The sequence below is a fragment of the Bactrocera dorsalis genome, chromosome 2, assembly GCF_023373825.1.
Source record: "Bactrocera dorsalis isolate Fly_Bdor chromosome 2, ASM2337382v1, whole genome shotgun sequence".
NCBI lineage: Eukaryota > Metazoa > Arthropoda > Insecta > Diptera > Tephritidae > Bactrocera > Bactrocera dorsalis.
In genome coordinates this window covers 27,574,062-27,718,240 of record NC_064304.1, presented here as the reverse complement: position 1 = coordinate 27,718,240, position 144,179 = coordinate 27,574,062, and the positions used below count along the sequence as shown (strand labels likewise).

General features: G+C 35.0%; 1 long non-coding RNA gene across 1 annotated transcript; it reads right to left on the bottom strand.

The window, feature by feature from the left end:
- Positions 1-38,138: 38,138 nt before the first annotated feature.
- LOC125776856 (uncharacterized) lies at positions 38,139-83,408 on the bottom strand. Its single transcript, XR_007422029.1, has 3 exons — positions 83,205-83,408; positions 71,971-72,011; positions 38,139-38,763 (listed from the first exon to the last, which is right to left on the bottom strand). It is a non-coding gene; the product is annotated as an uncharacterized LOC125776856 (long non-coding RNA).
- Positions 83,409-144,179: the final 60,771 nt, after the last annotated feature.

Genomic DNA, 144,179 nt, shown 5'->3' with positions numbered 1-144,179 from the left:
CAGACTGCCAGGTGATTGTTATTGGTGTTGTGAAACACGTAATTAAATGAAGTTTAGCGCTCTTAATTGACGGTTTGCCAGAAGTAAGCAAAACAGTACGTTAACGAAAACCATAATTGGAACAACAGCAAGAAGACCAACTGACTGTAACAACCAATGAGAAAAGTCGTAGTAACAAAATGTGACAAAACCAATATGTATATCCGGGGCAACGAAGAGCAACTTTTTCCACGTTACAAGCAGTGCGAGTTAAAGTTCTAAAAGTGATCAAGAGACAGAAGGGTCTGTTCGCAACGGTCACTATTGTTCCGACGGCAATACTGCATTGCAATGCCAGTGCACAGTATTTTATTGCTTTACACTTTCTCACTTTTCGTTTATTTTCCTGATTTTTTACACTCTTTTTTGTCATGTCACGCTTTCGCTAATAATGTCGCACTTCTATCTTTTAGCTGTGAATAAAAATGGAAATTATTCCGGTGTCCACTGGGTGGCACATTTGAGGGGGACGCGCTGAAAGCAAATGGCGAAATTAGCGTGGCAAAATGCAAATACAGATGAGATTGTGATAAAAAAATTTAAATATTCGTTGCGATTTTTTTTACTTGTTCAATGCGGAGTTCCTAAGAAGTGATAAACGGCAGATAATGCTAACTCAGTTAACTGAAGCTGAAAGTAAAAACTAAATTAAGCTTCTCTGTTAGTTTGCGCAATTCCTGAGAAGTAGCATTTCTATGAATTTTGTTTGCTTATTTTTACATAAATAAATTTAAATGAAGGGAGATGATTAAGTGTCGCAAAATTTAGTTATTTTAAATAATTTAGTATCTACAATGATTCTTGGATATATGGTCACGTCGAATAAGTTCTATGAAGATCAGTCTATCTGCTTAACGAAGCTTAACTTTTTTATAAAGGCATATATACTTAAATGTGTATGACTGCATCAATTTACGTTTGTTCAAAAATACATATATGTTCTTAAAGATGATTTGCAAGGTAATTTTTATTTAATTTCGTCTCTTAATCGGTCAAAACCTGTCGAAATTCGTTTCGACCTACCCCGTAATAAGAGCACTTGAGATTAAAAACACATGATCTAGATGATCACCTTACAACCCCGATTCTGCCGTGTTTCGGTCGTAACAAATTCATCTTAATAAAGAGATGCCTTAAGGGGATGTGAGACTTGTTCAGTAGATTGATATTCGTGAGGCGCCAAAATGTTCCATAATTTTCCTGTAGCGCTCATAAATAACTCCTCTAAGTTTAGGATAAACCAATAATGCTTATTGGTATGCAAACCAGATTGTTTATTCTGGATCTAAGTATATGTCTAAATAATCAGTTAGCCTTAGATCAGTATGAACAATTGAAAAGTCGTTCCTTTGTAATGCAGCCTTGGGTGTTAAGTGTCACTCTTAGATTTACCAAGCTATTTTATTTCGTGCCTATGTTGTGAAAGTAAAAGTCAATAAAAAATATTTATTCTGAAGGAGGAGTGAATATTTTTAGTCAGTCAAATTTAGAGAGTGATGGACAATTTAAATGTACTCATACTCTATTCAGCTGCTCAAACAATCTACAATATTTACTGATAAATGATGCATATTTGCTTAACCACAAGTTTACGTGCCAAGTCAAAGTTCTATTTATTCATTTACTTTTGGTTTTGCATTCAACTTAATTAACCAAAACAAAATCCGCTTGAATGACCAATACAATACAAAAGTGAAACCAGAATTCGTGGTATATCAGCAAAAGCACTGAGCTCGTTTAATACTTTCAACAAGAGAGAATAAAGTTAAATGCTCAAAAGCCAGATAATTGAGAGAAATGATCCAAGAGATCAACTAGTTGCAGCGAAAACAACAAAACTATATGGAAGTATTACATGCTGAAATATATTGTATTATATATCACCCTAATACAATTGGCAACCACATGCTGTCACGCTGTCTATGCAACTCTACTGCGAGTCCTTGAAAAAGAAGTTCCCTCAGTAAATCAGTAATAAGGCTTCGTTGGTTGCAGTTGTTGTAGTAACGAGCAAGTACTGGCAAAAAAAGAAAGAATCCACTTGTGTTTTTGTAATCACTTTTGTTGCGGCTCTTGATGAATACACGAGTTGGACTGGCAAACCAAATTGGTTGGGTGCAATTATATTAACCGAATACCCATTTCATTTTTGACGCAACGCCCTACAATGGAGTACTTAGTTTTATTCCTTTGCCTTGGGAATTTTTATTTCTATTTTATTTTATTTCGATTTGTTACAATTGCCACGGGCTGACATTTTCGATTCTCATGGAAGGTCTTGCAGCACGTTCTTATAAATACAATTAAGCATTTTTGCTTGGCGTACAGAATTAAGCTCGCGGCGATATTGAATGCTCGCAGCACTTTTAGCAAGAAGATTTTGCTCTTTAAGTGAACATGAATGGGCAAAATCGTTGAATGACATAGGGTAGGGGATATAAATTTATTTTCGATTTGAAACTACGTGTTCGTTTGATAAGTCAGTGAAGCTATTGTCTCTTAGTACTTGCGCTTTTATGAGCTTTTCGCAAATATGTTGCGTCTTGAAAATGCTTTTGTAGTAAAATGGACCCAAGTCCATTTTATATTTTGCGATCAGAAATTGTCACGGCTTACTAAATGTATGAAAACGATTTACTATTATGGAAAAGGTTATTTAAATTAATATAAAATAATATAATGGTTATATACTCTACCAATATTATGAATCACGAGTATATCGATTATTTTGGAAACTTTTTTAGGCTATTTACTATAATATGTCAACCCATATAAAATTTTGTGAAATTAACTTGTTTTTACTTTCGTCAAAAACTGTTCGCCTTGATGACTTATTGATATCATTGATCTTTTCAAATGTCCTAATAAATGGCAAATAGCAAAAGGAGGATTTTACTTTCAAATTTCATCTCTTTCAGTCATCACTAAATTTGAATACGAGGGTTTGACAATTAAGTAATGAGACTGATTTTTGCCGCTCTTGTGGAACCACTTTGAGTCGATTACGGACATCCAGGTGGCCATGACGAGGGTACGCGCGGACATCCCAGTCGAAGCGTTCCAGAAATGTTACGAATCATGGAAAACGCGCTGGAATCGCTGTATAGCTGCCCAAGGAGCTACTGTGAAGGTGATGGCAGAGTTGTAGAATAATTTTCAAAAATACAGTTTTTATCGAATCAGTCTCATTACTTAATTGTCATTCCTCGTATGCCATATATGAAGTCTTAATGATTGCGGAAAGTAGTTTTTTATTTTTGGAATTATAATTAAGTATCGGCATATTAATTAGTTTATAAGCTGTCTATACTAAAAATCTGTTATGGGGTAAAAGTTCTTCATGGCGTTGAAATTAATTGCATTAATAAAATATTTCTTTCTTAATGGTTTATTTATAGCATTATAGTGATATTAAGATAAAGCGTACGTGATACAATGCCTAACAAATTAAATTAATAAACTACCATATGTAAAAATTATGTCAAAAAGTGGGTTTGTTAATCAGCCACATTTGATATGATGCCGTTGGAGCATTTTTGTGGAGGTATTCAAAAGAATGAAAAAAATTAATAAACCAGCTACGACCAAATAATTAGAAATTAAATTTCGGAATGTTTGATCTGAGGTAATGTAGGTTTTACAGTAAATTGAAACCGAACTTGGGAACAATAAAAGAGGTATTTTTTAAGCAGTGCTTAATTTACCTCTTTTCTCATTAAGTATTCATAGCGTTTAGGGAATTCTCAGCAGTAATGTGTCACATCCATAGTAATCATGACCATAATGACATATCAATTTGACAACGCATTTTCCGAAATCAGCAGACGGCGAGAAACCAAAGCAAAATTACCCACAATCATAAAATAACCAACAATGTTTTCAATAACGTTAACAATATCTACCAATAAGACATCATTTATCACCTTTAATTTTGTCACACACTGTTCATTTAATATGTACTGTTATTTACCTGCCTTACCCTTTCTCTAAGAATTGTTTCTCTCACTTTTAACGGTATGACAGCAGAGGGCGACAAAATGTTTAATTATGCTTTTCGCCAAATGTCGCAAGTCGATTCACTTCTGCATTTATGTGTGTGTATTGGTGTGTTCGTGAGGGTGTTTGTGCTTCTTCCGTTTTGAGTTTTTGCGAGTGCACACTTGATGTCATTGCTGAGCTCAACTTTCAAGCGTGTACATATAATATGTTTGCAGTCATGTACGTATAAGTATGACATAAGTTGCCGCTCGAGTTGCAAACGTTCAAGACTCGAGACTGAAGATTTTTGCTTCCGATGTTTCGTTTGACTTTCTTTCGTCGTTCTCATTTCATTTTCAATGCCCACTCAAATGCTTAGATGTTGTTATAGTGGCAATTATTGCTGTTGTTGGCTTTGTGAGTATTTGAAATTGAACGCTTCTTCCACTCTCTTCTTGTCCTTTGAACAAGTTGTGCCTCTTTGATCCCCATCGACTCGTTATCGTATTTTAAGTCTTTGTGTCGCGGCTTCTGTGATTTTGCATCGGATTAGTTCTATTCTTTAATTTATACCTTATATTTAAAGACATTATTATCTGCTCTTCTTCTTCTTATTGAAAGCCTCTTCAGTTTTTTCTTGGTATTTTTATGACTGATATTAATTGATTTCTTGGAGGGCGCCATTAGTTTTTTATTTTATTGTGCTTCATTGAAGTTTCCGGTCAATTGTTTAAGCACAGAAGAAATTGGGTTTGTACAGAGGACGATAAGATGTATAATGTGAAAATGATTAAGAAATCAAAGTTGGTAGCTAATGCGAATATTGAATATCATATATATAACAATAAAATAAGAAACGTTGAGTTATTTATTTAGAACGTTTTTTAATTAGAGAGGGTGCATGTCAAACATAAAATGAGCAATGAATATGAGCTTGAATAGCAAAACTGAGCAAGAAATAGTAAAACTTCATTCCTAAATTTTAAGTTCCTAATTTATTCTTCAAAATCTATGTAGTCCCGCTTGACACCAATAAACTTGTCTCACTGAAATTTTGAGAAAAATTTGAGAAGAATCAATGCAATATGGAATGATCTAAGATCTAAAACTTATCGCTAGAATCAGTACGTTTCATGACATTCTGGTAGTCAGAAAGCGTTGTTTCAGTAACGTTGACGCGACGCTATTTCTCAAAAAATTTAAGTGATTCGGGAGCCAATCGAGCTTTCCGTTTTCTCTTCTCAAATGATCTTTCAAAATGGTTTTCACTTACCTTCCGATATTCAGTAAGATCTCTGACTGTTAATTTTCGATATTCTCAGGCATCAATTCATTTATTTAATTGACGTGTTGAACATCACCTAATGTTAATGGCCGTCCTGTCGACAGAAATTTGATTCCGTACACCAAATTTAATGGAACTTCTTTGTTGAATAATTTCACTAAACGTAAACATCGCTGAATAGGAAAGCCAAGAATGGTATCGAGTGAAAAGCTTTTTTTCTGTTAACAATCCGTTATTTTAGATATAAACTATAGTTTGGAATTAAGATTTTTTTATCTTTTTATTGAAATATATAAGAAATAAACTATTACTATGGGTAATTATTTATTTGTAGCCCTGGAAACACTATCAGCATTATTTTTACCTCTATTAAGGAAAGAAATATTACTGATGCTTACAAACAAATAACTTCTAACCTCACAAACGCACTTTCTGGTAGTCCCATGGCACACGTTCATACTCAAACATCAAATGAAAACAAAACTCTTAACTTATTGCAACAATTTTGATTATAGAATTGCTTATGTTGGACTCTATGAATGTAAATGTCTATTTATTGCTTGACTGCTTCCCCTTTGGTTTACCGCAAAATTTGCTCCTAAATAGTTTCACACATGGTCAGGTCACACAGACACATATTTATAAACATACTGGCTTTCTGCAACATTCATGCTTTCACACTCAATTGCCCAATCGCAGTCATATTCAGTACGCCTTTTGTTTTTGTTTTGCTTTGTTTGTAGCTCTGTGTAGTATTTTAATCTAAACACGGTCACCTTTATAACATTCACCTTGGCACTTCCCTATTTCACATCTGCCTTCCACTGCAGCTTTTCCTTTCAGTTTAGAGGAATTTGTTCTGTTGTGTTGAAGAGTTCTTTCATTCGGATTTTACGTTTACAATACATTAAGTCAAGAATAACTTCCTACAAATATATTTGCACTGTGAGAAATTTTTGCTTACCTACTGATCATCAGTTTTGAAGTTTTTAGAGTAGAATTTGATACACATTTATTGAAACCTCAAACAAGCAAAATACATTTGTTCAATTCAAAACCTGTCGTAAAGCATCGTAAAATTGTAAAAATATAAAGTTTTTTGTGTGTGAACATTACTTCACTGTAACCCTCCAGCTTAAATTTTATACCAGAGGAGGTCGATATTATATAGTGTCCGGTAGGATGATTCGTTTGATTTTACATATCTCTTGTTTCCAAGAGAGACCTTTTTATACCCAGAACCTTGTATATTAAATTTGCCACGAGCTTTGTAACATCAAGCAAGAAAATTCGGAGGCTCTACTTATATATACAATATATAAAAGATCAGTACGACGAGCTGAACAAATTATGTATACACACGATTTGGGGCACTAGGAGTTTGAGATAACCCCATGAAATTTTGCACAAATCGGACAACTATATCACAATGGCACCAGAGCATATTTCCATGTACACGGAAAATGTAAATACTAAAGAGATAGGCAAGCACGTAGACATACATATATATATCTGTACCTCAACATAAAATATTCACTGCATTCTGAGCGCTCCATACACGAGTATATATTTCAGTATGTTCGATGTTTGTGAGAGCAAATAGAAAAATAGCAGAGCAATTGCAGTTGCAGTGGCAAAAACAAAAGCAACAATAATAGTAAAAATAGCAAAGAAATTTCAAAAACAAAACAGCAATTTTGCTGTGCACTTTGAATGAGATTAAAAACAAATACAGCAAAGAAAAGTAAAACAACAAAAAAAACAACAATGGCAGCGATAATAGAAAAAAGGTGTCAAGGGACCGGTTGCCTGTGGACTTTTGAATGCGTATACGCTCGTAGCTTAACGGTTTACTAAATAATTACACTAGCTTTTAGTTACAGACTTACATTTAAAAAAATATGAGCATATTATATACCTTTTTTAGAACTTTTAATTATTTAGAAAATTTTAATTCGCAAAAATATTTCCAACGATAACTCAGAAAACATCAGAGTATGGTGTAGAAACCACATAGACTTCAAGAGTCTTAACTTGATTGGAATGATAATTATATGGGAGATGTGTTTGGTGACATAATTCGATGACAGTTGTTGTCGAGAGTAAGTGTTTTTGAATGGTACTAATTATTCAAATATTGTCGAAAATACATACATTGACGACGAACCTCACCCAGGACGGCCATCAATATCAACTGATGATAAAAACGTCAATAAAATCATAGAATTGGTACTTGAGAGTCAACGATTAACAGGCAGATATCTTACAAGCATCATTGAAATAGGCACGGGCAATGAAAACCATTTTGAAAGATAATTTGGGCTTAAGAAAAGTGAAAGCTCAATTGGTTCCAAAATCACTCAAATTTTTCGAAAAACAGCCTCGTGTCTTTAAAACAACACTTTCCAACTGCAAGGATGTCAAAAAACGTGTTATTTTGCCGATAAGTCTTGGAACCATGCTTTTGACCTGGAAACAAATAATCAACTAGCCGAGTAGGTGAAGGTGAGCCGAAACTGAAAAAGCAACGTCAAAGCAGGTCACATATCAATGTTATGTTGACAGTTTTCTTCGATTATTGAAGTGTGATGCATTCCGAATTCCTTCCGACCAGCCAAACTGTTAACAAGGAATACTGTTTGAGTATTATGTGTCGTAAGAGCGAAGCTTTTCATAAATAGAGGCTGGAATTATGGTCCGACAACTCTTGGTTTTTTCACCACTATAATACACCATCGCATACTGGATTGATTTCAATTTCAACCAATATCGTGCCGTAACCATTGTGTTCGACTGATTTAGCTCCGTGTGACTTCTGGCTATTCAGCAAACTCAAGCGAATGACTTTGCTAAGCAATTTGTGTACGCACGCGATAACAAAAGCCCCTGCGATTAAAGGTGCTCCACTGAGTATAAATGCTCGCCTTCTGATGGAGTTCCGCACATGCTTGTTTTCTTATATGTATTTACACATATTACAATGTTTTGTTGGTCTTATTTCGAAGATAAGCAAACATATATACGCGTTTGTATATGGCGAGTGAAACTGTGTGTGGTTGGACGAATATTTGCCTTATTACTTATAATAATAAAGTAATCAAGCGCTTATTTGCATTTTGCTAAATTTATATGGCCGGCATAAGTGCTTAGGGAAGTTGAGCATTATTCAGCATTTATTAGAATCGCTAATACGATAATAACGCTAAACTTCTCTACTCGTTAAATGTACATATTTGCACGCAATTTTTAATATTCAGTCACACGCATGTCAGTTGAAGTATGATTATGTGACAAGGCAGTCGAGGAAATAACTAACTAATTCAGCGAAGCTTTGCGATACAATTAAATTGCTGGAATGATAGTCTATGCAATACCAGGAGAAATTAAAATTATATGTGACGATTGAAATTTTCAAGACATACATATTAATTCCAATAACAGCATAAGATTATATTATACCATTAAAGCTCAAAAACTATTATAATATTGCGATAAAATCTTACCTAGAAAACCGGGCTGACTTAGACAAGCTTTAGTGGCACAAGCGGCTTTGATATCATCAAAGAAGGCTGAAGAATGCCTTAATATTTCGTTGAATCTAACAGCCTATTTCAAGGCCAAACAACAATGGTTTCCAGGTCATACATAGCTGCGAAGCTCATAAGCTAGCGAGAGAAGTTGTTACAAAAAATGAAGTCTTTATCTAAAACGATAAAAAATTAAAGCTTATAAGAGCTGATTTCTGCCTTTGTCACATTGAAAATAAAAGAAATTTCTAAACAAAATAATATTGACATGAAAACTCGAAAATTCATTAACACAAAAACACGCTCAATCAAAAGTTATTATCGCGCAATAATGCTGCTGAGCCATGTTTGCGCTAATCACAGGCTGCAGCCAACTCTCCACCAACACGCACAGATGGCTCAAATGAGAACAAAAACTGCGGAAAATAAAGTGTGTAGTCATTGTTTATATGTTTGTTGCAAGCTGTGGAAAAACAACCGACTGTAGAGAAAAATTGGCATTAAAGCGAATGACACATGCTTTATTGTGACATAAGCAAAAAAAGCATACACACAATATCCGAAACAGTAGCATAGCAACAACAGTAATAACATACGTGTATAACGCGAGATTTTCGCATCAGAGATATCACAAGTGAGCGCTGAAACCAATGGAAAACCTGTTTTTATTATATTCAGTTCTATTAAACCCATCAATCTCTTGTGTGACATTAACACCAACAGAAAGGCGCAACAGCGTAGATTAGTTATTTTGACTAACAATGGTGCAACTAACCGCCAATTGGACTTGGACAATCACAGCTGTTGTACTGTTGCGGTTCGAAAAAACTAGGATATATACGTATATCGACCATTTATGGGATGGAAAAAAATATATTAAGTAGGAGGAATGAAGTACTGTGTATTTTTATTCGATTAAATTGAGCATATTCTGATCCAAATTTTGATTGATCATTCTGTTTTTGAAGGTGTAAGGTTAAAATACTTTGGCTATGATTTTTAGCCACTTAGGGAAAATATCTGATATTAAAGTAAAGCAACTTAGTAGACACTATATAAAAGGCTCTAAAGGTTTCACTTGATATATAGAGGTCTAGCGTGTTTTCAGGAGATTTTTTTATCGCAGTATTATCATAAGAATCATTTTGGGCTAGTTTACATTTTTTTGACTTTCGATGACAGTTACCCTTTTCCTGTATGGTCTGAATATTATTTTAATTTTATTGTTATTTGTAAAAAATTGTTAAAATATTAGTTATTCCTTGTGCTGAAAAATGTTCATGAGGAAAAGTTGTTTTTTAAATAAATTTTCAATTGAGTTGGAGAAAGTCCATATTCTTGGCTAACATTGATAATTATAAAATCTTTTTTACATATTAATTATAATGTTTTTTTAAACTTAAACAAATATAAGTATTGCCTAAGAAATTCTGCAAAAGAGAACAAATATTAGTTAACAATGGTTTACTTATAATACTATAAGAACAACAATACCAAAATTACTAAATGAAAAGCTAATTGCATTAAGGAAAATTGGGAAAAAGATTCTTATATTATAAATAAAAAATTGATAATAGATAAGTTTATGAAGATGTAAATTTCAAAAGAAATTTAAAAAAAAATGATTAAATTATTATTTCGGAAAATTTTGTGCTATTTTACTGGAGTTCGAAAACGGCGGAAGCAAAGTTGTAGAATATTTGGAAAAATGCTATAGCCTAACATATTTTTGTAAGCAAAATTTCAAGCATAATTTATAATGTGGGTGCCATTTATCTACCATTGGTCCTTGTTGGGCTAATGTTTGTGTAAACTCACATCGATAAATAATATTCATAGGGCTATATCGGGACCAACATAGGTACTTTTTCAAACGCTTTAAAAAGTAATAAGTCTACTCACAAGCCTCTTCCGAAAGAACACAAGTACAAATATATTTAATAATGCCTGTATGTAATGAGCGTGGCCTTCATAAAATTCTGATTGCATCACAATTTCGGTTAGGCCACGCATTTAATTACGCCACTCCTTGACTGCGCTTTTGGCATATCATCGCCTACTAATTTAACGCTCATAAGTATATATGCATGCATGTGAACGTGTGCATGTATTCGCGTGAGTGACCGCACTTGACGCTTCACTAGGCTATATAAGCCGAATTCAACAACAAGTGCTCCGCCCACAGCCTTTTTTATGCATGAGCCCCAAAATAAATAAACCTCAAGCTGTCAATGCTGCAGCCAAAGTTGTAACAATAACAACTGACGGTATGTGCCGAGTGGCACTTGCCTCAGCAAAAAAAAAATATTTTTTCCTCACGCAGATTTTTTTGCCTGTTTCATTACAATCCCCTGCTGTTCGTGCAAACTTTTTTTCAACACACACACTTTGCATAAATGCGCAATCACTTTTGTTGAAAATGACAGCAACATGTTGCAGAGTTTTATTATTACGTCTTTTTCTGCAAAGTTTTCTCCACTAACCCTAAAAGTTTTTTTTAGTGCTGCTTGTTGTTTTTATGCTCTTACTGTTAGTTTCAGTTTGTGTTGCAGCTACAAGGCTTTAATGAATTTTCTCGCGCTGATTGCAAACACTTTATTTCTGCGAATTCCATTTCGTTTTCATATATTCATTACTCAGACCTGACCAAACTTTAGTTGAAGTAACATACGAGTATGCAAGGAATATTAATCAGATGAAATATATGCATGTATATACAGTTGTGAAAAATAAAATTGAATGGAATCGAGTTGGGTTAAGTTGTGTTTGATGGTTAATCTAGAAACTGCAGTCCTTTATAAAAATAATAAAAATAGAGCTCCTATGTTCGCTCTTATAACTCAACAAAGGCCCTGTGGATAATACAAATTTCCTGCGGAATTTAATTTCTACTGACCATAGCCCAGACCTGGCTAAGCTTTTGCGAAGCCTATCTATCCAGCAATAGAACACACAGGGAGAGGGAGCACAGATCCATTACGATTATTCCAATAGAAGGACCAGGGGATAACAATTTTCTTTCCAGGACATCAGCTTCACAGTGATCCCGCTGTGACCTGGCGCGGACGCTAGTCTAATCACAAACTGACACAATACCATTGATAACACTGTCAGGCACTCCTTAATAAGCGTTTAATAAACGGTTAGTGAGCTCAAGGCTAGTAGCGACGCCCATCCAGAGTGGACAGTCTTCTTTAAAGGAGGCTGCAGTCTGCAGCAAGATAATGCAATCACCAAAAATTTCCTCCAATAATTCCTTTGATTTCATTTCGCAACTTCTTGTTGTAACCAAAGACCATCGATATCAACATCGTTTAATTCAGGCACGACAATATCATGAATCATATTATTCTAATATTCCACATTGCCGGTAACATTATAGCAGCCTTCGTTTTTGAAGTAATATGGATCATTGACTCCTACTGTCCGTAGAGCACACCAAAGAGTGATTTTTTTAGAATGTAAAGGAATCGCAATGATTAATGATTGTCATCACCCCAAATAAGACAATTTTGTTGATTAATTTACCCCCTCAGCCAAAAGTGAGCTTCAGCGGTAAATAAAATTTTCATGTGAAAATTGGGATCGGCGGCCATCTCGTATCGGGCCCGATTTGTAAATGTTGTACCGCAGTTTGAAGCAATAGCCAAATAGTACCAACAATTTTTGGAAAATACTTTTACCATAGGTATATTACCATAGATAACAAATATAGTTATTTTGGAATTTTAAAAAACGCTCAGCCTACCTTTTTCGTTATAACGTTATATACCTTGAGCAGGTGAAAAAAGCGAAAATATCGGTATTAAGAATTTAGAAATTCAGTATTTTATATGAAGAGTGGGATATTTTTTTCCTAACAAAAGCACATACCGATGCTTAACTCGGATAAAATAAGAAATAAAGCGTTTGACAGCACTGCGGTATTACAAGTCAGTTGTCGTCAAACAGATAATAATTTGGAGCTCATTTAATGTGGTAATTGCGTATTTAGAGAAAATATGGACCAAATATATTCATTTGTATTTGTATTTTCGATATATTATTAAGATGTTTTACATATTATACCGATAATCACTTTCTTTTTAACTTTCCATTTCATATACCGTTAGCGCTGTGGGATGCATGTATACGCATGTTATATATATATCACGCATAGATATAATTATCTCACTCAATTTCAATTGACAATTACAACTTCTTCTGTCTTCTACCCATCTCCCATCCCATCTGTCATACTAAACTGTCACATTTACTATACTTTATTAGTTTGTATACTTAAGGGTAATTATAAAGAAGTGACCATTCTGGCAGACAAAGTAGGTGTAAATCAAAACACACAAAAACTGGAAAAGTTACAAGTAAAGTTACAAATTCGATGTCATAAGCTTAAGCGCCTTTGCTCATTTTGTTTTGAGTTAAGAAGGAGGGAAGTGGGATCTTAACTGGCAGCTGGTGATGAGTTTGTGCACTTTTTTTATTAAAGTTAAAATATTCCTTTTGTGCACGTAAAGAGATGCTACCCTCTTGATTGATGTTTTTTACATATATTCAGAAGTTTCCTTCATACAATTTATACGTTTTATGTTATTTTATTTATGAATTGTTTTTTTGTATTATTTGTAAATATTATTTTTTGTTAAGTAAAAGTTTAATTTTCGAATTTTCTACTTTTAACAAGTGTGCTTGTGGGTTTAAATTAATAACTAATGCCTAGGCATTTTCTGAATATTAGTTTTCTTTAATTGGTGTAGAATGTTCGCATTGATTATCATGCATATTATTGGCCTTATTGGAATTAAAGGTGACACTTTTAAAAAACATTTTTTTTGTTTTCGTTTTCGATAGTTTTATTTCCAAAAATATTCTGTAAAATCATCAGGGTAGTATCTTGAATCGTTTTTGGGTGGCAGCTTTCTAAGGAGCGGCCGCTCGGAGGTACAAACATATATAAGTGAAATTAGTTGTAATAATACATTTGCACAATCTGCAAGCATTATTACGCAGTAAAGAAAATTAATTAGTAAACCCAACTGAGTAAAAATCAAGTAATAGCCTACAGAAAACCAATCATATTAACAAATCTTGCAAATACTTACAATACGAATTTTCAAATTTATACTTGCTGCTTAAGATATCATTTATCAATTAGTTGACCACAAAATGAAAGAGTTCAGTTTGGAATTACAAACCAAAACAAGATTTTCACAAACTGTGTCTTTCTTGTGTTAGTTGTTGCCTTTATTGATTGCCTGATTTCCTTCGTTTCTTTTCTTCTGCACGTCTTTAATAGTTCTTATCCGCCGCTACTGTTTTCATTACAATTTTCAAATAGCCAAAAACACTAGTTGACCACAAAATGAAATAATGACTTTATTTAGCAACACCAGCTATAGCACCATTTTTTGTTTTTTCTTGTTACCATCTTAGGCCATATTTCTTCTACTGGCTCTTATCCATCTGCGACTTTTTCGCTTTCACACCTCGATTATCATTTTAATCCGCATATTCCCCTTTCAGCAATTTCAGCTGTTACCGTTGCTTCTTCTTTTTTCGCATATCTTTCACTTTGCTTCCTGCTGCCTCCAATCCTTTCAACAACACACACAGTACGTATTTGTTGTAAATTGACGTGAAACGCAAATTGACTATAAAAATGTTGCTTACTCGGCGGAGATGTTTATCGTTGGAAATGACTGCAACTTTCAACACCTCTCCCTCTATAACGGCTCTTTTGTCACCTTTCACTGCGCTTAGTACCATTGGTGATGGTGTTATAACAAATACACGCAACTCCGACCAATTTTACGCAGTCAATGTCGTCAGGCAACGGAAGTGCCACACATCGTGCGTATCACATATACTTGCACCCAGCATTTAGGTAAGTAGTTGGCCTGGGTACAGAGGGCGCTTAGCGTTTTGTTAAAATTTACACGTAGATTCGAGAAAGAAGAGAACAAGAAATGGCGCATAGCATAAATACTTTAGCAGATTAGATTGTCGGCTGTCTGCATGCGATTCGTAATGTCTTCGGGTGGCAAACCGATGACGAAAGGCTGCGTTTAGTTGAAGTCGTCTGTTTGGTTGCCTAATGGGTAGTGGAACAGCCGATGTAAATGTAGGCTTGCTAAACAATCTAGCTGAAAGCTAAATTGCTTTATTGCTACTGCCAGAATATGAAGTCTGCTTTGGGCTTGTCAATTCTAGGCTATGGGCGTGCCTGTTCGCATTGATTAAGCAGCTTTTGCTAATTTAAATATTAAATCTTTATTATTCTTTTCGCCGACCGTCTTTTGAAAGCTTAATTTGACTGTGTGAATATCAACTAACAAAGTATAGTCGTAAAACTTTATCTTAAATTATTAAATCCACAATCACAAAAAATTATTATTTTTCATTCATACATAATTCTAATTTTCTTAAGAAATTTTCATGACAGTGTGCTCTGAATAAAGGGAAATATAATGTGTCTTAAAATCTCGCTCATTTTACGGCTTCCTCTGTGGCAATGTCTAACCCGTACTTAAATTTAATAGGCTACAAAGGCGAATACTACAATAATATACTACAATATCATTCTGGCGATGATTGTACGCATATCTACATATATCATGCTGAAGCTTTTGTTTTATTTGGAAATTTTGTAGCTGAAGAATAAAGTGTAATGATTGCGAATGACTACGAATGCTGACTATACGAGTATATTGTTTGTATTTGTTGTATGTTCGCATAATTACTATTATAATACGAGCACCATGGCGTATGAGTAACATAAAATCCGTCTATGCTACAATAGTATCTACATAACTTGAGCGGACATGATTTTTTTTAGCCAAAACGTTACCAATAACAAAAGCTACAAAGTCTTATAATTTACCCATTATGCATAACGTCCACAAACATGTCCACTTTGATTAATGCATGAAATGAAACTATTTCCTTTCTATGAACATGAGAATGTGAGAATTTGGTCGCATTAAATAGTTGGTATACATTTGAATCCTTTTAGTTTCACATAAAATTTTGCACTTTTCACAACAGCCGCTGACATTGACTTTACACATATAAACTTGAATATGCTAATGTGCTGGCTCTTTTGTCAATCTTCTCAATTTGGCGTGCCTGAAATGACAATCGCGATGCGTTTCAATAGAAGGCACACCACAGCACTTGTTTTCAATATGTTACGTATACACCATGGCAAACCACTACGGGCGACTGGGCCGCCATGGTCAGCATTATGTATGATCGGATAAATCAAGGAAATTAAAGCATTCATCAAAAGCTGCTTACACGGCGTATAGAAAGAATGATGGTATATTCGTATATTTATCTTTATTGATTTTATTTCGTATCAAATTTATTCATTATCTCCCCCATAAATTTGTATGTTCAATGACCCAAACCAGAATTATCTGTGCCGATGACGTGCAATGCGGCTCTGCTATATACATCTGTACATTTGTTGCTTGGCTTACAAAATCACATAAAATATGAGTTTAATGAGCTGCGTGATGACTAAGCAAGCCGTTTGCTCACGTACACAAATTTGCAGCCATATGTATGAGTATTGATTCTCGCTTGTCTGGCCGGTAAGCATATGTTTCCCAACATATGTAAATGCAGAGATAGCAAAATGTTAGAGCAAATTTCATGCAACGATTCGTTATACCTTACCAATGAAAAATAAAAACCAAACAAAATAATTATATAATCAACATAATAACAACTGCGTTCTCTTCGAATGTAACTTTATTAATTAATTCATTCTCCAATTCTTTCAGCTAGGAAGTTAACATAATGTCTACAAGCTTAAAACTAATGAGTGGAAATTTTTATTGAATTTAATTAAGGAAAGTCTAAGTTCAGGTGTAATCTAACGCTTCAAAATATAATATTTTTCGAAAAGTTTTATTTTATTATTCTTTTTAATATAAAGAAAATTAAAGATAGAAATAAATAAAATCAGGATTGTGTATGAAAGCTGAATGAAAATTAGGATTTCGTTTGTAAATTGTCACTATTAAAGATATTTAGTTATCAATAAAAAACAAGCTTAAAATTTAGCAATGTGTGACTAATGTAATCTTCAAAACTTGAGCGCGTTTTAATATTTTCCAGCTTCTTTCTGTATATATTGGGCCGCCCTAGAATGTATAATTTACCTATGGAAAAGCATACGTAATATAATAACGCACATTTTTGTAAACGCTGAGTAGACAAGCGATGCATAGCACTAAAATCTGAAGCTGATTTTTTTATATCCATATTTCCTTTTTCTGCTTATTCTTTCCCTGTGCATATGTGTACCCTAACGTCCCAATATGTCTGTGTTTTTATTTTAAATTTTCCGGTGCATTAAGTCGTGAGTACGAAGCAATAACTTTACATAATACTTTCCACCACCAAGACAACAAAAATGAAACGAAATTGATGAAAAACACATAGTACTTGTACCTACAACAAGAATTTCTACATATAGGCAGATTTTCGTTTTTGCTCAATTATGCTTACTTTGCCTACTTTACCTCTTCACTTTTAATACGTATACATATACCATATTTTAGTATTTTGGGGGCAGCACTACAAGGTGAGCAGATTTCACAGCATTTAAGTGATGGCTATTTAAGGCAATAGCGAAAGTGGACTGTTCATTAAGCGTAGTTTAACTACGTAACCACATTGTTCTATAAAGAAGTCTTTTACGCTCATGTCTTATCCTTACACTCGCCGTCTACAAATTTCTGTTTCTTCTGTGTGGTCACTTTTGCAAATGAAAATCTTGTGGTGAAAGCAAATTCGGCCGGGCAAAATCTTAGACTGAAATGATTGAAGTTTTTGATGTGGTCTCCTTCATATTCTTGCGAACTTCTACTTGTGCAACGTTGAAAGGCAAGGCATTAATTTATATTTATGCAGAGCGTCCGATCGTTATTTAAGGTTAATGGAGATTTAATTAAAATGAATTGACGAACATTCTCAAATATTCCGCTCAAATCCAAAGAGTCCAAAATGATGAAACAACAAGCAGAACAAGCACAAACAACAAGTGGCAGCGCAGCCAGTAGCTAAGGCGAGAAAGTTGGGAACTTTCAAAGTAAAAAAATCTTAAATAAAAAATTAGAATACACAACATTGTAGGTGAACTAAAATTGTATGACCAAAGAGAATTGGCTTCCACTGTGGGAGAGATTATGGCATTATGATTTTCTGGGAAATAATTGCACGAGTCTTGGTCAAAAAGTTGACTTTTAGGTACATCAGACATCTTCAAACTTTGTCTTCACTTTGTTTGCGTAAAACCTAGTGTTAGTATATTACTCAAACGTTATAGAGTTGAATGGAGAAATGCAACAATGTTTGTATGAAATTACTCAAGCAATGATCAGGCTGATGAGACGAGTTGAAATTCGAATGATAATTTGGTACACAAGTTCCTCGGCAAAAAAGTAAAGCCAAGTTCGTAGATGGCCATAATCGAACCACTACCACGACCTCAAACCGCCAGTAATCGAAAACGTATAAAGTGTTATAACTAAGCCATAAACTAAGACACGGAACAGAAACTTGGCTTAACGATTCATGTTAAAGGAGACATCTGTGCTTTCAAAATCTTTGAAAAGTGAGCGCCAATAATAAGTTTAATGCATAAGACTTGCAAAGCATTGGCACCAAGATTTGCACGGGGCAAGTTTTTCTAACTCCTTTTGTGATGGTATGAAAATGTACAACATCGGATAATAACTCCGTATACTCCCCGTATAGCGGTACTTTAAAAAACTATAAAAATTGCTATTACTATGACAAAGACATATAATTTACACCCAAGATGGTGCGAGGAAGCATTTTGGGAGCCGGTGGAAAAATTGTACGATGGGCACGGCACCGCCCTCTTTTTAGTGAAATCCCATATCTCGAGACACAATTGGCCGATTTTGATTTCTAAACTTGGTTATCCAGCATTGTCACAAACAAATCAGAGAAAACGTAATGGGATTAATGGAGGTCAGTTTTCTTCAGATGTGACATATATTCTTAATAAGAGGGTATTTTGATGATCATATCAGGTTCAATGAGATATTTTGTTCCAATCAAATTAATATAAACTTACGCGCTCCTTTGTTACTTTTATTCAATTTAACTTTTTGTATACCCAGATCTCTTTATGGCGATATTGCTCCAGTTACCAACACAAACTTTTATGATTATTCATTAGTGGCATATTCATTGCAACTGTTTATATTTCTTTCCTTTTTTTTTGTTCTTGCACACAGCAATTTACACTTGCTTTCATAGCTTTTTTGTTTATTTTGGTTTGGCCTGCGGCGCGCCGGATAACTTCTGCTTGACAAAAGTATTCATTTTGCGCTTTTTTGAAGAATTTCTCATCACTTTCAGAGTATGGTTGCGCTTCCCGTTATTACTATGCATAAACGCAACCACAATGGTACAGCCTTTTGTTAGAGCAAGGATTGAATAAATCCGTTTTGCCATTGAATTTGTCAAAAGGTATTAAACGCTTACGACATTTTCCGCTACTCTCCATTTTAGTTTGAAACATGCAAAATATAAATTGTGCTGAATTGAGATTATGAAAAGATGAGTTATACTCAAAGACAGTGTACTAAAAGACAAGCTCTAAGTGGCAACCTCTGAAGCATGGAGCTCTAAGACAATCTGTATTGAAGCACAGGAAAATATGGCGAATCATTTTACATACAGCGTCTACCAATACGGATACCGTGATTTAGACAGCTCATCGCGTCCATGTTTGTTTACGGATTTGTGGTAAGTTTTACCAGTGTATTCAATAACTTTTGTCACTTCATCTTATCAAGCAAATACTGTGTCACCGGCTTCCTTTCACGAGATGCTTAGATATTACATACTAATATGTGTATACGTAATCCTTGAGATCTCACTAACATAACCACGTACGTGGAAAGTGCGCACATATAGACACACACCACACAAACGACCTCATTTTCGATCTTCCGCTGACATTATTTTATCTTTCATTGCTTTCGGCTGACGCTGCGCTACTCTTATTGCTGTTGCTGTTATTGCTTTTGATGAATCCCTGTAGCGGAAGCATTTAACAATTTTTCAAGTACCCCAGCTCAATTGCTGTGTAGGGCGATAAACGAGTATGAAAAACGAATTCAAAAAAATGTTGAGAAGTAAGTGCCGAAGCGTTTGCTCTCAAAGCAGCTTTAATGCGCCACCAAGCAGCAAACGGATAAGTTGTGCGATTTGTTCGATGTTCGCATTTTTCCCTTTACTTTCCTATTTTACTTTCATATCGGTTTGACTTTCCCCCTTTGGAAGACTTTCACTGTTCTCACTGTAAATGATGATTTTCAACACAATTTTGTGTCAAAACAGGAATGATTTCTAGTTGAAAAAAGTTGGGGATAAAATAAAGGGTGATTTTTTAAGAGCTTGATAACTTTTTTAAAAAAAAAACGCATAAAATTTGCAAAAATCTCATCGGTTATTTATTTGAAACGTTAGATTGGTTCATGACATTTACTTTTTGAAGATAATATCAATTAAATGTTGACCGCGGCTGCGTCTTAGGTGGTCCAGTCGGAAAGTCCAATTTTTGGGCAACTTTTTCGAGCATTTCGGCCGGAATAGCCCGAATTTCTTCGGAAAATGTTGTCTTCCAAAGCTGGAATAGTTGCTGGCTTATTTCTGTAGACTTTAGACTTGACGTAGCCCCACAAAAAATAGTCTAAAGGCGTTAAATCGCATGATCTTGGTGGCCAACTTACGGGTCCATTTCTTGAGATGAATTGTTGTCCGAAGTTTTCCCTCAAAAATGGCCATAGAATCGCGAGCTGTGTGGCATGTAGCGCCATCTTGTTGAAAACCACATGTCAACCAAGTTCAGTTCTTCCATTTTTGGCAACAAAAAGTTTGTTAGCATCGAACGATAGCGATCGCCATTCACCGTAACGTTGCGTCCAACAGCATCTTTGAAAAAAATACGGTCCAATGATTCCACCAGCGTACAAACCACACCAAACAGTGCATTTTTCGGGATGCAATGGGCAGTTCTTGAACGGCTTCTGGTTGCTCTTCACCCCAAATGCGGCAATTTTGCTTATTTACGTAGCCATTCAACCAGAAATGAGCCTCATCGCTGAACAAAATTAAAGCGCGAAAACACATTTCGAACCGAACACTGATTTTGGTAATAAAATTCAATGATTTGCAAGCGTTGCTCGTTAGTAAGTCTATTCATGATGAAATGTCAAAGCATACTGAGCATCTTTCTCTTTGACACCATGTCTGAAATCCCACGTGATCTGTCAAATACTAATGCATGAAAATCTAACCTCCAAAAAAATCACCCGTTTATTAAGCTTCGGTGGATGAACGGCTAGCCACAATCCGCATCAAAGTGAGGTTCTTCAACACATCGCTGAAATAGAAGAACGATATGGGCAAAGATGCCTTCTATGGAGCGCACCTAAGAGAGCTGACCCCGCCACGATGTCAAAATCGTGCTTGGCGACTTTAACGCCAGGGTGGGCAAAGAAGGTATCTTTCGCACAACAGTCGGTAAATTTCCCACATTACCCCATCTGAATCCGCCACTGACTAATATATACATCTATTTATTGTTTATTATAGTACTTATAGTTTTAGCTATAAACACCATGCGTGAAACTACTTAACACTGTTGACCCCTTGTAGCCTAAGATGCACACTAGTATTGCTGGAAACAAGAGTTGCTCAACTGTGAATTCATATCGACTTACATAATCAACTGAAATGTAATTAACCACTACCAACAATTGTTCGTGTAGGCCTTCATAGAAATACTTTTGCGTGTTTAATCAATACAGAACATTTTATACCGACCTCGGATGTAGTTTTCTAGACCTACTTGCCAACCCTGACCACTGGTCAATAAAAAAATGTTATGTACCATTTGTATAATTTTGTCTGGATCGTGGAGAAACATTTTTTTGAGGAATTTATAAGAAAAATGAAGAAGTCCCACTAGGAAATAGACCGAATTTAATAACGGGTAATCCAAATACTTGAACTTTGTCCAATAGCCTTTTTTTGGTGTGGTTTGTGGGTCGGTGGAATCATCGGCCTGTGAGGATATGTAAAGTCTCAATTTTATGCGGACGATCCCGCTTCGATCCAGGCCTTGGAGCAGTATATAACGGGTGTCATTGGCCAGTTGCCAGTCGAAATGCTAGAACGAGTCATCGAAAATTTAACTTAACAGATGGACCATCTGAGACATAGCCGCGGCCAATATTTGAAAGTGATAATCCATAAATAGTAAATTGCAAAGAATATTCTATCGAATGATAAAAAAAATCCCCACTAGATCTAAAGAGCCTATGTTTTTTCATTAAAAACGTAGGAAACCTTGAAATGAATCAAAAATAATATCAAGTTTTACTTGGAAGTCCCCAAGAGACTCAAACGAAGTGTCAATCGGGTCCGACAAGACTTCGCAGCCGATTGGAAGTTGCCCCACGACAACGCCCCAGCTACAGCGTCTTTTTTGTGAACTGCTACCTAACCAAGGCATCCCAAGCCGCCCTATAACCCAGTTGTGGCCCCCCGAATTTTTATTTCCTTGCCTGAAAATTTAATTTCGTAGTACAAGCGTTCTGCTCATAAAAATATCAAACTGTTGAGCACTTAGCCTCTATAAATCATTATTTACAACTATCTACGCTGAAATACAAAATCGCGCATAGTTGTACCGCTTTTAAATACAACTTAAAGACGACACGAACTTACAAAGCCTTGCACGCGTTCACTGAAAATCCTGTTTGAGAGCGATTGACCACAAATCGATAGTTAATACGGTTAATTGTCCTGATATGACAGCATCACACAGACACGAACGCCACATAAACCCACCTGCCAACGATAACACACCGGCGATTATTCTTACTTACGAATCAAAAGGAGGACCATAGCGTGCTCTCCGTACGAAAGTTGTTGTTCTAGCAATCTGAGTGGTGCGAGCTGTGTAGGCGATGCTGTAATACACATGTATATGTAAGTGTGTGTCCTGTCGGTTGGGTCTCCTGTATTAAGATACAATATGTTGCTTCTGATTTGTATTCTCATTGAATTTTCAACTTTACTCTGGTTAAAAACGGTTCATTGTCTCTTTGGATACACTTTAACGATTTTTTTTTATTGTTTTCATCATGAATATCTATGTAAGCCTGTGTGTACTTCTTATAGTTTTTTGTGGGTAAGTTCTTAGGGACGAAAAAGAAAGAGCTGCGTCGCCAAGTCAGTGAAAACGATAGCAGAAATCCCCGCACGGGACTTCGAATTGCCTGCAAATAAGTTTGACACTGGCTTGTGCTCTGACTTGGTGAAGCAGCTCTTTCTTTTTTATTGAAAGCAGGTAATAACGCTATTGAAGGGTGTTTCCTTTTTTTTTTGGTAGCGAATAAAAATTATTCTATGTGCTTCTCAAAATGGAGGGTGGAGTCATGTGTATCAGTTTGAGGCTAGAGTCATGAGTAGAAGTTCACGAAAGAAATATATGAGTGCAAACCTAAGGGTATGTTAGTTGAAAAATGTAGGAATAATACGCATTCAGAACAGAAGTGGGCTCAATAGTCTCGACCCCCAATAAATAAGTACTGGCATATACTATATTTGTATATAGCTAAAAATTCACATATACAGTACATATAAGCGAATACAACAGTATTTTACAATACTTATGGTATTGAGCGAGTTAGTATTTTAAAAACCCACACTAGGACGAAAAATTTTAAGCTCATTCGTTTAAAAATATTATATATAAAATCAATGTAGTATTATATTAAATATTTTTGACACCAAAACAAATTTTTTTGAAACTTTTTGCTATTTATTTCACTTTTGTAGTAATTTTCTTAACTTTTTCAAAAGTATACTCTATTGTGTTATTAAAAAATTGCTTAAAAAATATTTAAATAAACAAAATAACCTAAAAATAAAAAAAATATTTGATATTCAGTTAGCAAGTTTTATATTATTGCTTATTGTTATGTATATTTTATTTAAAACCCCTTATTTAGTCGTATCTTATAGTATAGAAAGGTTTGAAATGGTGTATGGCTTAGGTATTTTTCCTCTTAAGTTCATAAATTTATTTTTTGATGCATTGTACGCTCCAAAGATTCAACCTTAATATCAATATTTTTTGTAAGCTATACATTTACGTAACCGGTAGAGATACCACCACTGTTTGTAACATTTATGACGAAATTCGCAGCGTTCTATTTCAGTTAATCCAACGGACTTACGATTTATGCCACTGGTAGTCTCTAAAGCTGAGTAAAACCAGCACAGTTATGATTCGCGTGATATACGTGTCACTGCTTTCAATAAATATACTGAAGCGTTATGTAAAAATTCATTGCATCTGTGCTTCCTGAATGTTAACGCAGTCATGCATTCAGAACAGATTTGCTTTTAAATTTCTAGTTTCTACGTCAATGGTTATCAATCGTTTGTGAGACATATTATACGAGTATACATATGCATATATGTATATAGGGATTCACACAACGTTTTTTATGTATGATGACCGTGGTAGCGAAATTCAGTGTTCAGTGTTTTATCAGTTGATATTATTAGTATGCCTTTTATATATTAAGTTTTAACATAAAAACAAGAAATTATAATTTGAGGCAAAGGAAGAATATCAATAAACTAAAGAAAGCATTACTGAATAAAATATTCAATAAGCGTCAATACGCACACATACAAGCATACTGAGACAGGCGAGATTGGGAGGACTCTCCGCCAGGTGGGTGTATGGCTTCTATTCACATATGTTTGGACGGTGCGTTTTTTGTTGTGTTGTCCTGTGGGCACGTCGACCACGTGCAACGGAACAGGAAACAGACATCAACAAAAGTCAGATAATGGCATAGCATGATATAAGGCAACATAGCAGCAGGAGATCGTTGGTAAAGTGTGAAATAACCTTGTAAATAACGGAGAGGACAAAATGTGAATAGACAGACGTGAGCGCGAGTGCCGACGCGTGCAACATGCAATAACAAACGAGTGTAATTACATAATGTCAGTGCGGTCATTTTGTGGGGAGTTTATGACTTGAAGAAAAGCTGATTGTGACTCGTTCTGAAGGTGCAGAATAAGTTGTTGGTTGGCGACTCAGGTGCACAGTGAAGTAGCAAAGGCAGTACGCAGGGGTGAGGAGATGTATTAGCAAATAAAAATAAGAGAATGATGTATACTCACTTTTTAAATTGAATGGTGGAGGTGGTGGTATGTGATGTAGAATTCGGCGTTGGAGAACAGCGTACGCTATTTTCAAGTTGACCTCGATTTCAAAGGTTTCAAGTATGTTACCAATTTTTGATGAGCTTTCTTTCTTTTGTTGTGTCAATAAAATTGTCTTCCTATTCTAAAGCCCAATAAATATTTATTGGAATATATGGGCCATTCCTTCAATTGGCGACATGGTTTTGTACCCACATTCCGATCAAACAAAAAATTACTATTTCTTTTATTTTTTAAAGACCTGAAAATGGAGATTATGAAGTTATACAATTTTATGTAAAAAAATCTCAGCTTTCTGATAAAAATATTTTCAAAATCCTAAAAAATTTTCAAAATCCAAAAAAAAAAAATTTTTTTTCCAAAAAAAAAAAAACAGTTTTTTGTGCTTTTCCACCAACTTTAGAAATCGCTAATATTTGATATTACTTCACAGCAACGTGGGCGTGCACGTACAAAATACATGAAATACATTTGCATGCACCGAACCAAACTGCACCGCCAGCGAACGCCATTGAATACGGAAATGTACTGTCAACGTGCCACTTGCACACGGCAATGCAAAACGCGAAATATAATGTAAATAAATGAAGCGATTTCAATTTTCTGATATAGAAAATTATGCCTACTTTTTACAAGGAAACCGAAACGACGGCTGCAACAACAGAAAAAGGATATCACAAGTCTTCATGAAATTATGGCGGCGAATTTTCATTCTGCGCAAATTGGCGAAAAGGAAATGTCAACTGCCGCTGTCTCGGGAAGTGTTAAGTTGCAGACCAGAGTGCAAATTCACTTCGACACGGCCTTGCGTTCAAGGGTACATTTTTAAAGTTTAAAAACTCTTGACGTACATGCTTTTTACCACAAAACTTTCTTTTTATTGGAAAGCTTTTTTTTTGACGAGTTATCATATTCACAAGATTTGTGGGAGATTATTATTTAATACATCGCTACAATATCTGAAGGAATTGTTTAGATTGGATCACTATAAAATATAGCAGCTATATAAACTCACTGATCTTTTTATTCTCCTATTTCTTCTACTTATTTTTTCCAGTTTCCCTTATTTAAGTACAAGTAAGTTTCAACGATTCTTCGAATATAAAATATAGTCTTGACTCCTTGGACGATGATTAGCATGAAAACGGAGCCCATTTCGTACCGCAAATCAAAAAATTCTTTACAGATTCAGCTTTGAGCGAACGAACGATATGTGACCATAGAAGAATAACGAATGTAATAATACGAAATCATTCCTTACGTTTATAGTACGAGCTTACCTTCTGTAAATGTTTTTTTTTAATAATATAGGAGCAGTTCTAGGCTGCTATTATATCATCTGAACAAACAGTATATACTTAAAAGTAAACTGGATAACCTGCAAAACTACGATCCTTTTATGGCGAATAAAAATCACTTCCGCAAAGGCACTTTATGTGACAAATATGACCATCGTTATGTGTATGTATTCTACAAGTAGTAACTGCGGAATGTGGCTACTAAAAACTCTGAGTGTGACTATAAAAATTTTTGTTATGCCATTTTATGGTTACAAAGGCAAAATTAAATTTGCGTACAACTCAGACACCAATGTAGGTATAAAGTAAATGCCTGAGAAAATTAGTACGGAGTAGAGAATTTTAAGTGACATAAAATAGAAATGTGTCTGGTGAACATGCCGAGTGACATAACTAGGATGGCATAGTATAAACATAAATGGCATAAAAGCGCATATGTTATCTACTCAGAGACTTTAGGTATATAATTACGAGTGCTTTTATTACCATTATGAAACGACTTTATATAAGGAGAAGAATTAGAGAATAACTATCTATAGCCGCCTTAAAGTAAAAAATACTTCGACCTGAATCAAAAGTTTACCAGACATTATTTAAGAACAGTGTAACTGAGCGCATAACGTTATATCGTTAGTCAAGTCATATACGTGAAATTATAAGGACCATCTCAGAGTTATTTTGGCATTCGAAACTTTAAGTCAAAGTCAAAAGTGAATACCTTCAAATTAACGAAGTTCATGTATTGGTTATGAGCAAGCTGCTGAAAGTGCAGCTAACATGTGTATTATGCTTGTTACTTTCGAAGTGTCACTTCTTGAAGTGTCGGAAACTTGTGTTTGAGCACATCCGGGCGCTTTAGTGAGCTATGTACATTAGGGTATCCGGTATTTCCCAAATTGACTGTGCCAACGCGCCATGAAGTTTTAGGTTTTGCGCTATAAAAAAAGATTCGAATATTTGTTTTCATAAAAACTTTCCTTTAAAAGTTATATTCAGTTGAACTTAAAATCAAATGACTTGGGCATTCACACTAGTGATTTACATATTCTGTGTTGCTCATACGACATGGTCTACTATATGGACGCAATACATTTTATACATAACATTATCTTAGTATAACTTTTAAAAGGTTTTATGAAAAAAGTACTAAGAACTTCTTTGTACATGATTTAGATGGACCTGACCCTGACCCAATTCTGGCAAGTTTCAGTTACAAAAAATGCATCTTAATAAATTGATGGCTAAGGTTTTGTGACACTTGCTCAGTGGATTGATTTTTGTGGGAGGCTAAAATGTTTCATTATTTACCTGTCGCGTTCATCAATACCGCCCCTAATCTCAGGATAAAACTAGTTGGTTTGAATAACAGTATTTTGAACATGGTATTGAAGTGAATTATCTGAATACCTCAAGTTTACCTCCAGTTTTTGCTACTTTGGAATGGACAGATGAACACTTGAGATGTCGTTCTTTTGTAATGTAGCTTTGGATATTATGAGCAACCATCACATTTATAAAGTTATTTAGTGATTGTGATTTTGTAAAAGTAAAAACAACAAAAACAAAAATGTTTTATTCTAAAGAGAACTTGATTATTTTTAGTCAATTCAATTTGGAGAAGTTTGAGCATTTTAAACTATGTGCTACTTTACTAAGTTACTCAAGCAAGCCACAATTGATTGAGAAATCATGCAAATTTGTTAAACCACAAGGTTGTATGCAGATTCAAGTTTTATTTAGTCAATTCAACTTAATCAGCCAAAACAAAATCCGTTCGGATGACCAATAATACAAAAGTGAAAGCAGAATTCGTAATATATCAGCTAAAGCACTGCACTCGTTTAATCGTTCAACAAGAGAAAATGAGGTAAAAACCTCAAAAGCCAGATAATTGAGAGAAATGCTCTAAGAGGTCAACTAGTTGCAGGGAAAACAACAAAACTGCATACAAATATTAGATGCTGAAATATATTCTATGCATATCGCCATAATACAATTGGCAACCACTTGCTACCACGTTGGCATTGCAACTCTGCTGCGAGCTCTTGAAAAGAGATTCCCTCTGTATATCAGTAATAAGGACTCGCTAGCTGCAGTTGTTGTAGAAACGACCAGGTAATGGCAAAAGTAAAAAAAAAAAACACTTGTGGTTTTGGTAATCTCTTTTGTTGCAGCTCTTGATGAATACACGAGTTGGACTGGGAATCCAAATTGGTTGGGTGCAATTTTTTTTACCGATAATCCATTTAATTTTTAGCGTATCTCTCCTTAATTACATTATTTTTGATTTGAAAGTACGAGGTCATTGAAGGGATCGTTTCAGTGTGACTGTCTGATATATCACTGATATATCTTTGATTTTCGCGATTTTTTTTTTTTATTGAAATTAACTAATCGATCAGGTTTTTTTAATAATAAAGACATTCATGACGAATACAAAATTATTTTTTTATGCTTATTTATTGGATGCATAAAAATTAAATAAATTGTTGAAATGACACGAAAGAAGAGATCCTTTACGATGTCCACGATTTCAAAACGATTACTAATTTGTAGAATTGCTATTGCAATAAGGAGAAGCTTTTTTTTTGAAACTTGACAAAATTACGGCGGTTTGAACGAAAGGCATCAATTTTTTTTCTTCGACTGTTTTTCGTAGAAAAAATTGAAAGATTTCAAAAAAAAGCTTCCATAGTGCGACAGAATAGAGAATAACCTTAAAAATGTTCTCTCCAAATTGGCACTAGATATCTTCAAGACTCTTCCTTCGAGAGTGGAAACCGTTTTGGAAAACACCATTCTGACAACCCCTACAAACGCTGTAGCGACCGTAATAGTTTGAGTTTCGAATTCAAAATTTGAAAGAAGCTTTATTACAATGCATACTACCCGATAATGAAACAAAAACATCAGTTTTTCGAAAAATTCATACTGTGAAGATCCCTTAAAAAGTAAGCCCTTGTCTCTTAGTAATTGCACTTTCATAAGCTTTCGCAAAAATGCTGATAATAATTCATTAAGTATTCGCCGTGGTATCTTGTTGGTTATATTTTTTTCTATCCAAATGCCCTAGTAAATAAAAATTAGCAAAATGTCGGTTTGGTCCAAGAGCGATCAGAAGTGATTGAAAGTTGATCTGGAGACTTAATTATAAAAATCAAATTATAAAAAGCTAACAAAACAGCTCGTTTGCGAAACAGCAATTGCAACAACAACAACACCATCTAACTGTAACAAAAAAAAGAAACGTCACAACGAGAAAAAGTGACAAATATATATGGTGTTGAGGAGAGAAACTATTTCCACGTTATAAGCAGTGCGAGTGAAGTTCCAAAAGTGATCACAAGAGACTCAAGAGTCCATTCGCAACGGCCGCGATAGTCACTTCTATTTCGACGTCAATACTGCGGAAGTCTTATCGTTATAGCCATAGCATAATATTTTATTGCATTACACTTTTTACTTATTTTCCTGAATTTTACTCTCATTTGCAATGTCACGCTTTCGCCAATAATGGCGCACTTCAATTTGTTAGCTGTGAATAAAATTGGAAATTATTCCGGTGTCCATTGGGTGGCACTTTGAATGCAGACGGCGAAATTGGCGTGGCAAAATGCAAATACAGATGAGATTGTGTTAAAACAGTTTAAATATTCCTTGCGATTTCTTTTCTTATATAGTATGGAGTTCTCAAGAAATGATATAACTGCAGCCAATGCTAACTCAGTTAACGAAAAAAGAAAGTAAAAACTAAATTAAGCTCCTCTGGTAGTTTGCGGGATTCCTGTCGAGTGGAGTTTCCATGAATTTCGGTTGCTCACTTTTGCATTAAATAAATTTAGAATTTTAAAAAATTTAGTGTCTACACTGATTCTAGGATATATGGACACCGCGAATATGTTTTATGAAGACCAGACTATCTGTTCAGCGAACTTCAATTTTTATATACAATTTGTATTTATTCAACAGCAAGTTTGTATGCAAAAGACAAGTTTTCGTTTATTCATTTACTTTTTGGTTTGCTTTAAACTTAATTAAACGAAATAAAATCTGCTCGGATGGCCAACACAATACAAAGTTAAACCAAGCATTCATTAGAAATGGGCTAAAGCAGGAAGCTCGTTTTATCCTTTCGACAATAGAGAATAAAGTAAAATGCTCCAAAGCCAGATAATTGAGAGACAAGCTCTAACAGATCAACTAGTTGCTGCTAAAACAACAAAACTGCATACAAACATTATATGTTGAAATATATTATACACCACCATAATACAGCTGGCAACCACATGCTATCAAGCTGCCATTGCAACTGCATAGAAACGAGTATGTAATGGCGAAAGTAGAAAGAATCCACTTGTGGTTTTAGTAATCACTTTTTGGCGCATTCCTCTTCAATTGAGTACTTATTTTTATCCTTTGCCTTTGGTATTTTTATTTCTTCGTGGATTTGTTACAATTGGCATTTTCGATTTTCATGGAAAGTCTTGTTGAATTCTCTTTTCGTTTTAATTAACCATTCTTGCTTAGCGTCGGGAATTAAGTTCTCGGCAATGTTGAAAGCTTGCAGTACTTTTAGCAAAAAGTTTAACTATCGACCTACAATTGAGGAAATATGAAGAAAAATGAGCCAAAAACTTGAAAGAATAGAAGCAACGGGGAAAAGATTGCTTCAATTGCAAACTTGATTTATCGTTTGGTAAATCTTTGAAGTTAAAGTTAGTCGCTAAAAGCATGTATTTTACTCAAAAGTAGTAATATTTTATAATGGATGTATTTCGAGGTAAATATCTATATTTTTCAATCACAATTAGTCGTGGTAAAAGTTCCTGGTAGTGTTGAAAGTAATTGCCTAACTGAATATTTATTAATGGGTTATCCTAGCCTTGGAATAAAAAATATAAGGAAAAAAGTTTTTGCCAATTAATTCAACATTCTTGTACAAAAGTGTAGTGAAGAAGATTCTGTATTAGTTATTAAGTAAATATTGTTATTAAGGCGCTAAGTGCTAAAATACGTAGCTTTCAAAGTAAGCACATACTACACAAAGATTTACACAATAAACCTATTTAAAAATAGTCAAAAACATTTTAGGGTCCATGTTGTTAGAAAAAGTTACTCCATGGAGTGGATTACATGCCGACAGCCATAAAACGGCACTGCTAAAAACTACTAAAAGCTACATAAAAGTGTGCCAGAGACATTAAGTTTTATACCTGAGATGGTATTAGTGAGCTTTATAGAAGCTCGGGTACAAATCCGGCCATTTTTGGGTGACACCACATAACTCGAAACACGGATGACCAATTTCAACCAAATTTTGTATGCGACAACCCTCTGATTATACCACGCCAGTTTTTCATAAAACACAATATTAAATTCCACCTTTTTGTAAGAGATTTTACCTCCAAAATTCGTGAAAGTATTATTTTCGGTGTTTCCTGCATTTTTTATTTCCCCATCTAATACCTATACTGTATTCGAAACTTTCAGTGAAAATGTGCTACATCTCATGTCATCATGATATCAATGAAGCAACAATTTGATTACACATTTTCCGAAATCAGTAGACAACCAGAAGTGAAAAATGCAACAACAAACATTTTAATAACGTTAACAATAACATTAAATCATAATTAATCACCTTTAATGTCGGCAAAAGTGGCACGCCACACACTGCTTGTTCAAAATGTACCGTTATTTACCTGTTTTACATTTTCTCTAACACTTGTTTCTCTGACTTTGAACGGTAGGACAGCAGAGGGTGACAAAAAGTTTAATTATTCTTTTCAGCAAATGTCGCAAGTCGATTCACTTCGGCATTTATGTGTGTGTGTTGGTGTGTTCGTGAGAGTGTTTGTGCTTCTTCCGTTTTGGGTTTTCGCGAGTGCACACTTGATGTCATTGGCGAGCTCAACTTTCAAGCGTGTAGTATGTTTGCAGTTACGAACGTACAAAACATAAGTTGTCGCTCGAGTTGCGAACATTCAAGACTCGAGAGTGAAGGTTTTTGCTCTCGATGTTGCGTTTGACTTTTTCCTTCACTCTCAGTTTCTATTCAATGCCCACTCAAGTGCTGACAAGTTGTTATAGTGACAATTATTGTTGTTGTTATTTTTATGAATATTTGAAATTTAAGGCTCGTTCCACTCCCTTCTTCTTCTTTTAACAACTTGTGCCTCTTTGATTTCCTTCGACTCATTATCACATTTTACGGCTTTTTTGTCGCGTATTCTGTGATTTTGCAGCAGATTAGTTTATAAGATTACCGCTAATTTGCGCTACACCTTCTTTATTTATTTTACGCTTGATATTTAATGACATTATTATCGTCTCGTTTTCTTTAGTGAAGAGTTTTTTTATTTTTTCTTGGCTTTTCGTTGGTATTTAATGACTTATGTTAATTGATTCGTTAAATTTTTCTTTAATGGTGCTTCAATGCAGTGTCCGGTCAAGAGTTTGGGCACAGAAGAAATTTCATTTATACCGAGGACGTTAAGATTGGTAGCTAATGCGAATATTGGATATCATAACATATATCATTAAAAAAAACGTTGTGTTTTTTTTTTTACGAAGGGTGTAAGCGGTGAGTCCCAAATCGAATTGGTCTAACTTATGTGTAGTATTTAAACACTATTTTCTATGCGAGCGTACCTGATATACAATTGGTACTCATAATATTTCCAATTTTTATTAAAATTACATAAAGAAAATGTAATTTACGAAATTCACAAAGGTTGCGCTAAATATTTGCAAAGCTAAGACTCACAAAATTAGAGTCTTCAATTGGCTTTATTCAAAGTGCGTTCCAAAGTAAACAGGACTTGAAAAAAAGCACAATACATGGGTTTTTTGGCAAAATCAATTTATTTTATTCAAATTTGTCTCTTTCTGCTTCAATACAGCTTTTTGGATGGTCCAAACGCACGAGTGTTTGAGCTCGTAAGCCTTTTGAATGGACTCTACATCTGCATAATGCTTTCCTTTCATGGGCAAATGCATTTTTTCGAAAATAAAGAATTTAAACGATGCCATATCAGGTGAAAACGGAGAGTGGTTAATGGTTAAAATGGGATTTTTGGTCAGATAATCGTCCTTCGAATGTTGGATTCTGAGCAATTTTTGGTCGTCTATCAATTTGTGCGGAACAAACCGTGCACACTCCTTCGTAAGCCCAAATGTTCGGTCAAAATGCGATAAATTGATGTTGTGGAGATGTTCAATTCCATTTTCATGAATTTTAATGATGTAGAAATTATGGCAAAAAGTAGCTACTAATCCCAAAAATTCTCCTTCCTATTGTCCGAAAGCACAAATTACAGTACACACTCAAACTCTAAATGAAAACAAAGCAACAATTATCGATTATATAAGTATATTCGATTGCATGAATGTGTATGTATTGCTTGGCATGACTGTTTCCCCTTTGGTTTACCACAAAGTTTGATGCTAAATAGTTGCATAGTTATTTTCCGTATAACCACAAAGTTGCAATGTGTACACATGGTCAGGTCACACAAATATACACACACACACAAATAAGCACAAGACACATGTTTATAAACATATACACAAAAACTGGCTTTCCGCAACATTCATGCTTTCGCACTCATTTGCTCAAACGCACTCCTACTCAATACGCCTTTTGTTTTTGCTTTTGCTTTATTTATAGCGCTTTGCTGCATTTTAATCTAACCACCGTCACCCTTATGACATTCACCTTGCCACTTCCCATTTGTGTCTTCACCTTCACATCTGCCTTCCACTGTAGCTTTTCCCTTCAGTTTAGAGGATTTTGTTCTGTTTTTTGTGTTGAAGAGCTCTTTCATTCGGATTTTCCCTTTACCATACGCTAAACATTGAATAATACTACGTTTATTTCCGGTAAATATGTTTACACTGTTAGAAATTTTTTCAGTTTTGAAGTTTTTAGAGTAGAATTTGATACACATTTATTGAAACTTCAAACAACAAAAATATATTGTAATCTTCAATTTCTCAAATGGAAGTTATCATTCATTAGTCTGAACGTTACTTTACTGGATCTATCCAGATTAAATTTTATACTAGAGGATATCGATATTATATATTGTCCGGTAGGATGATTCGTATGATTTTACATATTTCTCGTATATAATATGAGAAACCATTATATACCCAGAACTTTGTAAAATGTCTGAAGAACTTTTCCAGATCGGACGACTATAGCATATAGCCGTAATAGACACTTCATTATTACCAGAGACTTTTTTTGGCAATGGCAGCAGAGTAATTTTCCTGTACACGGAAAATGTGATTACGAAAGAGTTATGCAAATACATACATTGATATATTTATGAGTATTTACACATACATACTTGTATGTCTACATAAAATATTCACTGCATTCTGAGCGCTCCGTGCACGAGTATATACTTATTTCAGTATGTTCGATGCTTGTGATAGCAAATAGAAAAACAGCAAGGCAATTGCAGTTGCAGTGGCAAAAACAAAAAGCAACAACAACAGTAAAAAATAGCAAAGAAATTGCAAAAAAACAACAAGAAAGCAAGCAACAGCAAAGGAAAAATTAAAATAACAAAACAAAAACAACAATGGCAGCGTTAATAGAAAAATGTGTCAAGGGGTAGATTGTCTGTGGGCATTTGAATGCGCGTACTGTCGTAGCTTAACGCTTTACTAAATAATTTCACCAGCTTTTAATGTTAGACTTAAACGAAAGCGCAGCCTTTCACATGAACGCATTACACATGCTTTCATATACTCTATATCTGTACCCATATACATTTTAAAGAATTTTTTAATTATTTAGAAAACTTTAATTCGCAAAAATGTTTCGAGCGGTAACGGAGAAAACATCTGAGCATGTTGTAAAGCTATATACATTTTAAGATTTTCAACTTCATTAGGAATTATAATAATTATCGAGCGAAAACGGTTGTAGTAGAAGGCCGGTGAATCGTATCAAACAGTGGCCAAGCCGGGATTGACAGCCAGGAAGATTTTGCTGTGTGTTTGGTGGGATTGGAAGGGAATCATCCACTATGAGCTGCTCCCACATAGCCAGACGCTTAATTCTGCCATCTACTGCGAAAAACTGGAGCGTTTGAAGCAGGCGATCGACCGAAAGTGTAGTGTGTAGTGTTACACCAGGACAACGCCAGACCACACACTTCATTGATGGCTCGTCACAAGCTACAGGAGCTCGAATGGGAGGTTTTACTGCATCCACAACATAGCCTGGACATACCGCCAAGTGATTACCACCTGTTCCTGTCCATGGCGAATGCCCTATTTGTTGTAAAGTTGAACTCAAAAGGGGCTTGTGAAAAGTGACTATCCGAGTTCTTTGCAAATAAGGAAGGAGGCTTCTACAAAGAGGGTATTTTGAAGTTGCTGTCTAGACGGAGTTGAATAAAGATCAATAAACGGAAGGGAGATATTTGATAACATAATGCAATATCAAATATGTGCTCGTTTTCTCGTCAAAAACTTACATATGAAACCAAAGGGGAAGTTGGCGGCTAAAATTTGTTACTGAAAATTATGCGGATATCTCAATACGAGTAGCATAACAGCTTTATTCCATGTTATCAAGTTGTACTTTGTAGATTTGAGACCAATTTTACTTTTTCAAATACCATGTCAGACGGGAAATAACTATAAAAACCAAAAATGTGAAATAATTTTTGTGATTTGAAGAGTGCGTTGATTTTAAAATAAAATACAAGTTTTTTTTCGAAATTTCACATAATAAATATCTCTTAATATTATGTGAAATGAAAAAATGCTTGTTTTACATAAAATTAAAAAAAAGGTTTAAATAAATATTTCATAAGTTTTTGAGTTATGCTCAGTTTAATCAGTTTATCTATGATTAAACGCAGTTTTTTCAAAATTTCATTGTTCAATTGGGCTGGAGTTGAGACTGGAAAAGAAATCATTCGATTATTTTAATTTTTTTCAGCTTATTCCGTATTTATATAATACATATCTACGTCCAATTAATTCTTTAGTTATTCCATTTTATTTCATACTCTTTTATTAAAACAGTTTTTAGAAAACAGTTTTTTATAATCAACTCAAAGAAAAATGACATGTTAAGAATGCGACTTATGCTATTTCGCCCGGACTAAAGGTGTGTAGATAATATTTCCGAGAGTTTTAATGTGCCTCCAGTATATGTACATAAAAAAAGCCTGATTATGTTGACACAAAACACTTCCTGTTTACAGAAAGAATGTTTGCTCATGCCCGTTCTCATTCTCAATGTTAGCTTCGTCTTAACTCAACTCAGCTCAACTAAAAAGTGGGTAAAGAGGTAACGTATTGAGATTGTTGGCTATGGCATTCATATACTGCAGGTAACTTCCGCCTTCCGCAAGCGACCATAAGTTTTACATTTATACTCTATTCATATATATGTGGTATATTTTATGTGACTATGTATATGTGCATACATATATCAATTAATATATATATTCATATATGTACACATATATAATTTCTAAAAACACTTTCCTTGATAGTGGTTTACAGACATATACAAGCATACCTATAAATGTACATACCTAAGAACACCAACCCACCAACGGAGAGTATGTGCATATTCAGCCTCTAATTTCACCTTATCCCCACACATTATTGTTATTACTGTTGCATACGTACGTCTTGAATGACTCTTCAATAAGACATTTGTGTACACGTGCGAAAATGTGCGTCCCGAAAGCCACAGCGATTATCAGTGCTCAGGTGCTCCACGGCGTATGAATGCTCGCCTTCTGTTGGAGTTCCGCACTTGCTTGTTTTCTTATATGTATTTACATTTATTACAATGTTCTTATCGGCCTTATTTCGAAGGTAAGCAAACAGATAAACGTGTGCGTTCTTGAAAAAGACTTTCTCTATGTATATAACATATAATAATGAAGTAATCAAACAGTTATTGGCGTTTTGTTAAATTTATAAACATATGTGCTTAAGGAAATTGAGCATTATTCAGCATTTGTTAGAATCGCTAATACGATAACAACGCTAAACTTCTCGACTCGTTAAAAGCAAATGTACATATTTGCACGCAATTTGTAATGTTTAGTCACATGCAGGTCAGTTGAAGTAGTAGTATGTGTATACAATGTAACTAAATAATTCATCGAAAATTTTGAGATGTAGCTTTGTTGCTGGAATAGTATTCTATGCAATACCACAAGAAAGGAAAATTGAAAAGTGTATACTTTTAAGAAAAGCTTTAGATTAAATTATATGTACTAATATAGCTCAAAAATTATATTTTTGCTTTTGCAGTTAAGTCTTACCTAGAAAACCGGGTTTATTTAGGCAAGCTTTAGTGGTAGAAGCTACTTTGAAGCCATTAAATTCTGTTGGAGTTTCAGAAAAGAAGATGGAAGAATGACATCATATTTTGGTGAATCTAACATCTTATGTCGTTCTGTTAGGAAATCTTTTGTATGATATTACTCATACGCCCCGACCAATAGCGTTATAATATTCCCGGATTGCTGTGAGCACCGCAAACCTGTTTTTTTTTCAGATATTTAGTCAAGCATGTAATGGTGTATAGCTGTGGTTCGGTGCAGTCAATCCCTAAATTGCGCAAGAAGTATTGGGAAACCATTTGGTTATAATGGAATATGAACTTAAAATTTAATTTGACCGTGACAGCTCTTCTGCTGAAGAGGCCTAAATTCAAACAAAAAAATTAGCATGTGACAAATATCAGTTGGAATAATTGCTGCGAAGGAATAGAAAAAAACTATATCAAGTAGAAGTAATAAAGAGTGAAAGAGTAACTTTTGTACATATAATAACTACTGTAGGATTTGTTTAAAAAAATACATTTATCTCCGCATTTTGAATTTTTTGTTTCTTCTTTGCACGTCTAATTTTATTATTTTAGTCACCTAGGAAATTATCTGGTATACGTATTAAAACAAATCAAGTTGGAAGATATGAGACAGGCTCTAGAGGTTCCAATTGCTTTGTATAGTATCAAAGTAAGAATCTCTTTACAGAACAAATTTTCAACGCAGTATTTTCATAATAATCCTATTAGGTTATGATAAATATTTTTTACTGCTTTTTATTTTTTTTAATTTATTGCAATTTATTCACAGTTTTTCAAATACCTTGCCTTGTTCCAAACATCGTTTACAAGAAAAATCTTTTTTTAAACAAGTTCGTGATTGAGTTGGAATAAGCCATATATTCTTGGCTAGCATTGGCAATTATAAAGGCTTTTATGCATATATATTAATTTTTATTTAATTTTTTTTAACTTACCAAAACAGATATGTGTATGTAATTATTACCTTTAAGTCTGAAAAAGAGAAATATTAGTTAAAATATTTATGTTAATTTGTAATACGATAAGAGCAAAGGTACCAAAAGTACTAAATAGAAAGTAATTGTATTAAATTAGCTTAGGAAAAAAAGTGCATATATTGTTATGAATAATTCACTGATAATAGATAGGTATATATATATATAATACAGTTGCAGAGGTGATTCTCTTGAAAAATAAATAAATTATCTTGACTGACATCTTGTAACTAAAATTTCTGCCTATTTCACAGGTGGCGACCTTCAGGTTTGTGGAACCACGTATTAAATATTTTCTTGATATTTTGGTTTTTCTTGAAGACCACACATTTTCTATTAGATTGGCGTCTGGTGACTGTGATGATCAAGTTAAGGTAACAATATGGTCTTCTTGTTTCCACTGAGTACATAGTCTGCCTTTAGCTTTCGAATCATTGCCTTCTTGCAGTATTCCATCATGGGGTCTCCATTGGTTGAACAATACAACTGCAAATATTACATTACACCAAATATGATTGATGTTTTCGAAATGCAGTTATGGTGTGGAATCTTGTGACTTTTATACTAATTTTTCTTTTTTCACGGCACGACATGACATATAGAAAATTGAAAAAGCTGAGCGAATGCAAAACTCGTTTTTTTTATTTTAAGGCACTGTATCATAATATCTCTCAAATGCCAAAAACAAATATATATATTATTGTTCTACTCTTGTAATGAGCGTGACCATCATAATACACTGATTGCACCACAATTTATTCGAAATTTTTTTACGATTTCCGTATTTTAATTAGGCTACTCATTGACTGCGCTTTTTCATGTCATCGCCCATGCATATGTATGTGTCTGAATATGTGCATATATTCCCACAATTGAGCACACTTGACGCTCCACTCGGGCATAAGAGCCGTATTTAACAATAAGTGCTCCGCCCACAGCCTTTTTTGGGCATGAGCAGAAGCGCCAAAATAAATAAACCTCAAGCTGTCAATGCTGCAACCGAAGCAATAACAATAACAACTGACGATGTGTGGTGTGTGGCAGTTGCCTCGGCCAGTAAAAAGAATTTTTCGCCGTTTTCATTACCACCTCCCGCTGTTCTGGCGAACTTTTTTCCAACACACACACATTTGCATAAATGCGCACACACTTTTTGTTGCAAATGACAGGAACATGTTGCAGAGTTTCATTTGTATATTTTTTATGCAAAGTTTTCTCAACTAACCCTAAAAGTTTTTTGATTGCTACTTGGCGTTTTTACGCTCTTACTGTTAGTTTCAGTTTGTGTTGCAATCACAAGGCTTTAATGAATTTTTTCACACTGCTTGCAAACACTTCATTTCTGCGAATTCTTTATTTAAATTACTTTGCATTTTCACGTATTTATTATGGAGGCCTGACTAAACTTTAATCGAAGTCACATACGAGTATGCAAGGAAAATCGTAGGCCATAAAACTAATATGGTTGTGAGAAATAAAATTTATCAGAATCTAGTTGGGTTTTATGGCTGATCCAGTGGTCGCAGTACTTTGTGAAACCATAGAAAATCCTTTTAGCCAACATAAATTAGCTTAGTTGTTCAACTTCTATTAGCATCACTTCGGTGGAATATCGGCGGAACGTGAGCTCCAAAGTTTATAAGCTTTGATCAAGAAAAATCAAGCTCAACCTTGGCCAATCACTCGCGAAGCCAGGCTAGTAGAACATATAAGGAGAGTGAACACAGACTTGTTCCCATTCTTCTCATAGCGAGACCTGAGTTTCCTTTCCAGTACATCAGTTACAGTTACCTGTGATTCTGCTGTGGCCTGGCGCCCACTCTAGTCTTATCATAAAGTCATTCCGGACTTTAGTGAGCTCACGACTAGTATCGCCACCACCTTCAGAGTTAACAATTATTTATCCAAAGGCGGCTACATACCGGAACAAAATAACGCAAACACAAAAACTTGCTTCAATATTTGCTTTGATTCTTTTGTTGCTTGTATGGCGTGTAGCATCTTTTTACTGGAATTAAAAATCATTCACATTAACTTTCTTCAATTCAGGCTCGATAATGTCATTAATCAAGGTTCATAACGTTCGCCATTGACTATAATATTATGGCTGCCTTCAGATTCGCACTGTCCATTGATAAATACAAAATCATCTTGTGAAAATTGGATCTCGTTTTGGGCCCGATTTGCAAACGTTCTTCCGTCGTTTGAAGCAAAAGCCAAATAGTACCAAAAATGTTTCGAAAATATCGTTACCATCCACATATAACCTTCTATAACAAATTGTGAAAAAGAGGCAGCCAACTTTTTGTTTACTCTTTGACTTGTTTAAAATTGTAAGGCGCTTGTTCATTTATTTTCAAAAACCAGCAAGAATTCCAATATTTGTGAGAACCATGCGGCATAAGAAAATATCACATTTGAGCATCTCCGTAACTAAATTCATTAATTTTTTTCAGTTTTGCAGAATTTGTATGTGATTTGCTTCAATGGCGTACAAATCGTGTGTAAAATTGTATTTTTGCCATTTTTTCTCTGACTTTTAAGCCCTTTCCAATTGACAACTATGCAAGTGTTCTTCTTTTCGACTAACTTTTATCTATGAAATTTGGCAATTTTAGAGTTTTTTTATTGTCTAACCAAGGTTTTCATGCGTTTAGGTCAAAGTCAGTGCAAGGAAGCCCAATATGGCTTTTTCATTTTCTAATGCAATTGAAAAAGTTTCGTTGGAAAATATTTTTCGGTTATCTTCGAACTTGTTGTTTCAATTAAATTATATTTTCTTTATCAGGGATAAGGCAAAAATTCCAACTCATATTTTTGCGCAGTGAATTTACTCTGCTGAATTCACTTTTAGATATTCACAGGTATTATATTCAGTTCAGGGTTTTTTCTTCTTGGTTAATTTTTGTTTCGTTAAACATAGTTTCAACTGAAGAGGAGAATTTCGGACTTGCCAATGTTTTTTTGATTGAGTTGATATTATGTTTGGTTGCCAAAAGAAAAGCGTTAGCTTAGAACAGACGAACAAACACGAAGATTCTTTACATTATCTTGATCTTCATCGTTCAGTTTGTATAGGCACTATATGATATTGTGCTCCGGTCGGAACAATTTCTTCGGAGATTACGCTATTGCCCTGAACAATAACTCATACCAAATTAAGTGAAAATAATTCGTAAAATGAAAAGGTTTATCATACAAACACTTAGTTCCTATATTTTTTTTATGGCAGCAATAAATACTATAGTAGTCCGATATCGGCGGTTCAGATAAATGATCAGTTTCCTGAGGTGAAAGGAATGTGTGCTGGGACTAGTCTGCCTATATACAAATGAACCGATAGATGGATGGATGTATGGATAAATCTGTTCAGCTCGTCATTCTAATAATTTCTATTTATAGATACTATATCGGTATTACTCTTGGTGGAAGGGTCAGTCCTACGGCCTACTCTTTTAACTCTGAGATATTCACTTTCAATCCACTGAAGACAGAGACATATACGCTCATGACGTTATCAGAAGTCCGGTAGCATGGGGGCGATTTAAATTTTGAAATAAAGGAATTCTTCTGTGTTATTGAAAGCAAATCGCAAACCAAGTACCTGACAGTTTAAAGGATTTCATATGGAAAACTCTACTATCTCAAAATCTCATATAGGAAGATTTTCTTCGAATTGCCCGTTTCCAATCGAAAAGAAAAGTTCTTATAAAAAGCATAACGGTTATGTTCAGGTGCATGGAGTGAGAGACCTCACTCATGACAGATTTGCTACTAGGTTATGTTGAAATTTACTTAGGCTACCTTCAGCGTCGCTCACTTACGCAAGAAAGCTTAGCACATTGTTTGAAACTTGCCTGTTTTTTAGATATGGCTCTATATTTGAAAATTTCTTTAATTCTATTCAAACATTTTACTGTATTTAAATATCCCTTTTTTGTTTTATTTATAAATATTATTTTGTGTTGAATAAAAGTTTTGTCCTAGAACTTTCTACTTTCACTTTCATTTCAAAATTAATTTTAATTGCCTCTTTACCCAGTTTGTGAATTTACCAGCATGTTTTAATTAAACAGCTAATTGATGTTTAAAATACAGATGTTAATAATTACTGCTTTTCTGATTAATTTAAAAAGCAAACCTTTTCACTGCCTCATGAGTCCTCCAGTCATTGTGGCATTATTCTTTGCTAAGACGATTTGTTCTTTTCCTGTTATTCTGTTGCATCCTTTTTCTGTCGACTATGTGAAGTATTAACCAGTTATTAAAATTAGGTCAGAGAAGGCTGGAAATAACAACTGGTATAAAAGAGAGTTATTCTATGATTTCTGCAACAGAAAATTTTTTCTTTAAAATGTTGCATTTCGAGTAGCATTATCACTACAAATCACTGTTTACTGTACAGTTTTTTGAAATCTACCTAGTCGATAGACTGATTGAGTAATATAAACCATTCAGATAGAGAGATCATACAAAACTGTGAACGATTTCTTGATTCCGTGTGGTTTTAGGATGAAGTATATCGAAAATAAAGTAGACAAATCAATATTTCCAATACCACATACACTGATATGGTATAAAATAGATAGCAGAAGAACCCAAAACAAATTACGGATATCATAAAAACGATGCTTCGGAACAAACACACAACTAAGGGTAACTAATAAATCACTTTATTTAAAATTTATGATTCCTGTGACTTTTTCTGCATTCAAAATTCATACATTCCTTCCAGCAGCTTTGTCACCCAATATGAAGAATATTACTTTTCTCCAATTGGTCTAGAATATTCACAGTGATTGTAATGCCTATTATTGGCTTTATTGATCGACTTTTACTTAGAAAAGCGCGTTTAGTATGCTAATAAAATTCCATTTCTACAATATGTACAAGGTGCGTTCCAAAGTAAACAATTTAGCGCCCATTCTATTTTACCTTCGATCCATTTATTCTGCACGTCTGATAGGCGTCTTAAATAGTATTAGGTGACTTTATTTGGCAACACCAGGGATACAGGCATTTTTAAATTGTTTCTTGTAATCTTTTCTCTTTGGATATATTTCTTGTACTTTCACACCTGGTGTATAATTTTAATTCGGCATATTCCCCTTTCGGCAAAATATCAGCAGTTTCTGCTGCTTCTTCATTTTTCGCATATTATTCAACGTACGTCCTGCTCCTTACCCTCCAGCACACCAACACACACAAACATTGGGTATAAAAATGTTGCTTACCCGGCGGAGATGTTTATCAATGGAATTGACTGGAACTTTCAACACCCCGCCCGCCATATGAAAGGGTCTTTCGACACCCTTTTTGGTGTTACTTCATTATGCTCATGATATTAAGGCAAATACATGCAACTCCCACCAATTTTAACTGCAACCGAGTGAATGCCAAGCGATATTTTTATATATCTCGTGCCACGAACGCCGCAGTCACTGCACAGCTGGAAGTATTGTTGCACACGGGCATATACATTTGTGTGTGACCCACCAATGTTATTTTTTGTTAGGTTGCAACCCACAGCCACCGGAAGGGCACGACACGCAGTCAATGCCGCCAGGCAACGGAAGTGCCACACACCATATAGCTGCCGGTGCCGAAAGTGTTTGTGGCGCAATTCAGGCAGCGATTGTGCGTTACACAGCCATTTGTACCCAGCATTGAGGTCTGTGGTCTCCGAAAGTAGTTGGCCTGGGTACAGAGAGTGGTCAGCGATTTGTTGTAAAATATTTACATGCAAAATTTGAAAAAAGAGCGAACAAAAAATGGCGCATAGTGTAAATACTTTGGCAGATTAGATTTTGGGCAGTCTACATGCGATTTGCAGTGCTTTCGCGTGGCAAGCCCATGAGACTAGGCCGCTAGTAGTTGCAGTCGTATGTTTTATTGCCAAATTGGTAAGTTTGAGCAGTCGATTGAAATGTAGGTTAGCTAAATAATATAGCCGAAAGCTGAATTGCTTTATTGCTACTGATGATGTCTGTTAAGAGTTTGCCGCTTTTAGGCGCAATGCATTGGGCCATGGGCGTGCCTGTTTGCTGCGTAAGAGCCTTCGTGTGCCACAGCGTGCGTGGAGTTGACTTAATATTTTATTAAATATTTCAACACGACAGCACTATATATGTATATAATATATATATATATGTATATATATGTATAACTTACAACCATGAATACAAAGACTAAGGAGCTTTTGCATATTTATTGCTCATTTTTGAAATGTTTTTACCTTTATTCTAATTTTCGCGGATCGTCCTTCGAAAGCAGAGATTGATGTATGAAAATCAAAAGAGTAGCATAAAGAAATATTGCGTAACTTAGTACGCTATGTCCTCGTGAGTTTCTATAAATTAATTTTATAAGGATCAGTATTACAGTACAATTAAAAGCCGGACACCATGGCGTATGAGGAATATAAAATACATCTATGCTCTACGTAGGTTGACTTTTATATTTCGTGATTTGATCACCCTTTATTATAAAGTTTGTCGTTTTTAATATTATACATACTCAGAACGTTTTGACATACGACTACAATTTGTGTTGTTTACAGTAACTCAAAGTATTCATCTCTGCCAGAAAAATGGAAAATCTGGAAAATGGAATAGTAAACACTTTCGCGGGACCATTGACAGACTTTTACTGTCCTCAATCTAAGCGAAGAGTTTTGCCACAATTTCGTGTCAAAACAGAGATAATATCTTGTTGAAGAAATATGGGGATAATATTAGGCCTTTACCTATACCTTTCAATCGTATTTAGTAATGCGCGACTGTGAAGTGGGAGTATGCTGTTTGCCTAATATGTTGAGGAAATTGAGAATGTACATATTTTTAGTACAAAGCACTGGCACATCATAATCTAATAAAACGCAGCAACAATTAGAACTTAGAACTCGTTCATTTAGAGAAGGGCTTACTTTGTTTAGTACAAAGAGCGCGAACAAATCTCTTGAAATTTTCTCTTGTCCAATAGTGTTTTGCCACTGCCCAATAGACCCCGCCAAGGTTCTGTATGGCCGAGCTTTCTGTTATATTAGCGGACACCATACAGTTGTACAACTTGCATACTTTAAAAAAAAGGCACTTTCAATTCCATTAAATCATGTTGCAATGCTTCCATCACGTTTTCTTTTGGTTTACAACGAATTAGTTCTTCTTCCGCGAAACACTTTGCAAAGCCTCGAAAATACATTAAAATCTTATGTAATTAATTCTCTCAAAGCTCTAAATGAACAGTAATCACAACTTATAAAGCAACAATAACGCCTCTAGCACATAAAACAGATGCAAAAGAGAAAGTAAATGACTGACTTGACAAACCTTACGTTTTAATTAAAAACTCTGAAAAACAAAAGTAATAAAAAATCACCAAGTAACTAAGAGAAATGAGAATGTCATACATTTTTTCATTGCTGTTTGCCGCACGTCACCAACACCCTGCCACACACAGTTAGCGTTTCAGGCTCTTGTATAACAAGACATGCGACACGAATGTTTTTGGCTTGGCCATTTTTTACTTGAGACGCCTTAGGAGTGACTGACTACAGCAGCGGCAGTTGACATTTTGTAAAGCATATATGCACGTATACATACATATGTAAAATCTAATGTGTTTACTGTAAGGATATATATACATATCACCACTTCCGCAGGATGATGATATGCATTTAAACTGACAACTAACTAATTGTAACAATGAACTTGCTTCATAAAATGCAATAGCGCGATCTTAGCCACGTAGAAGACAATAACTCAGATATAGAGCGGCTATTAGTTATAACGCCGCAATTTATAATGCAATTTTTCAATGGACAAAATTAGACTAGACAAGACTAATCTTGTGATTTTTTCCATATTTTCTACTAAGCTTAATAACATTTTGTTCGACATTAAATATGGTGTGGTTTTAGCTAAAACTCTTGTGATTCGCTGATTCACACGATTGTGACCTTTTCCCTGTCAGATAAATCTTTTTTAGGAAAGATAGTACAAGGCCATTACAAACTATAACTCCGAGAGTAAGTACTGCGTTTTAACCTATTGCGCTATAAGGCGCTTATATTTTGTATCAAGTCAATTAAGCATAAACAAATAATATTGTTGAAAAAGTTTCTAAAATTTATATGAAAATTTTTTTCCATAAGTAAAATGGAGTATTTCATTGAATCGACTTCAACTTGAAGATAAGTTTTCGGAATTCCCGAAACTGACAAACTATGGAAGCGGAAATAAGAATGTTCTTCTACGCTTTTTTAAATGGAGAACCCTTTTAAATCCTTTTCATAGGTGTAGAATGGAAGATCGTACGAAGTCCCGATGGTTAATCAAAGCTGTAGTTAAAATTTTTATAAGTATAAACGTATTGTTCGCGAGTGGGGCATTAAATATTAAGATTTAGACGCGATTTTAATTCAGAATTCCATACTATCATACATTACTGACAGAAAAAACAAAATTAAATTTTGAATTTCTTTCCGTTTTCATTCGACAGTAGAGTCGAGCGTATTTTTATATCTACAAAATCAGAAATATAATATTTTCATTAGACATAGTGGGCACCTTTAATAGATTATAAAGTTTGTTTTGGAATATCAACATTGTCTTTTATACCCGTAACAAAATATATTAATGTGTCGACGATGTTTGTAACACTCAAAGGGAATCGCCGACGACTTTAAGATAACTCTAAATGAACGCGAATTGCGTCGATTTAGCTTTGTTCGTCTGCCTGTTCATCCTTCCGTCCATCTGTATATTCGTAATCTAGTTCCTCAGCTTCTGAGATAATGACATTTTCACTATAAGAACCTCATCCTTTGTCAGAACTGTCGATATCGGCGTGAAGCTGCCATTCAAGCTGAACCATCAGAGGAGTGTCCTAGGATGTAAAACTTTTTATTTGATCTTGGATCACTGTTGTAATTTTCAAAATTATTTTCCAAATCCGACCACCATATCATATAGCTGCCATACAAAATATTTCTGTTATGTTATGTACTTTTCCTTTTTGCAACTCGAATAATTCTATTGTGTTCCATTCCAATTCAATGCAGGTAACAAAAATATTAGATGGTATAGTATACTTGTTTCCTTTGATATGTTCGAATAAGTTTTTAGTTCTTGTTACGATTCATAAACTTAACAAGAAAAAACGTTAACTACGGCTGCACCAAAGCTAATATACCCTTCATAGGAGCATTTATTTTAGTAACTATGTATTCAGTTTGTATGAAAGCTATATGCTTTAGTGAGCCGATCTGAACCATTTCTTCGAAGATTCGGAGTCTATTTCATATCTTAGTGGACTGGATCATCAGTTATTTAGTAACAGTATGCTTCCGTAAAAAGATTTCCTATGCGTCTAGACAGTGATTATTTAGTTTTATTCAATATTCGTGGTAGCTTTGACACACAAGTATATATTACAGAAGTATCCTATAGATTCAAACTTGAATTTCAGTAAATGAAATTAAGGTATAATTGAATATTGTTCTTTAAGGCCATTTACTGTATTTTCAAATCCATCATCTCCTTATTTTTAATCAAATAATAGTTTTGAATTGCATGGCCATAAAATATAGCAAACAATCACAATATGATTACTCCGCAAAGTGGTTGATGAAAATTGAAACTTGGAATTACAATACTGAAATTTAAATATAAAAGCGAGTGAATAAGCTGATGGCATGAATAAAAAAATTGTTATCAGAATTACAATGGCTTTGCGCTTTTGCGGTGTTGTTGAACAGACAGAAAAAATATTATTTTTATTATTTAATAAATTTGTTAAAACACATTTCGAGCAAATTTAGGCAGCTTTTAATAAAAAATTAATACATTTATTTAAATTGTAACTCTATTATTTCGATTATTCATTAGGAGCAAATTTAGAGATTTTTTGTAGATATATGTTTACAAATACATATAAACGAAAGTCTGAATATGAAATAAAGAATAATTAACTTTAATTAGTCCGAGTAACAGCTTAACAGAATTTACGATAAGATAATAAATATCTATAATATTTGTTTTAAACCTAGAAAAGTTGTGGCTCTATCGGCTCATTTAATTATGGAACTAGAACTCAAGGAATCTATAGATGGAATCAGTGTAAGAGTGATAAAATATGCTATAGATTTGTTAAATTTTTGGTACTAACTATGTCTAGTAAAACAATTTACCGATTAAATTATTCTCAATAATGCTTTAATAACACATTTAATGAATTTCGGCGATATAAAGAACGCTCTGATGCATTAAACTCGAGAAGAACGTTTAGTAAATTTGAGGCTAGGGCGTCATAATGGCCCATAAGATATACTTTGTATCAAAAGCAGTAACAATTAAGCAAACATTTTCACAGATTTATCACATTTTTGACACATTGAGCGATACACTTACCATAAAGTCAATTTAATTTTAATTTAACATATGAGAAGTTAAAAGAACGGATAACCTATCATGGAGAGTAAGTTACGTGAAGATATGGAATTCAACTATTTCTGATCAAAATTAGCACTATAAACCCTACCTGTGATTCCATATCCTTATTGATACTTGGTTTAAAAGTAAAACATGGTAATGCAGAGGAGAATTAGGAATGAGGGTGTTCGTGTCATAACTGATTGGGTATTACTGATCCTCTGAAACCTTTTTGATCAGAATAAAAGTTCATTAATTTTATACAATTTATTTGGTCGAAGGTCAACCAGCTTCATTAATACTGACTGTTTATTTTTTTTATGAGACACCTGTTTGTCATGGCGTATGAGTATTGTATGGAAACGTATAGCTTATTTCTTTTTATTATCTTCTTAAATGTTTAAGCTCTTCTATCGCTTCCTGTTTCCCATGACGTTTCGCTGAATACAGCTACATATATACGAGGCCCAATCAATGACATCGTGATATTTGCTAGTTCCACTTTCAGCTCTAAGAAAAATATTTTACTTTAATGAAAAATTTAAGTTTTTTTTTTATATGTAATTAACCACTATCTAGGTGTCCTAGGTGCCCATTAATCAAAAAAACGCCAGAATTTTTTTTAATCAATACAGCACATACAAACCTTATCGTATTTAAAAATGTACTTGTGTGTTAAGGTGTGTAGTGTGTTCCTAGTATGTGATCATTCATAATAATAGTGATTACAATTTAATGGAGTTTATCAGCAAACCAACGTGGCCAACAAGTGTTTCAATGTCAATGCAGCCTTCGAGTTGGTTGTGTGGCTTTCTCAATCCCTTCCACAACCGCAAATCACTTGTCAGCTTACGAGATAGACGACGTGCTTGTGTTTTGATGACACTAATTGGAGCACTTTACACATCGAAGCCTATAACTAACTCGTCACCGTTGTCAATGGATGTATTAATACACTCACATCACTTATATTTCACAATGCTGTTGTAAATGCAGCTTGCTCATGCGTACAAACAAATTGTGTTTATTTCAACTACAAACTGATTAGTTTTTAATATTATTTGCATAATATTTTCAAAGATAAGCTTTTGGTATGGTTTGTGACAAGTTGCTTATTAATGAGCATCATCCAGTATTCCGAAAATAAATTCCATGAAGGATAGCAATCAACAAACATCAATGAAATTGTTTAATGAAGCCGCTGATTGCAAGCTACTAAAACGATTACTTTTAATGATATAAGTGCTTTGGACAAGTATGACTGGCACTGCCTCAATATCGAAGGTTTTGCCTTTCTTTGAACGTTGTTTTAAATTGTAAACATTGATTTCAAATCGTTTCAGTTATTCCGGACTGACTTTCATTCATTAACCATAGTCTTTGAAGATTATTTAGCCATGTTTTTACTGACGTTTATTATATTTCAAGGAATTAATGTTGTGTATGTATAATTTCCGTCTATAAGTGGTTTTTATATCATTTAAGTATATCGGAAAGAAATAGGACCGTATCCTTCTTGATTACCCGTAAAGAAAGAAAAGAGTCATCAGTTGTATTGATCATTGAATAATTTGGTCTAAAATGAGATCGACATAAAGTTCTTCATTTGGCAGTATTAGTTTTCTGGATCGAATTTTCCTAATTTAAAATTTTCGAAAAAATTTTATCATAAAGCGATTAACTATAGTAAAAATTCCAAAACTCAACATAAAAACAGAAAAATGTATTTGTTATAAATCATTATTTACGACTCTCTGCCGTGAAATACAAATCGCGCGTAGTTGTACCGCTTTTATATACACTTTAAGAACGATGCAAACTTACGAACACACGCAGGTGTTCGCTGAAAGTCCCGTTTGGCAGCGATTGACCACAAATCGATAGTTATTACAGTTAATTGCCTTGACATGACAGCATCGCACAGACACGAATGCCACATAAACCCACCTGCCAACGATAACAACATAACGGACACGCTGGCGTGAGCGTTCATTCTTATTTACGAATAACAAAGAGCGACCATGGCATTCTCTCTGTATGAGAGTTGTTGTTCTAGCAATCGGAGTGATGCAAGCGATGCTGTGATATGCATGTATATGAAGGCGTATGTACTGTCGGTTTGCGTTTGTAGCATTTATGGGGAGCGTTGGGACAACTCTTGTGAAAGATTCCCTTCCGGTGACATCTTCCATTTGTGTTATGTGTGCCTTCAATCGCTACTTACTAACTGCGTCTTTATGTGCTTTGTTCTTGGTTATTTAAAGATACTATCTGTTGCTTCTCATTGTATTCGCATCGACTTGGCAAAGCTTGTTCCGTGGCTAATGACGGTTTAATCATCTGTGGATATACTTTAACGATTGTTTGATTGTTTTCACCAAGAAGGTGTGAGGTGGCATGGAATGGTTGTATATATTATAAAACAATTTCTTAAAGATTTTTCGTGCAAAGACATATTTAAAATTTGTTTGTGGTTTTCTTTAGAAGTACTCCAGTATGGTTTTTCACAACATAAATTATTGAGAGGCATAAGTGGGTTATATTATCTGGAGTAAATAATTATTTTTACCAAAAGAAACTGGTCCACTTTAATACAATTGTGAAAGCCTGCTCTAATATCTCTTAATCCCTAACTCCATACATAGCTCTATAGTTACTTGCCAAATAATTAAATTTTATCTACATACAAAAGCCAGTATATAAGTATATGCCGCAGTAGATATAGTATAGCCATTCTTGGTATACCGTGCCTATATCACACACTTTTTTTCGTATGAAACCGGTTCGATATTTTCCCCGTGAAATGACAGCAAAAGCAAAGATTTATTTTTACCTATCAGCTTGAAAATTTACTCCCGTGCCTTACCTGTGCGCCTATATTTAGATATATGCCCAGGTGTTCATAAGTGTGTTACTTACGCAAGCGAAACCAGACAGGGATTATATGTATATGTGCACAAAGTAGGAAAATGTGCGTTCAAACGAAAAGAGTATACTCAATAGTCTCGACCTCCAATCAATAAGTACTGATATATTGACATAAATATGTATATATGTAGCTAAAGATTTACATATAGAAGCTTCACGCTCAATAGATTCAACATTTTTTCTAACATCAATATTTTTTAAATTATATATGTACGTAACCGGCAGAGAAACCACCACTGTAGCATATATTTCAATGCTGACCAAGTTGAATGTATTCTATTTCATTTAATCCTACGTACTTACGTTTTGTGCCATTGGGAGATTCTAAAGTTGAGTAAAGCTAACACATTTATTATGATGGGCGTGATCAATATAAATGTCACTTCTAATAATAAATATATTTAAACTTTATGCAAAAATTCATTGCATCTATGCATCCTGACGGTGACTCACTTGCCCGAACGTAACCACAATCAAACATTCAGAGTAGATTTGCTTTTAAATTTCTAGTTTCTACCTAACTGTGTCAGTTGTCTATTATGTACATATAACATATTTGTATATATATGTATGTATTTTAACAACAAAATTCGAAATTTACGTACGATTAGAAAAGATCAAAATAGGGATTGAGACATCCTTCTTTATACATGATGACTTTAGTAGTGAAATTCAGTGTAAAGTATGACTGTTAGTATGTTTAATGTACTTTGAGTTTTAGCAAGGTTTTTATAAGTTTTAAATAAGAAATTATAAAGCCTCTTATTATCGATGAACTTCACAAAATCAAATATAATATATATAGGTAATATGTATATACAGAGGTTAGCAGAAAAGTATTCAATCAATTGCTCTCCACATACTTTCTGCAATTATAGTATTATATTGTATAAAAAGGAGGTCAATGAAGCGAAGACCGTCTGCAAGCGGAAGCCATTAACCACATATACATTGACCAAAGAATGAAAGGAAATCAGTTTATACAGTAACTTATCATCAGGTCAGTTATTTGTTGCAGAGTAACATATCTAAAAGGTCGAGTTGTTTAGCGACTTAGTTACTCGCTTCCTACCTGAAGCAGTTGAAACAGTTTCAACTTCAACTGAAAGCCCAACAAAGAGCGGCGCGCAATTGACTTACTTAATTAAAGGAAATAATAACAGACAAAAGCAATCAGTACTTACATAACAAGCAGAAAGAAATGTACAATTGTGGAAGGACTTGAGGCAGAGGAAGAATATCAAGGAACTAATGAAAGCATTACAAAACAAAATATTCAATAAGCGTCAATATGCACAAACAGAAGAAGATAGAATAAACAAACGAAGAGCACAACGAAAACTTACACAGCGAGTGGGCGAGGACTCTTCACCTGGTGAGTGTGCGGCTTCTCTTTACATATACTACTTGTGCAGTGAGTTTTTTTGTTGTGTTAGGTTCTGTTGTCCTGTTTGCAGGTCGACCACGTGCCTCGGAACAAGAAACAGACATAAAAAAAAGTCAGACAAGGGCATAGCATAATATAAGACAACATAGCAGTAGCAGATCGTTGTACATTGACGAAGAGGACAAAATGTGAATAGACAGACATGAGTGCGAGTGCCGACGCGTTCAACATGCAATAGCAAACGTGTGTAATTACATAATGCCACTGCGGTCAATTTGTGGGGACTTTACGACTTACTGGTGTGAGCGCTGTTGGGAAGGAATAGGTGATTGTGACTCGCTCTGCAGGTGCAGTATAAAATGTATAGTATAGGTCGACGATAATGATACAGGTGCACAGTGAAATAGTAAAGGGAGTACGCAGTGGTGAAGCGATGTATGAGCGAATCAAAATAATAGAAAAAGGTACAAATCCCACTCTTTAAATTGAAGGGCGGATCACGTAGAATTCGGTGTTGCAAAATAATGCACACTATTTACAAGTTGACCTCAAGTTCAACCGGATTCAATTTTGCATGAGTTTTCTACATTTTTATTCGAATAAAATTTGTCTTTCTACTCTAAAGCCCAATAAATGTAAATAAATATGTAGTGAAATTATGCCTGTTTTCCACAAGGAAACCGGAGCCAGCAACAACAGAAAAAGAATATCACGAGTGTTCATGAAATTACGGCTGCGAATTTTCATTCTGCGCAAATTGGCAAAAAGGAAACGTCAACTGCCGCTGTCTCGAGAAGTGTTAAGTTGCACACCAGAGTGCAAACTCACTTAGACAAACTTTCTACGTTTGCAAAGTTCAAGAATTTTAGACGTACATGCTTTTTGCTACAAAATTTTATTTTTAGTGGGATTGGAAAGGGCCAGCTGTAATTTGTTTTGAATTTCGTGGTCTCTGCATAATATCGAATTTTATATAATATATGGATTCGTATTTTTATTCTAAAAATAATCATTTTACGATAATCTATTTTAAGTGCCCAGAACATTGTGAAGAACTCCCACTATATATACTACCAAAAACTACTTGATGACCCATAAATCAATAACTAAATACACCAGAGGTATTAAATTTTACCCGCGAGCTGGTATAACAGGGCTTTATGGAAAACTGGGTAAAAATTGGACAAAAAATAATACTTATCGGAGTACGCTCGCATACACATATGAATATTTATTTGGATATTTATTATTTTGAAAGTTGTTATAAAGGGTGATTTTTTTAAGAGCTTGATAACTTTTTTTTAAAAAACAACGCATAAAATTTGCAAAATCTCATCGGTTTCTTTATTTGAAACGTTAGATTGGTTCAATGACATTTACTTTTTGAAGATAATTTCATTTAAATGTTGACCGCGGCTGCGTCTTAGGTGGTCCATTCGGAAAGTCCAATTTTGGGCAACTTTTTCGAGCATTTCGGCCGGAATAGCCCGAATTTCTTCGGAAATGTTGTCTTCCAAAGCTGGAATAGTTGCTGGCTTATTTCTGTAGACTTTAGACTTGACGTAGCCCCACAAAAAATAGTCTAAAGGCGTTAAATCGCATGATCTTGGTGGCCAACTTACGGGTCCATTTCTTGAGATGAATTGTTGTCCGAAGTTTTCCCTCAAAATGGCCATAGAATCGCGAGCTGTGTGGCATGTAGCGCCATCTTGTTGAAACCACATGTCAACCAAGTTCAGTTCTTCCATTTTGGCAACAAAAAGTTTGTTAGCATCGAACGATAGCGATCGCCATTCACCGTAACGTTGCGTCCAACAGCATCTTTGAAAAAATACGGTCCAATGATTCCACCAGCGTACAAACCACACCAAACAGTGCATTTTTCGGGATGCATGGGCAGTTCTTGAACGGCTTCTGGTTGCTCTTCACCCCAAATGCGGCTATTTTGGTTATTTACGTAGCCATGCGACCAGAAATGAGCCTCATCGCTGAACAAAACACGCGCGCGAAACACATTTCGAACCGAACACTGATTTTGGTAATAAAATTCAATGATTGCAAGCGTTGCTCGTTAGTAAGTCTATTCATTATGAAAAGTCAAAGCATACTGAGCATCTTTCACTTTGACACAATGTCTGAAATCACACGTGATCTTTCAAATACTAAAGAATTAAAATCATAACCTCAAAAAAAATCACCCGTTACAATAATATGTAATTTTAAAATGGCTTGTCACGAAAATAATAAGCACATTCTACATAATCCGCGTAAAGACAATCAGCGCTTTCATAATCCCTCTTCATTTAATTATTTTATAATGACTTCAACACGCACACACACGCCCATAAAACGAACCATTATGCATACAAACTCCCACATTTATATTCATAAGGACTTTGCATGCAAAGTTGATCTTGCCGCATTAGCTAGCTTTGGTCACGTTTTTATTTAAATTGTCTGCACTTAAGTGGCATCAATTAAATTACAATCGTGCGGAACAATTGTTGCAAACATAAGAAATTTGGCGCAATGCCCAGATGTCAGTACACTTAATGACCCTCTAGATAAGATCGGCGTATCCCGTCGCAACACTTTGCCTGCCACACCTCCTTTCTGTGGAGAAAACTATTGAAATTTTAATTTTAATGATTATCCAACTTGTGTCTGCGGGCAACCACAATTTTCAACTACATACTAACATTTACACTTATAGACACTCATACATAAGAACACATGACAGACATTGAGTAAGGATTTGTTCAGTACAGTTGCGTTCATTATAAGACAGGCGAATAAAACTTTTCATTCAGAAAATATTCTTTTAATAGAAGGATATTCATTTTGTAAAGTAAAGAAACTTCGCCAAAAGTAAGAATATAAATCAGTAAGGAAGTACTGCATATGGGCGCCATAAGTGTTAATAATCCAAGATTTACACACAAAGGGTACTTAATACAATCGCAATGTTTACTTACATTAATACTGAAAAAATAATTCATGGAAATCAGTGTTTTCATTACATTAAAATGAAGCAAATTTTAGTACTTATTGCAGCCAATTATAATATGGAAATACATTAGATGCAAGCTTGCTTAGTTTAGCTTGGGTTTGATGGCTGATTCAGAGTACGCACTTTTATAACTATTTGCATTCCTGTGTAAAGCCATAAAAATGGAACACCTATATTCAGTCTTAACCCAGAAAGTAGTTTCTAAGGTCTTCAAAAATTATAATAAACTGAGGACGACCTAAGAATGCTTCAATATGCAGGATTTATTAGGTTTGTTTTCCTAAGATAATATCATTTCACACCATAAATTATCCTTACCTTATATATCAACAAATACTTGAGTATTTGACACTCTATAAAAGAAAGCAATACTAAGAAAAGAAATCGCTTTTTTCATGGTTATAAAGATTGATAAATGCCATATCTTCGAATGTGCACACCACCGTATGAGTATGTACATGCGTCAGTAATTTGATTGCTTTCTTTGCCAATTCATGTGCCAGGTGACGCCAACAACCTTCATCCTTTTGTTAACTTGTAATCAACACAAGATGTATTCATGAGAAATATTTCCCTTTGAAAGTTTTTGTGATTTAAAATTCATATGTCACACACATGTGGTGAGCAAAATGTGCAACATGCTAATCTTCATAAACTTTCATTTGACACTTTTATAAGTAAATTTGTCTTACTTTATAAGAATTACAAGTCAGCCAAGCTGAGGTGATTTAAGTGGCACTTGGGAAAGCAAACACTTGTCTACACAACCAAGTGAGAATTTCCATATATTCACATGCGGAAATGTATGTATGTGTATGCAAATTATAGGGCTCAAATGCGGTAACCACGAAAGCAATTATTGTCACGTATAACAATGATTGGATTAAATATATATTTCTACGAGCCGGAAAAATATGAATTAATTAAAATAATAATTTTTGGAGGAATAACTAAAAGTCTTTCAATTGCTTATACTAAAATTAAATATGTTTTTGTAAATCCTGTGAAATGAGCGCGGCAATTAAATGTTTTTGAAAAGCAGACTCTGCGTATACGCAACGAGAAAGGAAATCGGTTAAATACTTCGGACATTTTTTAATTCTACTGCAATAATGTAAACAAACTAATCAAGAATTGTCATTTTCTTACTTTGACGCATTTCTTAGATTTTTCTTTTATTACCTTTGTATTAAGTTTAATACCCCTTTCAACAGCCGCTTCGAAAACCAAAATTCGCAAAGCCTTCACCTTATTAATGTATTGGAATTAGATTAGTGGATAATGTAGTTCAACGTTAAGATGAATGCATCTATAGACTTGCTGAAAAATTTATACCAAAACTAAATTTTTTTATTGTATATCTGATCGTATAGTATGCAGATTGATTCAAGAAGAACACGGGAAATTTTCTAGTAGGTAGTTTTTCTTGTGTGCAAATATATATAGTCTTTAAAGAGCCTTAAGTGTTTCTCATAAAAAACTACGATTTTAAGTATTTTTGATTCGATTCCATGGGCTCAAAATATCCTTTATTCGTAAAGCTCTCGGGACACCTACAGAGTTGAATATTCTTTGAATAGAAAATGCTACTATCTTAGATTATATCGAAATCTTTATAAAAGTTTAATTTTGCATTGTGAAGGAATGTTAAAAAAGTAAATATATAACGAGCTTCAACCATCCTTTGCATATGAAATTTAGTTTTGTCTTCTTGGAAAAAGATTAATATGGAAACGGAGCTCATTACTTACTGCAAATCAAAAAGTCCTTTACAGTTTCAACTTTGAGCGAACGAACGACATGTGATCTTAGAAGAAGAATGAATATAACTATCCAAAATCATTCTTCACGGTCTTAAAACAAGCTTAACTTCTGTAGATACGAATTTTGTTTATGAAGGACTAGTTTGAGGCTGCTGATGAAGAAACAGTATATGCGTAAAACAATATACCCTAATACTGGAGTAATTTGCCTAAACTGGATAACCTGCAAAATTACGGCTCTTTTATGGTGAATGAAAATCACTTCCGCACAGGCACTTTATGAGACAAATATGATCATCGTTAAATGTGTATATTCTACAAGTAGTAACTGTGGAATATTCCTACTAAAAACTCTGGCTGTGGCTATAAACATTTTTGTTTATGCCATTTTGTGGTTCCGAAGGCAAAATTAAATTGGCGAACAGCTCATACACGAATGTAGGTTTGAAAGTATATGCCTGGGAAAGTGACATATAATAGAATTATGGTTGGTAAACATGCAGAATGACATAACTTTTTAACATAGAATAAAAAGCACATAGATACATGACATACAAGCACATAAGGAATCTACTTAGATATTTTAGATACATGAGTACGAGTACATGTGCTTTTGTTTCCATTACGAAAAGTACTTTATTTATAGTTACGTCTAAGGTTCTTAGGATGGAAATAGGTTAGGAGATCACTTACTGAAGAGATTTTTAATATAATTTCTGCTTACCTTTAATTAGAGATTCACAGCCGGCGTAAAATGAAAAATACTTCAACCCGAACCAAAAAAAGTTTACCACTCATCGCTAAAAACTGTTTAATTTAGTTCAAAATAGTGCTTTAAAAACAATATATTGCGCTTAAAAATTACAAGGACCAAAAATATACAAAGACTTCATTCGGTAGTGGAGGTCATCTACATGTGATGTGATAAGAACCATCTCAGAGTTATTTTGACATTCGAAACCTAGGCTGAGTGCTTTTTCATAACTGACCCAACAATTGTTAAAAGTGTAAAATTGAAATCTGTAAGTTAATTGTCTAGCCTTTATAAAAACAAAATCCAATGCGGATTGTTGCCAGGAAAGTGGGCTAGAAACTGCCGAGTTCACAGGCTTGAACGAATGTGGATAGCTCTGGAATATATAGCGCCATTTAGCGGTATAGTTCGTTTGAAAAATCCTCGGAAATGAAATGAAAATTTGAGACACATTACTTACAACGGTAGCTCAAAACCACTGAAATAAAAATTTGTCACAATGGCAAAAGTGAGTGCCTTCAAATTAACCACATTTATAACAATTCCCGAAGCTAATAGTGTAGCTTACAACACTCAAAGCCCTCAACATTTCCCTCCGGTCAAGTGCATAACTGAGAACATGAACACTCTATGTCGAACTTGGCGACATACACAAACTCAAACTCAGGCATTTGCTATGTGCAAGCTGCTGAAAGAGCAGCTAATATGTGTATTATGCTTGTTAGTTTCGAAGTGTCACTTCTACAAGTGTCGGAAGCTTGTGTTTGAGCACACTCGGGCGCTTTACTGAGCTCTGTATATTAGGGTGAATAGTTACATCCCAGGTGTAACATTTCTACTTTTAAACTCAGATAAGCTTGAGAAATTTATTTTCCTTTTTCCACTTTCTTAAAAGGAATATCTTTTGTCTTAACTACTTTGCTTTTTTAAACACCACAAATAAAGTAACAACCACATTTGGTTAAAACAAAAAAAAAAATAAAATCTACAAACTCTCCGTCAACCGATTTATGCAGTAACATTGCTAACCTATATTTTTGTCTCGTTTCCATAACAGTGCGTTTCGTTAAGTTCTTGTATAATATATGGCCATTTCACATTCATTACATGAACTAATTCAAATACCTTACAGACCTACTCATACTCGTATACTACATGCATACGTAGATATACAAGTAACCATTGCAATTGCATATTTCAGTAGCAATCTGCATTTTTGAGAAACACGCCCAACACCTCAGCATCCGGCAAGTCATGCTAACAGTCGTTAATTCAGCGCTATGTACATCCTGTCAGACACAAATATAATCTGTGACTTTGTCAAATATCTCGGCACACATGTACTATAATGCCGCAATGATGTTGGTGTTGTCCCAGTATGAAATTAGATTGAAGAAAGAGTAGTTAGAGACTGGTTTTGATATCGGATGTTCAACACGCTTCCAGTATACGGTATGCGTGAAATGATTTGAATATTCATATGAAGGACAGGCTTATATTAAGTTGGCCACGATATTTGTAACATCTTGAAGGAAGCGTCGGAGATCCTTCCTTGATACTTTTTGTGGTTGCGGGAATTTTTTCAATTAAAAGAAGGTTGTCACTTGATTCAATTTATTATATCATTTCAAACACTTTACTATGTTTCCCCGATTCAATATCACGACCTTCTACATCAACGCATACAATTTCCTAGCTGCTTATTACAGTGCACAACCCTATAATATTTGAGGTATTCGAGTGAAAGAAGACGTGATTGCGGTTGCTTATGTACATTCGTATTACAGCGAGATTGTCACACGGAAACGTGCATTACGTATACGCGTAGTAACGGTAATGACAACAGCAACACCAAAGCCATACTATATATTAAATTTGCGCAACTCAGTAAAGTGGAATATATTCGTCCTGAGCTGCTGCAAGTTATTAACAATTTAATTTTGGGCAAGTGCTGTATGCCCGTTTGCTAATGTTGCAGATTCTGTGACATACCTAATCGCGGAAACTCTGCCAACTAAATTTTATGAATGTATGCATATATATTTTAATTTGTGACTAAGATACAATATGCTCTAGAAGAACACGTGGGGAACAAGCAAAATTAAAATGTGCGAGCTTAAGTATATATCGCTCATTTGCTGCAAGACCGGCATAATTCAAAAAACGTGATTTTTGAGTTAATGCTGCAGTATGTTCGTTATATCATACTTCATGTTGAGTGAAAAATTCATATGAATACCTCTTATATGCTCCGCTTGAGAAGAGGTGTAAGGTTGGAGTCACCGTGTAAGGTTGTAGTAAGTTGAAAACTTTAAACGCGTTTTCTGGCGAATCGATTTTTTTGACTTATGCCTGTCTTGCAGCAAATGAGCGATATGTAGATAAGTTTCTTAAAGTACTAACTGCTAGGTCTTATTAGAATGAATCAAGTCGAAACCCATAAGATATGTGCTATGAGCTATTGAAGTTAACGAGCACCAGTTTGGTTAAGGGAATAACTACCGTGAGCTTTCCTGTTTCGACTTTATACAAATTCTGAAAATGACATACAAAACGGATCATGCCATCTGCGTGAGTTGAGGTGTTTAAAGAACTCTTCACATCGAAATAATTTTCTTCGACATATTCAAAACTATGGCATATGACATTATAAAATCGAAAATCAGACTTTACTTCGAAATGAGTCTCACAAAAGCACATTACTAACGGGTGATTTTTTTGAGGTTAGGATTTTCATGCATTAGTATTTGACAGATCACGTGGGATTTCAGACATGGTGTCAAAGAGAAAGATGCTCAGTATGCTTTGACATTTCATCATGAATAGACTTACTAACGAGCAACGCTTGCAAATCATTGAATTTTATTACCAAAATCAGTGTTCGGTTCGAAATGTGTTTCGCGCGCGTGTTTTGTTCAGCGATGAGGCTCATTTCTGGTTGAATGGCTACGTAAATAAGCAAAATTGCCGCATTTGGGGTGAAGAGCAACCAGAAGCCGTTCAAGAACTGCCCATGCATCCCGAAAAATGCACTGTTTGGTGTGGTTTGTACGCTGGTGGAATCATTGGACCGTATTTTTTCAAAGATGCTGTTGGACGCAACGTTACGGTGAATGGCGATCGCTATCGTTCGATGCTAACAAACTTTTTGTTGCCAAAAATGGAAGAACTGAACTTGGTTGACATGTGGTTTCAACAAGATGGCGCTACATGCCACACAGCTCGCGATTCTATGGCCATTTTGAGGGAAAACTTCGGACAACAATTCATCTCAAGAAATGGACCCGTAAGTTGGCCACCAAGATCATGCGATTTAACGCCTTTAGACTATTTTTTGTGGGGCTACGTCAAGTCTAAAGTCTACAGAAATAAGCCAGCAACTATTCCAGCTTTGGAAGACAACATTTCCGAAGAAATTCGGGCTATTCCGGCCGAAATGCTCGAAAAAGTTGCCCAAAATTGGACTTTCCGAATGGACCACCTAAGACGCAGCCGCGGTCAACATTTAAATGAAATTATCTTCAAAAAGTAAATGTCATGAACCAATCTAACGTTTCAAATAAAGAACCGATGCAAATTTTATGCGTTTTTTTTTTTTTAAAAAAGTTATCAAGCTCTTAAAAAATCACCCTTTACAAGTTTTATATCAATGACAGACCGGTAAGAATGCAGAAAGCTCACTTATAGCGTCACGACAATTATATAATATTATTCTGATGATCTTATGAAGATACAGTGAATTATAAACATTTAGCTAGCGAATGGCGATTGGCTTTTATTCCATAAAGGCGAAGAAATAGCCAACTCTTAATTGCTTACATCGGACCAAGATCCCATGTTCATATGTATAATATTTCTAAGGTCATACAAAGTTATTAAAGGAATACGGGAACCGAGACAAAACAGGCCGCGACAAGGTTGGTTTTACTAGCCTATGTTGTTTACACGATTTTCTGTCCGTTTGAGGGGTCTTTAAAGTTGACTGATCAAATACGCATAAAATCGTCTGAAGAAAGTTAAAGAAATTCCCAAAAAAAATCTATAAGAGACATTATAATCAAAAGAGCTTAAGAGTGAGATCTCTCTCTGAAGTCTTTCTACTACGCTGCTAGTCTTAGAAGAAATCTATTTTTCATTCCTGGGTGCTTTTTCTCTAGTCTACCCTATTGCATAAAGATAGCTTGTCTAGCCCAATATGAACATTTCCATGGCTATCTGTTAATCAGCGGCTAATTGTGGGTATTGCGGTGGAACAGTGATTGTAGCATAAACGAATGGTCTGCAGTATGGTTGTTGCGCACAGAATATTGCCCAGCTTTCCTAAGCCTGTGGATGATGTGCGGTTTTGTAATGATTCAGCTTAGTGGCCTACTAACTGGTAAAGCTGCTCGGACGACAAAAATAAGCGCACACACAAAAACAGACTTACAAACATATTGTATATTTGCTTATCCACAGTCGGAAACATTTTGGCAAATAGGAGGCAAATAAAATGGCACACCGTTTAAAGGGTTAGGATTTGATCCAAATATGCACACACACGTCTATGTCTGTAGGCTAATAACCTCATATTTGTGCATGTGAATATGGTTTTGAATGTCGTTGAAATAAGTTGTGCCTACAGGAAAATTTGTTGCACAATCATTTTACATAGAACTTTGTTCACACTTCCACAGCGACCGCCTTATATTACATACATACATATCTTCTTTTTCGTTTTTCTAACAAGTCTGCCAGTATAGAAGCTATAGATAGTATATGAAATTGCTTGGATTTCGATCCTCAGGGTGACGTTTTACACCATAAAGTATTTCCCTGTCTTTGCAAGAGTATAAAATGTTACTTAACTTACTTGTTTAATGAGGTAAATTTGAAACTACGCGAATTAAATTAGTCGCTGCAACGTCAAGTGATTTGACGATGCCACTCTGCTTCAATATTAACAGACTGCCAGGTGATTGTTATTGGCGTAATACACTTAATTAAATGAAGTTTAGTGCAGAGCATCAAGAGTCCGTTCGCAACGACTGCGAAGCCTTATCGTTATAGCCAGTGCACAGTATTTTTTTGATTTACACTTTTGTTCACTTTTCACTTATTTTCCTGAATTTTACTGTCATTTGCTATGTCACGCCTTCGTTAATAATGTCGCACTTCAATCTGTTAGCTGTGAATGAAATTGGAAATTATTCCGGTGTCCACTGGGTGGCACATTTGCGGGGGACGCGCTGAAAGCAGACGCCGAAATTAGCATGGAAAAATGTAAATACAGTTGAGATTGTGATAAAATAGTTTAAATATTCCTTGTGACTTTCTTTTCTGTTCTTATTTAGTGCGGAGTTCTTAAGAAATGATATAACGGCAGCCAATGCTAACTAAGTTAACTGGAGCTGAAAGTAAAATCTCTTCTAAGGAGCTCCTCTGATAGTTTGTGGGATTCCTGTCAAGTGGCATTTGTATGAATTTCTTTTGCTCCCTTTTGCATAAATAAATTTAAATGAAGTGTCGTAAAATGAATTTTAAAAAATTTAAAATTTAGTGTCTACACTGATTATTGGATAGAATGGACACCGCGAATATGTTCTATGAACACCAGTCTATCTGCTTAGTGAACCTTAACTTTTATATACAATTTGTATTTGTTCAACAGCCAGTTTGTATGCAAAAACAAGTTTGCATTTATTCATTTACTTTTTGGTTTGCATTCTACTTAATTAACCGAAATAAAATTCGCACAGATAGCCAACACAATACAAAGTTAAAACAAGCATTCTTTATAAAGGAGCTGAAGCAGTGAGCTCTTTTAATCCTTTCAACAGGAGAAAATACAGCAAAATGCTCCAAAGCCAGATAATTGAGAGACAAGCTCTAACAGATCAACTAGTTGCTGCTATAGCAACAAAACCACATACAAACATTATGTGCTGAAATATATTATACACCGCCATAATACAGCTGGCAATCACATGCTATCAAGCTGCCATTGCAACTGCATAGAAACGAGTATGTATTGGCGAAAGTAGAAAGAATCCACTTGTGGTTTTAGTAATCACTTTTTGGCGCATTCCTCTTCAATTGAGTACTTAGTTTTGAACCTTTGCTTTTGGCATTTTTTCTCCACGGATTCGTTACAATTGGCATTTTCGATTTTCATGAAAAGTCTTGTTGAATATTCTTTTCGTTTTAATTAACCATTCTTGCTTAGCGTCGGGAATTAAGTTCTCTACAACATTGAATGTTCGCAGCAATTTTAGCAAGAAATTTAATTATCGATCTATAATTGAGGAAATATGAAGAAAAATTAGCCAAAAACTTGAAAGAATAGAGCAACGGAGGAAATGTTTCTTTCAATTCCAAACTTGATTTATCGTTTGAAAAATCTTTGAAGTTAAAGTTAGTCAAAAGTATTAATAAATTATAATGGTGGTTTATCGAGGTAAATATCTATATTTTCGATCACAAATAGTCGTGGTAAAAGTTCCTGGTTGTGCTGAAAGTAACTGTCTAACTGAATATTTATTAAAGGGGTTATCCTAGCCTTGGGATAAAAAAGATAAGGAAAAAAGTTTTTACCAATTAATTCATCATTGTTGTACAAAAGTGTCGTGCAGAAAATGCACAATTTCTTAAGGCGTTAAGTGCTAAAATATGTAGCTGTCAAAGTAAGCTCATACACAAGGATTTACACAACAAACACATTTAAAAATAGTCAAAACCCTTTTCAGATCCATATTTTTAGAAAAAGTTAGTCCATGGTGTGGATTACATGCCGTAGGCCATGAAACGGTACTGTAAAAACTACTAAAAGCCACGTAAAAGTACGCCAGAGATATTGAATTTTATATCCGAGATGGTACTAGAGAGTTTTATAGGAGCTCGGGTAAAAATTGGATAATGGGCGCAGATCCGCGCACTTTTAGGTGACATCACATGTCTCGAGACACGAATGACCAATTTCAACCAAACTTTGTACGCGACAGTCCTCTGATATCCGGACTATGCCACGTCTGTTTTCCATAAAACACAATATTAAATTCCACCTTCTTGTAAAAGAATTGACCTTCAAAATTTGTGAAAGTAGTATTTTCCGTGTTTCCTGCATTTTTTATTTCCCCATCTAATACCTATACTGTCTTCGAAACTCTCAGTGAAAATATGCCCAACTAATGTCATCATGATCTCAATGAACCGGCAATTTGGCAATAGATTTTACAAAAGCACAATTACGTTCTGATAGTCACAAGGCACAGACAAAAGTACACACTGTAGCATCAAATGAAAGCAGAGCTTTACTTAATGCAGCAATTATCGATTATTTAATTATATTCAACTGTATGAATGTATATGTGTATATGTTGCTTGGCATTACTACTGCCCCTTTGGTATACCACAAAATATGTTCCTAAATAGTTGCATACATGGTCAGGTCACTCAAAAAACCACACAGACATATGTTTATAAACATTTGCACATAGTCTGGATTTCTGCAATATTTCTGCTTTCACATTATATTGCCAACATACACTCACAACCAATATGCCTTCTATGTTTGCTTGTTTCCAGCGCTGTGCAACTTCTGCTCTTCTGACATTCACCTTTCTACTTCCTAATTTGCGTCTTCACCTTCACATCTGCCTTCAACTGCAGCACTTCCTTTCATTTTCGAGGAATTTATTTTGTTTTGTTCAAAACTTGTTTCACTAGGTGCAAGTGAGCGCACCTTGCATTGCACTTACATTCAAAATTTTCCATTTACAACACACTAAACCAAGAATAATACTACGTTCATTTCCGGTAAATATGTTTACACTGTGAGAAATTATTTCTCAGCTACATGCTCATCAGTTTTGAAGTTTTATGAGTAGAATTTGATCCAAGTTAGTTGAGATTTCCGAACATAACTATATTGTAATCTTAAATGTTTTAAATTCATCTATTAGGCTTATGTTATTTTCTGGATCTCTACAGCTTAAAATCGTCGAAAATGGTTTTTACTGATCCTTCTGATGTTCCAGCAATGCCAGTAAGATCTCTCACTGTTAATTGTCGATTCTCTAGCAACAGTTCCTTTATTTTATGGGCATGTTGATCACCAGTTGATATTGGTGGCCATCCTGAACGTGGTTCGTAGTCGACAAGACAAGACAAACGTGTACTAAACACCAAAAACTAGTTTGATTGGCACAAAAAAAAAATATTAAAAAAGTCTTAGTATATTTTGTTCACAGTAGTATATACCGATGTATAATTTTTATAAACATTCTAAACAGAATACAATCTGTTATGTAAATTTGAAGATTTATAACCTGTTTATGCAATTTACATGTAGTTATTTCAATACTTAATCCTCAACTTCCTCTTCAAATTCTGACCTTAATAAATATATTCTCACAAACCGCAATTCCCCATTTGTTCTGATTTACCTTAGGATCCATGTTGACAAGCATCGTACTATATGTATGTCTATATACGCACAACATATATATGTACATATACACATACAAATGCAGTCAATTGGCAACTCGCTTAAGGCGCTCAATTGGTTGTGCATGAACAGTTACTGCTACAAGTCGACATCCATCGTCAGTCGAAATTGAAATACAGCAAACTACATACCCGCTTTGCAGCAAGCGTGTGAGTTGCAGCGAAATGCGCATTATCTAACATATCATACCTACACATGTATTCCAATGCAGATGTTTGGGCGTGTGGTTCAGTTCAGTTGATGCAATTTGCAAGTTTTCGCTGTGGCATAGTACAAAGTGAAAATTATTGGGCTTGCGGTTATACAACCTACATATAAGTCCTCGGTACATATTTCGACAACTGCAAGGATTTAAAAAAAAATTTTTTCAGTAGTTCAGTGCGCCCAATATGTTTGAACAGCTGGAGTAATGTGTTCAGTTCACCACTCTCCGGAAAATATTTTTTATTTAGACGATATTTTTATATAACTATATAACTTACATAAATATATAAAAAAAAATCAAAAAATCCTAAAGAAAAAGGCTTGAATTGTATAAAAATTTTAATGTAAGTGTTCTGCCCAATATTTATTTAAAAATGCGTTTTGACTAAATTTTTTATAAAACAACACACTGTTCACAAAATTCTACACTGCCAATACATATGTACATAAATAGTTAGCCGACCATACAGAGCTGGGGTTTAACATAGTTAGCGACAACCCCACAAGCAGCGCAGCACCGTTAAAAACAATTGCTCCTCGGTGCATTACCGGCAAAAGTGGCTGATTTGTAGCTTATCACGCCAAGTGTGATAAATGAAGTTATACATCCACTCCGGCACCTCTCAGCGATGGTGTTAGTGAAATTACTTTGCACGTCAAATCCCAACACGAAGGTAATAGGATTGACGTACGTAAGTATGTGTTGTTGTGCAAAAACATTGGAAACATTGCAATTCACTATCGGCTAAATTCACGATTGGCGTTGGCGGCTGATGGCTGCCGGTTGATGGACAAATCTGTTGCATCACTTGTGCCTCAATCTAGTGTGCAGGTAATGCAATTTGAAAGGAAATTGCGATGCTTACTGGTGCAAGGCCAATAAATGTTTGTGGAAGTGAGCAATAATTTCTTTTACCATACAACCAAAATAACATAGACAAGTGTGAGCATAAATACATACTTTGAAATTAAATTTTGTTGGAGAAAATCTAATAGTAATTTCTCGGAAAAATACTTTATTGGCTCTTCCACTCACCTTCACCTGGTGTTCAAGTTCTTTGTGGAATGACGATTAACTGAGGAAAAACAATTTATATTTTAGGCACTTCACCTCGATTTTTGGTAGAAAGTCATACTGACATTCTCCTTGCCAAGAAAATGCAATTCAGTGTATAAATTTTTTAGGACGAGAGATGAGTATACCAATCCGTTTACCGACATTTATTTCAGAAAGTCTCTATAATTTTTGAAGAGAAAACTTAATATATCCTGTTCAGAGTATAAAAACATTAACATTAAAATGGACAATTGAAAAGGTAGTATTTTAGTATTTCTAAAAGATTCACAATGACCCTGCGATTAAACGTGCTCCACGGCGTATGAGTGCTTCATCTTCCTCACATGCTTGTGTTTTATAAAGGGTGATTTTTTAAGAGCTTGATAACTTTTTTTAAAAAAAAAACGCATAAAATTTGCAAATCTCATCGGTTCTTTATTTGAAACGTTAGATTGGTTCATGACATTTACTTTTTGAAGATAATTTCATTTAAATGTTGACCGCGGCTGCGTCTTAGGTGGTCCATTCGGAAAGTCCAATTTTGGGCAACTTTTTCGAGCATTTCGGCCGGAATAGCCCGAATTTCTTCGGAAATGTTGTCTTCCAAAGCTGGAATAGTTGCTGGCTTATTTCTGTAGACTTTAGACTTGACGTAGCCCCAAAATAGTCTAAAGGCGTTAAATCGCATGATCTTGGTGGCCAACTTACGGGTCCATTTCTTGAGATGAATTGTTGTCCGAAGTTTTCCCTCAAAATGGCCATAGAATCGCGAGCTGTGTGGCATGTAGCGCCATCTTGTTGAAACCACATGTCAACCAAGTTCAGTTCTTCATTTTTGGCAACAAAAAGTTCACCGCCATTCACCGTAACGGTGCGTCCAACAGCATCTTTGAAAAAATACGGTCCAATGATTCCACCAGCGTACAAACCACACCAAACAGTGCATTTTTCGGGATGCATGGGCAGTTCTTGAACGGCTTCTGGTTGCTCTTCACCCCAAATGCGGCAATTTTGCTTATTTACGTAGCCATTCAACCAGAAATGAGCCTCATCGCTGAACAAAACACGCGCGCGAAACACATTTCGAACCGAACACTGATTTTGGTAATAAAATTCAATGATTTGCAAGCGTTGCTCGTTAGTAAGTATATTCATGATGAAATGTCAAAGCATACTGAGCATCTTTCTCTTTGACACCATGTCTGATATCCCTCGTGATCTGTCAAATACTAATGCATGAAAATCCTAACCTCAAAAAAATCACCGTTACGTGAGTATTTACATTTATTACAATGTTTATTGGTCTTATTTCGCAGGCAAGCAAACAAATATACGCACATAGCTTGTATGTGGCGAATGAAACTGTGTGTGTATTTGCTCTATTACACATAATAATGAAGTAATGAAACGCTTATTTGCATTTTGTTAAATTTTTATGGTCGGCATATGTGCTTAGGGTAATTCAGCATTATTCAGCATTTAACAAAATTGCTTATGCGACAATAACGCTAAACTTCTCAGCAAGCAAATTTATTTGCACGCAACTTTTAATATTTAGTCGCACGCATATCAGTTAAAGTACGAGTATGTGTACGAGGTGGAAGTGGAAACAACTAAATAATTCAGCGAAACTTTTGCGATACCGCAAAATTGCTGGAATGGTATTCCATACAATACCAGGAGAAAATAAATGGATTATTCCCAGAAGGGGTTTAGTTTATATTATACCATTATATGTCAAATAATATATTCTTTCAATTGCGTAAAAGTGTTACCTTGAAAACCGGGTTGATACATATTATATATTTATATTATTAAACTCTGTTAGGGTTTCATTAAAGAATTTGGAAGAATAAACTTCGGTTCACACCTTCAACTTGGTAAAGTTGGAGCAGCTAAAGTACAAAAAATCCGATCAAACAAGGGTATCAAGTGTAATCAAAAGCACTGAAGATGATTTGCTGTCAGAGTGAGGAATGCGTATAGCTTGGCTACGAAGAGTGCCAGAGAATGAAATAGTAATTTTTAAAATGCTATCAACGAAGCGAAACTGGAATGAAAAGCCACGTGAAAATTGCATACGTATGCATAATTGTTGTTTTATTATACAGGTTTTCCAAAAAGTAAAGTCTTTTTCAAAAAGATAAGTGATAAAAGATAACCCATTAAAAAAAAGCTCACATTAGCTGATTTTCTCCTTACATCAGCAAAAAAAAATCACAACAAAGCAATATTGACATAAAAGTGGGAAAACTCATTTAGACCAAAACACGCTCAACCAGAAGTTGTTATCGCGCGCACATGCTGCTGCGCCATGTTTGCGCTAACCGCAGGCTGCAGCCAACTGCCCGCCACGCTCAAATGAAAACCAAAACTGTGGAATATGAAGTGTGAAGTGATTGTTTTTGTGATGGTTGCAGGCTGTGGACAAACAACCGAGCGATTTAAGCAAACAAAGGCTCACACAAAATATCACAAACATTAGCATAGCAACAACTACAATCGTATGCAACGCGAGATATGCGGAAGTGAGGGTTGGATCCTTTGGAAAACCCGTTTACCAATACTATGAACCCATCAATCTCTGCTGTTGCATGAATAACAAAAGAAAGGCGCAAAAGCATTAGTTAGCCATTATGACTGGCAATGGCGCATATAACCACCAAACTAAATTGCACCGTGGCAACGCATGTGCTGGAGTGGATGCATGAATTCCAAAACACAAAGCACACATGTCAGCGTGTTAAATGTGTAACAGCTGGCACTTTTGCTGCGAACGAATACAAAAAAGTATATTAAGTAAGCGAGGTGGAAGGAAGAGTGAAAAGTAACTTGTGAATAATCCCTACAGTCCGATTTGTTTGAAAATGTGGGGGTTGAATATTCTCTGCATTTTATACTCTTCTGTTTCCTTTTGGCATGTCTGAAATTGAAGAATTTGGATCCTTTTGCCAATATAGAAAATTATCTGATATTAATACAAATCAACTTGCCAGACACATGAAAGGGTGTAGAAGTTCCAATTGATACTATATATAAAGATCTAATCTGTCTTCAGAACAATTTTCAACACAAAATCCCTTTAGGTTATGATAAATATATTTTACTCAGTAACATGACAAAACATTTATCATTTTTCTTAGAAAACTTTTTTACATATAAATTTTATTTATTTTCACAAACTTACCAAAACATATATATGTAAGCACAGGTATTAGCCAGAAAATCCTGCAAAAGAGAAAAATTATTAGTTAACATATGTTTATGTGTAATGAGATAAGGACAACAATACCAAAATTGCTAAATGAAAAACTAATTGCTTTACAGAAAATTGGGAAGAATAAATTACATTATAAATAATTTATTGATAATGGATAGGTGTATATGTATATATTAGGTTGTTAAATATCTCCCTTCCGCCTTTTTGCTCTTTATTCAATGCTTTATAAAAAGTGTTACAGTGATCGGATTTAGTAAAATATGCGCCGTTTCGTTCGTTAATCTGCGTCCCCAGTCTTTTTTGGGTATGACTAGAAGTTCCAAAACAAGTAAACCTCAAGCTGTCAATGCCGCAACCGAAGCAATAACAATAACAATTGATGGTATGTGCTGTGTGACTGTTGAAGAAGCAAAGAAAAACATTTTTTCGCCACTCACTGATGTTTTCGCCTGTTTCATTTCATTCTCCGCTGTTCCTGTGAACTTTTTTCCAACACATACAAATGCAAATGACAGCAACATGTTGCAGAGTTTTATTTTTGTGCTTTTTCCTGAAGATTTTTCTCAACTGACCCTAAAAGTTTTTTGATTGCTATTTGGCTAATTTGCGCTCTAACTGTTAGTTTCAGTTTGTGTTGCAGCCACAAGGCGTTAATGAATTTTTCCGCACTGATTGCAACACTTCATTTCTGCAAATTCTTTATTTAAATTCGTTTGCGTTTTCACATATTCATTACGGAGGTCTGACCAAACTTTAGTTGAAGTAACATAGGAGTATGCAAGGACTATTAATCAGATGGAATATATGCACAGAGTGAAGCAAATGGGCCTGGTCGCGAACGAGGGCAAGACTAAATATCTCCTGTCGTCAAACAAACTGTCGTCGCACTCACGCCTAGGTACCCACGTCTCTATTGACAGTCATAACTTCGAAGCCGTAGTCTATTTCGTCAATCTTGCCTCCAGCATTAGTACTACAAACAATGCCAGTCTCGAAATCCAACGCAGAATATCTCTTGCCAAAAGGTGCTATTTCGGACTAAGTAGGTAATGGAGATGTAAAGTCCTCTCTCGACGAACAAAAACATGTTCATAAATCTGTTTTTTTTTTTAATTTAATGATTGAACGATAAGCAAAATCGTAGGTCGTAAAACCAATATAATTGTGAGAAATAAAATTTATAAGAATTGAGTTTGCTTATACAGAGTTCACAGTCGTATGTGAAACCATGAAAATAGAGCTCCTTTGTTCCATCTTACAACTAAAACAAAAAAGTTCCTTGTGGAAAATTCAAATTTCCTGAGGTGCATGTTCATTTATGAGTGTGAGTGTTCATTTATTTTAAAAATCTTTATCAGCTAAAATTCCGACCAAAAGCACCCATCAGATGTATGTATGCCCTCCTGCATTCCTTACGATACCTTGATTTGCATTGTTTCATTGTGTTGGTAGTGACCGGTTTGAACAATTTCCTCGGAGATTACGCTATTGATTTAAATAACAATTTATGCCGAATTTAATGAAAATATTTTATGAAATGAAAAAGCTTTTCATACAAACAATTGGTTCATTTTCTTGAATGCTATTTATAACCTCAGTCCCCTAAACAATCTCATAATATTCAAGAAAACGCTCAACAAAACACTCAACAAAGTGGCGCCTCACGAAGGTGTCTGCTCATTAAAAGGGGGTTCCAATTACTCAGGTTGGGAACTAAAAGACACTCACTTAAGTAAATAATTTTAATTTCTTCACAAATTTATTCAACTTAATTAGGATACAATAATAAACATCAACATAGACACACACACCCAAATACATATATTTTGAGCAAAGACTCAGCTTAATTTGCACAATTTAAACACGCCCCAAATATCCGCAAGCAAAAACTTCCGTCTATTATGTAAACCACCACCTTTTGTGAGAAATCTAAATACATTGGAATAAGGTCGACTCAATCCAATATACAGCCTTTACCCTTGGAAATGACGCATATAAAAATATAAACTTGTACACTTACAAAATTTCATATACCGTCAGCTGTTGAAGGGAGATACATATATATGTTATATAATAAATATGGTATAAAGGTATATAGGTATCTTTTCAGAGCACAAACCATGCATACCACACATACATATATATATATACTCACCTCACTCAATTTCAGTTGACAATTATAACTTCCTCTGTCTTCTACCCAACTCCCATCCTATCTGTCATACTACTCTGTTACATTTACTATATTTTGTCAGTTTGTGTACTTAAGGGTAATAATAAAGAAGTGACCATCCTGCCAGACAAAGCAGGTGTAAAGGAAAATAAACAAAAACCGGAAAAGGTAAAAGTAAATTGACAAATCCTATGCCGTAAGCTTAAGCGGCTTTGCTCATTTTGTGTGTTCGTTTGTTGTTTGTTGTTTGTCCTTCCCAACAACTCTTTTATTAAAGTTGATATACTGATATCACAATAGATAACATTCTCTTTTAAATTATGCATTTCCAGTAGAATTATCATTACAAAATCACTGAAAATGGTAGTGAAGTTCTTTTTATATCTACCTGACCTATAGGCCAGGTATTGAGTAACGCAAACCTTTAGATAGAACGATCTAAATAAAACTTGGTTTGATTGCAAGTGATTTTAGACTCTAAGAAGACAAATCAAAATTTCTAAAATCACTGCTTTGGTATAAAAGAAATGATAGAAGAACTCGAAAAAAAGGTATTGGTACCTGTACATGGGAGTAAGGGTAGTATCGGCACGGTTTTATCTATTATCTATTTCATTAAAGTACCTCACATACAAATCTCGAAGCAATGTCAGCCGGATGTTCGAAATTTTATGAAATTGATATCTCAGGGCTAGGTCAAGTTTTCACCCAATTATATATATTTTAGACACAAAGATACACTGTTATGAATAAAAAACGTTCTCATTTTCATTGAGATAACTTAAATATTTGGCGATACATCCAGCATAAAGTCATTTGGAAGTTTGCAAATCTTTAAATTAATTATATGGAGACTCAAAGAAGTATTGACCCGATTTAAGCCATTTAAATACACAAAATTGTCAGGAAAGCATTCTCTATTAATTCTGATGCGTATCGCAATCCTCTATTGGAGCTACTGTTTCGTTACATTTTTCAAGAACTGTTTTAGTTACCGCCTTTGACTATATTTCTTCGACTGGCTCTTATTCATCTGTGATTTCTTCGCTTTCACACCACGAGTATCATCTTAATCCGGCATATTGCCTTTCAGCGATTTCAGCCGCAGTCACTGCACAGCTGGAAGTGTTGTTGCACTCACTCATACATATAAAGGGTGATTTTTTAAGAGCTTGATAACTTTTTTTAAAAAAAAACGCATAAAATTTGAAGATAATTTCATTTAAATGTTGACCGCGGCTGCGTCTTAGGTGGTCCATTCGGAAAGTCCAATTTTTGGGCAACTTTTTCGAGCATTTCGGCCGGAATAGCCCGAATTTCTTCGGAAATGTTGTCTTCCAAAGCTGGAATAGTTGCTGGCTTATTTCTGTAGACTTTAGACTTGACGTAGCCCCACAAAAAATAGTCTAAAGGCGTTAAATCGCATGATCTTGGTGGCCAACTTACGGGTCCATTTCTTGAGATGAATTGTTGTCCGAAGTTTTCCCTCAAAATGGCCATAGAATCGCGAGCTGTGTGGCATGTAGCGCCATCTTGTTGAAACCACATGTCAACCAAGTTCAGTTCTTCCATTTTTGGCAACAAAAAGTTTGTTAGCATCGAACGATAGCGATCGCCATTCACCGTAACGTTGCGTCCAACAGCATCTTTGAAAAAATACGGTCCAATGATTCCACCAGCGTACAAACCACACCAAACAGTGCATTTTTCGGGATGCATGGGCAGTTCTTGAACGGCTTCTGGTTGCTCTTCACCCCAAATGCGGCAATTTTGCTTATTACGTAGCCATTCAACCAGAAATGAGCCTCATCGCTGAACAAAATTAAAGCGCGAAACACATTTCGAACCGAACACTGATTTTGGTAATAAAATTCAATGATTTGCAAGCGTTGCTCGTTAGTAAGTCTATTCATGATGAAATGTCAAAGCATACTGAGCATCTTTCTCTTTGACACCATGTCTGAAATCCCACGTGATCTGTCAAATACTAATGAATGAAAATCCTAACCTCAAAAAATCACCTTCCCGTTAATATCAATTATCAGCAATTCTCAACAAAAATCAACGCATTAAAAAGGGACCTTTTGTTAACGCATGGATTTGATAAATCCGCTATGCCGTTGAATTTGTCAAAAAGCATTGAACACTTAAGGCATTTTCCGCTACTCACCATGTTAATTTCAAGCATGCAAAATATGAATTGTGCTAAATGGGAGGTGTACGAAAAGAAGAGTTATAGTAATAGACAAGCCCAAAGTGGCGAATTGTCTGATCTTGCTGGAAGCAATTAGGACTAAGACGAACTATATTGAAGGAAGGTAAAATAATCATTTGCCTGTTATTTTACATACAGCGTTGTGGACAGGTTTATTTACGGATTTATGTCAAGTTCTGTCAGTATGTTCAGTAAGGTTTGCCAATTCATCGTGATTAACTTTGGTGCAACACCTAGAATTTGCCCAAGACTATTATGCACATTTACGTCCGTGGGTAAGTAGCAGGTAAGTAGTAATGGTGCTGTGGACAGAACACAGCATTCTCGGAAGAGACAAATTTTTGTCTTATTGGCTTCATAAAAACAAATTATAGTTATTAGGGAGCGTGAAATGCTCGTGCGGTTCAGAAATCGCAATTGTATCTTCAGAGACCAACGTATTGATGCGATGTGGTTTGGCGGCAACATCGGATCTTACTTATTCCTAATTGAGGCAGGATATGTTACTGGCTTTAATACCGAGCGGTATAACACCATGCTGACTGACTTTTGGAATTCTTTATATCCAACAATACGGTGCACCGCCTCACGTTTTACATTCTAAGCCTGAAAATAATGCAAGCAAAGTTTGGAGACTCATTAATTTCGAGAAACGAACTAGTTAAATTCGGATTTATTAAATAAAAGGTTTACGCCAATCAACCTGTAACGCTCAAGGTGCTCGAAGAGAACATTAAGCGCACTATAGCCGCAATTCCAGCCGAAATTGTGCATCGAGCCATCGAAACCTGATTCCTCTAATGTATCGTTTTTGTGCTGCATATTTTCTTACTGTGATTTTTAATTTTTCATCACACTCAAACGCCCTCACTTTCTTTTGATGAGCTCGCGGAAGCCATCGGCTTTCTTTCATGACATACTTACATACTACATAATAATATATATGCAAGCTGTGAGCTAAAAGATCTCACTAACATAACCACGAACGCGGAAAGTACACACATATAAACACACATTACGCAAAAGACCTCATTTTCGATCTTCCGCTGGCATTATTTTATCTTTCATTGCTTTCGGCTGACGCTGCGCTGCTCCTATTGCTGCTGCTGTTGTCTCTTTTGATGAATCTCTGCAGCGGAAGCATTTAACAATTTTTCAAGTACTCCAGCTCCATTGCTATGGGGAGCGATAAAAACGAATTCACAAAAATGTGGTTAAGTAAGTGCAGGCAGACGCGTTTGTTTTCAAAGCAGCTTTAATGCATCACCAAGCAGCAAACAGATAATTTTTTTCATTTTCTCGACATTCGCGACACTTTCGTTTTCACTATTTCATTTCACTTTCATTTCATTTCAGTTCAGTGGGGGCAAGCCCCTTGACAGACTTTTGCTGGTCTCAATAGCATTGATTTTCAACATAATTTTATGTCAAAGCATAGATAATGTCTTGTTGAGAAAAATATGTCTAAAATATAATATTAACTTTTACTCACAGCTTTTAATCGGATTTAGTAATGCACGATTGTGTCGAAAATTAAAGTAAGAGGTCAAACAGCATAGCTAAATTGTTGAGGAAATGAAGAATGTACTTTAGGTATCGCAATGTTTTGAGTTAAGTGAGCGTGTGTACGAGCGAGTTCCTTTTAAAGTTACGTTGAGTTAGACCATCTTCTTCCAAGAAAATTCTAAAACATCCGATAATAAATTTAACCTATATATCTAAATGAGCTGCAGCATCTTTCTCCTACTCAATTTTGGCAAGGCATACAGTCGCCTAGCACATCATATTAAACCATAAAACTTGAGAACTTAGAACTCCTGCGTTTAGAGTAAGGCTAACCTCGCAGAAAGCAAAGGGTTCCAAGAAATCTCCTGAAATTATTTTTCATTCAAAAGTCTTTCAGATGTCCCGCGTAAGACTTTATTAAGTTCCCTATAATAAATATTTAATACTAAGTGATTTGAAAGGACTACACCATGCCTTTTCCACATAAAACCACCGAAGCCCTGAGTTTCATGTTCACCAGTCTGCACGATAATCATGTCTGCTTCGACTCTTAACTTTTGTACATGCTATGTTTTAACCCGGTGGTATGATCCATAGAAATACATGCGACAGTAGTAACTATGTTAGCGAGTGAAACTGATTTATGGTTGTTTATTCGATTCGTTACTCCAGACTTGACAGATTTTTTTTTGATAGTATTTACTTCATCTTGTCAGTTGTCATTCATAAGTCATAGTTCGAAAATTCACAAGAAGACTTTATTATATTAAAAGTATTAGCACACAAATCAAGCCGGCGGACTTCTTCACTTTGGTACTCTACAAAAGTCATTTTTAAATTTTAGAAAATTCTATCAAATTTAAATGAAATCAGCAGTTTTGAACATTGATATCATTTTTATTAAAGAATCTACTGGGATCACCTAGCGTGTATTACTTTGTAAGTGTATGACATATATCATAATCTTTTCCTAATTTATTTCCTGTTATTGGGACAAATCAGGTCATAAAAATTGTTTCTGGTAATAATTTGATTCCGTCGACACCTTATGTGATTCGAATATATCTCATTTTTCTCCACTCAATATCTGCATTTGCATTTCATTATCGAGTACTACATTGACGGTAAAAAAATATATACTTTTAAAACTGGTTCAATTTGAGACCTATTGCAATGTTAATTTTGGAGATGGAGTTTAAAAATACAGCTAACACTGTTCTCAGCGTAAACCATAAATCACAAATAATTACATTAGAGCAGAGGAGTGCTTAAATAAACACTTAAAGCAGTTATTACTGAATATTAAAATAATGCAAATTAATTCAACTCACTGAGCTTTCACATAAAAGTCTCAGAGAGCGGTTCGAACGCAGTAAGAAGCTTTTCACTAATTACGATTTTTACATGTTTACCAATATTTTTAGTTTACAAAAACTTAAGCTTACAGGGTGTTTTTTTAGGCGTGTGGTTTTCAGTAAGGCAATATTCTTTGCGGGGTTGGTCCTTTTGACAGCTGTTACTTTATTTATTACTCAGTCTAATTTGCCAGTTTATATTACACAGACAGAGTTTGAAACATCGCTTACATTTTACGATATTTCCGATTTCATAAAAAGATTTGTTTAGTCATGAAGCTCGCGTTAGTTTCAATGGGTAGGTTAATGAACAAAATTATCGCATTTGGAGTGCTGTTAATCTAGAAACTATAATTAAGACGCCGTTACCTCTACAAAAAGTTATTGTTTGGTATACTCTATAGGCAAAGGAAATTATTGATACATATTTCTTCAAAAATGAAGTTTTTTGCAAAGAAGTCCGAAATGAATAATACATTGGAGAGGAGTATTCAACGCGTTATTGCTGATACATACGTATGGCCTCCATCGCTACAAAAAGTAATAGAAAATTTGGTCCTCTCTACTTGAATATATTGGAGACAGTCAAAGCGACCCAAAATAATTTTATAACAAAATATCAAATACTTATATTTGTATTAAAGCTAGTTGTTGGCCATAACATTAAATTATATGCGTTTTATTTCTTCTTAAAAAATATTAAAAAAACACCCTTTATATATGTAGGTTACACACCTATTTTGTAGTTAGACTTAAGGCTGTACATATGTATAATCGGTGCAACTCCGAGGGGCCACTTTTTTCCCTTTTCAATATTAAACTTTATTACTTTCTTTTCCTGCCACTTTTTTCTAGCATTTTATATTGCCAATTATTTTCCTCATTATACACACCCAACACACAACTAGGTGCACGCCCGAGCTGGGGAATAGGAAGGAAGGGAAAGAAAAGTATTGCCTTGGCCAAGTGGTACAAGTGTTGCTGCCGGAAATATGCTGGTGGCATTGGCAATACTTGCGCCTTTCATGTGAGTCTCTTGGGAGTTGTGTATGGGCGTTGTGTAAGTACGAGTATATGCTTGTGGCCGCTAGCTAATCATGGCGTGAAAGTAAGCTGAAAATGAAAATGCCAAGTGAAATCAAAGCCCAGAGAATAAATAATATTCTGTATATACAAGTAGTAAATATATACACGAATGTTGACGCTAATCGTGGCCAGCAGTTGAGTAGCAATATAGCTTAAAACATTGGCCGAAAGTGAGCAGTGAGCATTAAGGGTCATTGTCGGGGGCTTCAAGAAAAACTTCGCACACACAAATAGCGCTATCAACAACACAGCGCCATTGGTGTCGAAGGTAAACCACTACAAAAATAAACAATAAAACTTTAACAATAATAATAGTAACAGTTAGTGTTGGACCTCGCCAGCGCTTCACAGCAAAAAAATGTAGTACTAATGTGAGCTTAAAACAACCGAGCTCTCGCCCTGTCGTGCTGCTATGGCGCGTGCTTCCACTTGGTGAGCTCATTTTGCTGCTCAAACACTTTCAACGGCTCATTAAATATGCACGCTATAAAGCTTCGTTTTTGTTGCCTTTGTAGTGGATTAGTTTCTTTTGGCAGCTGGGAGCCCAAACTTTATAAATTTCAAGGGTGGGATGTTGCAAAAAACACAAGGAATTGCTTTTTTAATAAAAGAGGCTATTTCGTGCGCGTGTGCTTTCTACTGGTAGAGCAGGTGAGCAGGTTATAATTAATGTGCTGTGCCAATCAACTGTAAGAATCGCTTTGCATATATTTTCAACAGTTAACGCACATTCGGGAGTAGTATTTAGGGAAGAGCTTGTGCTCTTAATGTGACTCACGCATATCTTTTAAAAGGTTACAGGCGAGTAAAAGACTTGTTTATTTAGAATTCTGTAAATATTTTATTGAAAAGGACTAACGAGACACAGATCACAGTCTTGCCAAAAAGAGGCAAATATATGATAGGTTTAACTAAAAGAAGAATGAAGAATAAGGAGTGATACTATGTACTATTCTTCTATTTGAATCGATTTACCGGAGTTATATTGTAGAAACCAAATACAGATGGAAGTAAATGAATTCAGGACCTCATTTCCAAAACGTACATATCCTCAATGTATGTAATATAAAGGGGTAAATTAGGAAGAATATATATTTTAATAAATTATATGAAAGTGTCAAATCAGATATTTCAGAAATCTTAAATATTTCCCAATGCAGGGAGCTATATAGTTCTGAGATAATATCATCTAAGTCTTTTTCCATCATTTTATCATTTACAAAAGTTAAAGAGTGGGTAGATATGTGGAAACAAATCATACATACATACATATATACTTATATGCTTAATACGTAAATATAGTACCTTACCTCAATTTCATTTTCAAAGTTCGGACAATAAATTTTGGAACTTAAAGTATACTATGACAAACCTATGACTTGATATCGAAATGTATATAAATGTGACTGAAGCGCAACACTTTACCAGCATCGACAATGCATTAAAATCTTATGTAATTAATCCTCTTAAAGCCTTAAATGAACAATAATCACCACAGCAACGTTTGCAGCACATAAAACAGATGCAAAAAAGAAAGTAAACGACTGACTTGACAAACCTTACGTTTTAATTAAAAACTCTGAAAACAAAAGTAATAAAAAATCACCAAGTAACTAAGAGATGTGACAATGACATACATTTTTTCATTGCTGTTTACATCACGTCACCAACACCATGCCATACGCAACTTGCGGTCCAGGTTCGTGTACGGCAACGAGACATGCGACGTAATGTTGTTGGCTTGGCCATGTTTTAGCCTTAGAAATGGCTGCCCCTTCAGCGGCAGTTGGCTTTTTGCAAAAAATATATGCACGCATACATCCATACGTAAACTATCTTGCGTTTGTTGTAAGGCCGCACATACATATAACCACTTCAGCAACATGATGAGAGGCATTTTAACTGACAACTAGCTAATTATAAAAATGAACTTGCCTCATAAAATGTAATACCGCGATTTTAGTCGCTTAGAAGACAGTGGAACTAATAGTACAACGTCGCAATTTATAATGCAATTTTTAAGGAAACAAATTTGACTAGTCAATCATATTAAGTTTGCCAAACAGACTCGCCAAAGACCTTATAAAATATATACATATGTACCTAAACGGAAGCTAACTCCGTCAATTTGTTTATAGTATACGCAATATAGTTCCTCAGTTTTTGGGATATCATTCCGAAATAAAATTTTACAACTGTCTATAACTTAGACATCAATTCTTGTTCTTGTATGGAAAAATTTGTTATTGAACTGGAAATCTTCACAAAATTTGGCATATTTGTCAAAAAAGTCTTACGGTATTTTTATTTTATTTTTTTTTTTTTTTTTGTTTTTTTTTCTACTATGCCGGTCTCTTTCGATCAATTCAGCGATTTTATCGCAATTTTCGACGACAGGCCTTCCGGAGCGTGGCTCATCTTCGATCACCTCTACATCAGAACGAAAACGTTGAAACCATCCTTGTGCGGTGGAAATGGAAACTGTATCGGGTCCATAAACTGCACAAATTTTATTGGCGGCTTGAGATGCATTTTTGCCTCTATCTTAGTTGTACTGTAAAATATGCCGTATTTTCTCTTTATTTTGCTCCATGTTTGCAACGCTATAACTCACGAACTTAAAAGAAACAACAATCAATCAAACACGTGTTAGCGCGTTTTCAGCGCCAGCTAGCGAAAATACCGCAAGACTTTTTTGACAACCCAATATATTATTATCACAGTAATCTTCGATCATATTTTTCAGATAGGATCGCTATAACATATACCTGCCATACAGATTGACTAATAATTATTAAATTATTGTATTTGTTAAGGGCTAGCTTCGGTGTGAACACTGTTAACATTTTTCCTTGTTGTAACTCACCCCGAATAATTTAATGATTAAAATAGTCTCTATGCAGGATCTGGGTCCACTAACTTGAAGACATTAGTCAATGTCGAGTAATTTCAGTTCACTCGCAGTATGTTTCCGTGAAAAGATTTGCTATGCGTCTAGGCAGTGATTTACTTTCAGTTTTCTTCAAACTTGGATTAAGCCGAGAAACAGCTGCGATGAATACTGATTCAGAGGTCTGAAATTACAAAGTATTTTTAATATTAAATCTTAATATTGGGAATAGAACGTGATTACCGAACTTTCAAAGGAATGTACTCAAATTTATGAACCAAAAATATATTTATTAATATTGCGCAATATAAAAACAATTCTATGGTTAAAATAAAAGCAGAGAGGAAATTTATTAAATAAAAATAAATAAATCCAAGAAATGGACGAAATCGGATTATAATCGTGTCCACTCCCTATATTAATCAATGAATAACTATAGGGAGACATAAAATTTTATACCCGAGATGGTATAAGAAGCTTTATGGAGACGGGGTTAAAATACGATGGGCATTAGACGTCCACTTTTAGTTGAATTAAATTATGTTGAGAACTGCCGGACTAATTTTGACTAAATTTTTGCAGTGGCATTATTCTGATACTTCTTTGTCACAATGCGAAAATGGGCGAAATCGGACGAAAACCTCGCCAAATTTCCATATAACACAATTTTAAATTCCATTAGATTCATTTACTTTCCAGTGTAAATCAAGAGACAATTAATATAAAGGGATAAAACTTTGTGCTTTTAGAGTATACCACTTTATGCCAAAAATTTTCCAAATCCAATCTAGCCCATAATACGGAATATTAGGACCCCAGTACAGTACAGTAGTTGACTCTTCACCACAAATATCGGTAAATGTGTGAGACATGTAATTGAAATTTGGAGGTAATATTTTTCTCATAATAGTATCTGGTAAACAACAACCGGGTTGAATCGTATCAATACTGCCCTGAGACCACATATACCTAATAAGCCGATTTTCGACTTTATACCACATACCTCAGCCAATATGTGAGGTTTCGAATGCAAATGCGAGAGCGTGTTTTACTAATAACATTGTAACTTTGCCTTTCCTTACTTGTTATAATATCACAAGATGTTGCAACATATGAACAGATAACAGGACATGAGTCTGCAGGTCCGTACAAATGCTAATTTGAGTAAAAACGTGAATGCCTTGAAGAACTTTAGTGCGCGCGTTGAACAATAAGCAGATGTGTGTTGCAACGAAATGGAATTGAACCACTGACCCGCTTTAAAAAAAAAAAGCACTTAAATACAGTAACCCTGCCACTAGTTAAATAACAAAATAAAAATCATAGTTCGCTGTGGGATGCATAACTACTTCAGCCGATAGTCGATATCAGACGATTATAGCATACAGCTGGCATACAAACAGAATATCTGTATAAAGTTCCTGCATTAGAAATGTTTTCATTTCAGGAGATATATTCACAAGATTTGGCGTAGATTATTGCCTAAAAGGAATCTTTGAAGAAATAATTCACATCGAATCAATATTGCCAAATTGGATGTTCGGAATCAAATTTTTCATGGAACCTTCCGTACTTAAGAAAGGTATGATAGCTTAATGCAATAAATAGACGTCTAAAACAGAACTTGGCATATCTATTTCCTAGAACCCTTAACCGGACAGAATGAAAGATATCTTAAAAAATCTGTCGGAAATAGAACCATATCCTTCTCGAGTCCCCATAAAAAATAATAAAAGTTCCTAACCCGTAGTGGTACAGACCTGCGACTGTTAAAAAAAAAAACGTTTTTAACGAAGTTTAAGGGATTACATTGGTTTACGTGTTTCAAAAAATTGGAAGTTAGATATGCTTTAACGAGACAATAAACGACTAAATAATTTAGTAGAAGTTTTTCATGATAGAACGATAATTGATTAAGGATAAATTTTTAAAGACGTACTCAAACAAGAACTTTGCCCCTAAACATGACTGATGTCCACATTCTGTAGCTGTTTATATACAATAACAGAAATTATTTTCTGTTATAGTTTTTCTGTAGTTATTCCTATATATCGTTTGTAAACTAATATATTCAAGAAAAGTACTATTATAAGTAATAGTTATTTCCAAAGAATTAAACTTTAAATTTTCTCTCCATACATGAGAGACTGTATAAATACCCCACAATAGATATGTAGCCACTTCTGATAGACAGGGCTTATACGAGTATTATGTCACACACTTGTTTGCGCATAAAATCGGTTCGATATTTTCCCTGTGAAATGACAGCAAAAGCAAAGATTTATTTTTACCCGCCAACTGGGAAATTTACTTCCGCGCGTTACCTGTGCACCTATATTTAGATACGAGTATATGGATGTATGCATATGTAAGTGTGTTATTTTAAAAAAGCCGATTCAGACATGGAGCAAATGTGTCTAAGGCTATGGGTGTGTTGCGGCTGCAAAAAGTAGGAGAAATAGGCGTTCGAATCCGAAGAGTAGTAGGCTAATACTCTCTATCGCCAGTCAATAAGGGCTGATATATTGACATATAGTAACTATGCACCATATGTTTATAGCTAAAGATTTACGAGTACAAGTATGGCAGCAAATACAACAGTAATTAACAAAATTTGTGTTTTAGAAGTAGTCACAAGCACGAAATATTTAAAGCTTATTAGTATATATAATAAATATATTCGACATCACAACACATTTTTTAAGACTTTTTGCACTTAATTACACTTTTGTGGACATTGTCTCTGCTTTTGCAAAAACCTACTCTATTTTGTTTTTCGAAGATTGCAAAAAAAATTTTAAATAAATAACAAAGCATAAAAATAGAAAAGAAGAAGCTTTAGATATTCAGATACCAAATTTTTTCTATTGTTTATTATTATTTATTTATTTAAATAATTTTATCCAGTCGGATCTTATTAGTATAGAAAGCTTCAAACAGCTGTGTGGCTAAGGTATTTTTGGCTCTTCATTTCGGCCGTTTATTTTTTTGAAGCACTGTACGTAGGCAAAGCAACAGATTGTAATACCTCTATGTTAGTAAAAACATCTACGCTCTATAGATTCAACATTTTTCGCAATATCAATATTTTTTGTAAGCTATATATGTACGTAACCGGTAGAGCTACATAACATATATTTCAACGATGACCAGGTGGACTGCGTTCTATTTCAGTTAATACAACGGACTTACGTTTTGTGCCAAAAGCCGAGCAGTTATGACTCGCATGATATACGTGTCATTGCTTTCAATAAATGTATTCAAACGTTATGTATAGGGTGATTTTTTAAGAGCTTGATAACTTTTTTAAAAAAAAAAACGCATAAAATTTGCAAAATCTCATCGGTTCTTTATTTGAAACGTTAGATTGGTTCATGACATTTACTTTTTGAAGATAATTTCATTTAAATGTTGACCGCGGCTGCGTCTTAGGTGGTCCATTCGGAAGGTCCAATTTTGGGCAACTTTTTCGAGCATTTCGGCCGGAATAGCCCGAATTTCTTCGGAAATGTTGTCTTCCAAAGCTGGAATAGTTGCTGGCTTATTTCTGTAGACTTTAGACTTGACGTAGCCCCACAAAAAATAGTCTAAAGGCGTTAAATCGCATGATCTTGGTGGCCAACTTACGGGTCCATTTCTTGAGATGAATTGTTGTCCGAAGTTTTCCCTCAAAATGGCCATAGAATCGCGAGCTGTGTGGCATGTAGCGCCATCTTGTTGAAACCACATGTCAACCAAGTTCAGTTCTTCCATTTTTGGCAACAAAAAGTTTGTTAGCATCGAACGATAGCGATCGCCATTCACCGTAACGTTGCGTCCAACAGCATCTTTGAAAAAATACGGTCCAATGATTCCACCAGCGTACAAACCACACCAAACAGTGCATTTTTCGGGATGCATGGGCAGTTCTTGAACGGCTTCTGGTTGCTCTTCACCCCAAATGCGGCAATTTTGCTTATTTACGTAGCCATTCAACCAGAAATGAGCCTCATCGCTGAACAAAATTTGTCGATAAAAAAGCGGATTTTCACATTTCGAACCGAACACTGATTTTGGTAATAAAATTCAATGATTTGCAAGCGTTGCTCGTTAGTAAGTCTATTCATGATTAAATGTCAAAGCATACTGAGCATCTTTCTCTTTGACACCATGTCTGAAATCCCACGTGATCTGTCAAATACTAATGCATGAAAATCCTAACCTCAAAAAAATCACCCGTTACAAATTCATTGCATCAGTGCATACTGACGGTGGCTCATGTGCTCTGAACGTTAACGCAATCATGCATACAGAATAGATTTGCCTTTAAACTTCTAGTTTCTACGTCAGTGGTCATCATTTGTGTGTGAAACGTCTATTATATACACACGTATATATGTATATGATGATTTTGGTAGCGAAACTCCGCCTTCAGTATATTATCTGTTGAGACTGTTTGTATGTTTTTTTATATTTCGGTATTAATATAAAAACAGAACAAATTCACAAATTCAAAACAAGATTAGTTAAATGGATGCAATGCTTCATTATATAATTTTTTTTGTGTTTTATGAAGAAGATTTGTATAAGAGTGTGAACTCTAATATCTCTTGTTTTCCAGTTCATTTAAATCTATTAAATTTTCGATTTTGGAATTCAATATCTTCTTTGATCGAAAAGTTTACTTCTCAAAACTTTCGATTTGGGAGCAGCACCAGAGTTATTAATGGGAGTGTCAAAAGAGTCTACACTTGCATATTAAGGAGGTGTAAGTTCTTACTAAATTTAGGCACTTTTTTGGGAGAACACTACATTTAAAACAGTTGTTGCTTTGGTTCGCCATTTTACAAGTTCTGGTAAAAAATTGTTAATATAGCCAGCTATGTATTTCATATTTCTGAGGATTACTTCTTATAACACGACGTTCATAAAGAAAATTACGGTATGTTATTTTTTAGCAAACTCTAGTTCAGCTTGTACGAGGTTTAAGTATTGAGACTGATTTTAATCCTGTGACCTTGAAATTCATTTTTTCTTTTTCCGGGGAGGTGAGGGATCTCTCCATTGACATACATATCGCTCATTTGCTGCAAGACCGGCATAAATCAAAAAATGTGATTTTTGAGTTAATGCTGCAGAATTGTTCGTTATATCATAATTCATTTTGAGTAAAAAATTAATATGAATTCCTTTTATATGCTCCGCTTGAGAAGAGGTGTAAGGTTGGAGTCACCGTGTAAGGTTGTAGTCAGTTGAAAACTTTAAGCGCGTTTTCTGGAGAATCGATTTTTTTTACTTAAGCCGGTCTTGCAGCAAATGAGCGATGTGTACCATCGCTCCAGCTTGTTCGCCTGCTGTGTCAAGTTGAACGTGTGTTTGCAGTGCTCGTCACGAAAATGGAAAAACGAAATCAAGAGCAACGCGTCGCGATAAAATTTTGTGCCAGATTGGGCGAAACAGCTTCGGAAACATACCCTAAAATTGTAAGAGTGTATGGTGATGGTGCTCTTAGTCGTGCCCAGGTGTTTCGAGGGCGCCAACGCCCGAAAAAGGTCGCATGAGCAAGTCGAAGGTGAAAACGATGATTATTGCCTTTTTTGATAGCCGTGGAAGCGTCCACAAAGAATTCGTTCCACCATGGAAAACTGTGAATCAAGTCTACTATTGCCAAGTACTCGAAAGATTGCGAAAACGAGTCAACAGGGTGCGCCCAGACATCGCTCGTAACTGGATCCTTCAACGCGTGTTCCAGTATTTGGCCTCTAAAGGGATCACCGTGTTGCCACAGCCGTCTTATTCACCCGACATGTCACCCTGTGACTAAAACAAAATCGGTGGTTAAAGGAACCCATTTTGAGTCGATTACGGACATCCAGGCGGCCGTGACGAGGGTACTCGCGGACGCTGTATAGCTGCCCAAGAGGACTACTTTGAAGGGGATGGTAGAGTTGTAGAATAAATTTAAAATATACGGTTTTTATAGAATCAGTCTCATTACTTAATTGTCATACCTCGTATTTTTGGTATTATGTAATTCAAGGAAAGACAAAAAAAATCGTTTGGTTGTTCAATTGCTGACTTTTTATAAAGGGAGACGAGTTTTTACCATCGTTCTTTGTTATCGAGGTATAATTCCTTTTCCCATAAAGTAAAGCTGCAAGTATAACTCAGCTGTGAACAAACCTTTTTAGTGGTGCTCGTTTCCAAGATGCTTATCCTGGCGTCTACTACATGATAACATATGTGTGTATATAGAGGTTAGCAGAAAAGTACTCAATCAGTTGCTCTAAACATATTTTCTTCAATTCAATTATGACATTGTATAAAAAAGAGGTCAGTGAAACGAACAACGTCTGCAAGCGGAAGCCATTCACCACATACACATTGGCTTAAGAATGAAAGGATATCAATTCAGAGAATAACTTGTCATCAGGACAGCGGTTAGTTGTTTCAGAGTCACGAAGCAAGAATGTTGAGTTGTTAAGCAATTTAGTTACTCGCCTCCTACCTCACTGCGCGAGAATGTTTCAGCTTGAACCGAGAGCCCGAAGAGCAATTGGCTTACTTAATTAAAGGAAAAAATAACAGACAAAAGCAATCAGCACTTACATGACAAGCAGAAAGAAATATCCACTTGTGGAAGGGTTTGAGGCAAAGGAAGAATACCAGCGAACTAAAAAAAGCATTAAAGAAGAGAATATTCAATAAACGTCAATATGTACAGACGAAAGATAAGAACAAACAAACAAATAGGAAGAGCACAACGAAAAATGGAACAGCGAGAAGGTGAGTACTCGTCACGGAACAGGAAGCAGACAATGACGTGCCGTTATCTAAGACAGCATAGCAGCAGAAGATCGCTGGTAAAGCGTGAAATAAGCTTGTAAATGACGGAGAGTAGAAAATGTGAATAGACAGACGTGAACACGAGTGCCGACGCGTTCAACATGCAATAACAACCGTGTGTAATTACATAATGCCACTGCGGTCAATTTGTGGGGACTTTACGACTTACTTGTGTGAGCGCTGTTGGGAAGAATAGGTGATTGTGACTCGCTCTGCAGGTGCAGTATAAAATGTATAGTTCAAAGATAGCGATACAGGTGCACAGTGAAATAGTAAACGCAGTACGCAGTGACGAAGCGACGTATTAGAGAATCAAAATAAGAGAAATATTAATAAATCTAACTTTTTAAATTGAAGGGTGGAGCACATGACGTAAAATTCGGAGTTGGAAAAAAGCGTACGAAATTTTCAAGTTTACCTCTGTTTGAAATGGGTTGTAAATTTTTGATAAGCTTTATACATTATTATTTGAATAAAATTTGCCTTTCTATTCTAAAGCTCAAATTAATATTTAGTGGAAGATAAAAAGTAAATATAAGGGCTAACATATAGACTTTTGGTATGGAATATAAAATAATCTAGGAAGTAAGAATTATCATCAGCAAAAATCAAACTTATTCATATGACTTAATCAAAATAGTTCAACCTTAAACCATATCCGATTGCATTCGAAATTTAATAGTAAATGTGCTGAGATGTGGCAGTTCAACTTACATACTTTCTTCGTTTATTTAAGGACCACTTTACTGAACATTCACAGTTCAATGAATACGGAAATGTACTGTCAGCTTGCCCCATGCACACGGCACTGCAAAACACGAAATAAAGCAAATAAATGAAGCGATTCCAATTTTCTGATAGAGAAAATTATGTCTGATTTTCACAAGGAAATCGAGGCTACGGCAGCGAAGACAGCAACAACAGAAAAAGAATATCACGAGTTTTTATGAAATTATGGCGGCGAATTCTCATTGTGCGCAAATTGGCGAAAAGGAAATGTCAACTGCCGCTGTCTCGAGAAGTGCCAAACTGCACACCGAACTGCAAACTCACTTTGGCACGACCTTGCGTTCAAGCTTTTTACGTTTTCAAAGTTCAAGAATTCTTTCTTTTATTGAGATTTGAAAGTGCAAGTTTCTTTGATTGATAAAACTGCGTATTTTTTTGCAGATCTGTAATACAGGAATATAATATGTATTTTTAGTGTGGCTTATCACGAAAATAATAAACTCATTTCACGAAATCACTTTCATAATCTCTTTCCAACACGCAAACGTCCGCCCATAATACCACCATACATACATACCCCTTCATTTATATTCATAAAGACTTTGCAGGCAAAGTTGATCCTGTTCCAAGCGCCTGCACTTAAGTGGCATCAATTAAATTACAATTGTGCGCAACAATTGTTGCAAACCTAAGCAATTTGGCGCAGTGTCCACATGTCGCACACTTTATGACTCTTCACATGAGATTGTCATATCCCGTCGCAACACTTTGCCTGCCACACCTCCTTTCTGTGGAAAAACTAATGAAATTTTAATTTTAACGATTATCCAACATGTGTCTGCGGGCAACCACAATTTTCAGCTACACACTAACGTTCATATATAAATACATACCCTCATACGCACGAACAGATGAATATTTAGTAGACCTTCGTAATATATACATAGATATTGAGTGCGGATTTGTACAGTTGCGTTCATTATAATAATATCGGGCAGGCGATTGAAATTTCCATGCAGAAAGTATTCCGATAATAGAAGGAAACTTATTTTATAAGGTAAAGAAACTTATCCAAAAGTGAAAATAAGTAATTGGTACGGGCGGCATTGAATGTTAATAATCGACAATTTGTACACAAGGGATACTAATAAGTATATAAAGTACAGAACAATGAACACAAGAAATCGGTTTATTTATCATTTTAAGGTTAAGCAAATTTAGATATTGATTGCAGGCAATTATAACAACGAAATCCTTTATGGGCAAGGGGTCCTTAGGTTATATTGGGAAAGCGCGTTATGGCCAATACAATATTGTTCAGTTTAATCTCTATTCCCACCAGTTCGGTGGAAAATCTGAGAGTGTGATCTTCCAAGTCTGGAAAGAATCTTAACTTTAATGCTTATGGGACAATGGCCTGATAGAACCCCCCAAAGGGAAAGGTTTTTGTGACAGAACATGAATCGACGGTAGCCGAGTGCTGGTCAAGATCCCGTAAAAACCTGAAATCAGTTCTAGAGATATTAAGGAAATATGTTAAAATAAGCACAGTAGTCTCCATGCATATGAAGGCCACCGTATGCACATGCCTCAGAAATTTGATTGCTTCCTTTGTCAATTCATGCACCAGGTGACGCCAGCAACTTTCAGCCTTTTGTTAACTTGTAACCAACACAAGATGTGCTCATGCGAAATATTTCCCTTTGAAAGTTGTTGTGATTTAAAATTCATATGCCACACGTGGTGCGCAAAATGTGCAACATGCTAATCTCCATAAACCTTCATGTGACTCTTTTATAAGCAAATTTGTCTTACTTTGTAAGCTAAGCTGAGCTGTCATTTAAATGACACTTGGGAAAGCAAACACTTGTCTACACAAACTAGTGAGAGTTTGCATATATTCATATGTTAACATGTAAATTATAGGGCTCAAATGTGGTAACCGCGAAAGCAATTATTGTCACGTGTAACAATATACAAATATAAATTCATTTTATTCGTAAAATTAATTCACAATTTTTCTTAAGAATTTATGTTTCCCACACCTATAACTCTGGATTGGTTTACCTTTAATAACAAACCGCAGTAGATTCAACGTTCATTGTGTTCTTTGTTGCGTATACGTAACGTTATTTTTCAAAACATTCTGTGTACCGTTTGTGTGAGATATAGTTATATTTTGTTTTTATTGTTCGGAAGGTATACTCATCAAATTCAAAGGTGAGTCTTTTTCCATTTCATCTCCTTCAAAGTAGTCCCCTCCCACTGCAATACACTTATGCCAACGAATTTTTTAGTCATCATAGCACTTGGAAAACTCCTCTGTCGTGATGGCCATGAGCGTTCTTCGATTCAGATTTTATATTCTCAATTGAGTCAAAACGGTGTTCTAGGAGTAGTCATGCGAATTTGTTGCATAATTCTCTTTACAAGCGATGCGCCAGAGTTGCGTACACACAAAACGACATTTCTTGGAGCCTGGACTAACTTAAATCTATAAGTAAGATAATCTAAGTCTATCTAACGGGTGATTTTTTTGAGGTTAGGATTTTCATGCATTAGTATTTGACAGATCACGTGGGATTTCAGACATGGTGTCAAAGAGAAAGATGCTCAGTATGCTTTGACATTTCATCATGAATAGACTTACTAACGAGCAACGCTTGCAAATCATTGAATTTTATTACCAAAATCAGTGTTCGGTTCGAAATGTGTTTCGCGCGCGTGTTTTGTTCAGCGATGAGGCTCATTTCTGGTTGAATGGCTACGTAAATAAGCAAAATTGCCGCATTTGGGGTGAAGAGCAACCAGAAGCCGTTCAAGAACTGCCCATGCATCCCGAAAAATGCACTGTTTGGTGTGGTTTGTACGCTGGTGGAATCATTGGACCGTATTTTTTCAAAGATGCTGTTGGACGCAACGTTACGGTGAATGGCGATCGCTATCGTTCGATGCTAACAAACTTTTTGTTGCCAAAAATGGAAGAACTGAACTTGGTTGACATGTGGTTTCAACAAGATGGCGCTACATGCCACACAGCTCGCGATTCTATGGCCATTTTGAGGGAAAACTTCGGACAACAATTCATCTCAAGAAATGGACCCGTAAGTTGGCCACCAAGATCATGCGATTTAACGCCTTTAGACTATTTTTTGTGGGGCTACGTCAAGTCTAAAGTCTACAGAAATAAGCCAGCAACTATTCCAGCTTTGGAAGACAACATTTCCGAAGAAATTCGGGCTATTCCGGCCGAAATGCTCGAAAAAGTTGCCCAAAATTGGACTTTCCGAATGGACCACCTAAGACGCAGCCGCGGTCAACATTTAAATGAAATTATCTTCAAAAAGTAAATGTCATGAACCAATCTAACGTTTCAAATAAAGAACCGATGAGATTTTGCAAATTTTATGCGTTTTTTTTTAAAAAAAAGTTATCAAGCTCTTAAAAAATCACCCTATATTTATTATACTTATTAAATTAAATTTCGTTCTGCAAAATCTGTGAACATTGGAAGGGCAAATAGATTATTTTGAAAAAAAGTCGCTGCGTCTCGCATATTAAGTATTAAGTATTTAATTTTACTACAATAATGCAAGCAAACTTATAAAAAATGGTATTTTCTTCTTTAATTCCAATTCTTCTGATATGTTTTTTAGAGAGGAATTCTTTGATAGATGCAGATGGGAGCCTTACTGGAGGTAGCTTTTCTTCTGTGCAAATATATATCGTCTGCATTTATAGTCTTTGACGGACCTTAAGTGGTTTTCATAAAAAACTACCGTTTTCTATATGTTTTTATTCGATTTAATGGGTTCAAAATATATTTTATTCTTAATGCTACCTGGAAGAGTAAAAACTAAGAAAAGCTTTCAAAATTCTTTGAATAGAAAATGCTTTTATGAAGAAATATATTGATATTTTAAGAAAAGTTGAATTTTACACTTTTTTTCTAAAAGAATACTCAAAAATAAATATTTTGCGTGTTATTGTTCAGTAATATAGGGGGTATCATATATGGGTTTCTTATAAATTTCAACCATTTTTCGCATATAAAACATTGTCTCGATTTCTTGGATGAAGACTGGCATGAAAACAAAGCCCATTACTTAAACCAAATCAAAAAATTCTTTTCAGTTTCAACTTCGAGCGAACGAACGATATGTGGCACTGATCGCAGAAGAAGAACGAATATCTTATAATATGAGCTAAGCTTCTGTAGATACGAATTTTATTTACGAAGGAGCAGTTCGAGGCTGCTTTTATACCAAATGAACAAACAGTACATACTTAAAACAAAACACCCTAACACTGTAGTAATTTGCCTAAACTGTATAACCGCATAACCTGAAAAATTACGATCTTTTTATGGTACATTTAAACCACTTCTGTAGACACTTTATCTGACAAATAGGAGTACCGTTATGTGTATATATCCTACAAGTAGTATATGTAGAATATGGCTACCAAGAACTCTAAAAAATTACTATAAACCATTTTGTTATGCCATTTTGTGGTTCCGAAGGCAAAATTAATTTGGTAAGCAGCTCATACACCAATGTAGGTATGAAAGTACAGTATATGCCTAGGAAAGCGAGTATGCAGTAGACAATCTTCAGTGACATGAAATGGAAATATATCTGGTAGACATGCGGTGTGACATAACTTTCTAACATAGCATATACATACATAGTATGGAATCTGCTTAGGTATTTTAGATACATAGGAACGAGTATATGTGCTTCTGTTTCCATTACGAAAAGTAATTTATTCGTCTAATGTCCCTAGGGTGGAAATAGGTTAGGAAATCACCTACTTAAAGTATTTTTAATATAACTTCTGCTTACATTTAATTAGAGACTCACAGTCGCCATAGAGTGTAAAATACTTAGACTCGAACCAAACGAAGTTACCAAGCATCTCTAAAGAATAAGTTAATTGAGTATAAATTGTGCTCTGAAAAGAAGACATGGCGTCCAAAAATCCAAAGGCAAAACATATATAAAGACTGTATTCGGTAGTGGAGGTCATCAGGTCTTGTTGTGATAAGGATAATCTCAGAGTAGTTTTGATTCAACATTTGCCATAATTCTCCTGCGCTTTAAAAATACTTTACTCTGGTAAACGTACATACATATGTCTAACTTGGCGACACACACACACATACTCATGCACTAGCTATGTGCAAGCTGCTGAAAAAGCAGCTAATACAGAAAAGTTGTCCTGAAAGTAATAGGACTGATTTTCTTCCGCTGCGGTTAGCAGTCCTAGCTAACGAACGAGCGTCTGAAATTAAAATATTTTGTTTTTCTTCCTTTCCAGAACTTGATAGAGTACAATCTAGAAATAAGAAAATTTGGTTGCATTCAAAAAACGTTTCAAAATCTACGAACTGTCCGTCCGTCAACTCATTAAGGCAGCATCACCTCAACTCTTATCTTCTTTCGTTTTTCTAACAGTGCGTTTCGTTAAGCCTCTTGTATAATATATGGCCATTTCACATTCACTACATGAACTAATTAAAATAGCTTACAGACCTACTCATGTATATCCATATGTAACTACTACTTACTAGGTACTAGGGTCTTGTTAGCTAGCTACCTCTACTTTCAATTATGGCAAATATAAATTAAATCGACTTTGAACTGTAGAGGTCTAGTTAGCGATTTAACCTTACGACACATTCTCTGGTAATATACTCTCCTAATATTATATCTCACGAAATCTTCGATTATTTTTGACAAGCTTTTTGGGCTATTGACTATTATAATATGTAAGTATACATATATTCTTAGCAAACAAAAAAAAAGTGTCTATCCCATATTAAATTTTTTAAAATTATTTGTTTTTACCCTAGTTAAAAACTGTTCGCCGTGGTCTCTTGTTGATAACATTGGTCTATCCAAATGACCTAATAAATAAAAAATAGCGAAATGTGGGTGCCTTGGATACTATCACTTTCAAATCCCATTTCTTTCGGTCATCAGATAACTTGAATATGCTATATATGCAGTATGCATGTTTGTGAAAAGTAATATTTTTCTTTTTTAGAACAATATTGAAGTATCGGCATATTTATTAGTTTATAAGTTGTCGATATTTTGAGTTTATTATGGGGTAAAAGTTCTTCTTACATAGCTTTGAAAGAAATTGCATTAATACAATATAATATTTTTTTGTTAAGAGGTTATTCTGATTATTTTTGAGTGTTTTAGTAATAGTATGGGTCACGAAAGTTAGCTTAGAGCTTTCTTTATTTCCGTTGAATATCCTTAGGCTCAATTGTCATTTTGACAACTCATTTTCTGAAACCAAGAGATAACGAGAAGTCAAACTCAAATGTGCCAAGAAAATATAAAATAAACAACAGCAATTTTAATAACGTTAAAATTACCAATAAAACGTCATTAATCACTTTTAATGTTGGCAAAAGTGGCACGCCACATACGGCTCGTTCAATATGCACCGTTATTTACCTGCCTTACATTTTCTCTAACACTTGTTTCTCTTACTTTTAGCGGTACGAAGGCAGAGGGTGACAAAAATTTAATTGCTTTTCGCCAAATGTCGCAAGGCGATTCATTTTCGCATTTATGTGTGTGTGATGGTGTGTTTGTAAGAGTGTTCATGCTTCTTCCGTTTTGCTTTTTTGCGAGTGCACACTTGATGTCACTGCTGGGCTACTTTGGTCTCAGCTTTCAACAGTGTACAACTTGCAAACATCCGTTTGCCGTCATGTGCATACACGTTTGACACCAAGCATGCCAGGCCAGCTGGCAAGAATGCCGCTCGAGTTGCAAACGTTCAAGACTCGAGACTGAAGATTTTTGCTTCCGATGTTACACTTGACTTTCCTCCTTCGCTATCGTTTCATATTTAATGCCCACTCAAGTGCTGTTGTTGTGTTTATGAATATTTGAAATTTAACTCTCGTTTCCTTCTTGTCATTTGAACAAGTTGTGTCTCTTTGGATTTCTTTGACTCTTTATCACATTTACGGCTTTAGTCGTTGTTTAAAATGCTTCGATTGTAATGCCCTTTTCTGGTTAAAAATTCGGGTAATATCCGGTTATTTTGAGAAAGTAAATAAAACTTGCAATTAAGACTGAAAACTGTTTCTTGTTATTGAGGCATTATAGTTAAGAATGAAATTATTCTTATGGTTAGAAATTAAAGCAACAAATAACTTCTAATACCACTAACACACTTTCTGGTAGTCCCACGGCGCACACACAAGCATTAAATTAAAACAAAGCTTTACTTAAAGCAACAATTATCGATTATATAAGTATATTCGAATGTATATATTGTATATGTGTTTGCATTGCTTGGCATGTCTGCTTCCACTTTGGTTTACCACAAAGTTTGCTCTTACATAGTTGGCATTGCTGTTTTCCGCATAACCACAAAGTTGCAATGTGTATATATGGGAAGGTCACTCAAATGTGAACACACATAAATAAGTACACAGTCACATGTTTATAAACATGTATACATGCGCTGGATTCCAGAAACATTTCTGCTTTCACATTTATTTGCCTACACACACTCACACCCAAACTGCCTTTTGTTTTTGATTTTGCTTGTTTGTAGCACTGTTCAACATTTTAATCTAAACATCCTCACCTTTATGACATTCACCTTTTCACTACCTCATTTGCGTCTTCACCTTCATATTTGCCTTCAACTGTCGCATTTCCTTTCAGTTCCGAGGAACTTGTTCTGTTGTGTTGAAATGTTCTTTCATTCGGTGCGCTCACTTTACTTGCATTCAAAATTTTCCATTTACGATACACTAAACCAGGAATAATACTACGTTTATTTCCGGTAAATATGTTTACACTGTAAGAAATTATTGCCCAGCTACTGTTCATCAGTTTTCAATTTTAGGAGTAAAATTTGACCCACATTTATTAAAACTTCTGAACAAAAATATATTGTAATCTTAATTATTTTATATATTATAAGCTATCTTCATTAAGCTCAACGTTATTTTACTGGATTTCTTCGGCTTAGATATTAATCCAGATGAGGTCGTGTTTTATGTAGTTTCGGGTGAGATAATTCGCTTGATTTTACATATCTCTTGTTTTTATGAGAAGCATTTTTATACCCTGAACATACAGTGTTGAGTTTGTCACGAGGTAACGAGCTGAATTGATTAAACCATGTTTGTATATACAGGAACTATTCCCTCTGTTTTGAAAATATCGCTCTGACATTTTGCTCACACTTCAAACCACTACAACATATGACTCGTAACGAGTTCTTGGACGGAAAACTTTTTTAACAGACATAATTTCTCCACAAAATTTGAAAAAGGATTACTATCTAAAGTATAATTAAAATATCTGAATAAATTTTCCAGAACGGAGAACTTTAGAAAATAGCTGCCTTATAGTCTGCATTATTAGAAAATAATTTTTTTCTGAGTGAATATAGTATATCAACGCACCAATTTGAAATCTGCAATGGTAGCAGTGCAATCTTTCATGTACACGGGAAATGTAAATACTAAAGAGATATGCATGCACACAAAAGTGCACATACATAGATATGTTTGTCAGTATTTACACATATATACATACTTGTATGTCAACATAAAATATTCACTGCACTTTGAGCTATCCATGGACGAGTGTTTCAGTATGCTTGATGCTTGTGAGAGCAAATAAAAACAGAGCAGAGCAATTGCAGCTGGAGTTGCAAAAACAAAAGACAGCAATAATATTAACAACAACAAAAAACGTTCAAAACAAAAACAACAATTTTGCTGTGTAGTTGGAATGAAAACAACAACAAAAAGGAAGCAAGTAACAGCAAAGGAAAAACTAAAATAGCAAAGTAAAAACAACAATGACAGCGTTAATAGAAAAAAGGTGTCAAGGGCCATATTGTCTGTGGGCTTAATGGTTTACTAAATCACCAGCTTTTAATGACAGACTTAGATGCAAGTGCAGACTTTCACATGCATTCAATATGCACGCATTACATTTACTATACTATTTACATAGACACTTTTTTAAAGAATTTTTAAATATTTAGAAAACTTTAATTCGCAAAAATACTTCGAGTGATAATGTAGAATAAAATAAATAAAAAACAGAAAAATAATAAAAGTTTACTTGCAACATGAAGATTATTATATTAAGTATATATGAACCACTAATATTATAATTAACTTTACTCATGGTTGAATAATAAAGTTTGAACCTCAAGAAAGCTGTAGATGTTTTCTGACAACATGAAGTTCTCAGATATTTGAAGCTTTTAAGATACTCGTAATAATGCTCAACGATATAACGTCACTACTTCATAATAAAATATCGATAGGCTGAAGACTAAGCTTTTTAGTAACAAACAAAGTTTTAGCTGTATTGCTATCATAAATTCTAGCAAAAGTTCTGTAAGATAACATCTGGTATTACTCATACGCCCCGACGAACAGCGCTTTAAAAATGTATGAATAAGGTAAGCCTATCTTATAGTAGCGGAGTTTCGTGTTTTTTGCACTGAAAATAATTATTTATTTTTTACAACAAACAAAACAATAACATACTATATATAATACAGAGAAAGAAGAAATGTCTTGCAGCAAACAACATATAAAAGTTAGAAGAATGATTACAGCGACGTAATGCCGCCAGCAAGCGAAAAAAATAATTATGTATATGCTTGTGCAGCAACACGCTCGAACGACAGCAACAACAAACGTAAAGACAATCACGGCTAAAGTGCACTGCCGTTGAAACAAATGACGCTGTTAATGAGGCACTCACCTGTGCGCTTAAAGGAAATGAAATTGAAACAAAAGTACATAGAAATAATGGAGAAAATATGAATAAGTAGCAAACGCGGTAAAGAAAGGAGTGTAAATGATAGTCGGCTTGACAAAGTGACAAGGTAACAGACAGCAGATAGGCATAGCAAGAAAAAACACGGAAGAGGACTTGCTGTCGGAGTGAGGAACGGCTTGGTTACGCAAAAACACTAGAGAATGGAAAACTAATTTATATAATACTGTCTTTGATATGCAAGCGAAGCTGTTTTGAAATGCCGCGTGAATATAGCAGATGTGTGCATTATTGTTACTTTATGATGAGCGAAATATAAAAGTGAAGTAACGTAGTTCTTTCATGGATTTACAAGGAGTTATTTTGCATTATTTGGAGTAATTATTGATGCACACAGCCTTAGTAAGTCGCAAAAGCAAGTCACATCTTTCACAACTTTGGACCATTTGATTAGTTATTGTAGCATGAGTGTGAATATAAATGAATCCAGTTTTTCTGAAATTGCTCGAGTAAAGTTATACTTATTAGCTTCAATCATGAATTCATATATTATTTTGTTGTGCATATTAGTCCAAATTCTGTATAGCTTTAAAGTGCACCCATATAAACATACTAATAAATGAAGTTATCATCAGCACATTCAAGATAAAAAGTATAGCAACCTATAACATTAAAGAAAAGCATAATAACGTAAAAATGATGTTCTTATCTCTTTGGAATGATTTAGCTTTTTGCATTGAAAAAGAATAATGTTAAAAATGCTTTGAGATAGCCTATAAAATACAAAATCTTTAAAAAGCTGACTTAATCCTTTACCACAGTGAAATAGAAGAAATTTCTAAACAAAACAATATTGACATGAAAATGAGAAAATTCATTAACACAAAAAGCACACTCAATCAGAAGTTGTTATCGAGCGCACATGCTGCTGCGTTATTCATTCCATATCCATTTTACTGACACTGACAATGGTGCACCTAATGCCATATGAAATTAAACCCTGGCAGCTCTTGTGCTGATGTGGAGGCATAAATTAAAAAAAAAAACCGTGTAAAATATATCAGCTGCGACTAATGCTGGTAAGGAATAGAAAAATATTAAAAGTAAGTGAAGAGTTCCAGTTGATAAATAAAGATTTTATCTGTCGTCAGAACACTTTTTCAACGCAGTATTTTTGGAGGAATCTTATAAGGTAATCTTATTATTCCTCATTTACCATTTTGTCTCTATTGTCACACGGAAGATCAACATATTTTTTTTTTATTATATTGAAATGTATTTATTTCTAAACGTTTTTATGAACAGGATTAACTTCAAATAATAGTTACGAGGAAAACTATTTTTTAAACAAATTCACATATTCATCACATATTCTTTTTTAAACTTACCAAAACAGATATAAGTATTACCTAGAAAATCCTGCAAAAGAGAAAAAAACATTAGTTAACACAGATTTATTTATAATACGGAAAAATCGTTTTTTTTAAGGCCCTGTACCATAACATCTATTAAATGATTATATACTCGTATAATGAAAATTTCTACCTAATAACTTAAAAAACCAAACCACTCATTTGTAATAACGATGTTCTTAAACTTACAAAACAAAAAAAGCAAATTCCTTTCATTCAAAAAACATACTATAACAGTGACATATCTCCAACGCCTGATTTTATGCTTCAATTTTTTGTATCATATTTTTATACGAAAAGCTTCAATCACAAATTGGCTTTTGGACTTTCTTGTTTTCCGTTGGTTGTAATAATACATTAGCATGGATATACAATATGTGCAATATTATAATCTACCTTAATCTATAACAAGCAACTAGTCGTTTTACATGCCTAAAAAAACACATTAATAAATATGTTTCTAATTGCCCTACTTATGTAATGAGTGTGGCCTTCATAATACACTGATTGCACCACAATGTCGGTTAGCCCTCGCTGAACTCATTCTTCGAAATTTTCTTATGACTTCTGCATTTTAATTTCGCCACTCATTGATTCCGCTTTTGGCTTATCATCGCCTATTAATTTAACACTCATACATAGGTATGTTTGTGAACATCTGTACATAACGATGTCTTGTGTTATAATCACTCAAAATGTGGCAATTTTATTAATTTATGTATCAAACCAACCAAACGTGAGCTTAATCGCTGAGAAATGTTTTCTTATGAAAACTGGGATAAGTGTCCATAACGTTGTAGGTCCGATTTGTAAAAATTGTTCCGGAGTTTGAAGTAAAAACTAAACAGTGCTAACAACATTTTGAAAGTATTTTTAAAATCAGTATATCGCCTTGGTTAAACATACAATAAATAACAAAGTGAAATTTTGAAAAACAAGTCAGCCCACCTTTTATTTATTCTTTAGCTTGAGTGAAATTAGAGGCATGTTCATCTGTTTTCAAAAACTACATCAGCAAAAATTCCAATATTTGTGAGCACCCGTCAGACATACATACATATGTATGTATATGTGTTCTCCTGCAGCATACGAAAATATCACATTTGAGCATCTTCGTATCTAAATTTATACATGTGTTTTTGTTTTATTTTTCATCTTTGCAGAATTTGCATGTGATTTGCTTCGATGGCGTACAGATCGTGTGTAAAATTGTATTTTTGCCATTTTTTCTCTGAATTTTAAACCCTTTCCAATTGGCTTTTGCATATGTGTTTTTTTCTTTTCTCTTAACCTTTATCTATGGAATTTGCAATTTGAATGCTTTTGTTATTGTATAAGCAGGGTTTTCATGCTTTCAGCTCAAAGTAAGTGTAAGAGAGCCCGATATGGCTTTTTCATTTTCCAATTCAATTGGAAAAGTTTTGTTGGAAAATATTTTTCTGTTATCCTCGAACTCGTTGTTTCAACTAAATTATACATATATCACTTTTAGATATATACGGGTATTGCATTAAGCTGAGGGTTTCTAAGTTTGTTGATTTTTGTTGCGTTTAACATTAACTGGATTAATTGCCAACAAATTCAAGCTTTGGAATGTGCTTTTTATATTTCAATTAAGTTGATATTATTTTTTTTTTTAAACAGAAAAAAAAAACGCTTGCTTAGGTTGCACTGCACAAAGATTAGTTTCAATATCATGATCTTCATCATTAAGTTTGTATGCTTCGGTCTCAACAATTTCTTTGGAGGGTGCACTGTGGCCTAAAACAATAAGTATACGCCTTAGTAATATAGTGTTAAGTTCATAACGCTTCATCCAAGTTGAAGTGGGATCCTGCATTTAACAGAGAGGCTCTGCAAATTCACAGAATGTATTTCAAAGTTCATTTAAAGCTACATTCGAATACTGCCATCATACATCATTACCGGTTCAACACTGCCTTCGTCATTTTCAATTGGTCATTTAGCTGTCATTTAAGTACTAGAGTATGAAAACTGTAGAAAGAGAAATTTGGAAGCTTTCAGTAGCTGTGCTATAAAAATCAATAAATTAAACGACCCAATAATTTTCAACTAAACGCTCAAGAACACGGCACCTCACGAAGGTGTTTGCTCATTAAAGAAGGTTTTCAATTACTAAGGTTGGTAGCCAGAGAACACTCACTTAAGTAAATAATTTTAATTTCTTCACAAGTTTGTTCAACTTAATAAGGATACAATAATAAACATCTACACATACACATATACATTCTTATATTTTGAGCAAACACCCAGCTTAATTTGCACAATTTAAACATGCCCAAAACAACCGCAAGCAAAAACTTTCGTCAATTATGTAAAACACCACCTTTTGTGAGAAATGTAAATACGTTCAAATAATGTCAACTCAACCCAATATACGTCCTTTGCCTTTGGAAGTCATCCATATAAAAATTTAAACTGGTACACCTACAAAATTTCATAAACCGTCAGCTCTTGAAGGTGTATATACATTAGGATCTTTTTTTGTTGAAATATTCATTTTTTCAGTTAATTTTTTGAGCCCTTAATATAAATATAAAGGTACCTTTCCAGACCATAAACCAAGCATACTTCAATATTAATTGTCAATTACAACTTCCTCTGTCTTCTACTCATCGACCGTTCTTGTAATCCACGCTTTTACTGAAGATTATTTACTGGGAATAGTTACCTTGAAAAACTTATTTTATTTTGGTCACGATTTATATGGAAGCTTAATAGCAGTATTTCGATGACTTTAGAAATATCAATCACTCTCCCGACTTTTTCAAAAATTTGGAATTAATGACATTTGATAATTTCGAAATTCTCGTTTGCAACTTGCAGCTTCCCTTTATTAAAGAAACACCACCAAATAAATTAGCTCATATCCTATCATTTAAGGGGTTATCATACAGTAAGAAGGTCGAAAAAAGCGAATTTTCCAAAACTTTTTCTGAGAAAACTTTGAAATTTTGGTTTCTCAAAAATAAAAAAAATAGACGTTTGTCCAAAATTTCGTCCTAAAACTGTTTAAAAAAATATTTTTATTAGTGAAAAATAATCTTCGATTAATTACTAATAATTTATGGAGTTCATTTTAACATTTGAGACTCATCAGTTTAGATGTTGCGGGTAATGTTGGTCACCGACTTTGAAACAATGTGAAATTTTCTGTGTGTTGTTCTTTATTTGCCTCCACGCCAAAATACCAACATGATAAAATGACTTTATTGGCAACTTCAGCTATATGTACTAGCGTATTTGAGTTTTTTCTTGTTATCGTTTTTGGCCGTATTTCTTCTACTGGCTCTTTGCGTCCTGCTGCATACCCTTCTTTCACCAATACACACAGAACACAATATTTGTTGTAAATTGAAGTGAAAGGCAAATTGACTATAAAAATGTTGCTTACTCGGCGGAGATATTTATCAATGGAAATGGCTGCAGCTTTTAACACGCCGCCCGCCAAAATGGCTCTGTCGACACCCTTGTGGGTGCTACTTCATTGCGATCAATGAAATTGATGAAGATGTTAAGGCACGCACAAACAACTGTCACACACTCCATCTGTACCCAAAATAATGCCTAACAGCCGTGGTCCCCGAAAATAGTTGGTCTGGATACAGAGGGGGGTTAGGGATTTCTTGTTAAGTATTCACACGCAATCTTCGAAACCAAAAAGGAAAGGATAGGAATAGCGCATAGCAGATTAGATTTTCGGCTGTCTGCATACGATTCGCAAGGCAAGCAGATGAAAATAGGCCACTTGTAGTTGCAGTCCGTTCAGTTTTCTAATGGGTTACTGGGGGAACGGATTTAGGTCTGCTAAAAAATCTAGCCAAAAGCTAAATTGCTTTATTGCTACTGCTAGAATATGATGTCTGCTTAAGGCTTGTCACTTTTAGGCGCAATGCATTGCAGTCATGGGCGTGCCTGTTCGCTGCGTAAGAGCCTGCGTGTGCCACGGCGTGCGTGAGTTGACTTAATATTTTATGAAATGCCACACGACACGCCAGCACTATAGATATGTATTTATATGTATTACATGCAGCCAAAAATACGAATGTGTCAGTAAAAAAACTAAAAGAAACCCACACTTTAGTTAATAGCTTAGTATAAGAAAAATGTGAGGAAAATCTATATTCGAAGTTCCATAAAGAATACGAAGATTTTGCCTGAATACTGCTTTCTTTAAATAGTTAATTTAAAGTTACCAAAAAGGAACATTTACAGTTCTCCGAAATTTGTAGACGAGATATATACAGCAGAAGAAAGTAATACACTTCAGTATATATCCCTTTATTTATTATTATATTCACAATCATAGGAACCTGGCACCGCCAACTTTTTGATGAAATCTCATATCTCGTGACCCGACCTACTGACTTCTACAAAACAGTATTATTTTCATAATCCTATGTCAAAGTGTGAAACGGCGAAATAGGCCTACAACCACGCCTTCTTGCTATATAGCACAATTTTATATTCCATTTGACTAATTCACATTCCAGTACACAAAAAAGTAGTTCATATAGCGGAATAAAATTTTGCGCAAATAATTATTTTAAAGTATGTCATCTTATCACCAAAAATTTTCCAAACCCAAGCAAAACTGTTTAGCCCCCAAAGTTACAGAATATATGGACGCCCAGTGTCTATAGTTGACTTTTGACCGAAAACATCATTCGATATAAAATGGATATTTAGAGAGAACTCTTTCCTGACAATAATATTTCTGTGTATAAAAAATGGTTTGTATCACCGAGCCCTCATATACCTAATATAACGATTTTCAACCTTCCAGCTGACTTTATACTGCATATCTCGACCACCTGTGAGCTATCTAAAGGAAAAGGAGAGGGGATTTCACTGATAGTAGAGTATCTTTGAGCGTAAAATGGCATTCCCTGTCTTTGATTCTTGCAATTGCCAGAGTATAAAAGGTTCGGTTCCGCTCGAACATAGCTTTGCCGACTTTCTTATTTGTTTTGTTTGTTTGTACCTTAAACATATGGAAGTCCCGCAAAAAATTTTTAAATGCCGATTCCAACATTTTGAATTACTATTTTTTTACTTTTGACAGCTTTACTTAATAAGCTGACTAGAGGAGACAGTATTTTTTTTTCCTAAAAAGACTGGACAGAACTGTAAACGTACATATAACGCAGCAATATTTTTTTATATATTTCTGGATTAAATATTGATTATTTAAGTAAAAACTTCCTGTCACGTGATTTTTTTAGTTTAGTATCAAAGGAAATAATTCCTATTACAGAACTGAAAAAGGTGAGAATGGTATTTTATAAGAGTATGGAACTTTGGGCGAATATTAATAGCTTTGTTACTATTTTAAGTTAGTATACACAAATGTCTAACAGTTCTTTTTCTAACATAACCTTCGAGACCTCACCGCACGATGTTTCCTTGTTATACTTGTATTTACCAATTCCTTTCCATTATAACTGTATGCATGTTAGTGTGTAACTACATATATGGAGGTGCACCCCCAAGGTTTCACCTTGAATTTTTATTAATACAAAATGACACTATAATCGTGTAAAACCGAGTGCGAACAAAGCAAATTTAGTCATAAAAATTGCCACTTAATTTGTAGCACAGTTTTGTAGCTATTTCATGGACAGAACAAAATTATATATATGTGTATGTTTTTGTTGTTGGTTATTTGGTACATAATTTCATTTCCCTCTTTTCACTTTTTGGGCGTTCCGTTATACGAGAAAATTGCATTTTCTTTTGCAGTTATTTTATAGACTTATACATTTCATTTCTGCCTCTCCCACCTTTGTCAGTCTTCCCAAATTTGCGTGAGTGAAGTGACAGTCGCAATACCTTTAGAGGGCACTCCGCTACTCTTGCTTACAATGCGTTACGTATACACCATGACAAACCATTACAGGCGACTAGGCTGTCATATGTTGACCGTTAGCATTATGTGTGATCGAATAAATCAAGGCAATTTCAAATTAAGCATTCATCACAAGCTGCTTACACATCGTATGATGCTCGCAGCTACTGCATAAGCTGCCAAGAATGGAGTGTGTGTCACTTTGATGGAGCAGGAACTAAAAAGTATGCTGATATACTCGTATATTTATCCTTATCGATTTTATTTCGAATCGAATTTATTCATTATCTCCTCCATAAATTTGTATTTTCAAGGACCCAGACTAAAATTAACTGCGTCTATGCCGTGCTATGCGCCTCTGCTGTATATACATATATGTACATTTGTTGCTTGGCTTACTAAATCACATAAAATATGAGTTTAATGAACTGAGAGGTGACTAAGGATGCTTACATACGCAGACTACGTTTTTGCTCAATTATGCCCACTTTTACTTGTTTGGGTTACACACACAAATTGGTTAAACCTGTAGAGTCCTTTACGTTCATGTGTTATCAATACACTCGCTCTCTGAAAATTTGTGTTGCTTTTGTGTTGTCACTTTTTCGAATGATAATCCTTTGGTGAAAGCTAATTCAGCCTGGCAAAATCTTTGAATATAATGAGCAAAGGCTTTTGATGTAGTCTCCCTCATTCTCTTGCGAACTTCTTTGCATTTGTTTCTTTGTGTGTTGGGTCCAAAGTTGGAAGTCACAAATTTATGTATATTTATGCAGAGCGTCCGTTCGGAGTTTAAAGTTAATGAAGATTTGATTAAAATTAATTGACTAACATTCTCCAGTATTCCACCTAAATCCACGGAGTCTAAAAATTTAAACAAGATGTGGAATAAACCAAACAACAAGTGGCAGCGCAGATATTGACTGAGGTGAAAAAGTTGAAAACTTTCAAAGTAGAAAATAAATAAATAATTAGAATGCACAACATTGCAGGTGAACTAAAGTTGTACGACCAAAGCGAAATGGCTTACACTGTGGAAGAGATAATGGCAGCCGAAAATCAAAGTAACGAACATTTTCTGGGACACATTTGCACGAGAGTTGGTCAAAAAGTTGTTGAAAAAGTTCGTGGATGGGCATAATGCCATATGAGTATGCTACCTTATGACCGAAAATCCACAAGTATTTCACGCATTCAAGTACTGGAAATATGGACTTCGGAATCTATAGTTGACTTTTAACAGATTTTCAACAACTTAACACTACACTATATTTGCAAGATATTTCCACGCATTTTTCCCAAGGCCCATAAGTTCACCTAACGTTTCGTTCTAGTGCCATACAATTTTTTTGCTGTGATTTTTAATTTTTCCTTACACTTAAACGCCCTCACAAATACTATGTCATCGGTTTCTTTTCACGACATACTTACATATTATATGTGTGCATAGTGTATTCATAAGTGTATATATCAGCCGTGGGATAACAGATCTCACTAACATAACCACGAACGCGGAAAGTGCACATACAAAAAAATATACACGCACACCACGCGAATCATTTTCAATCTTCCGCTGACATTATTTTATCTCTCATTGCTTTCGGCTGACGCTGCGCTGCTCTTATTGCTGTTGCTCTTGTTGCTTTTGATGAATCCCTGTAGTGGAAGCATTCTTCAAGTACCCTAGCTCCATTGCTATGGGGAGCGATAAAAAACGAATGCACAAAAATATTGAAATGTAAGTGCCGAAGCGTTTGCTCCCAAAGGGACTTTAATGCATCGCCAAGCAGCAAACTACATATTTACTTTTATTCCAGTTTGGCTTTTCCCCGTTGACCGATTTTTACTGTCAATCTAAGCAATGAATTTTAACACAATTTTGTGTTGCAAAAATTGTGGTGAAAATATCAGGATTTTACCTCCAGACTTAAATCGGATTTATTAAAATTGCTTGACCAATAAGTTGAGAAAATTGAGGAAGTTCTTTTTAATATTGTAACTTTTGGAGTTAAGTGAGCGTTAGTACTCGCGAATTCTCTTTAAAAATGGGTTAGCTTGGACCATCTTCTTACAAGCAACTTTTACATCGGACATGTGCTTACAGTTTTGACCTTATTGCTTGGACACCGATAGAGCGGTGACCGATTTCTAAACCGATTCTAGCCGTACAAAATCTGACATGGAATGACCCTAATAAAACACAGCAACCGCGAGCACTTAGAACTCCTCCATTTATAGAAAGGTAAAGAATTTATGGTAAGAGTAAAGAGCTCACACAAATCTCTTGCCATTTTTTTTCGTTCAAAAGTGTTTCGGTTCTGCATAATAGACCCCGCTAAGGTGCTGTAAGGTCAAGTTTTCCCGTGTACAACTTCAGTAAGTTCTCTATAATAAATGTTTGATATTATGACATCTGGAAGCTCTATGCCTAGCCTATTCAACTTAAACCACCAATGTACTGAGTTTCATGGTCACCTATCCGGACGATAGTCATGTCTTCGATTTTCAACTTTTATACATATATTTTTGTATTGTGATCCTTAAAAATACCTGCGAAAGTAATAACTATGTTAGCGAGTGTAATTGATTTATAACAGTTGTTTGTTTGATTTGTTACTTAAAAATTGAGGTAATCAGACATTTTTTCTGGTAATAATTCAACTTCAGCGACATACGAGTATTATGTGATGTTTATACTCTTGTACACATCACCTAAAACTAACCGAGATAGATATAGGGTTATACTATATACATATGTTAGTTGATCAGAGTGACGAGAAAAGTTGAAATCCGGTTCACTGCAAACTGTAACTTGAGTAAAATTGAGACATCTTCATGAAACTTGGTGTGCAGGTTTCCTAGTACAAAAAAAAATTACGACTTCATAAATGGGCATAATCGGACCACTACGCCGCCCACAAATCGGCATTAACCGAAAACCTATAAAGTTCCATAACTAAGCACGTAATAAAGATATAAAACTAGTGTTTGGCACAGGGGATGACAGTAGCAAGGGGCACTTATGGATAAAAATTTTTGAAAAAGTGGGCGTAGCCCGCCTCATACTAAGTACAAGCATATCTAATAAACCACTAAAGCTACAACAACCAAACTCTCACAACACGAAAATTGCAAGAACCCATATCGAAAGATATGGATGAAAACGACGTTTTCTCACCATATAACGGTACTAATCAAAACTATTAAAAGCGCGATAAATTTATAACTATATAACAAAAATTGTTCAAATCCAACAAAAACTGTTCAAGCCCTTGGTATTGAATGTTTGTGTCCCAATACCTATAGTTGACTTTTGATCGAAAATATTGGTCAATGTGTGAGATATAAAATTTAAATTCAGGGAAAATGTTGAAAATGGCTTGAATCAAGTCAATACTTTCCTGAGCTCCGATATACCTAATATAAAGATTTTCGAACTTCTACGGGACTTATTGCTGAATATATCGCCCAATATAGATAAATTTGAACGAAAACTTGACTTACCACTGACTTACCATATAGTTCATATCAGGATTTTCGAACATCCGGCTGACTATACTCTATATGATTAGTTTTTTAGTAAGTGACATGTTAATAGTATTTGGTATTGGGAGAAATAGATAAAATCATATACCATACTACATACAATGGTTTTCGGTTTTCTAACAAACCTTATGTGTCAGTCAGTACAGGAGTTACATATATAGTACATAGTATATGTATGTATATATAAAATTGTTTGGATGCCGATCCTCTGGTTGACGTTTTACATCTTAAAGTATTTCCCTGACTTTGATTTTTGTAAGTTGCAAGCCCTTCCATACTTGTTAGAAAGTTAGAAAGTAGTTTTTAATGAGCCAATACTCTTTACGGAGTTAGTACCTTTGGCAACACTTAATTGATTTAAGTATATTCAAATTTATTCAAAAACAAAGTTCATATTCGCTTTAATGGGTAGCTTAATGAACAAATTGTCGATTTTGTAGTGATGTTAACCCACTAGCCATTAGTGAGGCGCCACAAAGATTCAATATTTGGTGTGTTTTATATGTAGAGGTAATCATTGGCCCTTATTTCTTCAAATATGAGGTTGTTTCTTATCTACGAAAATTAGCCCTTGGAAAATTCGCCGCGTTATTGCTGATATATGGCTGCAATTGAGCAGAAAGTAGTCATCTCTACTGAAAGTTATTCGAGTTAGTCAAGACAATCCTTTTTCCAAAATGTTAACTTCCTTCATAGAAAACACTTCGCAGGCTCGCAATTAGTTAATAACCTTTGATATAATAAATTGAACACAACTTGAAGATAAGTTGTTGAAAGTCTTTTAGTTGATAGATTATGACAGCGGAAAGCGAGAATGTTCTCCTACGCTTATAGCATATAGCTGCCCCACAAACTGACCGTTAAAATCAAGTTTATGTACGAGATTTTTTTAGATACAAGAAGATATCACTCATAAAATTTGGCATCGTTTTATGCTTAAATCACTAGTGTAATCTTTAAACAAATTCTTTATCATCTGATCAATATAGCTTATAGCAACCAAAATAGACGATAGGACTTAGCTTCGTAGCAACGAAACTTAACGTTTTTCTTGTTTTACAGAAATATAAATGCCTCAGCTGTAATAAAGGTCTAAAAACAGAACTTTGCCCACCTAGTTCCAAGAAACCTTATATCAAATACCACGATTTCCGTCTACATCTTGACTCTATACAATATATACATATATATCGATCCAAATTAAAGAAAAAAAAATTGTGAAATATTGTACTTAGTATTTAATTTTTTCAAAATAAAAAGTTTCCGGAAACAATTTATCGTAAAGCGATTAACTATAGTAAACATTTCATAAATAGTATATTCTGGTAAAACGCAGAAAAATATAATCGGCTCATAAAAATACTAAGAGCTTGAGCACATACGTTCCTATAAATCAGTATTTACGCAGAGAGTTGAAATCAAAAACACGCGTAGTTGTGCCGCTGTTAAATATAACTTAAGAACGATACGAACTTACAAACACACGCACACGTTCATTGAATATCCCGCTTGGCAGTGATTGACCACAAATCGATAGTTAATACAGTTAATTGCCGTGACTTGACAGCACAGCACAGACACGAATGCCACATAAGCTCACCTGCCAACGATGACAACATAACGGACACACCGGCGTGAGCGTTCGTTCTTACTTACGAATCACAAGGAGAGGCTATGGCATTTTCTCCGTATGCGGTTTGCTATTATAGCGATCGAAGTGGTGCAAGCTGTGTAGGCGATGCTGTAATACATATATGTATATGTGGCTGGGTGTCCTGCCGGTTACGTTCGTAGTATTTATGGGAGATCTATAGCAGCTCTAGCTTATTGTGAAAGATTTCCTTCCAAAGGCACTATCCATTGGTGTTATGTGTGCCTTCAATCGGTGTACTTAACTATTGTATCTCCATCTGTATTTTTAATGGTTGCATGAAAACACTATCTGTTGCTTCTCATTTGTATTCGCATCGACTTGGCAACGCTTTTACTGTGGCTGCCGACAGTTTAATGCTTATCTGTATAAACTTTAACGATTTGTTGATTGTTTTCATTATGTATGCCTGTGTGTAATGCTTGTATTATAAAATAATATCTTAAAGATTATCGTTCAATTACACAAATTCCAAACACGATTAGTTAAGGCAAGGCAATGCTTAATTATATAATCTTTTTTAAGGTTTATGAAAAAATCTAAAGTGAGAGTGCGAAATGATATATCTCTTATACCACGCTTATTTTAAATCTAATAATTTTTCGATCACTCAGTGGCTTAGTAAACACTTTGGAGTTTAAGATCTTCGTTGACCAATTAGCGCTTCTTTGGTTTTCTACTTCTCTTCTTCGCCTTACTCTTTTGTCAAAAGCTTTTTATTTGGGAGCAACTTTAAAGTTATTCATTGGAGTACAAAAAGAGCGCTCAAGTGGTGTAACCTCTTACTAACCGTCAGAAAAGAGCACAATTACACCAACAATCATTGTTGGCTTGAGTTCATGGTGCTCTTTGGAGGTTATGAAAAAACGCAAGTAATAATTAATTTAATCAGATCGATAACATATGTATATAGAGGTTAGGAGAAAAGTACTCAATATTTTGCTCTCTACATAGTTTCTTCAATTCAATTATGACATTGCATAAAAACGAGGTCAGTGAAACGAAAGCCCTCTGCAAGCGGAAGCCATTGACCATAGAATAAAAGGAAATCAATTCAAAAAGTGGGCTGTTTGCAGGTCAACCGTTAGTTACTGTAGAGTCACGAAGCTAAATGGCTTAATTGTTAAGTGACTTAGTTACTCGCTTTCTAACTTACTGCGGGAATTAGTTTTAACTTAAACAGAGAGCCCGCCAAAGAGCGGCACACTTATTTACTGCAAAAAAATAACAGACAAAAGCAATCAGCGCTTACAAAACAGAACCGACAAACAGAAAGAAGTATACAATTTTGGGAGGGGTTGAGGCAAAAAATTCCAAGGAACCAAAGAAAGTATTACAGAACAAAATATTCAGTAAACGTCAAAACGCACACACAGAGACAAACGAAGGGACACTACCGGCACCTGAAACAATTGCGAAAGATAAGAGTGAAACATCGAAGAGCACAACGCGGACTCTGCCTAGGTGATTGTGTGGCTTCCCTTTACATATGTCTGTGTTTTCAGTTTTTTGTTGCGTTAACTTTTGTTGTCCTGTTTGCACGTCGACCACGTGCCACGGAACAGGAAATAGACATCAACAAAAGTCAGACAATAGCGTAGCATAGGAGACTGTTGGGAAAACGTAAAATAACCTTATAAATGGCAGAGAGGAAAAATGTGAATAGACAGACGTGAGCGCGAGTGCAGACGGGTGCAATATGCAATAACAAACGTACGTAATTACATAATGCCACTGCAGTCATTTTGTGGAGAGCTTACGACTTACTTCTATGTTCGTTGGTGGGAAGAAAAACTGATTGGGACTCGTTCCGCAGGTGCAGAATAAAATGTAGGTGAAAGATAACGATAATATTTTTACAAAATTTCGCATGAAAGTTCTAGTTCATATTAGTTTTTTGTTAGATTAACAATAAATCCCAGAAAAGCTTTTTCCGGCCGATATGACAGAAAATTCCTAAACTTAATAAGATAAACAGCACCAAAAAATGCGGTAAAGTACTTGTATACCTGCCATATTGACCACAGTTGTCCTCGCGATTTCCCTTTCGGACGCCATCTTCCGGTGAGGCTAAGTACTTATCGGAGTTAATACGAAAATTTTTTCAGATCCTGTTATACAGAAATATGAATTTTTAGTGTGGCTTATCACGAAAATAATAAGCTCATTCCACGAAATCACTTTCATATCACTTTTCAGCACGCAAAGGCACGCCCATAAAACGAACTATTGCACATACATATCCTTCATAAACATTCATAAAGACTTTGCATGCAAAGTTGATCCTGCTGCAAGCGCCTGCACTTAAGTGGCATCAATTAAATTACAATTGTGTGCAACAATTGTTGCAAACATAAGTAATTTGGCGCAGTGTCCACATGTCCGCACACTTTATGACTCTTCACATGAGATTGTCATATCCCGTCGCAACACTTTGCCTGCCACACCTCCTTTCTGTGGAAAAACTAATGAAATTTTAATTCTAACGATTATCCAACATGTGTCTGCGGGCAACCACAATCTTTAGCTACACACTAACGTTCATATATACATACATACCCTCATACGCACGAACAGATGCCTATTTAGTAGAACTTCGTAATATATACACAGACATTGACTACGGATTCATTGTGTACAGTTGCGTTCATTATAATAATATCGCGAAGGTGATTAAATTATTCCGATAAAAGAAGGAAACTTATTTTATAAGGTAAAGAAACTGTCCCAAATATGTAAGGAAGCACTCTATACGTGCGGAATTGAAGGTTAAAAATTGACGATTTACACACAAGGGATACTAAATAAAATCGCAATGTTTGCTTCCATTTATACTGAATTATGAACTTGTGAAAATCAATGTGTCTACCATCTTAAGGTTAAGTAAGTTTCAGCACTAATAGCACCCAACTATAACAATGAAGTACATTAGGGGCAAATTTCCTAGGATAACGTTGGTTTTGATGTCTGATCCAGCGATCGCGTTTGGATTACTGTATGCAATCCTTTGAGAAGCTATGAAAACAATTTTTTTCGGTCTTGTGGCCAATAAAATATCATTCAGTTTAATTTGTATTCCTACCAATTCGCTGGGGTAGCTGAAAGTGTGAGCTCCCAAGCCCGCCAAGAGCGTCAGTCTCGAAGCTCATTGGTCAATGGCCTGTTAGAACCCCTCAACTAACTAGCTTTATTAATTTTACTAAGTGCAAAGAGCTCACTAGATCTCTTGCTATTGATTTTAAGCCAAAATGATTTCATGACACAACGCAAAACAATGTTAGTTCAGCGCTGGCCCAGTTACTGTAGAGTTCACTAGTTCACTTTCATAAAATGCTGATAGAGTTTTAGAGTCCTTTAAAAATAATATTAAACTGAGCGTGCACTCAGAAAGCTTCGATACGTAGAAAATATTAGAGTTGTTTCCCTAAAATAATTTAATTTTTCCCTATATTTATCCTAACCTTACTTATCCCCAAATACTTCAGATTTCAAAGGTCGAGAAAGGAAAGCAAGCTATAAACTACTGAGCAAAGAATTTTATTTTTATGATGACTATAAAGGTTGAACTGCCATCTCCATGCATATGCACACCACCTTATGTACATGCCTCAGAAATTTGATTGCTTTCTTTGCCAATTCATACCATCAGGTGACGCCAGCAACCTTCATCCTTTTGTTAACTTGTAATCAACACAAGATGTAAATGCGAAATACTTCCCTTTGAAAGTTTTTGTGATTTAAAATTCATATGCCACATATGGTGAGCAGAATGTGCAACATGCTAATCTTCATAAACTTTCATGTGACTCTTTTATAAGCAAATTTGTCGTACTTTGTAAGAATCACAAGTCAGCCAAGTTGAGGTGATTTAAATGCCACTTGGGAAAGCAAACACTTGTCCACACAAACGAACCAGAATTTGCATATATTCCCATGTTTAAATGTACATATACATGTGTATGCAAGTTATAGAGCTAGAATGTGGTAACCACCAAGACAATTATTGTCACGTGTAACAATCAGTGTAGTAAATATATTTTATTCATAAAAGTTAATTCACAATTAAAAACTTAGGAACTTATTTTTTTCACACACCTGAAATTTCGTCCAACCAAGATACAACACATAACGTCACGTCATTTCTAGGAGCCGGAAAAGTATGAGTTAATCAATATAACTTTATTCAAGACTAACTAAAAGTCTCTTTCGTGATTATACTTAAATAAAATTAGTTTTTTCAAAAACTGTGAAATTGGGAAGGGCAAACAGAAAATAAAACGCTGCGTATACGCAACGAGGAGGAAAATCCACTAACCACTTCAGACATTTTCCACTAACCACTTCAGACATTACAATAATGTAAGCAATTTAATCAAAAACGGTTATTTTCTACTTTAATTCCAATTTTTCTGACTTTTCTGAAAATCTATGAATTCCCATTATTACCTTTTACTAAGTTTAATAACCCTTTTTAACAAGCCCCAAAAATCGCAAAGCGTCCACTTTATAAAAGTACTGAAGTTAGATTACTGGATAATATAGTTTAACGATAAGATGAACAAATGCATGTATAGACTTGGCGAATAAAAGAGTATCCCAAAAGTCAAATTTTCTTTAGGGTTTGAATGATACGATGTTGTTAAACTCCTTCCTTTTTTATTGTATATCTGATCGTATAGTATAAAGACTGTTATGAAGATAATACGGTAAGCTTTACAGGAGGTAGTTTTTCATTTGTAAAAATGCATATAATTTGCGTTTAAAATCCTTAAAGGACCTTAAACGCTACTCATACGGTTTTCAATATTATTCTTATTCGTGTTCGTGGGTTCAAAAATATCCTCTGTTATTACGGCTATTAGGATGACTACAAAGTTGTTTAATATTAAAAAATAAATATCTCTTGTGTTATAATTTGGTAATACAGGCGGTCACATATATATTTTTTTATAAGTTTCAACCATTCTTTGAATATAAATATAGTCTCGATTTCTTAGACGGAGATTAGCAGATTCAGCTTCAAGGGAAGGAACGATATGTGACAGTGATCGTAGAAGAAGAACGAATTTAACTATAATTCCTTACAGTCATAGCAAGATGTTATATACTCCCGAGTTCATAGACTTGAATAAATATAAATTAACTACTTATACCAAAATATTTACCAATTTCCTAAGCTTATAATATAGCGTATAATACTTAGCGCCCTAAAAATATCCCACCGACATTGCCCTAAGCTTTAGAAATACTTTTGTCTAGTAGATGCTTGTTGAGTCGAGAGCATAACTGGGAGCATGTACACTTTATGTGTAACTTGATGACACACACACACTCAAACTCATCCATTGGTTATGTGCAAGGTGCTGAAAGAGCAGCTATGTTAGTTGCTTGCTAGTTGGTTTCGAAGTGTCAGTTCTTGATGTGTCGGAAACTTGTGTTTGAGCACACCCAAGCACTTCAGTGAGGTATGTGCATTAGGGTGTCCGTTATTTCGCAAGAGGACTACGTTTTGCAAACTTCCACTGAAGTTTAAGTCTATGTCCGAAAAATAAGGTTTCAACGTTATTTTCAATTTAAATCGTGATTTAAAAATTGCTTACTTCCCACGTAAATAACAAGAAAGTTTTTCATATTTTGCATTAAGTACGCAAATCCGCTCCGAATCCATCTACTGCATGGGACTTAGAAACCAGCTAACAGATAGGACTTACTATCTCTGTTACACAAAATTTTACTTGCCCTTAAATTCTTCAGAAGTCGGACTCATCTGACGAGTTCTGTGGCACTGAAGAACTGGTTAGAATACAGAAGTCTCACTTATATAGTCACAACAATTAAACCATACCGAGTATCTTATGAATATACACTGGATTTAGATCTCTAAGATATGTGTAAAGAAATGTCACCTGAAATTCTCTTATGTTTCTTATTAACTTGTTCTACTTGAAAGGATGTAAGTAATTACTATTCTTGTCAAACTTTCTTATTTTAATCTTCGTCCTATTGGTTGTACGGAACTTGCTCTCCTCATCGTAATTAAGTAAAGGAATAGTAGCAGGGGATTTTATAGATCTTTGTGTTCAAAATATTTCTTTCGTGTTCTTAATATCATCTAGGTAGAATCATACTGATTAACTGATGTTTGGCTTCTTATCCATTTAAATGAAACAGTAGCCACCTTAATTGTTTGCATCGGGGCTAGACGATAGGTCATATAATATCTCTGAGGTCACACAAAGTTACTAAAGGAATACGAGAGTCGAGACAAAGTAAGTAGCGACAAAATAACTACTGTCTAATACTTTATGGCTAAGCCCAAATACACACTTTTTACAAGTTTCGACAATAAAGTAAAGTAAAGAAAAGTAGGCTCATATAATTAAAATATAAGAAAGTTACACTGTCTAAGTTAGGTAAGCAATTTGAAAAATTAACTCACGGTGCATATGCATTAAGTATCATTTACAATTTTCTGATCCTGAAAAAATCAAATTTTATTAAAATCCACCACTCTTTCTAGTCTTCCACATGTAGGGTTTCTACGTTCCTCGAGCAAAAAGTAAAAGAGACATTCTGTGCGTAATATAAACTCATGAAGGCAACCTACTGTGGCACAGCAGGCTAACTGTTAATCCAGTTTTAATATCCCACCAAGTGCCGGCAGAGCTGTTAACAAAATTTACATTTGCCTTATAAGGACGAGTTTCCTCGTAAGATGATGAGGATTAAAACATTGCCACTAAGAATATTCATACGAGCATTAGGGAGATTCTCTATTTCCAGAAAAACTGAATTTCAATTTGCTACTTCCATGCCTTCTATTTCAGAGTTTTCCTCCAAAAATTTAGTTGTAAGAGATACAATGAGATTATATAGGAGAACTAATTGTAAGAGTCTATGTAAATACATATATAACTTAGTTTCCCCTCTGTATCGGTTTTAATTATACTAGTCTATGTTGTTTATACGATTTGCTGTTCGATTGGCAACTCTCATAGATTTAACTTCTAAAATACACACGAAAACGCCTGAAAATTTTAGATTAATTTTATCTAAAATCTATGGCAGACATTATATTCCAGACAGCTTAAGACTGGGATCTCCCTCTGAATTCTTCCTACTATGCTATTAGTCTTAGAATAAATCTATTTTTCGTTGCTGAGTATTTTTTCTCTAGTCTACCCTCATGCAAACAAACAGTTTTTTACTCAGTGGCATAAAGGAATGATCTGCAGCACGGTTGTTGCGCACAGAAAATTACCCAGCTGTTCTAAGCCTGTGGATGATGTGCGGTTTTGTAATGATTCAGCTTAGTGGCCTACTAACGAGTAAAGTCGTTCGGACGACTAAAATAAGCTCATAGCTCTGCACAGATAGGTTACGAACGAATGAATTAACATCTGCAGAAACCTCACACACACTCACACACACCCATTCAAACATATATTTGTTTATTCACATAAATCGGAAAGGTTTTGGCAAATAGGAGGCAAACAAAATGGCATACTGTTTAAAGGGTTCGAATTTGAAGCGAATACGCATACACACGCCTATGTTATGTGTATTGCTCTAGGCTAATATGTTTGTATGTATGTATAGAAGTATGGTTTTAAATGTCATTGAAATTTGTTGTGCCTACTGCAAAATGTGTTAGCACAATCAGTTTGAATAGACCTTTGTTCACATATCTAAGTTTGCACAGATTTTCTGCATTTACAAGACCATTTACATTCAGACATATCGGTGTGAAATCACTCCAACCGATGGGTGTGGTGTACAATTTATGTCTGCAGTTGCGGGACACAATTGGAAGCTGCTACAGAGAAAATGCAATTGCTTGGAAAACTTATGACTTTTTTCCTGTGTCCATTTAAGTAAATGTTGTAGGCAACCGAGTTCATGGAATTAAAGGTTTAAAAACCTTTTTTTTATCTGTGTTATACCATCATGTTATCTTTTATTGGCTTCATATATGTTTGGGGAACAAATGGACTGATTACATAATTTTTTATTATTATTATTATTACATTTATTAGGAAAAATATACAGGCTATTAAACCTAATGATAAGGAGGAGTGCGAGCAGCTTTGGCCATCGACTCCGATATTATAACAAATCTATATTATATCATATTATGTATGTTACATTCCACTAGAAAATTATAAATACATGTAATATTTTCAAAAGATGGTGTTTTTAACAGTGTTTGATATTGAGCAGAAATAAAGTGTTTATGCCTAATACTCTCTAAAGCTGGACAGGTGCGTAAGATGTGATCCACGGATAGTGTGTTGGAGCAGAAGGGGCAAGATGACTTAGGATTTCCGGTGAGTAGGTGCTGATGTGTGATTTGTGTATGGCCGATTCTTAAACGTGTAAATACGGTTGCTTTCAGTCGAGATATATTGCTAGGGTAGTAAATTTTATTTCGAAGTGGGTTGAAGTTTTTATACGGGTGTTCGAAATTTCTCCAGTCCGCGCGTCTTCTTTCCTGTACATGCTTTTGTAACCGTTTTCTAAGGTCATTTTCGTCATGTAACTCATGGAGAAGAGTCGGTGCTGACTCGAAGTACTTAGCGGCATTGTCTGCATGCTCGTTCCCAGCAATTCCGACGTGGCCTGGTACCCAGAGCAAAGCTATTTTTCGTTTGTTTTTGATGCATGTGTCTCGAATTTTTGATATTATTGTAGAGTTATTGCGTATATTACGGATTGCATTTAAACAAGAAAAGCTGTCAGAGCAGATTACGAACTTGCCTTTTTGTCGGGTGGTATATTCTAAAGCTTTGTGGATGGCAAAAGCTTCGGCAGTGAAAACAGATGAATGAGAAGGAAGAATTCCGCCGGTAATGATTGTCCCATTGGATGTTGTAACTCCGAAAGCTGTATTTGTTGCTTTGGAGCCATCAGTATAAATAACCGAAAATTTTTTACACTTGTATTCGTTAGCGATTTCAAGAAAATGTTGTTGGAAGGTGGCATTATTGGTGTTAAATTTTTTGAAATCGTGCAATGAGGTATCTATAGTGACTTCGTTTATTAGCCATTCCGGCTGAATGTTGATTTTGCTCGTCTTGGATGGTAGAAGTATGTTTATGGCTGAGCCATACCCAAGGCAGCGTTGAAGCGTGGACTTAAGCTGGAATTTTTTTTTGTGTCTTGCGGCTTTTCTAAGCATTTTATGAAGATCAGCGTTCGGCGAATTTAGCAGTTTTGGAAGTAGTTGGACCGTCGTTTCGTAAATTCTCTCTTTTATTGATGGTAGACCACTTTCACCCAAGATGCTTTTTACTGGTGATGTGGGAAACGCATTTATGCTACGGCGAATCGCAGCATGGTATGGAGCCTCCAATTGCTTTATATTTGTATTGGCACACCATCCATAAATCGGTAAGCCATAATCGACTTTAGAGAGTATTATAGCTCTTGTAATATTAATTAGAGTATTTGTATGTATAAATGAACGCTTACTAGATAAGTATTTAATTATATTGAGCCTTTTGAAAAGGTTTTTTCGAAGACTAAGGCATTGGTATTTAAAATTGAATTTGTTGTCAAAAAAAATTCCTAAGATTTTTAGGTTATTAACAGATTCTATTGCAGTGTTATCAAATATAAGTTGAGGATAATTACAATTTTTCTTCTTGCAGATATGTAGTAATTTACATTTTGAAATTGAGATAGATGCTCCGGTGCGGGCACCCCATTTTTTAAATTCTAAAAGTATTTTTTGAAAAGTTTCGTTAATTTTCAGTGGGTCTTTTAAATTAGTATAAATAATAGCGTCATCCGCGTACAAAGTTAGCTTAATGTTCTTAATATTTAAACAAATGTCGGTAAGTTTGTCAAAAGCAATAATAAATAAAATTACAGAGAGCGGGGAGCCTTGTGGTATACCATTTTTAAGGGAATTTACATTGGAAAATATATTATTGACTCGAACTCGAAACTGACGATGTGTCATGAAGGCCTTTACTATCATAAAAGCTTTAGGACCAACCTTCCAGGCTGCGAGTTGGCTCAGCACTGCGTGAAGTCCTACGCGATCGAACGCTTTTTCGAAATCGGTGGACAAGATTGTGGCATGGTTTTTGGTTGCAACAGTGTTAGAAACAAAATGCTGTAGCTGGATAAGTGAGTCAATCGTACTGCGCTTGTTCCTAAATGCGGTTTGATTTTGCTTGATGTGCTTGTTTTTTGTAACGAACCAAATTAATCTTTTTGCAATGATTTTTTCGAAAATTTTGCTGAGGCAGGATAGCAAAGAAATTGGTCTGTATGAAGAAGGCAAGTCGGCAGGCTTATTTGGTTTAATAATGGGTATGACCGTCGCTATTTGCCAAGAGTGTGGGTATGAACCTTTTTCAAAAATGATATTATATAGTGAAAGTAGTCTTTGTTTGGCTATTTGGGGCAGATTTGAGAGCATGGGGTACGATATGCGATCGATACCCGGCGTTTTGCCTTTTGCGTGTTGAAGTGCTGATATCAATTCACAGAGTGTGATTTTATTTTCTACGCAAGTCGCAGACACAGACAGACTTTGTGGGGCGTACACCATGGAAAGCCAGTGTTGCTTTTCCCTGACATATTCCTCACAAAAATTGTCATCGTTGGAGTATTGAGCCCAAAGTTGAGCGAAAGTATCAGCGATTTCTTCAGAGTTGGTCAGGACTTTATTATTTGTTTGGATAGCTGTGACAGGAGTGTGGGGAATGCCAGTTATACGTTTTATGTCAGACCAAATCCTTTTTGGGATTGAAGAAGGATTAATTTGTGAGGTAAAAGCTTCGAAACTTCTCCTCTTAGCAGCCTTAACCGCTCTTTTAAAACACGCGTTTGACTTTTTGTAGTTGGTAAGGTTAGTGTCGGACATAGAATTTTTGAAAACCTTCCAATATTTATTTTTCTGGTCACGAAGATATTTAAGATCGGCGTTCCACCAAATTGGAAAGTCCTTAGCAAGTTTCTTTTTAGATTGGGGTATCGATTTGTTGGCTGCAGAGCGTATGATTTTGGTAATAGAGGCACTTTCTTGATTGATATTGTCAATTGGCGAGCTTTTTATATTTTTTGTGATCTCTGCCTGAAAAACATCCCACTTAGCGAAGTCTGTTTTGAATATGGGGCGGTGGTTATATTTGATAGGGTGGAGGTTGGTTTGAACAGTGATAGAGATGGGGAAATGGTCGCTGCCTTTCAGATCAGTGGAAATATCCCATTTAATTCTGGGAGAAAGTTGAGGGGAAGCTAAAGACAAGTCGACGTGAGTTAATGTTGAATGGGTTGAAAAATGAGTAGGAGATCCATTATTTAATAACACTAAGTGATGATTTAATATGAAATTTTCAATTATTGATCCTCTGGCATTAGATTTTTGTGAGCCCCACAGATGGTTCCAGGCATTAAAGTCGCCAGTCCACAAAATTGGGGTGGGTAATTGCTGAAGTAAGTTACTTAAGTCGGTTTCACTGAAAACTTGCTGGGGGTGGATGTATGTACTTGCTATACCAAATGGCAAGTTCAGATTTAATTTTAGTGCTATGGTTGATATAGATGAAGTAATATTTATAACTTCATGTGGGATGTATCTTTTTATTAGGATACCAACACCTTGTTTGTTAGTTTGGATGTTATTTAAGTTAGCGAAATAGCCTAAGTACTGTTTGGGATAAAAGGGATTGGATATTTGTGTTAGTGGGATATGTGTCTCTTGCATACATATTACGTCTGGGCTTTTCTCTTTGATAAGCAATTGCAGCTCGTGATAGTTGTTGGAATACCCGTTTATATTCCACTGGAGAATTTTTAACGTCATAAAACTTAATCAAAGTAAAAAGGAGAGGCAAATATGTATTTATTAGTGTTTATTAGTTGTTGTTTTTCTTTTTATTCCATTTCGTTATCAGACGTATTTTGGTTTATAGTAGCAGCTAATACTTGGGCGAGTGATGGGAGAGGTTGGAAGAGTGGCTGGGATTTTGGGGAAGAGGAATGTGGTTTGGATGAAGAGAAATGATTTCTATTGTAGTTAGTGTCTGTCTCGATACGATCAGTGAGTTGAAATTCGGAAGTCGGAGAGTTAAAAGTTAAGTTGTGTTTGTTAGTATTTTGTGTTGTGGGAATATTATCGTTTTCTTTTGCTGTTTTGTTTGATTTAACTATATGGGAGTCAGAATAATTAATTTGTTCAATGGGGGCAATTTGATTGGAAGAGGAATTGGAAATTTCAATACTCGTATCTATGGTTGCTTCTTCGTAGTTTTTGTGGTTGATATTATTTGAGTTTATAATGCTCTGTGCGTAAGTGGGAGAGCTTTTATTGTTTGTTGTAGCTGCTGTTATTATTATATTTGTTTTGCTAGTATTTGCGCTCGATGCAATGCCGGCGTAGGAGTAACTGGGTGAATTTGTTATATTTAGTTGTTGTTTGTGCTTTTTTATAGCTTCTCCCATTGAGCATTTGTCTATCGTTTTTATTTTTATTATCTCTTTGGATTGTAGAAATTTTGGACATTCTTTGGAAGAGGAGGGATGTGGCTGTGCGCAGTTAGCACAGAAAGTGCGTTCACAGTCAGATGGGGAATGGGGAGGTAGGGAACAATTTGCACAAAGAGGTGACCGTTTACAATAGTTTTTCGTATGCCCAAGGAGCTGGCAAGATTTGCAGCGCATGGGGAGTGGTATATATTGGCGAACCAAAACTTTGCACCAAGCAATGTCGATCTTACTGGGAAGATGGTAAAGATTAAATGTGAGTAACACGACTCCGGAGGGGTGAAGGTTACCGTCGAAGGTTTTTTTAAACTTGTATGCTGCTACAACTCCTTGGGAGCTTAATTCCTTAACAATTTCTTCTTCAGCTACATTGTTAAGAAATGGGGCAAACACTGTTCCTTTCACGTAGTTTAGCGATTCATGTAGCTTGGCTGAGATAGAGCACACATTTTCGAGTTGTTTTGCTTTTATAAACTTTTCGGCGATTTTATTGCTTTTTACAAGGATAAGTAGTTTTCCGTCACGAAGAGTAGAGATGGAGTGAACCTCACTACTAATTTGTTTGATACCACGATGAATTGCAAAGCACGAGTAAGATGAAATAGGCTTGGAGGGATCGGTTGATTCAATCACGACAAATTTTGGATCATTCACTTTAGTTTCAGGCAGAAAGGGGAAATCGGTTTGAAGGGCACTTGAATCAATTTTGTTTTTTTTTCTTTTTGGTCCAGTATCTAATAACGCAAATCGATTTGCGTTAATGTTTGGTGGCCCCGGGGCCATGGTGCACGTGTTTTTAAAGTTCACGTAAACAAAAGTAAGCGTATGCACAGAAATAGAAAGAAAGAGAAAAAGCGGATAGGCTGAGCTGAGAAAGAAAGAAATCAAAAAAACTCCGTACGCGCAAAAACAAACGTCTAGTCTGCAAGAGAGTTAGTCGATGACTGGCATAATTTTTTACACAAAACCATATCACTGCTATTTTAAGATAAAGATGTTTTACATATTGACCGATGTATACTGCATAGAATAGAAAAAAGTGGAGAAAACCAAGATTCATTGGTGGAAGCGCCATATTTTTGATAAAAGTGCGTGTGTAATCATATACTCTTTGTATAGAATATGTTGTCAATCCCATGTTATATTTCGTATACTGTGTAAAGCCAACAGAAGGCTCGGATATATTTAAAATTGGTAGGGGGGTTTGTCCATTTGTATAAAAATGTCTTTTCTTTTTTCACAAAAAATAAAAATAAAGTTTTTTCACAGCCTTTTTCTGGCGGAATGGTTTCCTTTTCCTTTAAAAACGCGGGAAAAGGTATTATTTCTATTCTCCTCTTTCGTATATGTTGATTTAACATGCAGAGGAGTATTTGTTTGGATTAAACAACTACTCTATTAAGCTGCTCAGGCAATCCACAATTTAGTTTTAATCATGCATATTTGTTTAACCACAAGTTTGTATGCAAAGTCACTTTTTGGTTTGCATTCAACTTAATTAAGCAAAACAAAATGCACCCGAATGACCATCACAATGCAAAGTTAAAACAAGCATTTGCTAGAAGTAAGGTAAAGCACTGAGCTCGTTTAATCATATCAAAAGTAGATAATAAAGTAAAATGCTCAAAAGCCAGGTAATTGAGAGACATGCTCTAACATATCAACTAGAAATCAACAAAACTCAGTGCATGCATTATATAATGAAATTATATATGGATTTTTCTATAGGCCACTACAAAAGTAAAACGATAGGGGCAGCAATATTTTTTCCCGCACTTTTGACATTTCTCTTAAGTAAGGTTTGCCATTTTATTATGGAAAGAAACAACAACGAATCGAGATTATTAAAACTTACTAAAGAAGTTCGGAGTCAGTGGCCTCAACTTTAAGATTTATATCGCATTGATATAACCTATGTACATCAATTCGTTTAAATACACACAATTTCCTTCAATAAAATATTTATCGATCCTCTTTTTAATAACCATATTCACAAATATGACAAAATCATATTGCAAACAGCAAAATGATAAGCAAATGTAGAAATTATGGCAACAAATAACTTCTAACCTCACAAAAGCACTTTCTGGTAGTCCCATGGCACACATTACAGCATACACTGAAGCGTCAAATGAAAACAAAGCTTAACTAAATGCAACAATTATCGATTATATAAGTATTTTCGAATGTATATATATATGTGTATGCATTGCTTGGCATAACTGCTTCCTCTTTGGTTTACCACAAAGTTTGCTCTTACATAGTTGGCATTGCTGTTTCCGCATAACCACAAAGTTGCAATGTGCACACATGGTCAGGTCACTCAAATATACACACGCGCAAATAACTGAACAGTCACATGTTTATAAACATGTGTACATATGCTGGATTCCAGAAACATTTCTGCTTTCTCATTCATTTGCCTACACACACTCACATCCAATATGCCTTTTGTTTCTGCTTTTGCTTGTTTGTAGCGCTTTGCTGCATTTTAATCTAAACACCGTCACCTTTATGACATTCACCTTTCCACTTCCTCATTTGCGTCTACACCTTCACATTTGCCTTCAACTGTCGCATTTCCTTTCGGTTTCGAGGAACTTGTTCTGTTGTGTTGAAATGTTCTTTCATTCGGTGCGCTCACTTTACTTGCATTTAAAATTTTCCATTTACAATACACTAAACCAGGAATAATACTACGTTTATTTCCGGTAAATATATTTACACTGTAAGAAATTATTGCTCAGCTACTGTTCATCAGTTTTGCAGTTTTAAGAGTACAATTTGATCCACATTTATTAAAACTTCTGAACAAAAATATATTGTAATCTTAATTATTTTATAAGCTATCTTTCATTAGTTATGCTCAACGTTATTCCACTGGATCTTCCCATCTCAAATTTTAAACCAGAGGAGGTTGTATTTTGTATAGTTTCGGGTGAGATAAACTTTACATAACTCTTGTATCTATGACACATTTTTTTAATACCCTGAACAGAGGCTCTAATAATATATATTTTATATATATATAAATTGTGTCCGATAAAAAAGTATACAGTCCAAGAACTCATTCCCAACATTTTTGCTGTGTAATTTGAATGAAAATAACAACAAATTCTGCAAAGAAAGCAAACAACTGCAAAGAAAAAGTAAAACAAAAAAACAAAAACAACAATGGCAGTGATAATAGGAAAAAGGTGTCAAGAGCTAGCTTGTCTGTGTGTATTTGAATGCGCGTACTGTCGTAGCTTAACGGTTTACTAAATAATTGCACCAGCTTTAAAGGCAAGTGCAGACTTATACTACAAATATATCATACATAGTTTAACAAAGTCGATTTGTCTGTCCTTATGTGCCTTTGTATGCTTAAGTCTATAAAATTAGGCTAAGGATTTTGGTGCGGTTTTTTTAATAAATAGAGTAATTGAAACACAACCGTAACCACGTCCAGGACGGCCATCAACATCAACTGATGATCAACACGTCAATAAAGTAAAAGAATTGGTGCTTAAAAGGCGACGATTAAAAGTCAGTGATCTTACGGGCATCGATGGAATATCGGAAGGATTAGTGAAAACCATTTTGAATCCACGCTTGGTTCCAACGTCACTACATTCATTCGAAAAACCACTTCTCGTTAATGACTAATCGGACGAATAACGTGGCAAAGGTGAGCTCAAGCTGAAAAAACACGTCAAAGCAGGACAAAAAACAAGGTTATGTTTACAGTTTTTTTTTTTCAGGCGATATATGCATCACAAAAGTTCCAGCGATTAAAGGTGTTCCACAGCGTATGAGTCTTCGCCTTCCGCACATGTGCGTTTTCTTCGAATGTAAGCGAAAATATAGACGCACATAACTTGTATATAGCGGGTGAAACTGTGTGTGTCGGCGCAAATATTTGCTCTATTACATATAATAATGAAGTAAGCAAATGCTTTTATGTATGTATTTTATTAAATTTATATGGTAGGTTTATGGGCTTAGGATAATTAAGGATTATTTAGCATTTAATAAAATCACTCTCAATAACGGTAAACTTCTCAACAAGCACATTTATTTGCACGTAATTTTTAATATTCAGTCGCACGCATATCAGTTGAAGTACGAGTATGTGTACGAGGTGGAAGGGGAAATAACTAAATAATTCAGCAAAACTTTTGTAATAGAACTGGAATGGTATTCTATGCAATATAATCCTAGAAGAGCTTTAGATTGTACTATGCCATTATACCGTCGGCCGCTAGGAATGGGACATATTCCAAGATATTGGGCAGCTAGGGTAGAAAAAATCCGATTCTTCATAAGAAAAGGATATCCAGTCTTAATAAATGTGACTTTAGAAATTGAAGATAAATAAATTACTTGATCTGAGTTATTCGAAAAATAAAAAAAATGTAAGCTTTGCTTCTATCACAAATTTCTGGCGAAAGTTCTGCAGATAAACTGCCGTCTGATATTACTCATACGCCCTGACGAACAACTCTTTAATAATGCCTTATAAGTCAAGCCTTTTTATAATAGCTACGTTTTCTGTTTTTTTTGTGTAAAAATAGTCATTTAACAAAAACAACAAACAAATCACTCGCAAGCATTATATAAAATGAAGAAAGAACAAGCGAAAACAATAAAAATGTATATGCTTGTGCGACAATGCACTCGAACGCCAGCAAACAACAACAAATGTAAAGAGAATCAAGTCTATATAGTGCTTTGCTGGTACAACAGCTGACGCTGTTAATGAGGCACACACCTGTGCGCTTGAAGGAAATGAAATTGAAACAAAAGTACATAGAAACAATGTAGAAGATATGAATAAGTAGCAAACGCGGCAAAGTAAAGAGTGTAAATGATGGACGGGTTGACAAAGTGACAAGGCAACAGACAGCAGATAGGCATAGCAAGAAAAAACACTGAAGAGGATTTGCTGTGAGAGTGAGAAACACATATAGCTTTGTTACGGAGACTGCCAGAGAATGGCAAAGCTATTTTTAAAACGCTGCCTTTGATAAGGAAGCGAAGCTGTATTGAAATACCACTTGAATAGAGCATATGCGTGTGTAATGGTTGCTTAATGGTAAGCGAAATGTGAAAATGAAGTAACGTGATTCTTTCATGGCTTTATAAAGAATTATTTTCAATTCTTGTATCGCGTTTGAAGTAATTGTGGATGTAACTGTCTAATAAGCCACGAAGGTATATAATTTTGGACTAACTGTTCGGTGATGCACGTGGGTGAATAACAGGGAATTAAATTTTTTTCTAATTTATGCGAGAAGTATTATTTTGTTAGCTTCATAATTTTTAAAACGAGGTAAAAATCAGTATTATTGTCCTGAAAAATGGACTTAGCTTATTCTTTAGAAAAAAATAGGCGTTACAAAAAAAATCGTTTTCTAAAAAGACGAATGAAAAAAAAATAAGCGACTAAAAAAAGCTCATATGAGCTGATTTACTCCTTTGTCACAGTAAAAATAAAAGAAGTTTCTAAACAAAACAAAATTGATATGAAAATGAGTAAATTCATTAACACAAAAAACATATGTTTGCGTTAACCGCAGGCTACAGTCAACTCTCCACCAATAAACACACATTGCTAAAATGAGAACAAAAACTGTGGAAAATAAAGTGTGAAGTGATTGTTTATGTGTTTGTTGCTGGCTAAGGACAAACAACCGAGTGCACTGAAAAAATGCCATTAAAGCGAATGATACATGCTTTGTCGGTACTTAGGCAAACAAAAGCACACGCAAAAAATCAAAAGCATTAGCATAGCAACAACAACAATCACATGCAGCGCGAGATTTGCGCATCAGAGATATCACAAGTGAGGGATGGAACTTATGCAAAACCTGTTTGCTTTTGATCCAATACTGTTGAACCTGTCAATCTCTACTGTGGCATAACATAACAGAAAAGCGCATAAGCATTGGTTAGCCATTATTACTGGCACTGGCACATCTAACTACCCAATGAAATTGAACCATGGTAGTTCCTGTGCTGATGTGGAGGCATAAATAAAAAAAAAAAAAACATGTAACATATGTATATTAGCCGAGACGATTGCTGGAAACGACAAAAATAGCTCAAGTAAGTGAAGTGGGAGGAATGAATAGTGAAATAGCAAGTTTTGAATGATCCCTAATGCAATCCAAGTTATCTCCAAAATAGACAGGTTGAATTATCTCCGCATTTTATACTCTTCTGTTCATTGCTTGCATATTTAAGTTTAAAGCACATGGCTCGTTTTAGCCACCTAGAGATATTATCTGATATTAAAACAAGTCAACTTGGCAGATATGTGAAAGGCTCTAGAAATTCCAATTGATGTATAAAGATATAATCTGTCTTCAGAATACTTTTTCAATGCAGTATTTTCATAAGAATCCTCTAAGGTTATGTTAAATATTTTTACTGAGTGCCGATGACAGTCATCATTTTTCCTATGTAGTCCCCCAGCAGATATAAATATTGTTTATAAATTATTGAAATTAATACACATGTTTTCAAATACTGGTTATTTATTCCTCGTCATAAAAATTTTTTGCGAGGGAGGAGAAATTTTTTTTTAACAAATTCTTATACGAGATGTAATAAATCAGATATTGCTAAGATTGACCTTTCTAATTAGGCTTACTCACACATGTATTTCATCTAATTTTTACAATATCACATGCTACATACTAAAAAATCAGTTATATAGAGTAAGGTCAACCGAATGTTCAAAAATCCTGAAATTAGTTCTATAGAGAAAAGGTCAAGTTTTCGTTCATATTTATCTATTTTAGGCAAAGAAACATTGTTTTGAGTAAGATACGCTCTCTCATATTCACTGATAACTCTTTTAAAGTCTTTGCATTAGTTATATAGGGGCTAAGGGCAGTATTGGCCAGATTCAACTCATTTTTGATACACAGACATACAATTGTCAGATAAGGGTTATCCTTTAAATTCAGTTATATATAGCTCACACATTAACCGATATTTTAGATCAAAAGTATCAAAATATCATTCGTTTCCTAAAATGTAGAGCAAAATGTGATTCAATACTTGCTCTAATCCGCCACGTAATCTACTATAGCCAGACATCTTTGATGGCAACTTGCAATTAAATTATCCACATAATTTACAGAAAGCTGCCTTCCATTATGTTGGACTAGACTAAGAAATTCTTTGTTGGCGTTAAATATTTTTTTGATATTTTAGGTTTCTGTTGAGTCCAAACATTATGTATTATATTGGGTTGTCAAAAAAGTCTTTCGGTATTTTTATTGAATTTTATTAATTTTTATTTTATTTTTTTTTTCTTATTTTTTTTATTTTTTTTTTTTTCTACTATGCCTGTCTCTTTAGACCAATTCAGCGATTTTATCACAATTTTCGACGACAGGCCTTCCGGAGCGTGGCGCATCTTCGACCACCTCTACACCAGAACGAAAACGTTGAAACCATCGTTGTGCGGTGGAAATGGAAACTGTATCGGGTCCATAAACTGTACAAATTTTATTGGCGGCTTGAGATGCATTTTTGCCTTTATCGTAGTAGTACTGTAAATATGCCGTATTTTCTCTTTATTTTTCTTCATGTTTGCGACGCTATAACTCACGAACGACTTAAAAGAAACTACAATCAATCAAACACGTATTAGCGCGTGAAATGAGCTTTCCAAAAAGGTATAGCATGACCCGATGCGACGAATAAAACTAGAACTACGCGCTTTCAGCGCCAACTAGCGAAAATACCGCAAGACTTTTTTGACAACCCAATATTATCATCTGGTGACTGTGAATTGTAATAATATGGTTTTTTCGTTTCTATTGTGTACAAAGTCTGCTACTATGTTTCAAATCATTGTCTGTTTGCAATAGCCATTTATGGGGTCTTAAAAATTGACCTAACTGTAAATATTAGATTACACCAATCACGGCTGATGTTTATGCAGATCTATTCCCATTCTTCTGAAAGCGGGACCAGAGGATAGTGATTTCCTTTGCAGATCATCATGACAGATTTGCTACTAAAATATGTTAGTTAAACTATAACATATAACCAAGGAGAAAAAATTAATAATTATATGGCGAGAAGGCCTCAAAATTATCAGAATATGTTTCACAAATTAAATTAATACTTCATCTGAATACTGTCACCGCCATTATCTCATCACCGGATCAACACAGCCTTCGTCATTTCCAATTGGTCCGCTGTTATTTAAATACTAAAATGAATAGCTATTAACGCTATCAAGAAAGTATCGGGCATTCTTCATTTCCCCCTCTCATCTCCCGCTTATATGGAATACAGGTACATAATTTTTTTTTCCTAGATTGGTACAACTATCCTTAATTATGGTGCCAATTATTACCGCGATCTGTCAACCAGTGGGCTTACAGCAGCTGTTTTGTCATTCAACCTCAGTAGTGTTTGTCGAATTTTACAAAATTTTTTACGTATTTGTGTTAAATTGTGGCCAAAACCTCAACAGATATCATTGAGCAAGCACCGTATTCACCTGATTTAGCTCCATGTGACTTCTGGCTATTCTTGTAACTCAAAGAATCGGTCCGGGGAAACCGTTTTGAGTTAATTGAAGACATCAAAACAAATTCGACGCGAGAGCTGAAGGCCATTCCGGAAAGTGCCTAGTTATATCGGCATCGCTTTAAATGGATGTTACTTTGAAGGCGATAAAATAAATTTGGATGATGACTGAAAAATTTCCGTTTTATTTATAAATTCCCGACACTTTCTTGACAGGGGTAAATAATCCAGCAATAAACAGCAATTCCTTAAACAACCCAATAGTCCCAATATTCAACAAAACGGTGTTTGAATTGGCGCCTCACAAAGGTGTTTGCTCATTAAAGGGGGTTTCCAATTACTCAGGTCGGAAGCCAAAAGAAAATTCATTTAAGTAAATAATGTCAATAACTTCACAAATTTATTAATTTATAAATTAAGATACAATAGCAAATATCTGCACATACACAAACACATAAATACATATATTTTGAGCAAACACTCAGCATAATTTCCACAATTTAAACACGCCCAAAACTTCCGTCAATTTGGTTAACCACCACCAATCTAAATACGTTGAAATAACAGCAACTCAACCCAATATGCGTCGTTTACCTTTGGAAATAACCCATGTAAATATATAAACTGGTACACCTACAAAATTGTATGTACTGTCAGCTGTTGAAGGGAGATGAGGGATGTATATGTATGTTATAAAATATATCTGGTACAAAGGTATATACAATAGGTATCTTTACGGAGCATAAACTATGCAGAACCCGCATACATAGATATACTTATCTCACTCAATTTTAATTGTCAATAATAACTTCCCCTGTCTCCACCCATCTCTCATTTTATCTCTCATACTAAACTGTCACATTTACTATATTTTGTCAGTTTGTCTACTTAAAGATTATAATAAAGAAGTGACCATCATGGCGGCCAAAGCAGGTGTAAAACAAAACACACAATAACCGAATAAGGTGCCAGTAAATTTAAAAATAATATGGCATAAGTTTAAGAACCTTTGTTCATTTTAGTTTAAGTGGGGCAGGAAAAGAGTTGAATGTTAACTGGCAGCTGGTGATGAGTTTGTGAGTTCATTGCCTGCTTGTGGCTTCTCCGACACCGTTTTCAGTTTTTTGTTAAAGTTGAAATTTTCCTTTTTGTGTACGTAAACAAGGGCAGCATCTTGCTTAAAGCTTGCGTGTTTTTTAATTATGGCTCAATATTCAGAAGTTTCCTTCCTTATATTATTTATAGAATTTGTTTTTTTTTATTTTTAAATTCCTGTTTTGTTTAATTTATAAATATTAACTATTTTTGGATAAAAGTTTTGCTTTGGAATTTGGATGGAAATTAAAAATTAGGGTTCCATTAATTTTAATGGCCTTTTTACCCGGCTTTTAACTTTAATAGCATGATTTAATTAAAGAGCTAATCGCTGCTTAAAATACAGATGTTGTTCAATTACGGTTTTTTGTGCTTACTAATTGAGATAGGGAACTTTTTCACTGCCTCATAAGTTCATTAGTCATTATGGCGTTATTCTTTCCTTATTCGGTTTGTTCTTACCCTGTTATTCTGTTGCATCCTTTCGCTTTCGTTTATATAAAATATGAACCAAGTGCTTATATTGGCCATAGAAGGCTACAAAAATAACTGAATTGAAAGGGAGTTAACTTATGATTTCTATAATGAAGAATTTTTTCGTTAAACTGTGGCGTTTATAGTAGCTTTATCACTACAAAAACACTAAAAATGGTAGTATAGTTTTTTTATTATCTACCTAATCGATAGAGCAGGTTTTGGGTAACAGAAACCATACAGAGAAAAAGATCGTACAAAACTTGCATCATAAGAGACAATCAGCACTGTGAACGACAGTTTGAATCCATGCAGTTTTCGGCCGAAATATATCGTTCCCAAAGTAGACAATTCGAAATTTGTAAAATCACTGCTTTGCTATGAAGATATTATGAATATCATAAGAACGATGATTGAAAACAAACAAAAAACCAAGGGTTACTACTCAATTTAACATTTTTGGATGCTTGTGACTTTTTCTGCTTTAAAATTTAATCATAAATTCGTTCCAGATTGGCCTTGGCGCTTTGCATTATTTTGTCGCAAACTTTTAAAGGTGCCTATCTGCCGCTACTGATTTCCGTTACATTTTTCAAAAATCCAACAGCATTATGTGACTTTATTAGGCAACACCAGCTGTACGGATACTAGCATTTTTTTTAATTTTTTCTTGTTGCCGTCTTTGGCTATATTTCTTTCTCTGGCTTTTATTCATTTTCGACTTTTTCGCTTTCACACCTCGAGTATCATTTTGATCTGGCATATTCCCCTTTCGGCGATTTCAGAAGTTTCTGTTCCTTCTTAATTTTCATATATCCTTCGATTTGTGTCTTACTGCTTACTCCCCTTTCCGCATTTCAGCAACATGCACTTGCTTGTAGATATTTGTTGTAAATTGAAGTGAAAGGCAAATTGACTATAAAAATGTTTATTACTCGGCGGAGATGTTTATCAATGGAAATGACTGCAGCTTTTAACACACCGCCCACTAATAAAGCCTCCTTCGACACCCTGGTTGGTACTATTTCTTTACGCTCAATGCCATTGATGATGATATTAAGGCATATACACGCAACTCCGACAAACTTTAACTGTAACCAAACGAATACCTAGCTCGTGCCACAAACGCCACAACTGGAAGTGTTGTTGCACACACTCATATACATTTGTGTGTGACACGCCATCAGCGACGTTTGTTTATGTTAGGTTGCATCCCACAGCCGCCGGTAGGGTACGACAAGCAGTCAATGCCACCAGGCAACGGAAGTGCCACACACCATATAGCTGCCGGTGCTGAAAATGTTTGTGGCGCAATTCAGGCAGCGATTGTGCGTTACACAGGCATTTGCACCCAGCATTGAGGTTTGTGGTCCCCGAAAGTAGTTGGTCTGGGTACAGAGGGCGGTTAGCGATTTCTTGTTGAATATTTACACGCAACGTTGGAGAAGACAAGGAACGAGAAATGGCGCATAGCGCAAATACTTAAGAAGATTGGATTTTCGGCTGTCTGCATGCGATTCGTAATGTCTTCGGGTGGCAAACCGATGAGAAAAGGCTGCGTTTAGGTGAAGTCGTCTGTTGGGTTGCCTAATGGGTTAGTGGAACAGCCGATGTAAATGTAGGCTTGCTAAACAATCAAGCTGAAAGCTAAATTGCTTTATTGCTACTGCTAGAATATGATGTCTGCTTTGGGCTTGCCACTTCTAGGTCAAGGCATTGCGGTCATGGGCGTGCCTGTTCGCTGCGTAAGAGCCTGCGTATGCCACAGCGCGCGTGAGTTGACTTAATATTTTATGAAGTATTTCGACACGCCAGCACTATAGATATAGATATATGTATTACTTGCCACCAAAAATACGAATGTGTAAATAAAATGACTAAAAAGGACGGATACTTTCGTGAATAACTTAGTATAAAAAAAATGTGAAGAAACCCTATATTCGAAGGATCACAAAAAGTAAGGAGCTTTTGTATAATTATTGCTCCCTTTAAATATTAAATCTTCCACCGCAAAGAGAAAATGAGAAGAAAATGACACTCATCAAAATATCCAGCTTGCCTCATCTTTTCATTATTATGTTCACAATCAGAGGAAATCACATTTTTTCTTTTATACTTCTCAATTTTTTAAGACATTTTTCATGACAGTGCGCTTTTATAGAACCGGAAAATATAAATATCTCGGTCACTTTACGGCCATCACATCCCTTTCCTCCCTTATTTATTGCTTCCTCTGTGGTAAGGTCTCACCCGTACTTTTATTTAATAGGCTGCAAGGGCAGTGTGCTCTTGCTTATCAGACTTAAAAGTTTACTGCTTTATTTGCACATTTGCTTTTGCCGCAGCGTTCTTCTGCTAATATCGGCTATCGGCTGTTTTTGGTCATTATTGAGGCGAATCCAAACATAAGCAAATGAAATTGATATACAAATCTTAACACATTACTTGTAATCATTTCGTGCACATATTTATTGCAAATCTCTCACATTTTCCTCTAAAGCTCACACTCCTGTAATACTACAATATGATTCTGGCGCTGTTTATATGCATACTTACATATGTCGAGTCGAAGCTTCTGTTTGGTTAGGCAGTTTTGTAGCCCATACGAGAATAAAGTGCAATGATTGCGAATAAATACTGACTATATGGTTTTGTATGCATATTTTTGTTGTTGCTATATTTCTTTGCAGTGGTGTAATTGAGTGTTGTCATTGAGTTTTGCCATTATTTGGCGTTTGGAGTAAAGCTCTTTATCTGAGTGCTTATAATGTCGTGTCTGTTTATATATTTTGTTGCAAAGATTTTCTGGTTTTGAGTTTTTAGCACCTGTATGATCATGAAAAAAGAAGTTTAAATACCAAATCAAGCATATTCAATTGAAACTATTACTGGAAGGACCATGAAATATCCGGTGCCTTTAAATTCGAAATTATACATTTGTTCATCTTTTTAATTATTTTTAAAAAATTTAGAAGGGAATTACCTACTTTATACATATTTTTGAAATTATTTCTTAAAACTTTTGATTTTTTTCCTAGATCTGAGTAAGGATGAAATGCAAGAAATTAGGAGCTTGTATTACTTGAAAGGATGACTCGCGGATACATTGCCTTATTTTTCCAAAAATATCGAAATTAAAAGTGAAGTCAGGTACTCCAGTAGTTTTGTAAAATTTTGTTTTGTTTATATTATTTGTCATATGTTCGCATTACAATTTTTAGACGAACACCATGGCGTATGAGTAACATAAAATCCGTCTATGCTACAGTGGTATCTACATAACTTGAGCGAACATGATTTTTTTAGCCAAAAAAAGTTACCTAAAGCTGTTTGCGAAATAGCAAAAACAAGAACAAGAGTAACAAAGTCTTATAATTTACTCACCGACATGTCCACCCTGATTTACACTTGAAATGAAACTATTTAGTTTTTATGAACGCATTCATAAAACAAAAGATTGATTTCCGCAGTCATCATATATATTTTATAGTTATGTGTGCGTATGCAGATATGCAAATGAACTAGCAGCATTTTATTAATACACACAGATGCCAAATATGCCACAACCTTATGTCCAATAATCGATTAACTAACAGTTCCCTTTTTAACATAACCACGAACCACATAACGAGCCATCAAATTTGTCCTTGCCATACTTGTATTTACCAATTCGTTCCCATTAAACTGTGTGTATGAGTGTTAGTGTGTAAGTATCGTGTGAAAGTGCCGGTGAACAAAGCAAATTTAATAACGAAAATTGCCACTAAAGTGGTGGCACAATCTGTGTTGCTATTTCGTGGACAAAACAAAGCATAATGTATATTTATGTGCATGTTTTTGCAGCTTGTCTTTATTTGGTACATAATTTTATTTTCCCACCTGCCAGTTTTTGAGCGTTCCGTTATACGACGTGAATTTCTCGTTCTTTTGCATTTATTTTGTGGCTCTATACATGTTCTTTTCCCCTCTCCCTCTTTTAACAGTGTTCCTAAATTAGCGTCACTCTACACTTGCTAAAAATACGTTACGTATACACCATGGCAAACCTCCATAGGCAACTGGGCTGTCTTGTGTTGTGTGTGTTCGTCAGCAGTATGTGTGATCGAATAAATCAAGGCGATTGAAAATTAAAGCACTCATAACAAGCTGTGGCCAGACGTTACACGGCGTATGATGTTCATAGACACACCACGGCGTAAGCTGCACGGCCGTGAATAGAGTTTGTGTTGCTTTGATGGAGGAAAAAAGTATGCTGCTCTACTCGTATATGCATCCTTATCAATTTATTTCGCATCAAATTTATTCATTCTTTCTTCCACGAATTTTCACGTTCATGGACTAAAATTAGCTGTGTCAACGCCGTGCTATGCGCATAAGCATACATTATGGGTGGTTATATACATATGTACAATTGTTGCTTGGCTCACAAAATCACATAAAATATGAGTTTAATGAGCTGAGAGGCGAATAAGGATGTTGTTTGCTCACTTACTCGTACGCACAGCCAAATGTATGTATGTATTGATTTCCACTTGCCTGGCCGGTAAGCATCTGTTTGCCAACATAAATGCAGAGACAGCAAAATGTTTGCGCTAGTAGATGCGAGTGTGTATGTTACTTTAGAGGTTAAAAATTTTGAATTTAATATAAAGCGAGCGAGCGAGCGAGAAAGAAGAAACGCCTAGCGCGCTGTTGTTTACTCGGCTATAATCGCTTAAGCGGTGTCTACGCCAGTAAAGAAGAAGAATAGCAACTTTTGAGAGATTTGGAGACACCTTAGTAAAGTTCGAAAGCTATTATAAATGGGAATTTGGTAACAAAATTGTGTGCAACGCCGCCAGGGAAGTACCTTCAGGTACATAAGACTTATACATCCTTATCATAGGTATATGGGGATAGCAGTAGTATTGATCCCAATCAACCCATTTATTGCACGCAGATACACTATTGTCAGAAAAAGATTACGCCTGAATTTCATCTGACACATTGACCAATATTTTCGGTAGAACATCAATAATAGGTACTGGGGTATTAATATAATTAATAATAATAGTTTTTGTTGGACAATTGGCATACCCTAAAGGTTCTTCTTCTTTCTGTTTGTATTGGACTACCCTAAAATGCGGTATATATCTACAGAAGAGCATATGTGATAAAAAATGCACATTTATATGCTGAGTAGACAAGCTTTGCACAATACCGAAATCTGAAAATGATTTTTTCAATTTCCTTTTTCTGCTTTGCCTTTTTTTTGCGCATATGTGCGCTCAAATGGTCTAATCGATGTCTGTGTTTTTATTTAAAATTTTCCGGTGCATTAAGTCGCAAGACAACAACAATGAAACGGAATGGATGAACAAGTTTACTACACATATCCACACATTGTACTTGTATATATAACAAGAACTTCTACATATACGCAGATTTTCGTTTTTGTTCACTTTCATTTATGCCCACTTTTACCTCTTTGGGTTAGTTTACCTTTAGTATACGTCACCAATACAAGGTCATTAGATTTCACAGCATTTAATTGGAGGCTAGTTAGGGCATTAGCCTAAGTCCGCTTATCATTCTGAGTCATTTAACCATATAGCCATATTGTCTTACAAAGAGTCTTTTACGTTGATGTCCTATCCTTACAATTTTTCTATGCAAATTTTTTGGTTTCTCTGTGGTCACTATTTCAAGTTAAAACCTTTTGGTAGAACCATATTCAGCGCTTTCTCTTGCGAATTTCTTCTGGTTTTCTTCACGCAATATTTTCACGTTTAGACGAGAAACATGAGGCGGCGCACGGTTTAGTTATAAACACATATCATACGCGTCGATTTCATCAAATTCCGGCAAAGGAATTGTCAGTATCGTGGATTATTACGATTAAAACGACATTTCCTTCCATATTTCGAAAGCAGTAAGGTTCGATAATGCTGCCATTAAACAATCGGCACCAAACAGTAAATTTTTGTATATCCAGTTGTGTTTCCTGAACCACAATCACAAATGTTGACACAAACCCGGCCGCAAAAATGGGCTTGGCTCCGCCCTCTATAAGTATGCCACAGTGCGAACATGGGGAAATTGTAGGCTGATTACGCGCCACGTGTAGACGACCACGCCTACTTCCCATATATCACAATTTCAAATTTTATTTTATTCTTTCGCTTTCCACTACACAAATCAATAAGTAATTAACTAAAAATTTCTTCAAATATGCCACCTTATGACCAAAATTTGGCCAATTGTAACCACAACTGTTCAATCTTCTCATGATATTTATAAAAATCATTTACGCTGGAATATACATATAAGAAATGTGATGTTAGGTCAGTGCTTCTCTATGCGATGGAAACGTGGACTCTAAAAATCACAGATATGAAAAAGCTGGAGTCCTTCAAGCTATGGCTTATTAGAAGAATCCTAAAAATCCCATGGACAGATAGAGTTACAAACAGTGAAGTTTTGAGAAGAGTGAACCACAATAAATAGTTGTTAAAGACTATAAAACAAAGAAAAGCAGTCTACCTAGGACATATTATGAGGAGGCACTTTAAGTATGACCTGTATAGTTTTATATATACTTAGCATAAAAAAATTATTTAATGTTCATTTAGTTTTTTTTATATGGAACTTTCTAGTTTGTTTGAAACTATTACTTCTCAATTAATATCTTAATTAAAAATCTATATATATTTTAGAAATTTTCAAATTTTGTACTAAAAAAATGTATAGTCTGCACATAATAAAGCATATTTTCTAAGTGGAAACTATTTTCAAAGTTTGAAAATAAAATAAATTATACAAAAAACTTTTTAACCTTCAATTGGAGCTATAATTAAAATGCTCCAACCGACTTTAGTAGTAACAACAAGTAAGTAATAATGTAATTAATGGAATGGTAGTGGGAGGAACATTTTACATTTGCCATTTCATCTTTTGACTCTGCTTTTGATCCCTACTGAGACCCTACGCTCACCAGAGAATCACATGCAAGCGCTTAACTACAGTGCTGGTCTCATTCTGCTGATCTCATTCTGTTTACATTTCATTTCCTATTAGCAATCAATTAGCGTTAATCGCCTACTTCCGCTGCAATGAAATTGCCAACAGCGGATGCAGCTACTTTATAGACTTCATTCACTTACCCAAATAGCAAACTGGAGGATGTTGCTTCGAAAGTTAGTTGCAAAAACTGAGCTAGAAGAATTGTTATTGTATTATTTTTTTATTACTTTTTTATTTACTTTTTCATACGTTTTTCTCACGAGCATTGAATTTTCAAATGATTTCCGCATCCGTTTTTAAGCTTGTTGTTATTGTACACTGTGTTATTGGATATATTTGGTAGCTTATTCATTGACGTGCTCGCAAATCAGCTGCTTACTGAAAAATCGGATTCAATTTCCGCGCAAGAGCCGCACATATATACACACACTTTCACGAACGCGCACACATAGATAAGCCAAAGCAACAGTACTTATATCAGCTGTTGTTTGATGTTATTTTTGCAGCTGTGTGCAGTCGCTCTATTGCAGACACGTGTTTGCCGCCACACCGCGCTGATTGCCACCACCACACAGCCGTTGCACCGAGTCACGAATCGAGCACAGCGCACACACATTCACAACCGCACTAACACAATTGATGCTTTAATGGTAAAAGAATACAATTTTATTCGATTGAAATTCAAATTGGAAATTAATTGCAGTCGATTTGTTTGTAAACGAAGTTCAATTAATAAAAACAGATCACGGTCTGAGTATCTGGAATATTTATAAAATAGACTTTCTTTATTTTAAAATGTGTTTTAGCTGTTATGAGACGTCGCTAATATGATTAAGTAAACAATAAGCGGACGGTAGACTCACTGGATCAAACAAAAAAATAATAATAATTTCACTTCAATCCCAAGATGCTGTTTTGAATTCAGTTAAAAGATAATGTTTAGCCTAGAATAGTAAAAAATTTCGGTGTCATCGAGAGTTAGAGTCATTGTTATTGCGGAAATAACATTTTATAATATTATTGCAAAGGGATATCGTATCGCTATATCACATAGCTGCATTTCAAACAGAACGATTGTTCTGATTGGACCACTATAGCATATAGCTGTCATACAACTTGAATGATCGGAATCAACTACCTGTATCGAAAACTTTTAGTAATACTGTGAGCAAAAAATAGTAAACTTTTTATTTAAAATTCGCAAGAAAACCCTTTCACTGAAATCATTTTTTCTCGGATCGGAATCTCTGTCAGTGACATCTGTGCCAAATGTCACATCAAAATAATTGTTAGTCTTTAGTATATGTTTGTCTTTCTGAAGATCAAGCGTTTTGGAGTGATATAAATTATTCTAAGTGGCATCGCTGGAACAGCAGAAGGATCAGTGAAAACTATTTGAAAGATAGTGTGGCGCTAAGAAAATTTAATGCAAGATTGATCAAGATCACTCAGTTTTTCGAAACTCAGTGTTGCTTCAGCGCTTGTGAAACAATGCTTTCCGACTACTAGAATGTTGTCAAA